Here is a 108,217-nt window from a genome sequence, read left to right as displayed (position 1 = left end):
CCTCTGAGGGGACTTTTTTCGCATGACTGTACGCCCCTATCTTCATTTATCAGCGGTAAGAGACTCAGGCAAGCAAATTTGGCACATATTCATGGAAATATAGCTCGAGATGATCTTGTCTAACGCTGGTTTTGGCAGCTCTTCTAACCTGAGACTAGAGGAAACGAAAGAACCGGATCGCATTTATCCTTGTTAAGCTTCTATCTCATGCATATATTCAACCGAAAAACCGAGCAATACTCATAAGTTCAACTTCCCGCTTGAAGGGCCTGCAGATTGCTGAGATCCCGAGTGTACTGATTTGCAGGTCAATCATTTGCCTGTACAAAGGCAGTACATGTCTCAGGATGCTAAAGCTTGAAATGGATTCAACATAGAAAAACATCTTCGGCAATATCACTTCTCAGCATGGAGACACTAGCATTCAGTACTACTTAATCCTCTAAACTCACCCGATTGCACGTGACCACAATCTTCGTTGTTCAGCAGGAAATTAATTCTTCCACTGACCTGCATGCAAGGATCCGGGGTAATGACTTCTGCACTCCCGTATGGCGGAGTCGTGGCTTCCCAATCATCTCAACTTGATCACTCAAGTACCGATTTCTTACATGATACTAATACAAACCAACAGCGTAGCATCCTAGCCTTCCAAATCTTTGACTTGAGCCTCTCGGCATCCCTTTTATATCCCGAATCATGAAAGCCAGCAAGAACAGCTCGTTGGCAAGACCAGAGAATCGTCAGGCCACCTTTTAACCTCAAAAGTAGTATCTTGGAGGCACGTCTATACCTCCTTGATGCCTAGCAAAGGTCGTGCACTACCGAAGCATAGGTGAAGTCATCTCTAGTCTCCATTGATTCGAACAATATCATAGCACGGTCAATATCTCCAGCCTTACATAACCACTGATAATGCAGCTTAGAGCAACTAGCGTCGATTTAAAACCCAAAGAATCCATATATATATTTGAAGTGCCGCAGAGCCCCCTCTGAATCGCCGGTCTTGCACAACCCGTCAACTATGGTACTGTGAGTAAATATATCACATCCTAGGCCACCTTTCTCCAATTCATCCAACAGCTGGTAGGCATACTCAAACTCACTCTCTTTGCACCGGAGGTCGATATTTCTATTGTAGGACACCGCATCAAGCTCAGTTACATCCCTTAACAACTGATCCACAAGCTCATTTGCCTCCTCTAACCGCAGAGAGGACGCCGTGCGGCGAGGTGGTGGATGAAAGGACCTTCGTTGGCGGGCTGGCCATTCTGTGGCTTCATGGGCAGGCCAGAGGAGGTGCTCAAGATTCCTTTCCATGGGGGCCCATATTACCGAGGCAGGCCCATTGTGGCCCATTATGCTTTGTTTAGTAAACAAGTCTCTTTATATATGCATCCTCGGCTTTGAGTTTCACCACTTTTGCTTGCAAGGGAAGCCTATGACCGACCTCATCAGGGAAGAATGGGAAAGATGAAATAAATGGATGCAGTAAATCTTATTGATAAAAATCGAACTCGTGATTAATTTATTGTTCTCAGAAAATGCCGTTTCTCTGAACTTAATTTATGTACTACACTTTGTTTGCTCTTAATTTTTTCGAACTTGCATAGAAAAATGGTTTTCATGGGCATCCCTTTAAAATATTTTGATACATATTATGATACTCTTTTGAGAAAGGGGTGTACTTTGTTATCAAAAGGTTTCAAGTTCGATTTTTGTTAGAAAGACTATTTATACCTCTTTATTTAACTTTTCATTTCTTTTAACTTGGTCAGTGAGTCTCTTTTATAATCGAAAAAAATTGATGCTCTTTGCGTTTCGGCCCCCTCAGCCACCCAAAAAAGAAAAAATAAATGATACTCCTATTGATAAAACCCTACGTTCCTTTCCAGAGTTTGGCAAACCGCTTATTCCCATATTACTTCACTTACACATGCACACTTGATGGACAGCTATACATCAAATTATGGCTCATTAATGAACTATTTTATTCGTTACTTACAACTTGGAATTTTTCCTATAGGTAATTACAACATGAAATAAAATATCAGTAAAATATCTCCCTTCCAGCCAACAATATGGATCCCTTAATAAATCATCAATGAAGAACAAAGAAGCTCTTTATATTGTCACAACTACCCTGTCCTATGGTAGAGGGGAGCACAAGTTAACGGTATATAAGTATTAATTAATTATATATGTAAGTATTAGTTAATAAAAATGAGAAAATATATATATATATATATATATATATATATATATATATATATATATGTTTGTCTTATATGAGAGGATGGAGTAGAATCCTAACTCCGAAACCAGATGAAACCTAAATTGTTATCTCGACCTTTTTCACTATGGTATCAGGAAACCTAATGGATTCCGACCAATTCAATCGACTCGGATCGGCCCACTAAGGAGTAAGGCTCTCTAAGCATGGATTTTCTCAATTCACAAGACTCAAACTCGAGACTTTACTTAAGAGAAATAAGCGGTGAACCGCTGGTACCAATCCACGTAGGTTGATTGTTATCTTGACCTTTTAGTTTGGGAGAAAGGTCTCATGCTCTTCATACAATTGAACCATATATTTAATTTAAGCAATATGCATGTGAAGATTTAATGCTATGGAAAGATAAAATGAAGGAACGCCGGCAAAGTAATGTTGTATCAATTCATTGATGTCGACACCTGTCACATGTCTACGCAAAATCGATTGTCAAGTAATGGGAATTACGCTTACTTAGTGCCAGAAGGTCACGAAGAAGGTTGTTGGCGACTTGATTGAAAGCCCTAGTGAATGGTGGCCGTAGCTATCGATAACGGGTCCAAGAATTTATAGACCACAAGAAAGATATCTGCGTGCTTGCAATTCTTAAATGGTTGATTACTTATCATCCAAGATTTCAAACGTGTGGAGTTTTGCTTCAATGCACCGCGGGAAATGTGGCCACTCCACGGTGCCCATTAAGTCAAAGCAATTTGTAATTAATTGAGTGAATTAATTTGGAAGAAATAATTAATGATGAGCATGAAAAGGTAGAGGAGAAGCTATTTATTTGTCTCTCTCATCACCAGCTTACTATCATATAGTAAAGGACAGCATTTAATTAGCTCGAGAAGATATTAAGTGGTTCCTCCTGTCTTGTTGGCCAATTTACTAAGAACATGTGGATACCCCAATCTCATGATGAATAATTTTCATCATGACGACCTGAGGGAGGTGCTGAGCTGAATTGGCAAATGCCCCGTCTTTCAAGATATCAGTTGGTGAATTTTGCTTGCCAAAACTTGTACGCACGCATTAAATTTCTCTGTGAATATATCTACATATATAGGGATGGATCGAGGAGAGGTGGGCTGAGGAGGGCAATGAACTCCTAAAATTCCGATATTCTAAGGAAATTTATATATCGTTCTTTAAATTTTCATGAAATTACTGTTATTCGCCCACCATAAGTTGAAAAGTTTATATTCTTATTGCCTCTTCGGGAAGCTGGCCCCCTCCCCCGAGCTAAATCATGCCCATCTATATATATATATATCGGTTCCGTCTTGATTATGAAATATGGATCTTAATTTAGATAATTTTATCGATCTTTCTTCCAGACTCTCCATCTGGCACCTTGATGTCCTAATAAATAAGTAACTATCTTGTAAAGCAATTAATTAATATGTCTCGACCATGAAAATTTGGCATGAGTTCCCGAAAGGAGGGAGCTACAAATAGCGACAAGCGGCCCAATCAGGATCATTTCTTTCCTTAATTAATTTGCAAAAAAAATAATCTTAATTAATTTTTTTGTTTCACTATTTAAACCCTAAGTTATGATACTTTATTTTATAAATCTTTTCGGCTCTTTTTTTAAAAATTGGACTCCAAAAATATTTAAATTAATTCTCAACTCGTAAATTTTTTGGATAGATTTTGTTCCTCTTCAAATGTTATGATGCAAAATTGTGGGCAATAAATTATATTGAACAAATTCTTTTTTACTTGACACTTACTCTAATAATGATGAAGAGAATGTAACAAGAAATTGTAAATTTACTAAACTAAAGAAAATGAAATAGCTCTTTAAATTGAAAATTATATGTTTTTAATAAATTAAATTCAAATAACTTAATAAATGTTAAAATTCAATATATCAGAAGACCTTATAATATTCTGTTAGAAAATCTGTAGCTTTCTCCGAGCATGATAAGCCCTAATTAATAAGTTTTCGTTAAGTTTGTAACTTTTTATTACTATTTTATTAATTAACTTCCGATTTCCACATATTTTTGGTAGGAAAAATATTTTATTATTTCTACGCGATTTTATTCTCAGTTAATTAATATGATCTAGTTCACATGTGTATTAAAAGATATTGAGAAAAATCAGTGACCATTATATCACAAGTAAAAAGATATAAAAACTTAATAAAGTTACGGTAATTTTAAATTTTGTATGCTCAGTCTGTAAATTTGAAATATAAATATTTTTAATTAAATTACTTTGTGACAACGCACTAGTTTTTCAGTCAAGTTTTATATAATGAGGTATTCATTTTTTTTTCCTTATTGGTTTTTGTTTGTGAAAAAATTAGTTTAGTGTCAACCCCAGTTTAAGATTTTGTTTTTTTTAATAAGGAGAGTATGCCAAGTTTAGTTTGACTGATTCTCATTGTTCACATAAACAATCATAGGACAATGCAGTAACTAACAAGTCAACCATTCACACAAGAAAATGCTCGACAGTGGCAAATCTTGAATGCATGTCATCAGTTTCTATTTGCAAAACGGCGACCAAAGCAGGACAAATAGTTAACTACGCGACTCTGATGAAAGACTGAAAAGTTCATTAATACAGGAAAATGAGAAAGATATGTCCCCTCTCCCTCATGGAATTTTTTTTTTTGAAATACGGGGCCATGACCCAAATACATTAAAAAAATTAATAATTATAATGCGAGGCATAGTAGTCTTTACAATATCTTCGAAGAGAACAAGATTGAGTCCAGAAGGGCAGCGCTAGGTCTGTGCACACCAATAAGGAGTGCTAGCGCATAATTGACTAATCAATCCGCACATGTATTACCTTTCCTATAAACGTGCTCAACCAAAACTGTCCAATTCCGATTAAAGTAAAGCTCGCGGATGTCTCTAGCTATTGGCATCATTAGCACCACCCTGCTCCCCGTTCAAAACGAAGAAAGGAAACGACAACCTCAGAGTCGACTTCGATTACTATCTTCCTGGCTCCCAAATCCCACACAATGGTATTTAAAGAGATTTAGAATGTTTGGGAGAAATCCAACCTACTGTTCATAGGTTGTGTACTGATATTTATACAGTAATTGTGTACAAGATTCTGAATACAAGTATGGAAAGTGTATCAAATTTATTATATACAATTAATGACTTGTTATCTACGACTATCCTTCATTATACTCCCCCGCAAGCGCAACGGGGACGGAGCAACGTTGAGCTTGGACCTAAGTGCCGAGAAGCAAGAACTAGTAAGTCCCTTGGTAAGACCGTCAGCAAGTTGATCATCTGTGCTGATGAAGCGGATGAGCAGCTGCCTGTGAGTTACACGCTCGCGTACAAAATGATAATCAATTTCAATATGTTTTGTCCGAGCATGAAATACAGGATTTGCTGTGAGGTAGATAGCCGAGATATTGTCACACCATAGAATTGGTGGACTAGATAAACGAACTCCCAATTCCAAAAGTAAGGATTGAATCCAGATAACTTCGGCAGTAGCATTAGCCAGACTCTTATACTCTGACTCGGTGCTGGAGCGGGCTACAGTTCGCTGCTTCTTGGAGCTCCAAGAAATCGGATTGGAACCAAGAAAAATAGCGAAACCACTGACAGAGCGACGATCATCGGGATTGCCAGTCCAATCTGCATCAGAGAAGCCATGCAGGGAAGATATGGGGCCCGGTTTAAAAAGAAGTCCATAAGTAATAGTACCCTTGAGATACCGAAGAATGCGCTTTACCGCCGCCCAGTGAACCGTAGTAGGTGTATGCATGAATTGACATACTTGGTTGACAGCAAATGCAATGTCTGGTCTCGTGAGAGTCGAATATTGAAGACTCCCAACAACACTCCGATATAGAGAAGGATCCTCAAAAGTGTCACCATCATGGAGAGAAAGACGAGCACCCGAGGCAACAGGCGAACTAATGGGCTTGCAATCCAGCATGGAACTCCGCAAAAGAATATCATGAATATATTTTGCCTGAGTGAGATGTGGCCCTGGCTTGTCAAACGTAGCCTCCATACCAAGAAAATAGTTGAGCGGTCCTAAGTCCTTCATCGCAAACTCCTGATGAAGAGCAGTCATTAGTGAATCAAAAGGAGCTCCCGGAGTTCCTGTGAGAATAATGTCGTCAACATACACAAGAATGAGAATAGTGTAAGTCCTGCTTCGTAAGATGAATAGGGACGAGTCTGCAATGGAGCCAATAAATCCCAAGCTTAGAAGAAAATTACTCAGACGTTGGAACCAAGCGCGGGGGGCTTGCTTGAGACCATAGAGAGAGCGTCTCAGGCGACAGACATGGTCCGAACGGAGAGGATCGAAAAATCCAGGAGGCTGACTCATATAAACCTCCTCACTAAGATGACCATGGAGAAAAGCATTCTTCACGTCCAGCTGTCTGATAGGCCACCGAAAAGAGACAGCTATAGAAAGAACAGCTCTAATGGTAACTGGCTTGATGACAGGGCTAAAGGTCTCTTCATAATCGATACCTTCCCGCTGATTAAAACCCTTAGCAATAAGACGAGCTTTATACCTATCAATGGTGCCATCAGCCTTCTGTTTGATCTTGGAAACCCATTTGCAGCCAATGATATTTTTCGAAGGAGAAGCAGGAACTAGGTCCCATGTATGATTATTAATAAGAGCTTGGAACTCCTCTTCCATAGCAGCTCTCCAATGTGGATCCTTTTGTGCTTTAGAGAAGGTACGGGGTTCCTGTAGATCAGCAGAAACAGAGAAGGCAGCTGGATGCCGAGATATGACAAAACGAGGAGCAAGAAGAGTCCCATCACGAGACCTAGTTACCATAGAATGAGTCCTCTGAGGAGCAGGATTATTAGCCTGAGCAACCCGTGCAGAGTTCGTAGAATCATCAGACTGATTGATGACTCGAGAAGCCGGAGATGTAACACCACCATTATGTCCAGGAGAATCTGCAAGTTCAGGAGAGCCAGTATTTCTAGGAGGATCACCTTTATTATTAGTGGACATTGGTACGGGAAACATTGGAAGAGGGATGTCAAATAAAGATGTGTCTGTAGAATAGGTATTATTAGGGGATAATAATGGCATACCTGGAGCATGTACGGGTGAAAAAGGAGTCTGTCTGCAACCCGCCGGGACAGATGACCCAGAACGATATGGGAAGGACTGCTCATCAAAAATCACTTGGGAGGATATAAACATACGACCAGATACTGGATCTAGACATTGATATCCCTGATAATGAGTGGGATAACCAAGGAAAACACAAGGGACAGACCGAGGCTCTAATTTATGACGAGTATAGGGACGTAGGTAGGGAAAGCAAATACACCCGAAAACCTTTAAGGTAGAGTAATTTGGAGGTCGTGCATAGACAAGCTCAAATGGAGACTTAAACTTAAGTGATTAAACAGGAAGACGATTAATGAGGTAAACTGCAGTTTCAAAGGCATAATTCCAGAATTTTGGAGGTAAAGAGGCATGGAAGAGCAAGGTAAGTCCCATTTCAACAATGTGTCGATGCTTACGTTCTGCAGAGCCATTTTGCTGAGGGACGTGGGGGCACGAGATACGATGGAATATGCCATTGTTCTGAAGTTCAGCTTGAAAGGCGTGAGAGAGAAATTCCTTAGCTCCATCAGACTGTAGGAATTTGATTTTGCGACCAAATAGATTTTCGACCTGTAAACGAAAAGCATGAAAGATAGACAGGGCTTCGGAGCGGGATTTCATCATATAGAGCCATGAGAATTTGTTGTAGTCATCAAGAAAGTGAATATAATATTGATATCCAGTATGAGAAGTAATAGGTGCAGGCCCCCCAGATATCAGTATGAATGAGTTCAAGAAAGACATTGCTTTTATTATGAGTAAGTGGAAAAGAGCGGTTCACAATTTTCCCTTGTTGACAAGCGAAACATATATGACCACTGTCATCATTATTCAATGAAACAGACGCAGGTAAAGCACGACGAACAATAGGAAAAGAAGGATGTCCAAGACGTTGATGCCACAATGTAGCAGACTTGGAGGTAGTAAGGAGAGCATGTGGAACACGGGTACATCTGTCTTCCGGTTGGAAACAGTACAGGCCATCTTTAACTGGTCCCCGCATTAGCTCCCGGTGCGTGTGAAGGTCCTTTACAACAAAGAAATCAGGATGAAGTTCAAAGAAGCAAGTATTGTCTCGAGTGAATTTAGAAATGGAAAGTAAAGTTTTAGAAATTTTAGGACAGTGAAGAATATTTTTCATGTGTAGAGGACGAATATAGGATGGAAAATAAGAAGAACCCGTGGTTACTACGGGTATAGATTTACCATCTCCTGAGAACAGCTGGCTCGATGTTGGATAATCATCCTGAACATGCAGATTTGCCAGGTCAGTGCTGATGTGATGAGTGGCTCCTGAGTCAACATACCAGTTGAGATCATGGATCCCTGCATAAGAGGCTTGGGCAAAATGAGCATGCCCATCATGAGTCTGACAAAAAAGAGCAGAATGTCCAACACGGTTACAAATCTGACAAATCAGATTATTAATAGGAGCAGCTGAAGGCCCGGTGCCATATGGAGGCCCATGAAGAGATGGGCCGGGTTGGATGTTCTGCTCAATAACCGGTGGGCCGGAGAGATACGAATACTGGGCCGGTTGCGAGCCGGGTTATGAAATTGACCCGATTGCCAGGTCTGACCCGATTGCCATCCGCGTCCTCCTCCTCCTCCATTTCCTGCAAAATTAGGGTTTCCGCCTCCCTTGTTCTTCCCTTTTCCTCCATTGTTCTTGTTCTTTCCACCCTTGAAATTACCACGTCCCTTTCCTCCATTTCCGTCGGAGTAATGCACTTCGACAGGCGGTGGTCCGAGAAGTCCTGAGATCGGTGCCATGACCGATTGTGTCACGGTGGAGGCAGAAAGGCGTCGAGACTCATTATGAAGGAGGAGATTGGTAAGTTCATCGGTTGTCATGGCAGTGAGAGACGGAGAGAGTGCGAGAACTAGCGGTTCCCAGTCTAACCCGAGACCTGTTACAATGGCTCGATTAATTTGCTCAGATGATTTTGGTTTTCCGATCTGAGCAAATCTTGTTGCTAATTGTCGCACTGAATTGATGTATTTCAGTACTGTCTTGCCTTCCTTTCGCAGATCGCGCCATTGCTGTTCAAGAAAATCAATTTGAGCTGCTGTCTGTGCAAGAAACATAGTCTCGAGTGCGGTCCATGCTTCACGGGAAGTCTTCAGACCGACGATATTGCAGCCAATCTCTTCTGTCACAGCAAGCATAATACAGGTAATAGCAAATTTGTCTCTCATTACCCATTGCCTGAAAGCTGGATTGGGAACAATGATACCATCCCTTGAAATTGTTTTCTCTGGAGTTGGAATATCCCCTTCGACATAGCCAAGTAGATCGTAAGTTTCCAGTAGTGCACTCATAATGCCCTGCCAGAAAAAATAATTATTGCCATTTAGTTTAACCGGTATGGTGGGGACTGTTGCAGGTAGAGGTAGGAGCTGATTGGGATTGATTATTTCGGTGGAAACTGTTGCAGGTAGAGAGTGAGGTTGACTGGAATTGATTGTTCCAGAGGTAGAATTGGTTAAGGCAGAGATTGAATCAGCCATTGAAAACGATGGACTGTGATTGAGAATTGAAAGAAAGAAGATTGAAGGATGAGAAAGAAGAAAATTGATAATGCCCGATCTAGGGCTCTGATACCATAAAGAGATTTAGAATGTTTGGGAGAAATCCAACCTACTGTTCATAGGTTGTGTACTGATATTTATACAGTAATTGTGTACAAGATTCTGAATACAAGTATGGAAAGTGTATCAAATTTATTATACACAATTAATGACTTGTTATCTACGACTATCCTTCCTTATAGTATTTAATCAACCTAAACTTCTATTATTCTTTCGCCCAACAAAAGAAAATTCCCTTCTTCGCCCTACTATTACAACTAATAATACTAATAATAATAATCACATGTAATCTACGAGCAATACGCCCGGTTGCATCTGAAATTTGCTTCTAATAATGAATCTGCGTTTAGTGATATAGCTTGCTTTTTTTTTTTTTAGATTCTTTAATGTAGGACTTTCGAATTCAGAGTTTCATCCTCTCATATCTGCACATACGTACACGTGTATGATATAAGGACATGATTATAACTTGTTGATTTTAGCTCTTGATTCCGTCTTGCCTTTACCACATATCAATATAATGACTATGTCGATATCGTGAAGATCATATCCGCATGGATATCGTGCACAAAAAATGGAAAGGCGAAAAGAGACGTTTGCATATGAAGGTGACAATTTAATGCATGATATTATATTATAATTAATACCACCAACACTTTTTGGTTATTTAGCCCTAAACTTTGGTGAAAGGGATCAATTCAATTTGTTGTCTATGGCATAAAAACAGAGGAATGATTACTGGGAGCAAGAAATGCACATGCTTGTGGATATACATTAATCGATACTTCCATTTCGGGCATTTAAATATTTCATAATCCTACTTTTTTTTTGGGGTGGATCAAGTTCCAATTTTATACTCTTGATAAAGAATCTCATTGTCCATTTTTTTTAAAATACAAAGAGATTCATGTACTAAATAAATAAATATGCAGAGAAAATAAAAGGGTATGCTATATCCAAGAATCAACCTCAAAATCTGTCTGTAACTGCGTTTTGCCTCTTTATCTTCTATTGCAATTTTTAGTTATAAATAATATTTGCAGGTAAAACAGTAAAAGAGTACAGATGTGTTAAATTTAAGAAAATACTTTAATTATTTTGTAATTCAAAGGGAAAAAAACAAAAAGAGAAATACTTAATTGCCTATTTCTTTTTTCTTAAAAAAAAAATTCTTTTGGAAAGAATGTCCTCATTCTTCGAAAACCATATATCTCCCCTCCTATAAATCGCCGTGGCCACAAAACGATCGACCTTGGCTTAATTCCATAAGCGCAGATACGGCCTTATCATAAAGAGATATGCCATGTCTAGCCTCATTCACTGCTCCAGCTAATTTGTCTCGATGAGGCCAAGGCTCGCGATGCTGACGTGGTCCGAACTATAAAGCAAAAGACTAAGAAGCCAGAGCCATCGATCCTCATCATTTAAATATCCGGATGGATGCTAGAAATCATGATGGTTGGTAGAGCCTGAAGATGTTTAGGATAAATGATATAGGAAGAGGCTTCCTTCGACTTACATTCAAGAAGATTTTCCCTCAAACAAGTCCTCGAATATTTCCCATGCCTTTTTCAAACTAATACTTTCATATTATGATATATTCATATCAAAAGTTGGGTCGGTGGATAAAGTTACTCATCAGATTGCATCAGATTGTAATAACCATGCTCATGGAGAGTATCAGCGCATGACGGACCCAGAATTTGGAATTAAGGGGGAACTCTTTGAGGAGAAAAATTGGGTGATAGTTTTCATGAGTTATGAGAGGTTAATATAAGAAATTTTATCAAAATTAAATAATAATATGTAATTTTTCTTTTACTGTCTATAATTTAGGAGGGTCGACTGCCCCCTTCGGTCCATCCCTATCAGCACCGACCGTTCTTTGACTAATCTATCGATGTAGGCAATCGAATATCTACATCGACTTACTTTAGAGGAATTAAATGTCCACGTGCCCTTGTGTTAAAAGTTATTAGATTGCACAATGATGCAAGGCTTTGAACATGCACATGAGGATATCTCTTTGCAGAGTTCTAGTAAAACTTGAAATGATGTCTCATTGACCCCTTCTAACTACTAAAGAAAAATGTTCCAGATACTCTTAACAGTCCAAAGGTAACTTATAACATAAATAAAACCGCGGGATAACATAAATAAAACCGCGGGACATTTTTAACTCATTAGGTGCCAAATTAATCTGGGGTCAGAAGACGGGTTCTTTAGTGACGTATGTTCAGTCGATTTCAAGCTCTTTATACTCTAAGTCGTATATACAGTCATATTCAACTTTTGGAAAGCTTATGAGCAACCTAATTTTAAGAAATTTTTATCTTATTTCAATTTTTTTTTGTATGTACTCTAGCATGCGAAGTTCAATGTATCTCCACCAATTCAATTCGAACCGGGTCTATCTATTAAAAGATAAAAGCGTTTTTCTCAGTACGAGTTTTCAATATTAAGAGTGTTCTAATTTAAATTATTATTTAAGAGATATAAATGTCAAACCATTTCGTGAACCAACTCATTTTTTTTTGTATGCTTTTTATTCTTTTTTGGTAATGAAATTATTGGATTTGATTCATTATCCATCTCTCTTACTTGCAGAGGGCTTCTTCTCTATAGTATTTGTCTCTCTCTTTCTATAAAAGAACATCCTAAACCTTCGCTTCACCTTTCAACCCCAAATAAACTCTTCTTCTCTATTTTTATCCTACCCAACCTTCGCCACCACAAACTCCCCTTCCCTCCCTCCCATATTATCCGTGCCTCCCCCGCCGGACCTTCCCCCATGAAAGATCACCGGCGACCGCCGCCACCACCCTCCGCCGCTGCCGCCGGTGAGCCTCCGCTCAATCCACTCGACCGCCAGCAGTGCCCCGGATCCTCGGTCTTCAAGGCGTCGGATGCACTCCCCCTCCCTCTCTACCTCACCAACGGGGTCTTCTTCGCCATCTTCTTCTCTGTGGCCTACTTCCTCCTCCACCGGTGGCGAGAGAAGATCCGCACTTCCACCCCTCTCCACGTCATCACCCTCTCCGAGATCGCTGCGCTTGTGTCCCTTGTCGCCTCCGTCGTCTACCTCCTCGGCTTTTTCGGGGTCGGCTTTGTCCTGTCCTTCGTCTCCCCTGGTCGACCCTCGCATGAGGACACCTGCTGGGACATGGACGAAGAAGACAAGCAGCCCTCTATCATGTGCCCTCAGGTTGTTAAAATTATATCTTAATTACCTGCCATACTCGTATTTTCAAAAATTTTATTTTCGCATCAACCGAACTCAGTACCAGTTTTTTCGAATTCTAAGCACTCGCATGATCGAGTTTTACTTTTGATGCCATCCATAGTTGGTGATCCAACTACGTGATTATCGTATTAATTTTTTGTTTTGTCTGTACTATTACGCGGATATGAAATGACCTAACATGCACAAGACATCATGTAAGAACATATACGATCCTAAGATGATAAATGCAACTGACTCACCTTACAGGTGGTAAATGCCGAGAAGGTGTTCGACGATCAACTGACGATAATAAGCCCGGATAAAGGAGAAGAGGCGAAGAAGATGCTTTCCCAGGAAGACGAGGAGATCGTGAGGTCAGTAGTGGAGGGTTCAACTCCATCATACAGCTTGGAGTCGAAGATCGGGGACTGCAGGAGGGCGGCTGGGATAAGGCGGGCAGCGGTGGAGAGGCTGACGGGGCAGTCACTGAAAGGCCTGCCCCTGGATGGGTTCGACTACGAGTCAGTGCTAGGGCAATGCTGCGAGATGCCAGTGGGGTACGTGGTGGTCCCGGTGGGGGTGGCGGGCCCGCTGTTGCTTGACGGGAGGGAGTACACTGTCCCGATGGCCACCACGGAGGGCTGCCTCGTGGCCAGCACCAACCGGGGCTGCAAGGCCATCTATGTATCGGGTGGGGCCACGAGCACGGTGCTGAGGGATGGCATGACGCGGGCTCCGGTGGTCCGGTTCGGGTCCGCCAGGAGGGCCGCTGAGCTGAAGCTCTTCCTAGAGGAGCCCGACAACTTCGACTCTCTCGCCGTTGTCTTCAACCGGTTCTCTCACTCCTCACTCTCTCCCCTCTCACTTTTTTTTTGGCTTATAAGACATTTTTATTTAAATGATTAAAACCATTTGATTAATTGAGGAATATTTCTTACCAAAAAACAAGAAATGCAGAAAATAACAAAATTAATAAAACTTGTTTAGTCCCATATATGAAGAGAATGGAATCTTTTGCGTGAATCACTAAAAATACCAATAACACTTGCATATAACATAGTACGTATTAGGTGTCAAATTTAGTAATATCCACCTCTACTTTTTTTTATGTATTTATTTGTGCATGCCTCTATTATGTTTCAATTATAGTTCTATCTGTATCTAATGATGGAGAGAAAATACCGAGATTTAATCAAAAATAAAAACAGAAAACCAACAAATACATCTCCGGATTAGTATTTTTGTGAAAATTAGTAAGTATTTCACATCTTTGGCAAGATTTCCTCAAAAATTAATTGGGAAAAAAATGATAGGCGGGCACGACATTGCCCTATACAACCCTTGTCTCCCATAATATTTCCAAAAAGGTATTTTAACATAACTTAATTATGCTTGCAACTTTTTATAATTACTTTTTGATGGATAAGAAATCTCTAGAAATAAATAAAATAAAAAAGGATATTATGATAAACATTTTACTATTTGCCCCAAAAAACAAAGATTTCATTATCAAACTTTACTTGACGACGTTATAAGTTTTGCTTGAATAACTACAAACATAAGATCATATAGAATTTGGTAGGCGAGAGCTGTCGTGAATTTTGTCACATATCCAAATCCTTGATGTTGACTTGGGTTTCTTCTTCATTTTCACCATTTTTCCCAAAACCAGTATTTATTTTATGATGTTGATATATCCTTATTTGACTCCAATCTCTTCGCCCGCTTGACTGGGGCCTTGTCTGATTTTTCCTTATACCTACCCGTTTTTTCATGAAATTGATTGCTAGCAAAAGCGATATATATATTAAAAGGGAATGGGCTAGTTAAGTAAAAGACACGACTTGTGCTCAAATTCTCAATTGTAACATGATCTTTTAGAAATAACACAAAAATGCACGACCTTTCATTTTAGTCTCAAATCTAGCACACCATTGAATATTTCGTCAATTCTAATGGTATTGGATGACTAGGCATTAACAGTGTCACGTGTCAACATATTATTTAATGAGTGGACCCCACATTTTTTATTTAATAAAAATAATTCTGAAATTTAAAAAAAGAAAAAAGAAAAAGGGGAAGAGTCGAGCTAAAGCTAAGGAGGAGAGGGCCGACGAGCCAGCAGTGGTGGCCTCGATCGGGTCTCCTTTGTCTTCGGCCGCTAATTCCCCTTCTTTTTTTATTTTCAAATTTATTTTTATTAAATAAAAAATGTGGAGTCCAATCATCGAATAATATGGAGACATGTGGCACAGTTAATACATAATCAACTAATACCGTTAAAATTGACGGAATATTTAACGGTGTGCTAAATTTGAGACTAAAATGAAAAGTAGTGCATTTATGTGCTATTTCTAAAAGGTTGTGCTATAATTGAAAATTTGAGCAAAGGTTATTCCTTTTTATGTAATTAGCCCAAAAAGAATTATGTGTTTAGAGTTTTTGTGAGAAATATAACAAAATAATATCTTCAATTAAGGCTCAAGAGAGAATTAGATTTTTTTTTTTGGTGTATATCCTATATTTAGGAGTCCAATAGACCCCAACTAATTTAGTTCGAGTTGGGTCGGATTAAGGAGATAAAATTATTTCAGCATAGATTTTTTTTATTCACAATACTCAAATATGAAATCTTATTTAAAGAGAACAAACACTTAACGTATTGAATCAATTCATGTTGGTGGAGAGAATTACATTTACTGCACCGAAAAACAGAGAATTAGATTTAGCCCATCAGCTGAGAACACATTCATCGCTAATATTGTCCTAAATCAAATATTTTTCTTCGTCACATGACAAGCTGTGATATTGTCTTAATAAAAAAAATAGATATCGATATAGATTGATTCAAGCGGTTCGGCGCTTATTCTTCTTAAACAAAGTCTCAATTCAGGTTTTGTGAATGGAGAAAATCCATACCGAGAGACTTTTACCCTTTTAATGGACCTACCGGCTCGAACTGGATTAGTCGGGGTCTGTTAGGCTTCCAAATACCTAAGTACACACCAAAAAAAATAAAAAAAATAAAAAACGAAAGATTAACTACTCCCGGTATAATCACACTTTTGCATGGTAATTAAAAGTGCAAATAGTTATGACATTTTAATCTAATTTGTGATATGAAATTAAATTATTTGCAGGTCCAGCAGGTTCGCAAGATTACAAGGGATAAAATGCGCAGTGGCGGGAAAGAATCTGTACATGAGGTTTACGTGCGGCACCGGAGATGCCATGGGCATGAACATGGTCTCAAAAGGCGTCCAAAACGTCCTCGACTTCCTCCGGTCCGACTTCCCTGACATGGACATCATCGGCATCTCGGGTAATTATAAATCAGTTTGATAAATTCATCCGGCGTGGTCATTTATTAAGAGGCTTGAAATGAAACTACTTGTTTTGGGTTCGATATAGGGAACTACTGCTCGGACAAGAAGCCGGCGGCGGTGAACTGGATAGAGGGGCGGGGGAAATCAGTGGTGTGCGAGGCAGTGATCGGGGAGGACGTGGTGAAGAAGGTGCTCAAGACCACCGTGCCCGCCCTCATCGAGCTCAACACGCTCAAGAACCTAACTGGGTCCGCCATTGCGGGGTCTCTGGGCGGGTTCAATGCCCATGCCAGCAACATCGTCTCGGCGATCTACATTGCCACCGGGCAGGACCCTGCCCAGAACGTGGAGAGCTCTCACTGCATCACCATGATGGAGGCCGTTAACAATGGTCGGGATCTCCATATCTCCGTCACCATGCCATCCATCGAGGTAATAATGCTTGCAATATTTAAAGTTTGGTATACACAATTTGAAGGTTATGATCAGGCCGGATAGTTATTGTATGTAACACGGCCTTTAGATAACGTGATCTTATATTATAGATCTATCCAATATAAGTCTATTAAATTAAATATCATAATTAATACTTAAAGATATAATATATATTTATAATTAGAATAAATGAATCTCGATTCAAATCATGATCAGTGAATTGAAATAATGATTTACGGTGATATGTGATACATGCAATGTATCGATCACGCGTAGATGACGGTTGAGATAAATATAATATCGCACACTCTCTTCATATTGTGTAACATAAAAACGACAAAACACAAACTGGCAGAAAGATTCTGCCTTTTTCATACTAGAAAAGGAAAAAAAATCAGATAATAAATTAATCATGAAATTAGTTGTAATTTCTAATTTTAGACTGTGTCATTAGTAGGGGGCTGTGGAATTTTTTTCTTATACTCCAGTAATTAGAATTCACTTAAAGTACTTTATAAGAAGAAAAATTCACTAATAAAAATTAGGTTCAGTTAATATACTGAGGTATCTTATATATGATTGGAAATTTAAAATAGATAATATCGCCTACTCTTCAAATTTTGTAACATAAAAACGAAAAACACAAACCTGCAGAAAGATTCTGCCTTTTCATACTAGAAAAGAAAAAAAAATCATACAATAAATTAATCATGAGATTAGGTGTAATTTTTAATTTTAGACTGTGTCATTAGTAGGCAGCTGTGGAATTTTTTTTCTTATACTGCAGCAATTAGAATTCACGAAAAGTACTTCATAGTAAAAAAAATTCACTAATAAAAGTTAGCTTCAACCAATATACTGAAATATTTACGTCTGATCGAAAATTTAAAATAGGTAATCAGGGCATGCTCTGTCCCCAACATGAAATGTTAAGTTTGCCCAATTTCTTTGTCGTGTACAGTACTTTCAGAGCAATTTATTGATTCTCTGCATGTTATGTTATATATCAAACAGGTGTGAAACTTTCAGAACATGTATCTATTCAATTCAATTATATAAAGTTCAGATTAATAAGTCAAAATAATAGAATCCCACCTGTCATGTTCTGCCTGTGACTTGAATCTTATTAAATAAAGAAAGAAAAAAAATGCAGGTACAAATGTAGAAAATTCTTCTTTTTTATTTTTGGGTGGAATAGAAAATTCAATTTACAACCTGAAGTTTGCTCCGTATGTCTCGAATCATGAACTTGAGCCTCAGTTGTCTCAGCCTGCACTTATGATCTAACAGTTATTCGATCTTACAATGTGTCCCAGATTGCTAACACCGCCAAGTTGTAAACCGAAATGGTTCGAAAGTGGAAAACATTATGAAACCCAAGTCGTTGAGCGTGGAATATTGAACTAAAGATCCTCTAATATCAGCTTGAGTAGCAAAAGAAATGCTGGAATTTTGAAAAAGTCTGATAACATTTTAGTGTTGATGTTCATACTAGGAGAGAGGGGTTTGATGTACCTCATCTATGGTCATCACGAGTACAGTCGGCCGCGTCGACTATAAGGACACTGACATTGGTCGGCCCTAGATAAATGAAATACCTCAAACTATAGGGAGCAAATCGTGAAGTCTTCGGACCCAAGGACTCCATGAAATTAGTGTTATCATCATAGAGGCAAGAAAAATGGAGCCCTCGTTTGCAATCTGTTGGTTAATTAATAGAGTGCGTTTCAGTTAGGCATTAATTTCTGTTTCTTTGCCATGGTTCAGGTGGGCACAGTCGGGGGCGGGACCCAGCTCGCGTCGCAATCAGCTTGCTTAAACCTGCTCGGAGTTAAGGGGGCGAGCAAGGACTCGCCGGGATCAAACTCGAGGCTACTGGCAACCATAGTGTCGGGGTCCGTCCTCGCGGGCGAGCTCTCCCTCATGTCTGCCCTTGCAGCCGGGCAGCTGGTCAAGAGCCACATGAAGTACAACAGATCTAGCAGAGACATCAGCAAGATCAATGGCTCCTAAATGGATTCGTAATAATCAGATTTAGACCCTTTAATTAATTAGTGATTACCGAACAATGTCTCTCGATCAATGATATAATCATCGGGAAATATCAAAGAAAGGGAAATATTTCAATGGGGAAAATAACAAATTCCAAAGAGTTCGAATGTCTAGATCTTCTTAAGGAGTTCAATTGTCTAGATCTTTCTCTTTTTTTCTTTTTTCTTCTTTTTTTTTCAAATTTCTTGTCTCTCGTTGTTTTTTTTTTACGTAAGACATGCGAGTGGGAGGAGGGTAGATCATCTAGTTGCCTTTTCAAAGAAGAAAAAAAGATGAATATGAAGAAAAAATCAAACAAGTGTAAGCTTGAATGGGAGAGTTGTTGCTTCCGTTTGTAATTTCACTATGAATCCCATCCGTCTTACTGTTGCAAGTGGCCCGATAAGAAGTTACCTCGGAAATTAGGAATCCCGGGTCTCCCGGTTCGTGTTAATACGCCGATCCTGATTCCATATCCATGTTACTCATATGTTGTCAAAAACGTGAGGGCGTATCACACGCAGCGGTCACGTATAACACACGACTACACCGATCGGTAGACGTTTTCATGAAAGTTTCTGGTCCGTCGAGTCCTACTTGAGAGAGGCCGCATGGAGAGGGCCCAGGCCCAAAACTTCAGGCTGGGCCCAGAACTTGGAAGCAATTAAGGGTCCAACAGAATAACTCGGCCCAGATGAGTAATCTATTGCCGACTTTATGATGACATAAGCTGCTAATCCGTGGATGTAGAGACGATTTATAGGCTCACAACCACAAATATGAATTATGCACTTAATACCATTCAATCGACGAGACAAGATGTGGAAGCAGGCAATCGAAATATGTATCGTTGGCAATGGCCAATTATACTAGCTTCTCTGAAAGATAATAATCGGAGCCGCACAGAGTGTTTGTTCAATAGCATTTACCAGACAAATACAGATGAAGCCGTTGGGAACCCAAGGAGATTCCCTAATCATTGTTGCAACTTTAAGTCCACACGAGGATAAATCAAAGTTTAGGGTTCGTCTTAGATAGTCAGTCGCTCTTGCCTTGCTGCGACCCGATCTCTTGCAAGTAATGCTCTGCATCTAAAGCAGCCATGCACCCTGCAACAAATAAAAATCACAAGAGACTGAATCAAAATGTGAAAATTAAGAAGCTGAATGCCAGGAACTCAATCAACCTTAACTCACTAGTTCAACAAGTTGGGGTAAATTTCAGTAGATGGAGAGACCTCAGCTCAGAAGCACGGAATGCACCAGATTCTTTAAGAAACTAGGATCAGTGAGAAAGTTACACTTCTAAGCCAATAGATGGGATCTAGCCATATTTAACCGATATACACTAAGCAAACCAGGGGCATCTAAAAAATATCAGTAAGGTCTTGGGTCACAGATAGATTAGGCATTCACCATAAAGACGCTAATCAGTCGAGAATCATATAGTAATCAACATAGTCAAGGAAGATGCAAATTCAATACACTTGAGACGGCTTCACTGTCTACCTATTGAGAGGATGAAAGAACTCAAGATCCTCCACGTGTTCTGGGGACAGACCTCAACCTAGAACTTTCCTAGTTTGACAAGTACAGATGCAGCAAAACAGCCTTTAATTTGCATAGTTCTACCAGGTACTTGTCAGGTTACATGTCATATTCAATTACATCTTTTACTTAATTTTGTCCCACAAAACAAAAGTAAATACATGAGAGTATGTTCGGGTTTCATCAGGATGAATCAGTTGATTGATTACCACCATGAAGCAACATGAGGAGCACATTGCCGTTCTTGCCAAAAAAAATGGGAGATCGATGTAGGTCTGAAGGCTTACAAACAAAGCTATGCGCTTCGACACATCCTTTTATCAGCCTCAGTTTTCCGGTTTCCCATAAAGAAGGGACATTTTTATTTAGAAAGAAATGCTTAGAATTCAGGTTTAAGCTAGCATCATCAATTCAAAATTCAAAGGTCGAGCATATCATTGTTTTGAACGAAATATCCACTGCTAATGAGAGGGACTAGAATCGCCTTGAAGCACTAACTCTTATGTCAACTTATTTATAGCAGATTGCGGAACAAAACAACCTGATAAAGGAATAGGCATGAAAAAATTACTAACCGGTGCCAGCAGCAGTAACAGCCTGCCTATACTTCTTGTCCTGAACATCACCGGCTGCAAAAACCCCACGAACACTTGTCTGAGTTGTCCCGGGCTTGGTCACGACATACCCATCAGAATCAAGCTCCAGCTGCCCATCCAAAAACTTGGTAGCAGGCTCATGCCCAATCGCAAAGAAAAGCCCTGAAACCTTCAAATCCGAAACCTCCCCGCTCACCACATTCTTTACCTTCAGTCCCCCTAGAACCCCTCTCTCCCCATCCCCATACGCCTCCATCACAACAGAGTTCCACACGACCTCGATCTTGGGGTTACTCAGTGCCCTGCTCTGCATAATCTTCGAAGCCCTGAACGAGTCCCGCCGGTGGATGATGTACACTCTCGACCCATACTTGGTCAGGAAGTTTGCCTCTTCCATGGCTGAATCTCCACCACCGATCACCACCAATGGCCTATTCCGAAAGATTGGGGCAGCCCCGTCACAGACCGCACACGCAGATATGCCTCGGTTCCAGAAGCCGTTTGGACCTTCACCTGAGCCCGGGAAGTTGAGCCTTTTTGCAACCGCTCCAGTCGACACAATCACCGCGTCAGCAAGAACGGTTTTCGCATCGGTAAAGACCTGTAAGCTCATGAATTAGCTACTTCTTTGGTTGATTCCGCTAACAATTGCAAGATATATCGAAAATGTAAAGAAATTCTGTATAAAGTGGAAAGGACGAAACCATTGATACACTCAAAGAATCATTTTCCTTCTCAATTCGGATTCTTTTCCTTCTATTCCATGATCAAGTATCAACCTTTTGCGTCCAAGTCGATAGCATACTATACCTGGAACGGGCTCGAGGAGAAGTCCACTTTGGTGACCGTCTCGGTAAAGATCTCGGTGCCGAAGCGGGCGGACTGGGCGCGGAAACGATCTGTCAGCTCCATCCCGAGTATACCCTCGGGGAAGCCAGGGAAATTCTCGACGTCGGAGGTGGTGGTGAGCTGGCCGCCGGGGGCGATGTCGTTGGCCATCCACCCCTCGAAAAGGATGGGCTTCAGCTCCGCCCTGGCGGCATAGATGGCGGCAGTGTGGGCAGCGGGGCCGCTCCCGATGATGCAGAGGCGGGTCTTGAGGGTCTTGAGGTCGTCCATGGCGGAGGCGGCGGACTTGGAGGGGGTGGAGGTGGATAGGGTGGCGGCGGCGGTGGCGGTGGCGGTAGCGGTGGTAGCGAGGCCGATGAAGTGGCGGGCTTTTCTGAGCAGAGAGGAAATGTTAGGGCACCGATTCATCGAAATGGGGATGGGATGGATGGCGGGCTGAGAAAGGAAACGCTGTCGCTCTACGCGCCAAAACGCATCCCGCTGAGAAATCAATTGCACCAAGGAGATGATCCGAAAAATAAAAAAAAGGATATAATCTGAAAAACAACTATAAATTATAAAAATTATAAATACTAATATCAATTTAGTGTCTATCATCACAATATTTGAAAGTTCAACGAGTTCTGACTAATTTAATTCAAGACGAATTATATTGATTCAATAAGAAATAAAACTCTTACAATTATGAATTTTTTCTATTTACAAGAATCGAATTCGAAGCATTACTTAATGTTATATCAAATAATATACATTATCAAGGAGGGCAGTGCTATCAGAAATGGAATGGCATATTTATGTCCGATCAATTAAGATGAGAGGATGCATCATATTCGATCATATGACAAAACAGAAGATATATATATCTCGGTAACGTACTTTCATGCTTGGGTAATGATACAACCACAAAGAATGTACCGAGTTGCACCGAACCTGACGGGTGACGCCCCCAACAACCACACTTGTTCATGTTAATTCATCAGAGTCGGATCGCAGAGCTTCATTCATCGTCGTCGCAGTCATTCGAGGGGGGGTTCCGGATATGTATGCACCAAGGAAGTTTCTATACAGGGAATCAACAATTGGTGTTTGGGAGGGCTGAGGATGAAAGATAAATAAAAGTACAAGAAAACGGCAATGTGCATGGTGGGAGGGATGCTCAAGCTTTGTTCGATTTGCTTTTATCACAATTTCTTACGAAGCTGGGATAAGAATATTTTCTTTTTTCCAATGTACGAAATGGGATGATACTATAGTATGGCCCAACAAGAGAAGCAAAGTGGGCCTCAGAATGTTCACTCATTTCCCGTTATATGACACACGTTCGGGTACCCCGACACGTTCGATCACGCGTAGAAACTTCGCCACAGTATTGGAATACCTTCGGTCCATCCACTTTTAGTGCCGGCATGAATCATTAATTTGGATATGCGAGACACGTTATATTTATCAAGCTTAGACCGTTGATATAACATGTTTTCGTGGAAGTACTCCCCTCTCGTAGGGGTTGAGGGATTGGAAATTCGAACCTCCGCCTAGCTACCAGTCTGTTCGAGAATGAATGGACTAAATATTGTATTGTATCATCCACCTAAATGCATACGCATAACCTTAATCCCGTAAGAAATTGAATCAAAATACCAAACAATGTCACATGACACACTGGCATCTTAAATATATATAATATATAATATATAATATATAATATATAATATTTGAGTATGTAATGACCATGATGAGTTAGCAGTTTTATAATTAGAAATCCAAATGGCGCCATCATAGTGGAAGAATCACAAGTGAACTTTGATAAAGTTTGAAACATATGATTGTGTCTTTTGTACTAAAATTTCAACTCAAGTTTGTCTTTTCGCATTCTCTTTTTTTTTCCCCCCTCCTTTTTCCTTATCCTTAATTAGTCAAGTAATGGGAAAAAAATAAAAGTAAAAGAAGTTAAATAATGCAACATTTTTTTCTGATAATTCAAACGCTAGAATGTTCATCCTCAAGATTTAGCAGGTTACCTTCCCAAGACTGCTACCCCCAACGAGCAGTCATCACGTCCAGAATATAAATAATTATACTAAATTTCAACATTTCAATAAGAACTGCAATTAGAAAATTAAATGCCATAGAAGAAATTTTTGTCCTTTGTTTCGTTTTTTGCAGTTACAATATTACAAGTAAAATTCATCAGTCGTCTTTGTAGAAAAATGCTTATACCACGTCTTGACTAAAATAAACAGAAGGTTACACTGCGACTAGTTTATGTAAAACATTTTCGTTTTAAATTTTCGTTCGTATTTTTGTACGTATAGGAGACAACTTATTCTTTTCTTTTTCTCATTTTATTATCGGATTTTCAGAAAATAGATTAGAAACCAGTTTTGGATGCTAGCTTTCAATATCGAGCAAACATATTCCTTAACTTCCTCGATCCTATAGGGGGAAAAAAAAAAAAGAAATCATTTCCCATATTTTCACAGCCAAAGAATGCAATTCATTAACTTAATGGGCTTGAGAAAATATCATCTTCGACAGGTTTTAAGTAGTTTACACAAAGAAACTAATGACAAAAATTCCTATATATACCTCGATCAGAAGCACCGAAAAAAGATTTGGAGGAAAAACAAAAAAGAAATTCTATATATCAGCCTTAGGTGATGAGCTACTCTGATCCGTAGAAACCGAAGACCGCCTGATAAAATCCAAGCAATCCGCGATCGCCTCTGCGTAGAATGAGTTGGACCGTTCGAATGATCCGTACCGACAACTGGGTCGGACCACGTATGGTTCCTCGACCCCGATCATCCTCCTCCTGCTGCTATTACTGCCCATGCTATTGCTTCTCTCTATACGGCTCCTCAGTCGTCTCTGCCTCCTCCTGCTGCACAGCAACCTCAGGGCCCGAGCGCAGGAGCTTCTGAACCGTCTTAGAACCTTGAACAGGCTCAAGACTCGGGAACGCAGCCTCTGCACCGAGAACTTCCTTGGCTTGATCTTGAAGCCTCGGCACGAGGAGGAGGACGACGACGATGCTGAGGATGATGATCTCTTGTAAGGGCCGGCCACTCTATTGTATCCCATATTGTTGGTGCTCAATGGGGCGGGGAGAGAGAGAGAACTCAAACAGATCGGAATGGTCTCATTTGGGGGCGTTATAAATAAGGTTGAACGAGGACTTTTTGGAAAGACTGAGGTAATCATTAAATTGGCGAGGTGTGGGGCGAAGAATGAACTTGGAAATTGGTAGCTTTTGATGGTCTTGGATTTCTTGGCATTACTATATATATACACTCACATATAGATATATTGAGAAAGAGTATTGTGTGTAAACGGAGTATATGAATCTATATGAATCGCAAAAATATAATTCAATGGCAATGTGAATTCTCATTAAACAAAATTTTCTTAATTATAATATAAGAATTTAAAAATTATTAAAAACAATCAAAGAGGGTGAAGTGCTCTATAGCGCATGCTCTCGTCCGATAATTAAGAGATTCCAAATTCGATACTTAGGTGGAACTACCCGTCTTATTAAGAAAATATAAGTTTATATAGTTACTAGATTAATTTTTAATATGATGTACAAACTGTTGAATAATATATCCCGACCATCGCATCTAGAAGAAAACTTCAATGAAACCTAGCTAGATGGTTCAAACAAATTACTGTAAGTTAATCAACCATCAAGGTTTCAATATACTTGGTAAAATAAAAAGCAACTACGTGTATAAATAATATTATCGTGTGAACTTATCCTAAAATACCAAAGAGGATAAGCTATAAAAATACACAAAAAGCCATGAGTAGGGCCTTGGGTTTTTTTTTTTTTTTAACTTTGGGATGTGAATCCGGTAATTGATGGGTTAATGAAAATAATTAAGGAGCATACGAACAAGGAGTGGAATAATTTGAACGGCCAGGGTGGGGCCACGAGGGGGACAAAACCAAGAGAAAATGTGGGAGTATGTCGTTAATGTCAAATTAAGTGACTAAAGAAAAGACACATTGGGCACCTCTCTTAATTAAGTAGGCCATTATTAAAATTATTTATAACCACTAGTTTCAAGCTTACAATTACATAATAAATAAATATGAAATGTCTTGCATTAAGGACACAAGAGCAATGTTCATAGTCAAGCTCCTTTTGACTAAATTAGATGATTTGTAGTTGTTAGGTCCAAAGTTTTCTATAGGGGAGCTAGTCGTAGGTTTTCTCTGTATGGCATTAATTACCCAATTCATTAACAATTTTTTTCGGAACCCTTAATAATTTAATTAGGAATTCCTGCTGCCCGTTTATTTTCAAGATTAAAATCATAAAAATTTTAATTTTAACTTTAACTCAATTCACTACACAACAAAAATACACATTTTCCAAGTCAAAATTTTAACTTTGACTTTAACTCAACACACTACACAACATTTTGTCTTTTTCCACAATAAAAATCAAAACTACTTTAATTCTGAAATCAAACGCACCGCAAGTGTTTTATAGTTGGATTACATAATGCCGCGACTTCTAATGAAAAATTAATGATGAGTTAACGCAAAACGAGGATTAGAAAATGCACAAGACCCTAAGTAATTTTCTTCCTTTTGGAAAAACCGCAAAAGGTTGACGTACTTTAGGTGCAAAGTTGGGAAAATTAGCTAATCCACAAAACGATCATTTGGATCGTCTCTCGATAATATAAGCTCGGGGTTCGGTTAATGACAACGAAGCCTCGCTAGGAATTAGCTCAAGTTTCCCTGGCTCAGCCAAAGCCTGACTCTGTCAGAGCTCGAGAATGTTATTGTGCTGTGATCACACAACCAGAGCTGAGGCGGGCGGGTCCGATTCATGGACGGGCGTGTAAGGACGATATCGCCTTATATACCCATGTAATAGTATTGAATGTCAACATATACTTTCTTTCTTTTTTTTAATTATAAAGGGAGCCCAAGACTTAGTACAAAATGTTAATATATACTTTGATTAGTATTTATTTCAAGAAGTTAGGTTTTCAATTTCCTAATTGGGCTTTGTCAGGTGGAAAATAGTTTTCCAACTTAGGTTGCCTTGGAGAAGTGGAACTAAGCTAGAGAAAAGTCGGCTTAGGGCGCGGGAATTTTCTGCCGTTTATTGTCCAAACGGTTTATAAAACCTTGATTATTATTAGATTAAATTGTATCCAATAGTCATCGGGATCTCAGGAAAGGTTTCAGTAATAAACAATAGAGTTTCATGTTTCTATGGACACAAACCGATGTCTTCCGAGTAATCATAAGTCATAACTTAACAGTCTGTTTGTCTCAAAAGCAACGAAATATTGTTATAACAGCTTTTTGGAAATTTGAGTTTGAAGCAATTAAGGTCAGCTGAAAACGTTGTCTTATGTGTTACAGCCTCGAATTAGTTAGTAGGAACAGAGAGTCAGAAGACGTTGGTGATCAGCTCATCACATCATCCTCCCCCCCCCCCCCCCCCCCCCCCCCCCCCCCCCCCCCCCCCCCCCCCCTCTCCCAAATCAAGAAACCCAATTTAATGACATGAAAAATCAAAATTTGGGTAAGTGGAAGTAGGTAGCCGAATATTAGCATATGTCTAGCCGCTGTCTATGGTAAAGATAGAATAAATTTTGCACTTTCTCAACCAACATATATATGTATATATACAAACATAACTCCGTTTTCAGTGATTAATTCAAATGTTTTTTTCTTTTTCGTGCGAATTTATATATACATATATATCAGCCATCGATATCTCTGAATTTGATGGTTTGTACTACTAGAGATAGGGTTGGTCATTGGAAAATCTTATGCTATTTTGATATCGAACGAAATAGTCAGTTTGGTTTAGTATAAAAGAAAACATGGTGTGATAGGTAGTCATCCCCAACTAACGACATGCTACATTGTGGCCTGTCGAGTCATTATATGATACCCAGTCAAATGTTACATTTAGGTCGACTAGGCTACCGGAGAACGAAATCCTATCATACTTATACAGAGAGAAATTTTATCATAAGAACATATATGTATATATATATATATATATATATATATCGATCGAGCATGTCTTGCGGCTGAATGCCAGAAGAGTATATTTATTTTTCTGAGACATGCAGCGACAAGGTAACTAAAAATAATAATACACCCTTATTGCCGCCAATAAACTCTTGATAAAATGTACGTACTTCTAACAAAAACGAAAAGGAAAAAAAAGAAGAAGAAGAAATCAACTTTTATTAAGAACCCTTAATAATAAGTTGACTTCCCTTAATTTATTTTAAAAATTGTCCGAGCTCCCCACAGTGCAAGACTCTAAGACTATTTTGGATGGGTTTGTCTGTCCATTGTCTATGAATTGAGCCCTACAATGCCACATAAACGTCACGTTACACAGAGATAAACTTAAAAAAAGAAAAAAGAAAAAAGAAACTTGATCCAATGCAAGTCTCTGATTCAGACTCACATTTTCTATTTTTTATTTTATTAAAAAAAGGACACCAATTAAGAATATAGAGGAATGGGACTTCATATTTTTTATTACTCAGTAATACAGAGGAACGGGACTTAATATCCCGTGTGATACAAATTCTCCATGCGTAAATAAGAGGTGGCGGGTTCAATTATTGACATTCGTATTCTTTTATTTAATTTTTCTTAATCTTCTATTAAACTAACGAGTCTCTTCTATAATTCTCTTCTATAATTCGGGAAAAAAAAGGTCAGTATATGCAGTATGGTCCAAGTTGACTGTTGAATATCTTCTGATAGACTTTCTATACCAATTTTCTCATTATATAATAATAATAATAATAATGTGGGCAAGGTTAAAAGAGAAAATAATATATAGACTTTTTTTTTCATAATTCTGTAATACAGTGACGTACGCCCTTGACTGGTAACTCAGAGATTCTAGATTTGATATTCATGTGGAATTACTCGTATCTATTTATTAAATTTTTATATTTTATATTTTATTGTATTAAATTCATGAGTGTTTATATAAGTGAAAAATAATATATAAAGGAAGGGGCACACTCATTCTCACTCAGGATTTTCGGGTCAAAGTGTTCCGACTTCCAGACTTTTTCCTTGTTTTTAGATAGTTAGGGCAGGACATACACACATATATACATGTATATACCTACACATATATGAGGAGTACATGTACATATGTGCATATATTATAAAAATAAACGGAAAAAAAAGTTGACCCACAAATGGGGGCTAGTCCTAATACAAGAATCGTGGAGAGCTTTCCATTGCTTGATGAAATTATCATATATATGCTTACCTTTAATATCAATCTAGCAAGTCCATCGAGAAGTAACCTCGTGCAACAATCTCTCAAACATTAGCTAGGCTCGAGTGCAGCTTATATGCTAACTCCTACAATCACACTTCGAGGTGTTTGTGTACTAAAAGCTAATGGTACGTGTAATCTTAAAGAGTTTTTGTCCGGTAATTAAGTAGAGAATTGTCCATATAAAAAAATTAAAAACTTACATCCTCTGCCTCAAATATAGGTGACATGTCTTTGACCTGTTTAGAAGGTGAATCAACCGATGATAATTGAATTTGAAATTTTTTTGATCTCCGAGCTACGCCCCTATCTTGGGTAAATACCAGTTTAGAAATCCGGAAATTTTGAAGATATATTATTTTTGGTGCACTCTCACAAATCTCGGGCTTTTTCATCGGGCGGGCCTTTGGAGAACCAAACATCGGGCCCAACCTCAGTGAAATCGGGCCAAACTCGGCCCGTTTCGGCCCGTCATGAGCTCGCTTAATTATCATTCGCTTCTGTGCCTCGTCTGCGTACGAGAGAGACACAGAGAGAGAGAGAGAGAGAGGTGGAAGAAGAAGCTGGCGGGACTTGCAGCATATCTTCCACCATTTCCATGACTGCTTCATCCCCTGACGTATACAGATCCATTCATTCATTTCCATATACGACCGTATACCACTTGTAGGCACGCTTACTATCTATATATGTGCGCGCGCGCGCGTGTGTATACATACATACATATATATATATATATTGCAGAATCCACCGCAAGATTTTCACTTTTGAATCAAGAAGGTGAAAGACCCATCTTCTTCCTTCAGCTCCAGCAGCTACTGCGACCGCCGCGTCAGGCCATGACCGCCTTCCTGGGCAGATTGAATTGAGTAATCAAGAAACATGTCGGCACCCCCGTCACCAAATCCCCCTCCTCCTCCTTCCCCTTCAACCAATGGGGAATCCCAATCCGAGCTCAAATCCCAGTCCCCGCATCCGCCCATCTCGTGGCCGGCGGGCGACCCGCTATCCCTCGAATGGGTGCAGGACTTGATGTCGAAGCTCGACTGGGCATCGAGGAACCTCGCCCCGTCCGAGCTCCCGACCGTGCTACCCGTCCAGGTCTTCGATCGGTTGGTCCTGGTGGGGTCCAAGATCTTGCACAAGGAGCCCAATTGCGTGAGGATCGACGGGGGAAGTAAGGTTGTGGTGGTGGGGGATGTTCATGGGCAGCTCCATGATGTCCTGTTCCTGTTGAAGGATGCCGGGTTCCCCGGTGATGAGAGGTTGTTTGTGTTCAATGGGGATTACGTTGACAGAGGAGCTTGGGGCTTGGAGACCTTCTTGCTCTTGTTGGCTTGGAAGGTAAACGTTCTTCCTTTGAACTGCTGATTTCATTCTAATGCTAGTCCATCATTATCTTCCGGTTATCATGAAGAATCAGTTCAGTGGAGTATGCGTTTTGATCTCGTCTTTCTTGGGTCAACGGAGTCTGGTCAAGTTTCGTGTAGATCAGTATCCTAATTCATGTACTCGTACGTGTAGATTCTGCGTAGAAAGGGGTTAAATTGGTACCCGTATTGAGTTTCCTTTGTCAGCTGGAGTTCATCTATGTATTTACTATCACGGGTTGCTCGCATTATCGGATTGAGTTTATCAGTGGTGGTTCGAAATGGTAAAAGCACGAATTTGCTGTTCTTGTTAATGCTTCTTTGTGATAACTTAACTTAGTACGACATCGAGAAATTTACTTATCACTTTAATCGTTCTAGTTGCATGTGGTTTGGATACTGTGCCCCGGTTCTTTTATTCCTAACAAATAGAAGCGTCGCTACGCTGCGGTGGTTACTAGCATGGGACAGAAAACAAGAAAGCTGGCCAGAAGTTTGTCTGAAATTGGCCACGTATAGTTTTCACAACAAAGTCCTAAGGATAAAGCATGAATATGTCCATAGATTTACCTGTCCTGTTTTGATATGACCATGGCAGAGGAAGTTAACGTGAGATAGCAAAAGATTTTCTTGTGAAGTTTATATGTTACCTTCTGAAGATTGCGATTGCTCTATCCAATCAGACATAGTATCCTGGGATTAACAGCAGTTGCAATGTCCTCAAAATCTTACTTTTACTCTAGTACCATGTTCTTCAATATCTTTTCCATTTTCATCAGCTTCTCTCATGAATATTGCTCTTTATCATAGCAATAGCATTTGCTGTTTCTGTCTGGACTCTTTTTTATAAGCATATGTTTTGAATTAGACCTACATCTTTCTAACAAGTTTTTGTTGTTTGCTAGGTTTTTATGCCAGAAAGAGTCTATCTTCTCCGGGGAAACCATGAATCAAAATACTGCACATCAGTTTATGGTTTCGAGAAAGAAGTTATGACAAAATATGGGGATAGCGGAAAGCACGTGTACCGAAAATGTCTTGGGTGCTTCGAGGGTCTTCCTTTAGCCTCCATAATTGGAGGGCGAGTTTTTACGGCACATGGAGGGCTCTTTCGCTGCATTCCAGTCACGCCTTCGAAGAGGTCAAAGGGGAAGAAGAACCGTCGGATAGTTCTAAATCCTGACTCGAGTTCTGCTCTATCTCTTGGCTCATTGGAAGAATTATCTAAAGCAAGGAGATCGGTTCTCGACCCCCCTTGGGAAGGCTTGAATCTGATTCCTGGGGATGTATTGTGGTCTGATCCTTCTATGAAACCCGGGCTTTCCCCTAATAAAGAGAGGGGCATTGGGCTGTTGTGGGGTCCTGACTGTACAGAGGAATTTTTGAAGCAATATCAATTAAAGGTGATTGTTTTTTTTAATTTTATCAATATATGTTAATTTCTCAATCTGCCGTTACTTGCTAGTTAATATTCAAATGGATTGATTGTACTGCACTGAATGGGACACTTGATTTACTGTAGGATTTTAAAGATTTATTACATTAGAAAAACTCATGGATTCTTTTCAAGGACACGATTATGCTGCTGTTTGCCATAGCATTATTTCTTTTGGAAGTTATCGTGTGTCTTTGAAAGTACGGAAGCCTTGGCACATAATGACAGTTTACTGAATATCAGGAATTACTGGAAGATTTGCACTGCAAAATGATTTGATTGTTGCTTATGTTACTCTCCCCGATGTGAATCTTTTTTCTTTTTTTTTTTGGATGTATGTGCATTATTTGGCCTCCGTCTGATATTGAGGCTATTCTTGGCCACATTTTTTTCTTGTTATTTTGGCCCTCCCAGTTAATTATTAGATCACATGAAGGGCCTGATGCAAGGGAAAAGAGACCTGGCCTTGCTGGGATGGACCATGGTTACACCATAGATCATGTTGTGGAGTCAGGAAAGCTCATTACTCTCTTCAGTGCTCCCGATTATCCTCAATTTCAGGTAATTCCCTCTCGATTTTACACCATCTCTTCTACAAATGCTATGTACTCTCTGGCATTCTTGCAACGAGGAATAATAGTGGGGCGGTTTCGTGGATTTTGTGCCACTATTGATCTATCATATGATTTATTATTGTTTCCCTTTAGGCTACAGAAGAAAGGTACAATAACAAAGGAGCATACATTGTCTTGGAACCTCCAGATTTTGATAACCCAGAGTTTCACAGTTTCAGTGCTGTCACTCCAAGACCAAAGGTATGTGGTCACTCACTGTCCTTCCCCTTAAAAGCGTTAACGATAGAAGGCAACAAATTTTCCTTTCATACGGCATGAGATCCAACTGTTGCTGAGTTATCTGGCATGCATAAGATATTCGTTTGTCGAATGCTTTGTATGATGTGATCTTTAGGTGGTGCTCGATTCTTAGATTCTCTAGTCTTATTCAACACAACGAATCGTTTCCTAATTTTTCTCACCAGTATAATGACATTCATCATACTTGATATGCAGGCTAATCCCTATTACGATTTCGAGGAGGTAATTGATTCCGACGAGGAACTTGATCTGGCAGCGATGTCCTCCGCCTCCTAGAGTCTCGGAAACCAACTACCAGGCCTCCATCCAGTGTTTTTTTTTTTTTAACTTTTCAAGCTTATATCTGTGCATTCATTCTATCCAGCCGATCGGACTGTAATTTCTTGCGCAAGCTATGCCCCGAGCATTGGGGTATCTGTAGAACAACGAGATCCTTCTGCTGTCCATACAGGGAATGTCACAGTGATTCTTTTTGAGATCAGTAAGAAAGTACGGTTCAGGCAGATTCCAAACCTGGACGCACTCTTTCTGGCAAAATTTCAAACTTCTTGACAGTTCAGTCTGTAGACGCTGTTCTCCCATTCTGGCATATCGAACGTGATGGTAGGATCGCCGATTTCCTCATTACCAGGAACACGCTGGGAATGCCAACACTCCATATAGCTCGTATAGCAGTATCCTGCGGCCGTTGCAAGAACCATAAGAGCTACTCAACAGTATTATATCGGGAATGACGTGATGAATATGCTTGGGCTTTTGCCATTCGAAATATGCGTACCCCGCTCAATCCAATTCTGGCGGCATTGACCTCTTCCCTACTGATGAATGTCGATCAACCGCACTCATGTGCCCTTGTGGACATGCGTTTGTTCGATGTCCCGACTTCGAGCTTCTTTGAACTTGATTGCATACGTAGCTATAAGCATCATCGGATAAGCCTAGAAATGCAACAGATCGGTCTTCTTAGATCCTTTGCTCGTAGACGAACCTTCTTAAACACCTGTACATTGTCACCTGTTACACATTGCCCATCTCCCATTTCCACGACTAATATTAGCATTTGGCACGTTTTTCATAGTTAAATTCCACTAATGCAAACCAACCGAAAAAACATTTGCATGCACGTACGTCAATAGGGTTTGGTCACGACTCAGACCGCACATATCAGACCAACCTGTCGCTTCTTCCTCCGAAATTCTGAAGTCATGCATTTCTTTAATGGAGAAAGTGACCGCTAAGAGAGTTTTTCTCTTTAGGTCGATCCGGCTCGAATTAAATTAGTCGATGATCATTGAGCTTCTAGATATCACGGTACGCACCGATAAAATTATCCATTACCTCAATTAATAATGCCTAAAAAGCTTTATTATGACTTCACGTAGTCGTAATATCAATTTAGACGTGTCTGATATCTTAAATTGACGAAAATGCATACTAGAATTGGTATACCATCATTTGTACCCATTTCCGGTCATTTCACGATTTGGAGCTCCAATTCATTAACACGGTTAACCTACTCCATCATGTATACACGTACCTCCCCGTTAAAAATTTCTCGCGGACTTCATCAATCGTGCAATTTTACACATCGAATGTTTCGAGATAAATCAAAAGAATCGGATTACCGCAGCCTTTTGGATGGGAAGGTCTCATGCACAGTTACTTTAAAAATGGTTGCACCATGCATCAAGTAAGTTGCTTAAAATTGTAGTAAAATGTACATGTTTTTTACGCAATATACACGTATTTGAAGGAGTTAATTGGGTAAACCACTTAGATTTTTAATAAATTACTTATTTTTTAAATGAATTATATAAAATTGGAAGAATTTTTTTTTTAAAAAAACTTTATTTGATTCACCCAAGAAAAATTCAAAAAAAAAACTTCCTTGAACTTTTTTTTCCCTAGGTGTGTAAGTATGACCCGATATGTGAAAGTCCAACCGGTCCGACTAACTAAACAATTATTTGAACCTTTACAAATATATTTGAATGTATCATGGCATTATTTTTGGCGATTTCACCCACATGGCATTATTTTTGGCGATTTCGCCTAGAATTTCCCCCTTCGGATCCATTTATTACTCGTGCTTTAATGGCAGCAGGCAGGCAGAGACACGGAGGGAGACAGAGACGACGAGGATGGAGCGGTTTTGTGGGGTCCAATGTCGCACACGGCGGAGACCATCGGATGCTTCCCACTGGATAATCAACAGTCATTCAAACTCCCGTGCCGACGTACAGATAATAGTGGGACTTTCCTTCCCCTTTCCCTCCATCCTCTCAAGAAGAAGGAAAGAATTGATTGTCCCCATCTGGAAGAAAAAGGATCCGACCTCATTACTTTTTCATCACCTGGCTCGGGTTCGAAACTAAAAAGCTTTTGAACAAATCGGGATGCCACTGTAATCGAAAAACACACGGCGTTGTATCGAACGGCTGCTCGCCCGAGCAGGTATATTGATGCTTTTCTTTCCTTTTCTGGGGTGGACGTGAACGGTGGATTTGATGATGTGGTTCAGCTTTTCGGGTTGGACGTGAAGGTTGGATATGGACAGGACAGGACAAGATACCGTTTTAAGTTTAATGATGTCTTAATCATTAAGGGCGGCTTTGCCCATAACAAATCGATACTAAGATCTGACGATATAATTTGATGTGTGGTCAGATGAAGACAGAGGCAGCGACAGTGTCCTAATCCAAATCCAATACGTCTCTTGGGCCTATCTCTCTATTCATTTCTTCGGTCGTAAGTCCCATTCAGTCCATCATCCTGTGCGCTTGTTCCAAGGTTCGTGAGAGCTGCATATATTGGCTAAGTTTGTTTCTTGTTTCATCGAGAGCAGATTGTTCGTGAAAGAGCAGGTGGAGGCGTGATTCCTCGGACTTCGGAGTCGTTTTATCGTGATATACCAAAGTATGTCTACACTACACCATTCTTTCATGTTCTGCATTCGGGTTGATGAAGATGAATATAGCTGTTCGACGGTTCTGGGTGACGAGTCTCATAGTCTTGTGTTTGTTGCTGTCCTGACATTTTGTGCGCTTGAAAATGTTGAGCTAATGCCTTAGCTTCTTGAACAAACATTCGGGGATGGGCGAGCTTCATTATGCTTTGCTCACTAAAATATTCGTTTTCCTCACTTTTCTTGAAAGTTCTTGCAAGTGGTGCAGCTCGTGTGGTTGCTTTTTGAATTCCTTTCGGCTTATATTACTTTCTAATCGTTAGTAAAGAAGTGCAGAGAACCTTTGCCTTTGGGAATAAGACCTTTCGGTTCGGTCTGCCTTTAACATTGTACAGTTCCATTGCTCACCAATAGTTCTGGATCATACCAATGACATATCGGCTCCTGCGTTTACCTCTCTTTATTCTGTGAAGGACCGGAGAATCTTGGAAGGCCCGAAACGTTGCAGGGATGGGCTTTTTGGATCTCTTCGTAGTGGCTTCTATGCCCGTCCTCAAAGTGCTCCTCATCACAGCACTTGGGTTATACCTCGCCCTCGATCATGTCGATGTCATGGGTGAGGCCACGAGAAAGCAAATGAATCGAGTAAGTCAGTCATTCGTTCTTGTCCCCTGAAACCAAGAGCGGACACAACATATGCTCACGAAATGCAATTTCTTTGGGATCCATTATCAGCTAGTATATCTCGTGTTCAATCCGGCACTGGTGGCCAGCAATCTCGCCAATACAATTACTTCGGAGAGCATCCTTCTCTTGTGAGTTTCGTTTTCATAGACGTGATGAATCTTAACCATTTATCTTTGTTCAATACAGAAATTCCCATTCCTCATTACAGTTCGGGAATGAGTTTTGTTTTAACTCGTGTAGGTGGTTTATGCCGATCAACATCCTTCTCACATTTGTTATCGGCTCCGCATTGGGATGGATACTCATAAAAGTGACACGAGCACCGCGGCATCTAAAAGGCCTCATTTTGGGCTGCTGTGCTGCAGGTGACTTTTTTTTCCCTGTAATTCGCATTTTTCAAGTCAAGAGTTCAAGCGAATAGGAAAACTTGCCCACTCAAGTTCCTCTTTTGTTTGATTTTTGAACAGGAAATTTGGGTAATCTGCCGTTAATTATCGTCCCGGCAGTGTGCAAAGAAAAGGGAAGTCCATTCGGAGACCCAGATGTTTGCCAGACATATGGACTGGCTTATGCTTCACTATCCATGGCGGTACAGTCTATGATTCCAGCATTTAAAAAGGATCCTCATCAAAATTTTCTCATGTTATGTGAGAAGTGATTCGTTCTTCCCGTTCTTCAGATTGGAGCCATATACTTGTGGTCATATGTTTACAACATCGTCCGGATCTCCTCGAACAAAGTCAGCAGTGAAGTGAAGACAGAAGAGTCAATTGAGGATGCGAAATCTGCCTTTGAGACACACAAGTCAGCTCAAGAGCACACGCAACCGCTTCTTTCTCTGGATAAAGATGCTTCGTATGACCTGATGCTTCCTTCAACCATTTCCAAGGCCAATGGACAGGTTTCTTCCACCTCCTCAAAGTAAACAAACCATATGTGAACTCTGTGATTTCTACTTCAGTTTCATTTCACTGAAACTCTATAATATAAAGCACAGGGAGCCCGGAATCATAAATCCGACAATTTGGGATTTACCAAGGTTTCCTGGTGGCAGGTTACATTGTGGCACAAGGTAAAGCAATGCATGGCAACGATTGCAGGAAAGATTAATCTGGGATCTATGTTGACGCCGTCGACTTCTGGAGCGGTAATTTCTTTCTTCCATCTTTACATGAGTAGTTCGAAAATCTTATAGTATGGATGGGCTACGTTTGTCATCTTTCGAAGTGGCCTAACTTTTTGGATAAGGCTATATATTTGATGTTATGCAGATGGTTGGATTTGCGATTGGCTTAGTGCCTTTCATACGGCATCTGATGATAGGTACTGGTGCTCCTCTGCGCGTCTTTGAAGACACCGCTTCTTTGCTCGGGTAATTACATCAGATCCCTGGCTTCCTATTCTCTGCAGGTTGCCTTCGTTTGCGGTCACCTTTCGACTGATCCATTGCGGGCTCATTGGATAATCTTGCCAGAAATATGATTGCTTTCTACATCATTTTAATCGACCTGTTTCTAATGTGCAACGTCGGCATCAGTCTCTAATTTCTCTCTTTTTGTATAATTGGTCAGTGGCGCAGCTATCCCTTGTGTTACACTAATAATGGGAGGCAACCTTCTTCGAGGTAACGAAGAATTAATCGTAATCCAACACAGGAAACTTAGATGGTCCGATACCCGGATGTCCTAAATCTTGTTCTACATGCATTCAGGAATGAGAGGGTCGGGTATGCAGCTGTCTCTGATCGTTGGAGTCCTAGCAGTCCGCTACATACTCCTGCCTCTTTTCGGGATAGCTATCGTGAAAGGCGCCCTTTATCTCGGCCTAATTCACTTCGATCCGCTCTATATGTTCATCTTGCTACTGCAATTCGCACTTCCTCCGGCGATGAACATCGGTATGGATTTTTCCATAATAAAGATCCAATTAACTTTTTGAACCTAGTTATGTATGTCAGCGTAAACATACATTCTTCATATAATACGCCTTCATGATGGCGGTTCATTTCCCTTGTTGAACATTGGCCTGCAGGCACCATAACGCAGCTGTTCGGAGCAGGGGAGAGCGAATGCTCGGTTGTTATGCTGTGGACTTATGCCTTGGCTTCAGTAGCACTCACCCTATGGTCGACCTTCTTCATGTGGCTTGTGTCTTGAACCGAGCACCCGATACCAGAATATCCGCATTCTTTTGAGGGATTTTGCCCACAGTACAATTTTGATTAGTTCTCCTGAGGATACTGACAGTAGATGCATTGATATTCAATCATTGATCAGCTGTGAAATATTCGGGAATATTTTTGTGTTCGAGGAACACGACATCGTCTAGCATATAATTGTCTGACTCCTCTTCCTTTCTAATTGTTGGCTTTATCGGTTCGACAGCTCAGGAGATACTTAATCCGAGAAAATATTGAAGGCATTTATTAACTCGCATCGAGGTATCTAAGTAAAACTAATAAGTTCGATTGTGTAAACAAATGGACCATTTTGGTCAACTTCCAACATTCTGATCACCCCCGATAGAAGTTCAATCCCGTGTTTCACACGATCAGAGTGGCTGATTACTGTCTTCAATCTGAAGCACGGTATCTGCAGACCAGAGTCTCTTAGAGATCTGGGTGTTTGGCATTCAAGCTCCAGTACTGAAGCTTTCACAAAATCCTCAGTTCGAGATCACTGTACCCAACTCGTGATTTGTGCCTCTCAAAGAGGTCACCCAGTGCCTGAACGAACTGACCATGCACTTCATTTACCTAAAGAAAAAAGACGAACAAATATGAATTGAGCATAGAACATATAATTGTAACTGGGTACAAAAACACAAATAAGCGTGCAACGTCATTGATACTGGGCTTCTAATTCATCCAGCTATACAATATACCCGTAATATATCAACTTAGCGTAGGATCGAAAAGTGCACTGTGTGATAAACATTGAAAGTTGTTCTTGGCGGCAAGTTCAGATCAGTGCCCAACTGGATTACTCCTGAGACCAAAAGAGGGGGGAAGAAATTTAATGGAAAGCCTGAATCTACCTCTTCCATGGTGGGTTTTTTGTTTCTCTTCACCTCTATTGGTCTCCCAACCACCACATGTATCGGATGTTGGCAGGGTAAAGGAGAACTGTAAATTACGGAAAGAAGAGACAAACACTAATATGATATTGTGTTTAGAGAAAGGAGAGGTTCATAAAAGCAAAATATGGGCAGTTCACCAAAAAAAAAATTGTGGAAGAAGAATCAGATATACCCGAAGATTCCCCAGAAGAAAATTGGGGTGAACCTAATAGCTCTAGAGAGCTGCAAATACAGCTTCCCGCGTGGCTTCCACCACTTATATGCATTCGACTGCAAGACGATGCCACAAAAAGAAGCAAAAGGGTAAAACAGATCACTTATCCCCCAATCAAAAAGAAATCACGTTAACTATTAAGACTTAGCAAAGGCAAAAAGGATAATGAGATATTGAAACAGTACTTGACCATAGCAGAAAACTGGAACCAGGGGTCGGCCCATCTCCATGGCAACACGAACAAATCCTCTTCTTGAATTAAGGAATGCAATCTACAGGAGGAAGCAGTTCCATTACACTTTGTCATTCATATTATTCAGTCACGGAGACATCTAACAGACAGCTATTTAGCAAATTTGAGAGCTAAGTCATAAGTAAGAAATAGAGATATAGGCATTCAATTGAGTATCCTTTTCTCTATTATATCATAAACAGGGGAAGGATTCGAGAGAATTACAAACCTCCCTGCCCCGCTCCATGTGGAAGGTCTCTTGCACGCCACCGGGCACAATTACGCAGCTATAGCCAGCGTTCAAGAGGGAAATGAAGTTTTTCTTAGTTGCAGGAGTCAGACCCAACCATGTCCATATGTGCCTCAGAAATGGCGTAAAGAACACCTAATCATCTTCCTGGAAGTCATTAAGAGGACATGATGGGTACATAGAAAGAGCTTAGCAATGATATTGTCTTACAGCACTACTAGCCAGAACTTTGATCTTCTGGAGGGGCATAAAGCCAGTGAGGTCAGCAAGTGCAACAACACCGATTGGTAAGACAGAGTGTGGTTCGTACCCAAAGACTGCAAAGACATGCACTACGATTTTAAAACTAGCAAAATAAATGAAGAGCCAAAATAAGATACACAAAGCATAGAGAAAGGAGAAACATGAGAACGCCACAAAGAAAAATCGGGCAATCGATCACTGTAATCCTCATGCAGAGAAATAATAGCACAACAACAATGCCATCAGTGTTCACTTCATTGTGTAGAATGCAGATGTTCATGAAGATGAATCACGCCGAGACTCTTATCAGTCAATTGCAAGACCCTAAAGGAATCTATTGAAACTCGAAAAGCTCTATGTATCCAAGTAATTCCGGCTACTGGTTTCATGATAGGACGGAGGCATCTAAAATTAATAGCCATATCACCAGAGCATTCCCGTAGTGTGCCTTAAAATCGGAATAACAAAAGCATAAGGCCCCTACCATAAGTCTACTGATTTTCAGGGGGAGCAAAATGCAAATCATGCTAGTGGCTTAGATATAGTTCTAAAGATGATCAGTCAAAATACATTCCAACTTTCCTAAAAATATCAACCCATGCTATTGATTATGACATTGAGAACTGAAACTGACCATAAGCAGTGTTAGGATCAAAGGCATCTATGTCCTCCACGTGCAGAGAAACTGGAAAATAACTGCAAGCATGTCGGCATATGTACCTGGAGGAAAAAAGAAACGCGCATATCAGCACCGATTCAAGCATTCTTTCAACAAAAAGTTATGAACTTACCCGGACAATTTTCGGCCTATTTTGCTTCTATCATCAATTGGGATGACCATGAAGACCACAAGCAATCCGAACACCCTGACCAAACAATTCCCACAAAAGAAGATAGACAAGAACACCCAAATGAGTTAGCTTGGTTGCTGATGTCAATGCAGGTTGAACCAACTCAGAGAGAGGAAGCAAAAACAACTAACGGAGAGGGAGAGAGGGTGAGGAAGGGGAACTAACAAGAGGGTCTTGGAGGGAGATAGGAAGACGAAAGCGAAAATGACAAGGGCCACGTTGAAATGAATGGCACCCAGCCAAATCCCCAGAGCAACCATCGTGTGGAATATGTTGGATGAAGGGAACTCTTCCTTCCCATTGAACACGCTCATCGTCGTCTTCCTCGAATCTTGCTGATCTTCCCGATGCCGGTTCTTGATTCCCTCCCCCAAATCCAATGCCATCAGACAATCAACTCAAAACCCAGGTGAACTTTCCCTCGTGGCACTGTCTGGTACTGGTCTACAACCAGAAAGGGAAGAGGTTGAGCTCGAAAGGTCTCCTATTTGATGTAAACACATGAAAAGGTCCCATTTTTATTCAATGTCTGTTGGCATTGCCACCTGTTGTGTTGTCAGGCTTTCTTCCTTTTTCCTTTCTTTTTCTCAAGCTCGTCACGATTATCTTAGCGACTCACATGCTCACGTTGCGGGACGCAGATGAGATCGCCCAATGTTCTATTGGTGATGATGATGAAATGAACAATAAAATAGAATATAGGGGAAGAATGAAGATGGAAGGCAAGAACAGCGGAGGGCTCTGACTCTGATAATGGCGGGTCTCTGCACTGCAATATACTCATGAGAATCCTCTGCTGATGGATTGTCTCACTCGCTCAACGGAGACTGACGCCATTTTCGGAGCTGCGTATGGCTTCCCCCACGTGTCTTGCGTCCCTGTCGGATAGTTGGTGCTGTCTTTAGAATATGCCAAGTTCGAATTCGGTTTTGTCGTTTAGGACCGGTTTATCCCAATTTCGACCGGACATCACCGGCCAAGGCGACTCGCCGGTTTATTATGACAATAGTTGTTATTAGTTGTGCTGAGGGCCATTTTAGCCGATCGCCTTCGGGACGTCAGGAAATGTTTGGTCCAAAAGAGTTAGGGTCGGGTTGCAAGTATATGTCCCGCATTGTTGTTTCGCAAGATCTCGTTTTCTAGTTTTAGGCACATTCGGTCATGACTAACAATCGTTTTCCTTATTCGCCAAATTTCATTACAGTAGTAGCTGTCGAAGCTATTCCATCTCTTTAAGGGATTAGGGGATTGTTTCTTCTTCTGTATGTTGTTGAGTCGACTTTCTATTACGTGAATCTCATCATAAAAAGTTAATCAACGACTTGTAGATATAAGAAACGATTCCTTAAAATGATAAGATAAAGTTAGTTCTCATTTGTGAAAATTAGTCTATCACTCTATCTTAAGCCACATGTAGATTTGCCTTTTGGTCTTTTTTTTTAAAAAAAAATTATTTACGAAGCTCTATTATAGCTTTGCTCGTCTTTTCATTCACATCCTTTAAATTTTCTTCCTTATAGGTCCTGTATACCAGGAATTAATGCTTGCTTGTGACTCGCCCGCATTGTCGGGATTGAATCCTGATCGCTAAGCAGATATATTACGTAACATCTGTGGGACGTAACAACCAAGACCATAAAGTGATGACTTGAGGCAATTGATTAAAAATCAAAATCAACTTATTTATCACAATGTTAGAAGATATGGCTGGTGACTGGTATGGACAGTGAATCTGAATCAGCATTCAACTCTGAAACATCCAAACCATTCTCTTCTCTTCAGCACTGATCTCTTGCCTTCTCCTCTCCCCTTTGGCTTTGGAGCACAACCCATCTTCTGCAACATTTACCACTTCATCATGTGAATGAACTGTCCACTTCTCTATATGGATGAAGATCTTAGACAATAGATACATAGATCGGTATGCAAACTCCAACTTACTTGAGTTTTGAGAGGACTCAGGTTATTATTTTCCCCAGGAATCATAGCGGCATCTTCACAATTTTTTTCTCTTACTGCTGTATCTGGATACCGCTCACTATTTCCAATTTTCTCAGTGAATGCACAGGAAGAGTTTGACTTCCATGTGTTGCCGGAATCAATCTCCAAGCTCAGCTGTACAGAGGTACAGATGATCTGATTGTCAAGTAAGTTCGTCTCTGTCTTGAAATGGTTACTAAAAACTAACGTTTAAGTAATCAATGAAACCTGTAATACTCGATCCTCGAGCATCGCGACCCGCTCCACTAGCGTGCCTTTTTGGTGGACTTCCTCCAAGACAGAGGATATACTCTTGCATTCATCTCGAGGGTCGACTTTCCTCGCAACGAGATCATTTGGGTGCCTTGCCGACAGGCCGTGCCTCTCCTCTAATATCTGCATCTGCAACAAAACAGGAAACAAGACCATCCATGTGTATCAACAGTTCAACGAGTATATGTATAACTGCTCTACACACCCATACAAAGACTAATTCCTCCATGGATGAACAATATTCATCGAGTATATGTATTAGCTGCATTTGCACTCCTATAAACTCATATTTCAGATGAATAATGGACTGTTGGAATATTTGTCTCACCTGGTGATCAAGGCGATCGAGCCTTTGGATCACAGACAGAGTCGGTGCAGGTTTCCGATCTTCTTGATCACCCATGCCTCCGAAGCAGTTCCCTGGCTCTTCCCAGATGTGCTGATTTAGTTTCATCTCTCTGTTCAATCCTCCCTCAACACGAGCTCATATATCAATACACCAACCACAAGTCCAAGCACTCACCGTCTGCAGCTAACACAGAGAGAGACAATGTGAACAGAAGATGCAGATGTTGAGTGATTTTCCATTTTTTTAAGGGAAGAGAAGTGATTGCGGAATGCAGAGAATTGAATGGGAACTACCATGCCCATAACCCCTTCCTTCTTTATAGATGATAACATATAATATGGATGTATGTTTTGCTGGCTTTCTCACCACACCAAGCTCTACTTCTGAGCTTCCACGTCTCCGTCATTTTCCTGATTAATTATTAAGATTCACATACCGACTCCCGGATGAGTCTTGATCGAGAAAATCTTCTGATGGCACAAACCAATTGACCATTGTATAATCCGAGTTACGTATCAATTGTGACAAGATGCTGCTGTTTTGATTTGTTCCATGTAAAAAATAAAAAATGTCTATGCACACTGTCTCTGGAACAAAGCCTTACCTGGTTGCAAAAGTCATGCAGCTAACCTCATTCTTAAGAGAAAAATGGAACCAGAACCTACAGATCTAGCGAAGGTTGTTCGGTTCTCCATTTGTTTCTCGTCTTGGGATATTACTGAAAACAAGGGAAGATAGAGGCCGCGGGTCAAGCAGCACCTGCTCTCAATCAGGTAAGATAAATATGGCATCTGTTTCTCGTCTTGGGATATTACTGAAAACAAGGGAAGATAGAGGCCGCGGGTCAAGCAGCACCTGCTCTCAATCAGGTAAGATAAATATGGCATCGCTCGTACTCGGAACACCAAAACTCGTATAGGTAACTGGCCAACCTGTTGCACCTCTACTTTCTAGCTAACTGAATCACAAGAGACCGCTTGGCAGACGGAACAACTACAAACTCAGTTTGAAAGCTCGCCCTCTTCCTCAAACCTGTCCACTGATGTTTGTCTGGTGACCTTATCTATGATTGTCAAAAGTATATGATTCCGTTTAGCAGACAATTACCGGAGCAAATGTGATTCGCATGCTCAGAAAGAAACTATACTTGGACATCACAGAATATATATATATACATAAAGAATGAACTTTACGAACAAACTCGCATTTACAATTACATGAAAACCGCAACATAAGTCAAAACCATATATGCAAAGCACTCGATTGTGAGCAAAACAAATGATTCTGGATATCGCTAGTCTTTCCATCTGAGGGGATCTTAGAATTGCATCTCACATATGGGAAGATTGTAAATTTCATCCAGTATCCAGAGTTGAAGACCTTATCATAATGTGCCTCAAGACGATAGTAAGCTGTGGATGCATGATCAGCTAAGAGACCTAGGCCGAGAAATTGTTCGAGGAGAAAACTACACAAACAATTTTCCAGCCTTGATCTCTTAGCTGACCATGCATCCACAGCTTACTACCGTCCTCGAGCCACATTAGGATAAGGTCTTCAACTCTGGATACCTGATGAAATTTACAATCTTCCCACATGTGAGAGGCAATTCCAAGATATCCTCCGATGAAAAGACAAGTGGTCTCCAGTGATACTTGCTTTTGCCCATCATGAATTGCTTGGTCAGTAAAGAATACAGTACATGACAACTACAGGTCACAAATTCCAACACTACAAATAGCCGTCTCTACGATCTTGGTCCTCTGCTTCCTTGTTTGCAACCTGAACGGATTTGAACCACAAGAACGCCTGTATGCGGAAGAAAGATTAGCAAAGATAATAACTTCCTGAGATGATATCAATAGTCAGTGTGGAATCAAGACTTACAGAGGTGGGTATGCCGGTAAATGCGAAGAACCCAAGCAGCGGTGCATAAAAGATGCTATCAGAATTCAAAACACCAAAAACTGGCCTTTGGTTCACATACTCAAATACTGAACCTATCTGCAAATTGCAACATATATAGAAAAAGAACAATCAGTTCCTCGTTTGGAAAATACCACGAGCAACAGCTCAAGCTATGGAAAGCTTGCTTTAACCAGACGAGGACTTACCGCTGCAATTGCTGTCACTGCAGATGCAAGTAAATAGACAAAAAAAGGGATTTCAAAGCTCTGCTGCTGCGAACCACTCCCCTGACCCTCATCCCGAGCCCAAGGAGGAGGCTCGTCTGCATCAGGCCGAGCCCACGATGGGAGGGTCTCTTCGGACTTGCTCGACTCCGCAGACCCCTTGGTGACAGCAGATACATAGAACCCACGGGATAACTCTCCACCCCGGCTATCACGAGACTTCACAGCTCGATGATCCCGGATCTGCAATCCAGCACCAAGAAACGGTCTTGGGCACGGCCAACTTTGTCTCGGGGGACCATAAGTAGTATACGTATTGCAGGGACAGACTAGTTCCATAACAATCCACCTGCTAGAACCACAAGTTCCAATCTTTGATTAGATTCTTCCCGACCCAATAAATAGAACAGAAAAATCAGCTCAAAATCATCTCCGTTACTCTCATCATCTGACCCCCAGATCGTCAGTTCACCATTGCTAATCTCAGATTTCCAAGCACATATCCATCCATAAGAAATACTATGATTTATACAAAGAATTCCTAAGATGATTACCAAGATGGGCCTTTGAAGATCCTTCAGATGAAAGCTCCTTCAGATGATGGGTCTGCTCACTTCAGGGATGGAACTGAGCTCAGCGGGGCGTAGAAATAAAGCTACAGAACAAAGAGAGACGATTCCGAAGAGATAAAGTGGAGGTGGAGGAGACGGCACTGCGGAGGTTAGAATTGGGTGTGAGTGGGCGCACTGCAACTTATCAATGCAGCCACTCATATCCTGCAATAAATTAGCCACTCGGTTGATTCGGCTGCTTTCGGGCTTGGGCTTAAACTCAGGTCCATTTGCTTTAGTCCAGCCCATTGATTCACAGCCCATTTATGCTCTCAAGTCACTCTTACTCTTGGTAGATCCTTGGTAGCTCTACTTTGACAATTTTCATGTTTCTTAAAAAAATTTGCAGTAGTATGATGTTGATGCGCGGCGACATTTCCCGCATGTCAAGGATCATCGAGACGATACTATAGACAAGTAGGAGCAACATCGAGCCAACTTTTTTCTTATTTTTCTGGGTTTATCTTTTTTCTTATTTTCTTTTTATCATTTGACAGTTCCTATTTGTTCGGATGGAAGCTAATCGAGTCTGGCAAGATTCTAGGTTCCGCGTATCGATTTGGACCTTGCCTAGGAAGGAAATCGAGCCCGATCTCGGCACTAGATCTTGGCTCCTCATGTAATCAATGTCTTTGCTTTGAGGGGGGTCAAATGAATCAATCAATGCCTGCCTCCTATCCACAAAGGAATCGGGTGTCTTGGAAGTCTTCATTGCGTGAGCAAATCAATAAAAGCGAAAGGGAAAACATATATCATCAAAAATAATTGCTTTGATGACAATACATCTCAACTAATTCCACGCCCCATATAATGAGTCCATGAGAGAATTGCTCCTCCTCATCAGATCTTGCAATGATAATTGTACTGCCCTCCTCTTTTACAATTTTCAAGGCCAGCAGCTTGAATTATTTAAACAAATAGAATTCGGTTCAATAGCACTTGCCCTCAATTCAAGACCAAACCAAGAGACTTTTAGGTTCAATTATCACTATAAAAAAATAATAAATAGTATTCTCAAGGGTAAGTATGTCCATATCCTTCTTTTTTTTACGCAGAAATTTTGAATATTAATTTTTTAACTATCAATTAATTTGAGTTATTTGCCTTTGCACAAAAGATGAATGTTTTAACAGGTGTTTGAAGCAGCTTCATTCATTTTAAAGCGTTGCAGTTAATTAATTATATGAGAACTAATGATGATTATTATTTGTCATCATGATCATTTTTACCTCGATAATATGGAGAAAAAAGAATATTGCAGATATATGTGTGTGTATATATATATATATATATATCCTTTTAATATTTTTGCACCGAAAAGAATGATGGAGTTTTTTGTTTTTATTTTATTTTGTCTTTCTTTATGCATTACTAAGTAGGACCATCTTGCTTTGAAAGAGTCACCCGAACGCTTGATTTAGCGACAAGAAAAAGCTAATTGGGAAATGTAACATAGAAAAACTGTCAATACTAAAGTCATTGCTTTTATCTTTTCCCATTTCTTGTCTATGTAATTTTAGAATATGTATGAGCAAATGTTAAAAAGTGATTGCATGTATATGTGGTGGTGTCACCTAAAAGCATAAATTACAGCCATGGGCAACACAATGCAGAGATGTCGTGAATTACCTAAACAACATTTCAACTCCAATATCAGATATCGATCATCCGATACGGTTAGATCATATATAGGCACTTCTGGGATATTGTTATTAGGCTTCTTAGTCATTTGAGTTTTTATACTCCTAATAAGACCAACCGTTCTAACCGTGAATGCGATCTTATGACAATGTGTGCTTTCTTATATCTTTGGACAATTTGAGAATTTACTCGACCTTTGTGCCGTGCCGACTCGCGGAATTACCCTAATACCTTGTGAATAGTAGTTAGTACACAAATGTTGGATAATATATACTGGGATTGACCAAACTTATAGTGACGTTTCTTCAAGGGCAGAAGAGGCCAAAAGAAATGGGACCTCCTCCTATGCATCTCCATTTATGTTGCAATAGAGACAATTTCTTGGTTGAAAATTAATGAATAGTGAGACGTCGGCATTATTGGATAAGATCATATCGATGAATCATAACCATGAACCGTTATGAGTCTCACGTAAATAATTGGATAATCAATAATATGAATCTAGTTACAATCCACAAGCAATATTAATGACAAAAGTACTAATGTTTCTGATATTCATTGTGTCATGAATCCTTATGTATATCTATAATCTTTGCTCCTAACAATTTCTTCATTTTTTGGATCCGGTTATTATTTTGTGCCAACTTTAAACATTTCGTCATTCCCATAATGATAATAGATTAAGGTCTGAAAATGGTACAAGAATTTCAACTAGTATTGATATAGTTATAAACAATAAATTACCACGATAATACACAGAACTCTTGCCATAGAAAGAAACATATATAATGGATGCCCATTTTCTCGGGTCTGGTCCCAACAGCAACCCCAAAATTTTGGGTTGTGTCTTGCGTTTAATTTGTTATTTCGATTACCTAACCATCTAGATGTTTGGTCTCTACCCCAAAATCGAAATCGAAACATGCCAAAAATTCCTCCCCTTTTAGGGAATTACGCATCACTTGTTTTTTAAAGTAATAAGCTCTGGCCTATATATATATATATATATATATATATATCATTTAGGAATGAGTGCTTAATCAATTACTATCTGGACATATGTCCACATGCACATGTGGGCTACTCCCTTGCTTGAAATTCTTCCAAATTAATAAGCTTGATAATGTTGGTAAAAGTTTTTTAAAAAAAATGATGCCATTTCATAATTTTTTAGAAACTTGAAGTATTTGATTATTGAAATTATTTTCTGAAATTCCAAGTGGGCCTTCCACTTCCAATTTAAAATTATACACATATGGCTCCATCATGTCCTTCTGAAGATTGGAGCGGAAGACATAAGGATTGCATCCTCATTGGCTCCCAATTGATTTTAGTGGGCTGTCTCTTATCTAATTATTATTGGTGATAATATATTTATAATAGGACAGCAGTCATCTCATGTTGATTAATTATGCTACCACTTGGGTCATAATGGGCTTATATACATATATATACACACATATATATTTTTTGGGCAGCTAGTCAGTGTAATGGCTTTATGTTAGTTACAATGATAAAAGTTTTATCATGTCAAATGATCATGTTTGGTTTGTTGAGCTCATGATGGATCAATGTAATCCCCTTTCATAAGTGAAGTTCACACTCAATCACGGAAAATCCACTTTTCAGCTAGCTTAGTGGGTAATTATAAGAGTAGCATGGACAAAAAAAAAAGGATAATTAATATATTATATTGTTATGAGATGAGAGATATAATAATATATTAATTATTAATTAAATAGCTGAGTCGATCAAGAGAAAGTTTTATATGTAATGGATATATCACGTAGCATATGCCACAAGCCAATAAAAATTTCCTAACTCAGCACAAGATTTTAAAAATATCACAACAAAATCTATTATTAATAAAAATAAAATTTTTCATGCGTCATGTGACACAATGCCATGTAATATAATTGTTATACACAATACTATCTTGCGGACCGGGCTTATGCACTAAATCATTTTATTGCATCTTAACATATTCATTTCAGTTTTGAGAATATATTATGGGTTACACGATGTCTCGCGTGGATAAGCAAGTGATGACTTGCATCAAACCATGCAAATTATAATATATATGTACATGTACTGCGGGTGTGAACGGTCACCGACAACCAGTGTTTAAATTTTTTCGCAAGGTGATTTCTTTTGTGGGGGATCCATTACAAGGCTCCAAACCAGGTCCAAGTAATATGTACTGATCCGGTCCTTTTATTCAATTAAAACCACATAATAATCTTTTCAAGACCCGATTCGTTTTGGCACGTCGAGCAAACCTAAAATCGATAGAAATATTTTATTCTGCGCTATTGATTGAAACTTACTATTAGCTATAAGTGCCAGACAGTCATGCTTTCAAGAAATTTGATTTTGCAAAGACATATGCATCAATGTTCTTCGAACAAACGTTTTATTTATTTATTTATTTTGAATTTGTAGTTTCCTTTTTTTCCCCAAATTCTTCGTCTCCTTTTTCCCATATTTGCACATATTAAATTCTTCTCCGCAGTGGGTATAACGTCGCCGCCTTTTTTAACCGTACAGCGTTATGTGCCGTTATGTCGCCAATTGGTACGTCCATTTTTCCTTCTTTTGGGATCTGCATTTGCTTTTGACGTTTCGGGCTCACTCCTTCGATTTTCCCTACAAACATAACTTCCTTTTTACGGAGAGCCTATTGATGGCCCTTTTCCAGTCCTACCCATTGAGACATTCGCGCACTCCATCCCTTGTTAGATTCGAAAACATGAAACAGCTCACTCCCAACGACTTGCTAATCAGATATCCGTGCATTCCATCGTCCCTTGTTAGATTCACGAATATATGAGACACATAGCCCACCACTGAGGTTTGAGAATCTGACCGACTTACGACGCAATCGTCAAAGGTTAGTATCCAGACAGTATTCATTGAAATACGCCAGACATGCATATGGTTTTGAAATGATGTGAGCAGGTAATAACTCATACACGCTTTATCTTATTTGCTACATCATTTATCCTCTACGTCGCATGTTCTCCCCCTTGATGGGCATATACAACAACAAGAAGTGCAAGGTACCTTCGCTATCAAAAGTAGCTACTGAGAAATCACGAGGCGATACGTTTTTTCCTATGATGGTAAATATCGAATTACTCAATATGCATGGGAGAATTACTCGTGGAGGTAGAAATGAGATACCTTAATCCTCCAAAGGTGGAACCTTTATCGAGCAACGGACGTATACGTAGTAGATTCTCCCTCAAAATTCATAAAGCTTATTGCTTTTCTAATTATTAATTATTAGAAAGTGAAATTTTTAAAAATTAATTAAGAATCTACCCAAAAAGAAAATTAAGAGAAAGTGGAAAAGAAGAATGACTGACTGCAACTGCATGCTGTCAGAGAACAGTATGATTCGATTCTAACGGTCTCGGGGAATTTCCAGGGTCGCGTTCGGGTGGGCGCCTCGTGGCTGCAGTAGGTTGGGCTACGGGTATGGGCTCTGGTTCTCCTGCTGTCATCATCACATCTTTTCTGGGGCCCACAAACCTCAAATCACTGTCCCACTCTCATCCAATTAGAATAATTTATTCATATTACCAACGTAAGGCTTTGCCTGGTTTCCCACCGAAAAATCAGTTCCATAATTAGTGCCTGATGGTTCGATAAACTCCTTTTTTTTCATAAGATTTTTTTTAACAAGATATACCTCCTTTTCTGAGGTAAAAGCTATGGATTACTTACTTGAATTAATTCAAATGATTCTGCTCTCATTTCTCTTAAATAAGATTTTAAATTTAAGTCTTTTGAATGAAAAATATCAATAATGTGAAAATTTTACCTCTTAGTGAGGTGGACTGATTCGAATTGAATTAATCGAAGTATGTTAGATTTCTGGATACTATGGTGCATATCAAAAAGTTTTAGATTTGATGAATGTGCATGGAGATCCTTCACAATAAGAAAATACTATCTCTTAATTAACCAATCCAATAGTTAGAACCCATTATTTTTCATCAAAAGAGAGTGCAGCGCAGTAGCGCATGCTCTCGCCTGTTGATCTAGAGATCACAAGTTCAATACATAATGGGACTACTCGTACCCTTTATCTGTTATTTAGGATTTCTCTTTTATTATTCTAAGTTTTGAGCTTTCTTTGTAACAAAAAAAAAGAACCCATTATTTTTCCCAATACGAGGTGGTATGCGTAAAGAAAAAGTAATTTTATTTTAAATATAGTTTCCTTTCGCAATTTTGATTATATTTAGTTAAGGAAAAGTAAAATATGCGTGTAACGAGACTTTGGATCTCGTTCTAAAACAAAAACACATATGCAGAGAAGGTAGTACGTGCATGGTGCAATAACACTCGTCCTCATCTAAAAATAAGAAATTTTAAATTTGATTCTTGTTAGTGAAATTATTTGTGTCCATCCATTTAGATTTCTATTTTCTTAAATTAAGCGCACTTGCCTTGTTTATAATGAAAAAAAAATGCATACAAGTGATCTTCATAGGTCGATGTAACCTCTAGCCCAAAAAATAATTAAAAAATATATAGATCAATGTAACCTTCATGCCATGCAGTGACACAATAAATGTCAAGAATTGACATTCTCATCCTCGTTTATGCCATGAAGGAGGTTAGCCTCATCTCCAAGTATCGATTTACATCGCCTAGTTTCAATCTTAGTCTATCCTCAAATATCCGAGTGCACGGTCGGATTCCTCCCCGCTATGAAGTTTGATGGCTGTATAAAAGATGTTCGATGCGGACAGTTTGAGGCCCGATTCCATAAAAGCGATGGGTTTCACGTTTTACCCATATAAGGACATTGATTAGAGTCCCAATCAGCCTTGGCAAATCAACTCCCGTACACTGCACCAAATTAAGACGAGAGAAACTACGAGGACCAGACAATTACCACAGTCGAGAAAAGCGACTGACGAGTTTGCCCAAATCCTTCTAATCTTCCCATCTCAAACCGACCCCCACAATCCCGAAGCTATTTCATAATCGGGTCTAAGTCATTGTCGCCATTAAACCGATATAGTACTCCGGCCGTAAACCGGATGTGATCGGGATTCACTGATGCCGCCCGCTTTGTCCAGCACTGTATTAACACTTGCAAGCTACTCAAAACCCACAGTAAACCTGTGAACACTCTCCCCTCTCTCTCTCTTCCCCCCAAACTTTCCATCCCCTTATTTTCTTAAAATTTCACTTGCACCCCCTTATTTTTCCATTGTTATTCATTCACACCCTTCTATGTCTCTCTCTTTGTGTGTGTGTACTGTGACTGGTTATAAAACCTGATCCCCTCTGATTCCGTGTCGCACCTCCTCCTTCTCCTTTTGTCACCACTTCGCACAGAAACTCGGAAGGAAAGCAGAGCAAAGGAAGCACAGCTCCAATGGGGTCCTGCAACAGTCAGAGAAGAAGACGAAGCAGACAAGCAACAACCACTCCGTTTGTTCTCTGCGTCCTGTTCGCTCAAGTCTGCACTTCCCTCTGCGCCAAGGTGAAAAACCACTCACCATTCGAGAAGAAGCAGAGCTTGACACCTTCCTCCTCCGTGTTGCCTTGTCCCATTTACCCTTCTGGGTTTTCATTTCTTTGGTCAGAAATTCGTTATTTTGATTGCAGGTGTATGTGGTCTACATGGGGAGCGGGAGTGGTGGAGCAGAGGCAGAGGATGCTCTGTTTCAAGACCATCAGATGCTTGCTTCTGTGCACAGCGGAAGGTCAATCTCAGCATTTTTCCCATTTCACGAAAGTCTCATCATAAATGTCGGGTTTTTATTTGTTCATGAAGAATGAGTAGAAATTCATTGCCTTCTTCAAGTGGGGGGGTTGAGCGCTGTGTGATGTTGTTCATGAAAAAAAGAATGGTGTTTTTGCAGCTTGGAGGAAGCGCAGGCATCGCATGTGTACAGCTACAGGCATGGCTTCAGAGGCTTTGCTGCCAAGTTAACGGAGGATCAAGCTTCCGAGATCGCAAGTAAGTCGTGATGAATTTCTGATTGGGTTTACTGGTCTTCCGATAACCGGACCAATTTCATCATTTTCACTGTCCACCCTGTGATCAATAGTGGAAAGTGCTTCTAGCTTTGTCTCTGCACTTTTGAAGAACATTTAAAATGAGGAAAAGGAAAGGGGTTTACTTGGCTTTATCGATATGTTTCGGGTAAACACGGAAATTGCATTCATTCTCGTTTTCTGCAAGAGAGAGGAACTTTATCGAATTCGTATGCCCTGATTATGTCCCGATAATAATGAATAATTACACTGTGAAAATTGACAGAGATGCCGGGAGTGGTGACCGTGTTCCCAAACACGAAGAGAAGGCTGCACACGACCCATTCATGGGACTTCATGGGCCTTGTTGGGGAAGAAACCATGGAGATTCCGGGATACTCAACAAAGAACCAAGTGAATGTTATTGTTGGTTTCATTGATACAGGTGAGTGAGGCTTCGTTTATCCTCTCTTTATTGTCTCCCTCATTACTCTTCTTTCCCGTTGTAAAGTTGGCATCTCTCAAGTTTCAACCAACATGCCCCAGCCCTCTATTTTGGGCAAGAGGGCTCATTAACTGCATCCCTGCCCTCTTTCATTTAATTCACTTTCTTCACTGGGTAGTTTGGTTTCGTTGTCGGAAGAGAACTCCACTTCATTTAACTCTTTTCAGCTGGACACCTGAAGGGGCTTTTGCTTTCAATTCTGCTGGCCTATTCCCCATTAACTCTCGTGCAAGTTTGCTGTCAGTGTGTGTTCTAGTTTAGTCTCTATGCTGGGGAGTGGAAGCAACTGTAAATGACGGTTTTACGAATCAATGTTCAGCCTACAGAATGGGAGTGTAGTTATTTCGTGCAAGTGACCATTCGAATTTTGTCATGAACTTCATGTTCGGTGTGCCCACACACCTTGTTAGCATTCATATGCACTTGTTCGACCATGTGCAGTACAAAAACAGTTCATTACGCTGATAATTCAATAGGAGCTGTCTCTTAGATTTGATGTTTGAATTTCCCTGGTAAGCAGGGGTATGGCCTGAATCTCCGAGTTTTAGTGATATCGGCATGCCTCCCGTGCCAGTGCATTGGAAGGGCAAATGCCAGTCAGGAGAAGCTTTCAATACATCATGCTGCAATAGGTGCTTCCATGGTTCTCTCCTATCTTACAAATTTGTTTGATGCAGCATTTGATATGTGACATCATAAGTATCTTCTAAAAGAAATACTTTTGACATAGGAAACTGATTGGAGCAAGATATTATATGAGCGGCTATCAAGCAGAAGAGGATTCCACCAACAAGGTCTCTTTCCTATCTCCTAGGGACAGCAATGGACATGGAAGTCACACTGCCTCTACGGCTGCAGGCCGCTATGTCCCGAACATGAACTATAAAGGGCTGGCTGCTGGAGGAGCCAGGGGAGGTGCACCGATGGCAAGGATTGCAGTTTACAAGACATGCTGGGATTCCGGTTGCTATGATGCCGACTTACTGGCGGCCTTTGATGATGCCATAAGAGATGGGGTCCAAATACTGTCCCTGTCTCTGGGTCCGGATGCCCCACAGGGTGAATATTTCAATGATGCCATCTCCATGGGGTCGTTCCATGCTGCCACTCATGGAATTCTGGTGGTCTCTTCTGCTGGAAATGAAGGAAATCCAGGTTCGGCGACGAATCTTGCTCCGTGGATGCTCACTGTTGCTGCTAGCTCCACTGATCGAGATTTCACTTCGGACATCCTGCTAGATAATGGTGCTAATTTCTCGGTAATACTTTCTGTATATCTCTATGGCATCCGTGACTCTAATATTGTCTAGAAAGAAGATGGATCTAGCTTGCAAGGGTCGAGCGGTTAAAGTAGCTGATAAAGACATGCTGATATGTCTCAAAGTTCGATATCTCCCCTATCTTTTAGTGCAGTCTAGGTCATTTGGGTTTTATGGAGCAGTGAGGGAACTATGAGCCGAAACTGGCTACAGCAACAGCTGGGCCCCTTATCAAGAGAGAAACAAGAACATTTTTTTACTCCTGAAATCGCAAAACTAGAAAAGTTTTTTCTTAATCAAGATGAGGCTGAAGAACCATTTTCTGATGCTGATTCATTAACCAGGGCTCGAGTCTCGTCGTCTTCGACATGAATGTCTCCATGAGCATCATCTCTGCCTCTGAGGCCAATGCTGGATACTTCACTCCATATCAATCCAGGTGAAGCACAAGGTACTTGGATATCATTACAATTTGCTCAGTCAATCAAAAGAAAAATGTGAAGTTATGCCCCCCCTTTCTACTGCTTGCTCCTGCAGCTACTGCCTAGAGAGCTCCTTGAACCGAACAAAGGCCCGTGGAAAGGTCCTGGTATGTCGACATTCTGGCAGTTCCACAGAGTCGAAGCTTGAAAAGAGCAAAGTGGTGAAAGAAGCAGGTGGTGTTGGAATGATTCTGATTGATGATGCAGATCAGGACGTTGCAATCCCTTTCGTGATTCCTTCTGCTATCGTGGGGCGGCGAACGGGAAGCAAAATACTTTCTTACATAAAGCATATGCGGTTCGTTTTCATATGCTACTACATATACTAAATGGAGAATTAATGGGGTCGAAGGGGACCAAATCTCTATTCATCTCATTGCCGCAAATTTCAATTCTCATGTGCAGCAAGCCAAAGTCTCGCATCTTACCTGCGAAAACCGTGATGGGGTCTCAACCTGCTCCGCGAATTGCGGCTTTCTCTTCAAAGGGTCCCAATGTCATCACACCAGAGATTCTGAAGGTATAGTTTTTTTCTGCCATGGTCATATAACAGTTTCCCAATTGATTTTACTTCATCGTGATCTCAATCCTTAACTTCTAATTTTGTGATATCTCCTTTCCAGCCTGATGTTGCGGCTCCAGGATTGAACATACTAGCTGCCTGGTCACCTGCAGCTTCAAAACTGCACTTTAACATTCTTTCCGGTACTTCAATGTCTTGCCCTCACGTCACGGGAATATCAACATTGGTCAAAGCTGTTTATCCTTCATGGTCTCCATCGGCAATTAAATCCGCGATCATGACAACCGGTAAATGCTCCCTTCTATCTATAGATCCATAGTCGGAGTAAACTGGACGACCTGATGCACACTTGGGCAATCAAATCTGCTCCCTTTTCATGCATCAATAATCGTTAAAGTTCTGCAGTTCTCATCCGCTCCGTGATTCCTTTGATTGAAGTACATGAGGCATTCTTATTTCCATTGTGGAATGTTGTACTGCTCTCTGATAAACGTGGCATTTTAGTAGTCCATCATTACAACTCCAAAATGAATTTGCAGCCTCTATACTGGACAAGAGGCGGGGGCCCATCACTGCAGATCCCAATGGAAGACGGGCAAGCCCATTTGATTATGGCTCAGGCTTCGTGAACCCGACCCGAGTCCTCAATCCTGGGCTCATCTATGACTTGCAGCCACAGGACTACCAATCTTTCCTCTGTTCCCTCGGTTATGATCAGAAATCTCTCCACCGTATCATGGGGGACAACACTACATGTAACAGTCAAAAGCTCACTACGCCGTCTGAATTGAACCTTCCTTCCATCACAGTCCCGAATCTCAGAGGTGCCTTCTCGGTGAACCGTACTGTCACAAACGTTGGGAGACCAAGGAGCATATATGAGTCTATGGTGTCTCAACCCCCTGGAGTCAATGTTACAGTGGAACCAAAGCGGTTGGTTTTTGAGAGATATGGGCAGAGTCTGAGCTTCAACGTGAGGTTTAACGTGGTTGCCCCTTCAAAGGGGTATGGGTTCGGGTTCTTGACGTGGAGGCACAAGAAGCTGAGGGTCACCAGCCCGCTCGTGGTTCGGGTGGTATCGGAGGCCAAGTTCGGGTTGATGAGTTAGGAACACGGTGTGACCATGATTGCATGTAGGAAGGCATAGAATAGGTGGATAGATAACCCAAAAGAGAGGGGAAAAAAAATGAGAGAGTGTGAAGATCAGAGTCGTCACCCAACTGAAGTTTGGTCTATGGTTAGGATATGGTGTAAATGCAATATATACATTATATCATATTATTTGATTTTACAAGATAAAGTTCAGTCCTTCAATTTTCCATTTCTCATTTTGTATTTAAACGAGAAGTCCCACCGAACCTTAATTCGGTGAGAGGTATTCATCTCGTTAGTCAGGTACATGAAAAAGCAGGTAAAAATTTAAGATTCAAGACGTTCAGGAAAAAAGATGGACAAAAACAACTCGTCTTCGGAATGGAGGATGGGAAAAGATACGCTATGACCGTGTCAGCTCTCTGCTTTGTCTATCGTTACTTCCTAACTATAACTTGAAAACGTGCTCGAGATCAGGATACTGGGCTTGAAAATAGAACCGGGTACGGTAGACCAATCCAAAAATCAACAAAATATTGGATTGACCTCAGCCCTCCCTATGCCCGCATAGGAAAATTCACTGGTTGTCGAAAATTTCTGGCTTAGTCTTTCGAGATAAATGAGGTCTACTGTTGCAGGCTGAAATAAGGTGCAAAGTGGAGGAGCCAAAGGTGGAATTCATATCAATAGTATAATCTTTTGATCCTATTCGTATCAGTTGGGCTAGTTTGTTTGATTAGCAATCCGTAAGGTAGTATTTTCTTCGTTCTCGAGTGTTCATGTGGTGTAACAAAGATTAGAAAATATCTCATGGCTCGATATGAGTATATTTTTGGTCAGAACTCAGATGTGAGGTTGGGAAATCTATTAGTATATTCCAGCGAGAAGTATGATGTATTGCTGGCAATTAAGTCCAAAGGACTTGACGCGATTCACTTAAGCTGTTATGAAAGTTACCTAAGAGTTTCTTCTTTGACAGGCATGAGGCAACTGGGGCAGTGTTATGAGGTTTTTCTTCAAGAAGACGATGGAAAGAGAGCAGCATTACAGGAGGAACATGTGAATCAAGTAGATTATTCTCTTTTCTATTACTAATTTCCTTTTTTCACCTTTTCTCATTAGTTCTTGTTTTTCGAATATCGATGTCAAACTATTTGGGATGATAAAAATCCAATAATTGTGGCAGGTTATTATTTTTTGGCTTCTGTAACACCCGATCCTCGTTTTACATCAATAGATTTGGTGGATACAACTGCTTGGTTGACGGGGTCTGGTCTTTGCAGCGGGAAGGGCAAATCCTGGAGGCAGTGGATGAGCGGCTGAGAGACAACTATGTCGAGGAGGAGGCCACACGACTGCTGCTTCTCGATCGGGGCTTACCTGCTCACACCCAAACGCCAACGAGAGACCTAAGAAGGCTACAGTTTTACTAATCATATCAGGGTTGATGGCAGCCCCCACCATCCCGCCCTTCAGGCCAGCCTTTGGGTGGCTTTTGGATGGTGGAATGACAGGAGATGAGGACACGACCAACACGACGACTGTGATGTTCTGATTCGATCTGGAACCAATGACACAAGATAGCTGCTCAGGATCCAGTGGCACCTCCCATATGTGCTAGAAGCCTCCAGCTTCTTAGATCTGCAATTGCCGAATTGTTGCCACTGGTCCGTCTCATCCTACAATTGTAGTGACTTCAGATGGCGATATCAAGGCTTGCCCAGACGGAAGCCTTCCCCTACTCTTCTTGAACAAACTATGGATTCTGCTAATTAATTACCTTTTGCCTTGGTTTTCTTCCCTTTCCTCTCTTGCTTATAATATTGCATCTCAGATATCTTAGCAGGTTATATTGAGAAACATGCTTAATTAGGAGGGCCGGCAGATACTGTTTATTCATTTGGAATGTTTCTTCTTATTTTATATGCAGTATTACTGCCAATGGCATCGGAGAGATCCTCTTTACCGTAAATGAAGCATATGTTTGTAAATTATCCTATATCATCCAATCCATTTCGATTTGCCCCGTCAAGTCTCTTTAATCTCTTTTCTGGATAATAAGTCTCTTTGACTTCTCTAAAATATGCTCTATATATTTTCGCTATCGACTTCCATTGATTTACTAAGGCAAGACTCCCAGGAAATTTAGTTACAGAGCACCAACACAGATAAGCATGGGTACACGACCTAGAGGGATATTTATTGTTTCGCAAGTCCGGCACATTGTACAAGTCATTTTTTATTGGATCGTAGATATTATCGAACTATCAGCATAACTTTTCTCTTTCCTGTAACCTGTAGGGATTATAATCCTCAGGATTGGGCAAGTAAGAAGGAAAGTGCTTCATCGTTTGGCATCTTGTTAGAACTCCGGATCTGCTTGTACTCATCATAAGTGAACGGGATGTAGAGACGCGGGGGGTGACAATCAACCAATTCTGCTGGGGCTTTAATAGCCAATTCCTTTGGTGGCACGACGAACCCTCCAATTGATATACGAACTGTGGGTTCCTTGCACTGCACCCGATGCTTCACGCTCCGCAGCCTCCCGTTGCTCCATGCCTGTCAAATGTTTACAGCTTCTGTGTTTCATGCATGCTATGCATACATATAGGAAAAGGCAAGTAAAGAGATGTGCGCGGTGTTATTTTGGAACCCATTATTGGTGCATCAAAATGTTTAACAGTGTAAATGTGAAGACGACAAGTTGTTCGTTATCTAATAACTCGGTCAGATGTTGCGAGTAACATGAAATGATCCTGAATCTTTCTTACCACGGCCGTGTCCCCAAGGTTGACTAAAAAGGTGCCAGGGCAAGAATCGACATGTATGAAGGAGTTGGAGCTGTCGGCAATTTCGAGTCCACCAACAACTTCATCATCCTGAAGTACAGTTAGGAGCCCGGGATCAGTGTGAGCCAATAGCCCGCCGGAGCCCACAGTCTCATGGGTGAAGCTGTACTTGTTCATCCTGAACTGGCAGGCCCATTCCTTGAAGAAATCCCTTCCCTCCAACCCCATGCTCCGGGCCACCCTATCTCCTATTTCCATAGCCAGTCCAGTAACTGCTTCGGTATATGCCCTCAATGTCTCTCTGGAATGACAGCAGACAATACCATTTGGCAATAAAAGATTGATAAGCAACTCTTTCTCGGTTTTCCAAGCTAGGGGCAGTTTTACTGGTTCGGTTACCGTTCCATATTCAGCCTGACAACTTGGCTCCAAGTTCTCGTAAAATTTGTGTTAAAATGGCCCATATGAGAAAGCGAAGAGAGTGGGTTACCTTTGGTGAGAAGAAACATCCAGCTGTGAGCAGAACAGTTTCAGGGACTCTGGGGAGCTCAAGTCGTATAGTCCCAGGGACTCATAGATAGCGTTCTCTTTTCCCACTATGTGTCCTATCCTCGGTCTCACGCATTCATACCGCTTCTTCACTTCAAGCGGAAGATCGAGGATGGACCTCGACACGCTCTTCATTTCAGACATCAACACCAGTGGTACTCCGTGATTCACAACCCTGAAACAGCCCCACTCTTCACAAGCTTCCCTAAGCTTCATGTGCTGGAATGGAATCTCTTTCATGTCTATGACAGGGATTGCTCCTCTCCTGCCCTCCTCCCCCATTCTACCCTGTATGAGAAATCTGTCTTTTGTCTTCCCCTTCTTCAGGTATGTGCCTATAGGAAAACTATATCAAACATAGCTGTAACATATAGATATATAGCCATGACAAACCTCGATGCTTGAACTTGTTTAATTGACCCGGCCATGTCATACGTGACGGAACAATTGTTGTCTTTAGCAAGCTGTCTGCTCTGGGCTGATCAGCGACCATTAAACCACCTCGGTCATGGTTTTGAGAAGATTTTACATTTTTAAATCAATTTTGCTATTCGTTTATCGTCAATCTCTTTCTGATGACATAATCTACTAGGGTATCCCCTCTTCAATGAACATAACGAGGGATACACGGACAAAAGAGTTGGCAGGACAATAAACATGTATCTTTCAAAGGGAGAACAAACAGAGAGTAGAAAACAGTGTAGAACAAATCTGATGCAGGCCTCAAACAACCTTACGGACCACCATAAAACAAAAACAGAGACAGGACTCTCAAGATTACTGAGAATATATCTGAATTTACGGATATGGACTTATGACAGTGCTTCGAGAGTTTCAGCCTTTCTCATCCCACGTCATTGATTACGCATGTAAAGGTGGCCCCATCTGAACCTTATATTTGACGAATAGCGCATTGTTTGACATTCTCTTTTGGGGTCATCGGTGGGTTCTAGAAATATAAGATAAATGATTTTGTTCATAATCAATGCAAAGTTCAGATCATTACAATAGTCTTGCCCCTTACCAATCTCAGCATCCTTTGTAGGACGGACTACTGATACAGTTCAGACAGAAATCCGGCAATCTGAGTTCCTTGACAATGAGAAGCATGAGACATTGACTAAATGTCCATAGCTAGTTCCTGGACCACTTGATCACGCATCACTATTCTTCTCTTGTAAGAAACAGAAAGAAGACTACATGGTTAGTTTGAGCAGGAACAAACGGAATGATTGTTAGGCAGCTTCTGCTTTCGCCGGAATCATTACTTTCTAGGGAAAGTACAAGTGATTCCGGGCAATGTCAATTTTGCTGTAATTGGTTCATACTGCTTATTCCAAGGAATCTATAGGAGATAACCATCATGGCTTCAGCCGAGCCCGATGCCCCTACACTTGTACACGTATAAAGTGGTATGCACTCACTTCCCGGGTCACATTGTCATGTGCTCTCGACTGACAGATCGAACAAGGAAATTGAAGATCATTCATGTGGTTTGTTCTTTCTCAGGTTTGTTTACAGAAATCAAAGTTGCCCAGATCCCAATTTCAGATCTAGATTGAGATCATTAAGTTCCACATGTGGCATCGAATCACAAATTTGGATAAGTATTTGACTTAGGATTTTGGATCATGTCTTCGGGATAGTTCTAATAAACTTGCCATTCTCACAGGGTTCCGATCTATAAAGACAGTTAAGACCCCCAATCCTGGATTGATCTCCATAATATCGACCATCCTTTCGAAGCCTCTTGCAGAGTCTGAGTTGTTTTTTTTTTTATTTAAATGTGCCTGATTCATCGAAGACCATGCAAGATGGAGCACGGTTTACCCCTAGACAAACACAGCAACTAATGATTTCATCTCAAATAAAAAGTCGACTCAAATATCATTCTTTTCATTTTGTTTTGTATGGAAAAGAAACCTATTCCATAAAAATCAACATCCAAAGGCAGTCTGAGTCCGTAAATTCATTGACCATTAATTTACAGGAAAAAAGAACTGTGAGCAATATATGTATACATAAGGGGCGCCTTCCTTTGCTATATTCCTACACTTCTCAAGGATGAGTGAGTAACAGCGAAAGAGCTTCATCGGTGTACATTTTCTTATCCTTTCGGAGCTTCATATAATCTTCGCAGGTGAACGGGACATAAAGTCAGGGATTCTCTGAGTCAATGAGCTCTTCAGGTGATTCAACGGCAACATCCCATGGCGTGAACATGAGCATCCCAATTGATACACGAACTCCGCCTTCTATGCATTGTACCCGATGCTTCACGCTGCTAAACCTCCCATTGCTCCATGCCTATAAACCAGGAAAAATGCGAAACAATGAGGGTTCAAATTACATCAGTTTTTATTATTTCCTAATGAATGAAAATACCTACCACAGTGAAGTCCCCAACGTTGACAAAAAAGGTACCCGGGCAAGGTTGGACAGCTACAAAGGATCCGGACTTCTCATCGACAACTTCAAGCCCTCCCACAACATCATTGTCCTGGAGTAACGACAAGAACGAGCTATATGTGTGCAACAGTATGCCACGGTTGCCCACAGTTTCAGGGTTAAAGCTATACTTGTTCATCCTCATACGGCAAGGTCACTCCGCAAAGAGATTGCTGCTGGTCAACAAGCCTAAGCTCTTGGCCACCTTGTCTGCTATGTTAATGGCCAGTGCCCAAACTGCTTGAACATACATCTCGATCAACTTCCTAAGGGAAAGCCAAAGGAAGAGTCAACTATGTGTTAGGGGTATATCCTCGTACATCTTCATGAACCAGTTTAGACATTTTGAACTGTCGGCATATATCTGCTTCAACTAGTGAAAATTGCAGAAATAATTGACCCGATGATCAATCTTTCAGACTTTTTGACTGGCGGTAAGCAAAAATTTTGGATTTTGATAACAGTTGACTGTTTCCCACAAGAACCGTCTACTACCGTTTCAGACATCTGTAGAAATTTAGGAAATGTGCCGGTGCGTGCTGGGAGTTATCTGATGCCAATGATGAGACATCCTGAGGCATGTGTATTATACAAGGTGTCCACTGCCAATTGCTGAGGAGTAGAATCCATGCAATAGTATACGAGGCCAAAATTACACCGTGAAAAAAAAAAAGTCAAAAGAAAAAAAGCACCTGTGCTCAGGGCTGGCATCCAACACTGAGCAGATGGCGCACACGGCTTCAGGGGAGGTCAGGTCAGAAATGCAGAGTGACTCGTAAATAGAGCCCAATTTACCTGGCGCTATGTATCCACTTCCTGAGCTCACCTCCTTGTTCCGGTGCTTGGTCTCGATAGGGAGGTCGAGCAGCGACCTCACCACTCTCTTCATCTCGGACATCAGGGTGACCGGGACACTGTGATTCACTACCCTAAAGCAGCCCCATTCTTGGCAGGCTTCTCTCAGTTTAGTATACTGAAATGGAAGCTCTTGCAAGTCAATTTTGGGGATTGCTCTTCCTTCTTCCCCCATTATCATCTATCTTCTTTTTGTTCACTGTAACGCCCCTGATTCCGGGCCCTGGAGAACCCAAAGTTGGCATATTAATAAAAGCAAAAGTCTCAAATGCGGCTTGAATCATAAATAATCCAATAATAATATGAAGTTTCAATATCTCAATATAACATATATGCGGTTTGGATCTCAGATCCTCCCTGGTCCTCTGCAGCTTCCAACCAGAGTAGCAGTTCCACCTTGGCAACCTCTCGCTCCAGGTAGCCCTCTCCTCCTGATCGGATCAATACTGCCTTAAGGTGCCACATGATTCACGCAATTTCCAAATAATTCAGTCCGAAATGTGTTGCATATCTAACTCATATGATCGGAATCAATTTACACCGTACTAAAATACTTTTCGGACTCAAAACACTAATATGGTCATAACCATGTCATTTAAACACCATATACATACGTTTTAAAAATACTACCTTAGGATATATTCCTCACCTTGGCAAGACTTCTATTCCTAAATCACCCCGGAACAATTGAATTCTATAGTCTCATGATTTGTCCGCTCCCCTCTTAATCTCACTCAATAATCTTCTCCCTCTCTCTCTATCTCTGTGCGCTCTCTGCCAAGAGAAAAATGTGCAGCAAACAGAAAATCAATTTCAATTATTTTGGGAGACTTGCAGGGAATCCATAACTGCTTATACCACTTAATTAAGCAATAATTCCTACAATTAAATAATAATAAGTGCCAGATAAAATATAATAATTATTTCAAATGTATTTATTGCCACTTGATGATTATATTTCCAGTATATTATTCCAATTGGATAATAATAAATTCTTTAAATTGATATATGTGCTGCCAAGAAGTAATCAAATATATTTATTGAGAAAGTCTTATATGTAAGTTCTGTAACACATGACGTGTGTCATAAACTAATAAAGGTCCACCAATTCTTTTTTATTTTTAGATGTGTCACAAAAAAATCTACTGTTGACAAAAATAGATTTTTGTGTGTGTTTGGTGACACAATTCCACGTGGTATACCCGTTACACACAAGACATCTCGACAGGGATTGTTCCTCCCCTGCCCTCCTTCCCATTCTTATCTTCTATAAGAAATCTGTCTCTGTTTTTCCCCGGCTTCCGGTTTATGCCTATAGGAGAACTACAACAAAGTTAATCTGCTTTGTATAGACATATAGCCATGACAAGGCTCGATGCTGAACTTGTTTAATTGATCCGGCCATGTCATACGTGAAAGAACATCGTTGTCTTTAGCAAGCTGTCCATTCTGGGCTGATCAGCGACCATTAAACCGCATCTGTCATGGTTTTGAGAAGATTCCACATTTTAAAACAATTTTGCTATTAACAGTCAATGTCATTCTGATGACAATGATCCACCTGGGTAACCCCTCCAAGAATGTACTAACAAGGGATTTGCGGAAAAAAAGAGTAGGCAGGACAAAAAACATGTCTCTTTCGGAGAGAGAACGAACAGATATTAGTGGAAACCAGTGTAGAAATAATCTGATGCAGGCCTCAAACAACCTTAGAGACCACCATAAAACAAAAACGTAGACAGGACTCCCGAGATTACAAGATAGGAAAATGTCCAAGTTTCAGGGGCTCGGACATATATGCCAGTGCTTCGAGAGTTTCAGCCCTTCTCATGCCCCGTCATTGATTGCACACATAGAGGACCAGAATGAAGAATATGTGGTTAATTTTGTACAGGAAAGAAACGGAATGATTGTTAGATAGATACCTGGTCTAGCCGGAATCTTTCTTTCTATGGAAAAGAACAAGTGATTCCAGAAAACATTAAAGTTTGCTTATTTGGAGGAATCTACAGTAGAAAGCAGAGCTGCACCGATGAGAAGCGTCCAGCAGGGACCACAAGGACCCCATGGCTTCAGCTAAGCCCGTGGCTCAGAGACTCGTACACAGGGATTTAGTCTCCCAAGTGGTATGTACCCACTTCCCGGGTCACATCATCATGTGCTCTCGACTGGCAGGTCAAGCTAGGAAACTGAAGCTCATTCATGTGATTTGTTTTCTCTCAGGTTTGTGTATATAAATCAAACTTGCGACTCTCACAATCTGGGTTCCAACTTATAAAGATAATTGAGATCCCAAATCCGGATGGATCTCCATACCTCCCATCATCCATTTGAAGCACTCTTGCAGAGTCCAATTAATTTTTATATTTAATTGGGCCTGACGGTCTGATCTCAAATACAAAATCAACTCAAATACCATGCTCTTCAGTCAATTTTATATGGAAAAGAAACCTACTCCAATATTCTAACATCCAATGGAAATCTGAGACCTAAAAACTGATTGACCATTAATCGAGAGGAAAAAAGAACTGTGAACAATAGATATTAGCAGTGACTTTCCTTCCCATGTTCTTACATTGCTCAAGATTAAGTAACACCAAAAGAGCTTCGTCCGTGTATGTTTTCTTCTCATGTCGGAGCTTCATGTAATCTTCGCCGGTGAATGGGACATAAAGTCTTGGGTTCTGTGAGTCGACGAGCTCTTCAGGGGATTCAACAACAACATCCTGTGGTGTGAACATGAACATCCCAATCGATACAAGGACTTCGCTTTCTGTGCTCTGTACCTGATGCTTCAAGCTGTGAAACCTCCCATTGCTCCATGCCTATAAACCAGGAAAAAGGCGAAACAATGAGGTTCAAATTTCATCAGTTTTTCATTATTTCCTAATGAATGAGAATCTCTACCACAGCCAAGTCTCCAAACATTGAGAAAGAAGGTATCAGGGCAGGGTTGGACAGCTACGAAGGAGCCAGACTTGTTATCGACAACTTCAAGCCCTCCCACAACATCATCGTCCTGGATTAATGACAAGAACGAGATATCTGTGTGCATCAGTATGCCGCAGTTGCCGACAGTTTCAGGGGGCAAAACTTTATTTGTTCATCCTCATGCGACAAGGCCATCCCGCAAGAAGATTGGCGCTGCCTGACAAGCCTAAGCTCTTAGCCATCTTATCCACAATGTTAATGGCCAGTGGCCCAACTGCTCGAATATGCGTCTCAATAACCTGCCTAACAAAAGGCCAGGGGAGTAGTCAACTATGTCTTAGGAAATATCCTTGTGCGCCTTCATATAACCAATTTCGACATTATGAATCGTCGACATATATCCTCTTCAAATAGTGAAAATTGTGGAAATACTTAAGCTGATAATCAATTTTTCTGACTTTTTGACTGAAGTCAGCAAAAAACTTTGGATTGTGATGATAGTTGACTCTCTCCCACAAGAACAGTACACTCTGAAACATCTGTAAAAAATTGAGGAAATATGCCGGCACATGTTGAGAGGTACATGATGCCGATGATCCACAGGCACGTGAATTGTACCAGGTACATTCCATTGATAACTGCAAAGAAGTAGAATCCATATGATAGTATACGAGGCCAGAACGAGAACAATTTAAAAAGGGCACCAGTGCCGAGGACAGATATCCAGCTTGGAACAGAAGATGTCCATTAGGTATGAGATGCAGAGCGACTCGTAAATAGAGTTCACCTCGCCAGGCGCTTTCTATCCACTTCCTGAGCTCACCTCTTCATCTGGTTCTTGGTCTTGATAGGAAGGTCGAGCAGCAACCTCACCACCCCCTTCATCTCGGACATCAACATGACTGGGACACCGGGGTTCATGACCCAAAGCAGCCCCATTCTAGGCAGGCCTCTCTCAGTTTAGTGTACTGAAATGGAAGCTCTAGCATGTCAAGTACTGGGACTACGCTTCCCTCCTCCCCCATTATTGTCTATTTCTCTTCTGTTCAATGTTATTGCAGAGACTTGAAAATCCTTTCATGCGCACTCGCATATTTATATACTTCTTTTGTCTGTAAAGGATGCTGTTCAGGGACGGATTCATCGATTATATCATTAGAGATATTGAATGTTCTCAGGTGACAAAGAGCTGAAACAAACCTTATCCTTGTCTACTAAGCCATAACTGCAATATAGAAATGGAAATACAACATCATGTCTGCATCATCAAGCAATTCTAGAAAATGCTTTCCAAATCAGAACCATACTGCTTTTGAGTATCAGAGACCTTACTTTTGTTTCCTTTTTCATTCTTTTGGCTACTTATTGTTGGTTTCTAAGTCATCTCTGGATTCCATCAGGCTCTGATCAGGATTCAGGAAGGTCGAGCAACACCGATTTGGGTCCTTAGCTATAGGCAGTATGGCCTTCAATGGCAGTCAAAGAAGCGGTGAACAGGGTTGGATGGGGTCGACGTTCCCTGAATTGCACGGGGAAGGTGAGGGGACATTGCTTGCACCGCATTCGTGGCGCCAGAAGAGATCATTCCAATGATTTCATGGATAATAGGACGTTGTTGTTATGGCCATCAAAACCTCTGCCTATATCACGGATAACTACTCATTGGTAGAGTTCTTATACGGGTGATTTTTACCCACATCAATCAGATTTGGCTATTGTAACATCTGTATTGTTTTAGATTTCAGATTTGAAGGCTAATGAAAATCGAGATTGAGTAGCTCGATTTGCTTTCAAGGATCAGGAGAAAGGCTCCGAGTCAATTGAAGGTCGAAAATATAATGTTGAGCCGACCCGTTCAAGATATACTATGAGGGCTTCGAACCTTTTTTGGAACTTCAGGTGGCAACAAACATATTTCCTTTTTAAGAGTTATTATGATATCTGTTAGATAAATTTTCCAATAAAATGGGCCTAATTTTGACTTGAGCTCATATGCAACCCAAAAGCTTAAATCAGTGGGTTACTGGGCCATTGTCTTTTATAAACTTTTCCCATATTGACATTTTGTCTTCTCACACTCCCCAATTTCTCTCCAACATCCCGCCCTCACGCGGTATCGTGTCTTCTTACACGAGCCATGTGACCTTAATCAATCGACGGGACCACACGACTTAATCTCACCCGCCCTCACTTCGATGTCCCAACATCGGACACAACGGGTGTCTTCTCAAAGCGCACGTTACGCTTATACTCGAGCCTATGGGTCACACCGACCTGCGCATATATGCGCGTTATGCGCACCTCACGGCACGAAGCCGCCCTACACACCCAGGATTATAACCATGAGCTCTGATACCAGTTAGATAAATTTTCCCATATTTTCCTTTCAACCAGTATGGGACATTTTGTCCTCTCACACTCTCAATTTTTCTCCAACAATATCACATATATAGTTACTTCTGAAAACAAAAATTGAAAAAGATATATTAGCATTAACTATCCGCTGATATTTTTACTAACTGCTGAAGATTGAGCAAGAAACTGAGAGAGGGCTTCGCCCGAGTACATTTTCTTTTCTCCTCGGAGCTTCCTGTAATGTCCACAGGTGAATGGGACATAAAGACGTGGATTCTGTGAATCGATGAGCTCTTCAGGGGCTTCAACCACGGCATCTCCTGGCGTGAACATGAATGTCCCAATCGACACACGGACTTTACCTTCTGTGCACTGTACCTGATGCTTCACGCTGCTAAACCTCCCATTGCTCCATACCTATGAAGTAGGAAAAACCCGAAAGATTGAGGGATTAATTCTATCAGTTTTTGCTTATTTTCTAATGAATAGCAATCCACCAAACAAGAGGGAACAGTTCCCTACCACAGCCAAGTCTCCAAGGTTGACAAAGAAGGTACTGGGGCATGGTTGGACGGCTAAAAAAGAACCAGACTTGTTGTCGAAAATTTCAAGCCCACCCACAGCATCATCATCCTGTAGCAATGTCAAGAATGAGCTATCTGAATGCACCGGTACACCACAGTTGCCCACAGTTTCTGGGGCAAAGCTGTACTTGTTCATCCTCATATGACAGGGCCAACGCTCAAAGAGGTTGCTCCCGCCTGATAAATCCAGGCTCTTTGCCACCTTGTCTGCTACATCCAAGGCCAGTACCCGAATAGCTCATTCGGGCTCCCGAATACATCCAAGGCGCTTGAACATACTTCTCTATCAGCTCCCTAAGGAGAGGCCAGAGAAAGAGTCAACATTTGTGTGTTTTCGGGAAATAAATAAGTTAACTGTTAGAGGCAATAGACAGAAAAATGACCCAGATTCAGTACATGATAAATAACAAAACACGCCTTCAGTAGACAAGTTTAGACTTTCTGACATTGGCCTATGTCCTCTTTCAGCATTTGAAATGCGGAAATATTGCCCATATAATACAGTTTTACAGACTGAGATATGCAATGCCGAAAACACGACATCCTGAGGCATGTGAATAAAGTACAGTCCACAGGGGAGCAGATCTAAATGGTATCATCCCACGAGGCCTAGGGGGAAAAGGGGGCACCTGTTCTCAGGATCAGCATCTAACTGGGAACAGAAGGCCGGCACAAACTCTGGGGAGGCCAGGTCAGAGAGGTAGAGCGACTCGTAAATAGCGTTCACCTTCCCAGGCGCTATGTATCCGCTTCCAGGCCTCACTTCCACGTTCTGTTTCTTGGTTTCAATTGGGAGGTCAAGCAGTGATCTCCCCACCCTCTTCATTTCAGACATCAACACGACAGGGACTCCGTGGTTCACAACCCTAAAACAGCCCCATTCCTGGCAGGCTTCTCTCAGTTTAGCATAGTGAAATGGAAGCTCTTGCATATCAATTACAGGGACCACTCTTCCCTCCTCACCCATCGTTTTCTCCCTTCTCTATGTTCGGTATAACTGGAATACACACACACATAGATTTATATCTTTTTTTTCTCTCTCTAAAATGTGCTGTCTAGAGAAAAAAAAAAATTGGACGGCATGTATATTTGATGTTTCTAAGATGACAAGGAGATGAAACAAAGCTTATCATTGTGTCCATTGTAATATAAAAAAATCAAAATACAACATCATATCTGCATTGTCAAGAAATTACACCTAATTGCTGCTGCGCCTAATATACGATAGTGGAAAACAATATGAACGAAAAGCAAAAAGGACATACGAAATTGATTACCCAGTTCGTCAGAAATTCTGACTACGTCTGGGGGCGCCGCCAAGCCAGGTATTCTACTATTTTGAGTTTACAAGAGATATAAACTGCTACTTATAAAAGGAACAAACCCTAATTACATCGCCGCTCTCGATCTGGAATCACAGTACTTCAGGCTCCATAACTCAACAATTGCCTCAGCAATCTCGGCCATGCTACTATGGATTTTTGCTTTTGGTTTTTTCTGCTTAATTGTATGTAAAGTTAATCACAGAGAGATGACAAATGGAATACAAATGTCATTTCTGCATTATCAAGTGACTGAAGAACAAACCTGCCGTAATTGTCCTAGAGCCCAGCCTGAAATCCAGAATCAGCGTGCAGGGGGTGCCAAGCGGGCTTAGCATTTCCAGGATGAAGCTGCATTTGTTCATCCAGGAATGGAAGGGCCATTCCACGGAGGGGTCCTCAAGCAACTGTCCAAGCTCTTGGGAAGCTTGTAGCCAACGCCATAGCTGTTTGCATATCGCTTGACCATACATTGCTATTGATTCTCCCAGAAGAAAAGAAAGTCATGGAAGCATGAATATTCAGTGCATTTGAGCGGGAAAGCAACAGAATCCCTATATTTGGTCCGTGCTGAGTATTCCAACGATTCTATGGACAAAGTTGACCCATGTTGATCAGAAGCATTCAGCAGGTTACAGGACTGCTCGGCTTTGTCCAAGCCCCGTGCCTGGAGACTATTGCATGAAAAGTCCTTCTCTCATGTGGCATGCACCTACATCCCGGATTCACATTCTTATTTGATCTCGACTGGGAAATCAAGCGGGGAAATCAAATTTTCACAGCCCTCTTCATTTTGGACATCAGCAGGACTCGGATTTAGTGATAAACCAGAAAACAGCCTGACAACCCCAAAAACAAACAGCCTTGCTCCTGACGGGCTTCTCTCAGGTCCAAGCTTGGATGTCGAAGTTCTTTCAAGTTTCATGTCCACATCTGGTTTCTACTGCTTCTTCTCTTCCCAATATCTTAAGTTTCTTAATAAGCCCCACTTTGGATCTTCATTGAGATCATTTCTACTCACGAATTGAAGATGGATAAGTATTTCGATTTGCTTTCTTGAGTCCCAGATTGCTGGACCGTACGTCCCCACTACTTCTTCCGGAATGAGAAGGAAAGGAAGGAACATTAGGCGAATTTGAGCGGTAAAGAAACAGAAATGACTATTTTCCGGTGGTTGGTCTGTACCGTGTATTCCTAGGAATCTACGGCAAAAAAATTCACCTGTGTTAACAAGAAAAAAAATATTAGTCGAGTATAACAACCAATCAGAATACTTATAAGTAAGAATGTATTGACACGTTGTGAGACCAATTTCTCACTTTCAAGCATTCTTATTGTACGTTACACATTCAAGTGGCTGATTAATACTTACCAAATATTTGTTGGGTGTCAATGAGAAGCATCGAGCAGGGAACACTGCTTGGCTTCAGCCAAGATCCAGTAGTTGGACTTCGGCGGGCGGCGACGACGACGCTGCTGCGACCCAGAATGTCGGTCTATTTGCTGTTTGGGCCTGGCCTGACAGTGGCTTGGCCACAAGCCATACCCAGCCCATCATACACTGCTTGAACCTCAGCGAAATTCTATTTGTCTGCTTAATTGATTGTTTGCTCAAATTCAACTACCATAACATAACATTGTGGCACTGGGCCCCCAAGCTCAACCTTGGCATTGCCAATCCCGACCGAGTCAAGCTTTTCTAGACCGGTTGAGTGTACCCGATTATTACTTGTCAATTTAAAGATCTCCCTCTTGCACGACTGATAAGGTATGCTCGGGATCGGGTGGCACATGTAATGAAGGAGAAAGAGAGAGTGGCAGTGGGTGGCCACCGACAAGTGAGACTAACGCTATACGGTGGAATGCACAACGTGGAGCCATGTCCCTCTGTCTCCTCTCTTGCTCAGTACGCGCCTCAAGTTGCATTTAGCATCTGCTCATGAAAAGAAGATGGATAAGTATTTCGCTTTGCTTTCTGTCCCGAAACTTAGTGAAAACATTTTTCACCTCCAAAGCCGAGTTCCAGTTTAGAAATTCAATTAATATCTCGAACACAAATTGATCTCCATACTGGTGGATTTCTCATGGTTGGTGCTGCTGCGCATGCAGCTATTTTTATGGTAAGAGATTATGATCCAACTACTCGATACAACGACCTATTAGATCTTGTCCTTAGCCATCGCGATGCAATCATATCACATCTCAATTGGGTATGTATATTTCTAGGCTTTTATATTCATAATGATACCATGGGAACTTTAGAGACGCCCTCAAGATATGTTTTCTGATACCGCTATACAATTACAACCTTATCCATCATCCCCTCAAACGACTCACGTGCAATCCAAGTCAAATCTTCTTTTATTTAAATGCTGCTGATTTTGCTCATTTGCATGCACAATTCAAGTTATGTATCCCATAACAATTATTTCAGTACTCACTCAAAATCCGAAACGTATAACTGATTGACGATTAACTGACTGAAGAAAAAACAGTGAATATCAGTAGTGTCTTTCCTTCCTATATGCTTACAATTTTCAAGATCGAGCAAGTAAGAATGAAAGAGCTTCATCAGTGTACATTTTCTTATCACGCCGGAGGTTCGCGTAATCATCACGGGTGAAGGGGACATAAAGACGTGGGTTCAGTGGGTCGACGAACTCTTCAGGGGCTTCAACTGCAACATATGTCGGCGTGGACATAAATGTCCCGATTGAGACACGGATTCTGCCTTCTATGCACTGTACTTGATGCTTCGCGCTGCTTAACCTCCCATTACTCCATGCCTATATACGATCCGGAAAAAGGAAAGGAAAAAAAGAACTAGTAAGAGTTCAGATTCTTTACTGTAGCTTTCTAATTAATTTATAACGATCGGTGATCAATCAAATAAGAGGGAATAGTTTTCCATACCACGGCCAAGTCGCCGACTAGGACAAAGAAAGTGTTGGGACAGGGTTCAACAGCTACAAAGGAATCAGGCTTGCTGTCGACAACTTCAAGCCCGCCCACTACATCATCATCCTGGAGCAATGTCAAGAACGTGCCATCCGTGTGCATCGGTATGCCGCATGAGCCTACAGTTTCAGGGTTAAAGCTGTATTTGTTCATCCTCATGTTACAAGGCCATCCCTTGAAGAGGTCGCTGCCGTCTGACAAGCCCAAGCTCTTGGCCAGCTTGTTCGCTATGTCCATGACCAGTACTAACGTTGCTCGAGAGTATGTCTCCATCACCTCCCTAAGAGAACGCCAGTGGAAGAATCAGCTAATGTGCGTTCCGTACATGATAAATAATGACACAAAACACAGGACCCCGTACTTGATAGATAACAAATCACGCTGTCACTTAATTAGTTTAGACATTTCAAACCGCTGGCATGTAGAAAGACACGGAATTCTTTTCTGACTTGATGACTGAAGTTATCAACAAAACCCACGAAATCATGGATGATACTAAAGCAACACTCACATGTGAGGTATGCGATGCCGATGTTGAGACATCCCCAGGATTGTTGATTGTACAAATAAGGGAGCAGAATCCATATGATACTATAGGAGCCTAAGGGAAAAGAAGGCGCACCTGTGCTTAGGACAGACATCCAACTGGGAAAAGAAAGTCTGCATGGCATCAGGGGAGTTCAGATCGGAGAGGCACAGCGACTCATAAATAGAGTTCACCTTCCCGAGTGCTATGTATGCAGTCCCTGGCGTCACCTCCACATTCTGGTTCTTGGTCTCGATTGGGAGGTCGAGCAGCGATCTCGCCACCCTCTTCATCTCGGACATCAGCAGGACCGGGACTCCATGGTTCATGACCCGAAAACAGCCCCATTCTTGGCATGCTTCTCTTAGCTTAGCGTACGGAAACGGAAGTTCCTGCATATCAATGACAGGTACTACTCTTCCCTCATCACGCATCATTGTTATGTGTGATCGCAGAGAAAATTATCCTTCCCACCCAGACAATCAAATTTATATACTTCTTAGTCCTTTGGTTATATCTCTAGCCTCAGAGACATTGAATCCAATATATGAAATATGGATGGCGATATTTGATGTTGCGACAAAGAAATGAAACAAAGCTTACTCTTGTCTACTCATTTATCATTGCTATATTAAAATGGGACCACAACATCATGCCTGACATCAATAGGCTGAATTAGGACCTAACAAATTTATGTCTCCGTTTTCTTTTTCTCTTTAAATTTTGTTGTTTACAGACCATACCTTAAAACTTGGACGACATGGATATTTGATGTTTCTCAGGTGACAAATAGATGGATCAAGCTTATTCTTGTGTCCTCAGTCATCACGCCAATAAAGGAATTCGAAATGCAACATCATGTCTGTGTCACCAAACCATTAAAGAAAAGCCATCGTAAACTCGTTGCTTTAGGGATCAATGCCGTGCTTCTTTGGATCTTTATTTTTTTTTATTTTATTTCGTAAAGTTAATTACAAAGAGATGAAAAATGGACACAGAACATTATGTCTGCATTATCAGGAGACCGAATGGAAAGCCTGGTGCTATTATCCTGGATCACAGCCTGAAATCCAGAATCAGTGTGTAGTACGTTCAGTTTCAAAATTATAGTGGTAAAAAAAGCAGCTCTTTCTATTCAATATCGGTGCCAGGAGAGCCTACCATTTTCCAGGGTGAAGCCATATCCATTCATCCGGGAACGACAGGGACATTCCATGAACAGGTCGTCAACTTCTCGTATAACGTTCCAGCTTCTGGAAAGCTTATCGCCAATGTCCATAGCTAGTTCCCAGATTACTTGACCGTACATTCCTACTACTTCTTCCGGAACGGGAAGACAATGAAGGAAAGAATATTAGGTGAATTTGAGCCGTAAAGAAACAGAATGACTATTTTCCTGTGGTTGGTCTGTACTGTATATTCCTAGGAATCTACCGCAAAAAAAGTCACCTGTGTTAACAAGAAAAAAAACATTAATTGAGTGTAACAACGAATCAAATTGCTTATAATTGGAAATATGTGAACCCGTTGCGGGGCAGTTACTCACTTTAAGGCATTCTTATTGTGTGTTACACAGTTAAGTAATTGATTAATACTTACCGAATATTTGCTCCATGTGTTCATGAGAAGCATCCAGCAGCAAACAGAAGGACACTGCTTGGCTTCGGCCAAGCCCCGGTAGTTGGACTTTCTGTGGGCAGCTACGACGACGACGACACTGCGACACAGAATATGTGGGTCTAGTTGCTGTTTTGGGCCAGGCCTGACAGTGTCCACAAGCCAGACCCAGCCCATCATACACAGCCTGAACCCGGCCCAATCAGCGGAATTCTTTTTGCCTGCTCGATTGATCGTTTGCTCACAAATTCAAATACCATACCATAACATCGTGGCACTGGCCCACCCAACCCCGACCTTAGCATTGCCAATCCCGACCGAGTCAAGCTTTTCTAGACCGGTCGAGCGCACCCGATTATTACTCCTCAGTTTAAAGATCTCCCTCTTTTTTCTTTTTTTTTCTTTTTTTATTTTTATTTTTGTAGATTAAAGATCTCCCTCTTGTACGACCGATAAGTATCCTCGGGATCGGGTGGCATATGTAATGGAGAAGAAAGAGAGTGGCAGTGGGTGGCCACCGACGAATGAGACAAACGCTATACGGCAGAGCGGCGCATCGTGGAGCCATGTCCCTCTGTCGCCTCTGTTGCTCAATACGAGCCACAAGACGTGGCACCCAATCATTGGTCAATCACTTTTCAATGAATATTAAAAACCAAATAAATATTGATGAGATATATAAATAATTTTTTTTGCTAAGATAAGAGTAAATATAATATAAACATCCCTTTCTCTTCGTTACTTTACGGTCCAAATATGCTTGTATAGTTGGTTTATATATTACTTTTTATATTTATTTGGGTTTTCCACTGACTAGTTCCGTGCCACGTCGACATCATTTGCCACGTGTCCTGTTTATTGCAGTTTTTACTTCATTCCGTCGACATGTTATTCTCATGTTTCTTTAATTGAGGAAAACCCTGAAAGTTGCTCTCAGAATATTTGTTAGGGAGGAGCAATCAAGTCAGCCAACCATATATGTATTTTGCTTAAGACTTTAGTTAACGGGCCCAGTTAGAGGCTAATCAGTTCTAGAACGTTGCAAAAGTGTCGGCAGGTAAGTTGATTAAAATTTCTTAATGCTCCTGGCCCGATTTTCCAATGATTTATCGGACTCGGTGCCGAAGGTGCTAAAGGGTCGTATTGACATTCTATTAGAATATTGCCACGTCACGATCATCTAATGCGAGCATATACGTAAACCACCAAAGGCAATCATCGATGGATCCATCTAAACAAGAGCTCGATATGTCGTTATCTCTTTTCCATAATATATATACATAATGATATTATTGATCAATTGTACCATAATTATCAATGCAATCAATTTTTGGTTAATCACATAATAATGCACGTAGTCAAGTTTGGTGAGGAAAAGAAGTATCCGGGATTTTGCCTTTTTTGTTTATCATGTCCAAACATGATTATTTCATGAAATCTAAGACCAATATTGCTTTCATTAGGTTTGATTTCTTCAAATTTGATTCTGCCTTTCTTATTATTTCATGTGAAAGTCTTAAAAGCTACCGTGAATTATGATTTTAAAATAGTTTGGTATAATAGTTTGGTGTGTTTAACAATTTATATGAATTTTGTTGAAAAAAAGAAGAAGGAAAAGACGAGGACGTTAACATTAAATTGAATGAGTGAATTATTGGATCGACCATCATTTTCTCGTATCAAAACGTACTGTTTTGGACCGATCTTATGGCATATGTTCGGTCGGGGAGAACTCTCGAGCAGTGGATATAAATAGTCGAAACAATTGTGCCCGTTTATTGAGGCAACTCAGTGGCAACCACACATTTAGACCTTATCACCACTATCAAATATCGTATATACGTATCCACTGTCCAAAAAAAAAAACAAATCAAAAATAACAATAAATCAAATTTATCTAATAAATACTAAATTATGAGCTCAACACGGTTTTTTTTCACAATTTCTTTTGTAGCTGTCCAGCTCAAAGTCAATAATCAAACGCCCCCTATTTCTTCCTTGAAGAAAGTTTTTATTTGAATTCAAGTCCTTATTATTCGAACGCAATGCTTCATCCCGTTTCCGTTCCAAGTTAGGCATCGATCAGTCAAATACTGGTAGACATGTATATTAACAAAAAGGGAATTCTATAATTTCAAGGAAATTGTAGGCTTTAGAATCGACAGTTTTGCAGTCGTATGATGCGGTGTATAATGCGGCGGGGTCGTTGTTGAGATCTCTTTTACTCGATTATGCGGCCTCTCCTTACGAGTTTGTTAGGCATGTTTGGTGAAAGAAACAACTGCATATTGTACGTAGAATTGGAGCCCATAGCTAGAAGAGAAATGAGACTTGGAAGGAAGTATTTGTTATGGAGAAGTGGAGTGGAAGAAGGGGAAGGCCGCAGCAGTATTGCCCCTCCCAAACTCTCAATTCACATCCTCTCTGGTTCTGATGTTGACCAACAAGTCCTAAAAGACTGGCAAATTCTTCAATTCCCTACATTCAGATCCATTTTGTACTGATCACATCCAACCACCACCATCGGCACGCCACCCGAATTCCATGCTAAGAAGTCGGGTCAATTTTACACCATCATCGAGCGACGTTTAGTTCGAGTATGTTAGATTATCGGAAATGTCAAAATTGTCATGAAAGTTTTAATCATAAATTAATTTTCTTTGGAATATATGAAAAAAAAATGTGTTTGATAAATGTAATCAATTACTGAAAATGTAAGTAATAAAATAAGATTTAATTCATTTATGGAAGTTAACCTGTGAGATCCATGATGATGTTATTAAAATACTATATATGTATCACGAAAGGAAAATCTTTCCTGCCTATGACCAGAAAATTTGAACAACGAATCACTTTTTTGAGTTAAGATTTTCCATCACAAGAAAAGGGCATACTCGGACTACACATGAACTTTTTTATTATATCCATAACCTAAATTTAGCTACAGTGATTTATAACATGACGATTAGTTATGATAACAAATTTAATAACATACTTGAAAGGTGCAGTAACTTTATTCAAATGCGTGTAATACTTCCACGTAGGGGGTCGGAACAACGTCATGTTACAAAATCCGTTTACCTGCATTATTAACCTTTGTCTATCAAAAATACATTACCAATTCACCCAAAAAAAAAAAAAACATTGCCAACCTTTTATAGGAATCATTTTTATTTGTAGTTATTCGGATTTCCGTCAGCAGAGAAAGGGAGTTTCTTCTGTTATCAACTGTCAACTTATCCATATTTATTTATTTTAGTTTCCTCTAGTTATCTAATTTGCATTTATACATTTCACTTGCAGTCCGTGAGGAGTTAGTTGGTAATTTTGGATAGATCTTCAAAGAGAATCTACTGCCAGTGCCAACCCACCCTATGAAAGCAACTGATACCTTACCCCCATAATAATAAAACTAATAATTGTTATTCTTTCGGCCAAAAAAAAAAAAGAAAAGGACAGGAAAAAGAAAAAGTTAATTATTTTTTTCCCTGCAAATCCTGATTAAAGCGTGTAATCCTAGTGAAAGCTACAGCTGCTGAACTGCTTTTGTAGTTCTTCTAATCAAGCCACGATGATCCAATTCACGGCATTAATTAATGCCAGCAAAGGAATCAATAATGAACGTGATGCACCATATAAACCAAATCCGAGTCGACCCACCAACCAATTCCGACTAGTCAGGTCCTTTGATTTTGACTTTATTTTTTTTCAATTTAACAACACAATTATTGTTTTATCTCATTTTCTTCAATTTTTTAATATTAAATTCTTTTAATTATTTATTATTATTATTTTTTAATTCATCAACACAATCATTACTTTTTTATTTTTTCTTTAATCTCATTAGTACAATCCTACTTAAATATATATATATATATATCAATACTTTTTCATCAACATACTTATTTATTTTTTACCTATTTTAATGGGAATGGAATTAAATTTTGAAATTTAAATCTATTACCAAACAGACCTTTAATAATCAAATTTTCTTTATTTTCCTTCTAGAGTGATAAAAATTTGACCTTTTCACTTATATCCAAATAAAATTTTACCTTTTCTAATTTTTTTGGCTGAACATGGGATGCAGTGAATATTTTGTTTATGAAGATTCAGACACCGAATCTACACAAGATTTATTAACGTTGGACGACGATGTCGTGAGGTGTGTTGTTAGACGTTGGCCGAGGTTAAAATGGGGGAGTGAACGGTGACGGGGGGGAAGTATATATGAGAAGACAATGGGGGTAAAGGGAAAGGGATCGGTGTAAAAATTAGAGCTTTCTGTGTCTCTGTGTGTGGCTTTGGATTCTTCTAGCTATTCGTGCATGCCAGCTTTGCTTGGCATGGATGAACAAGTATAAAATCCAGCATTAACAATAATAATAATAAATAAATCAGGGGAAAAAAAGAAGAAGAAGAAGAAGAAGAAGAAGAAGAAGGGGTCCGAAAGCTGGTGAATTTCTGCCCCTTTTTAGTTCTCTCTCTGGGTGTTGACAGATTTGGAGGAGAGAGAAAATCTAGAGAGAGAGAGAGAGAGATGGTGGAGAGTGGTCGGAGGAGGAGGACGAAGGAGGAGGAGGCGGTAATGGTGGTCTTGCTAGGGCTCTGCATTCTGAGCTGTCTGCTCACTCCCGTCAGGGGAGCCACAGATCAATCTGATGGTCAGCATTTGGCTCTGCTCACCCCCTTTGCTTTTCTTTCTGAGCTCTGTGTTCCTTTTATCCAAATCTGTGTTCTTGATTTTAATCCTTTTTGTTTGTGCTCCTCTTGATGGGCTTTTCTGGGTCACTTCTCGTTTTGATGGAGTGAGAACTGTGAACAGTTCTTGGGTGATGTCAATACCCAGTATGACATATCTGATGTTCTTGACAGTGATGAGAGATTGGGATTCCATGTGTGATGTGTGGTAGCTGTAGAAGCAGTAGTTGAGGTGTCTTGTGGAGTAATTTGGTATTTTGATTCTGACAAGTTCTACTTCTCTTCCTGATGGTAGTCTGTCTTGGAAAATTGGACGGAAAAAAAAAATCTCCATTTTGTTGCTTTTCAAATTATGTAATGAATGGGCAGCTGCCCAGTTCCTGAACACTTGTATTGGACTGGAAGCTTTTACTATCTTAATCATCTTTGCTGGAAATTAGAGGCTGTTTGATCGTGGTAATGGTGGATGGAACCTGCATGATGTTATTGATTATTGTCATGTGCGGTCATTGCCTTTGCTTTCTGGCTATAAAGGCTAAATTCTCTTCTTTTCCAGTAATCATCTTTACAGGCGCATTGCAATGTGAATTCGTCTAAACCAAAAATATGAACATCCAAATTTCTCTTCCCACCATAACAAACCTAGTCCATTGAAATGCTTGATATTGTTGAACACATCTTATGCCCTTCCAAATGTGTAAAAACAAACGTGAACATCCTTAACTTCTCAGCTGTGTTGTCCTTTAAGATATGAGCTAATTAGTCCTCTTCCTGCCATAAGAATGCTACTCCAGCGAAATGCTTGCTATTCATGAACACTCTTTGTTTCTATGTCCTTCCAAATGTACAAAAACATTGAAGAAAACAAAAAAAAAGAAGAGGAACATAGAACATTTACAGGTCCAAGCTTTCTCAGTTTTCATGTTTTCTGTTTTTGCGTTCTTCTAATTGAGGCACTTCTTTATTGATCAATGACATCATCATATACATTGCTGGAGTCATTATTGTTGTTGCATATGCAAGTTCGTCTCTGCAGTTACAACACGGTCTAGTAACGTCTTGTTTTTTAAGTGTCAAAGTAGAAAAGATTTGATGGACTTACTGCTTATCATTTCTTCTACTTTGATGGTTGCTATGAGCAGCTTCAGCGTTGTGGAACATGTATAGCAGTTTAAATAATGCTGCTCAGCTAACCAAATGGATCGCAAATGGTGGTGATCCGTGTGGCGAGTCTTGGAAAGGCATTACTTGCTCGAACTCCCGAGTAACACAAATGTAATCTCTGAACCCTGCCTATAGTATCGTTAAAATTTATAATATGACCAACACGATAGGTTGTTTTCGTTGAAGATATATATATGCAGCAAAGGGAGAAACCTGAACGGAACCTTCTTCAGGAGCCACGAGCATCGCACGCTTATCTCTAACTCTTATTTCTGTCTTGTTTTACCAGAAAATTGCCAGGCCTCGGACTGACTGGATCAATTGGTTTCCAGCTTGGAAGTTTGACATCACTAACTGAGTTGTAAGATATATGGACCCCTTTCCTACGTAATTCTTTTATACTGTTTAAGATGCGATATATATTGAAAAGGACATTCTTCTTTTTGGCTGCAGAGACGTCAGTAATAACAATCTTGCTGGGCAGATTCCTTACTCACTCCCTCCTAGTGTCCAAAGACTGTAAGCTACCCATGCTGCCCATTTTTTAATGTTTCTCTGTTTCAATACCTTCATGCGCTGCATTAATGCCATTTACTTTGCAGGAATCTTGCCAATAACAACTTCAATGGAGATATCCCGTATTCTATTTCTCAGATGACTTCTCTCAAGTACCTGTAAGTGGACTTATGGCAACACATTTTTGCACAATCTGTGGCAAATTGGAGAGTCAGATTGATAAGGAAAAGGGATTCTTACTGTACTGACAATATTTTCTTTTGTCCAAGCATAGAAACCTCGGACACAATCAGCTTCAGAACCAACTGAATGATATGTTTAGCCAGCTTACATCACTCTCCACATTGTGAGATCTCCTGCTTCATTTGTGACAGAACTATTAATTTTAATTTCATGTGACTATTCTATTTTGGTTTAATGGAACTGTTGATTGTCACATCAGTAAAATTTTCTGATGTACTACTAAAGCATAATATTCCTTGTTGTAGGGATCTCTCCTTTAACTCTCTGACGGGCAACCTCCCCCGTAGTTTCAGCTCTCTTTCGAGCATGACAACTATGTAAGTGCTGAACAAGTTTATTAATTAAATTTTGATGAGTATATAATTCTTGATATACAATGTTCTGATTGTTTATGTAGGTACTTGCAAAACAACCAATTTTCTGGAGATATCAATGTCCTTGCAAATCTTCCCCTTGATACTCTGTGAGTAACAGTAAACAAATTACAACTCCATAATGGGCTTATCTAGCTTCTTAAAGTTTGGTCTTTTACAGTTTCATGTTTCCCTATCAGGAACATTGCAAACAATCATTTCACAGGGTGGATTCCTGAACAGCTGAAGGGCATTCATTTGCAGTAAGAATCTGCTTTGTTAGTCTCTATTTGTTAAGTGTAACACATATGAAGCCAAGATCTGCAAGCTGAAACTGATAGATGAGTTCGCAGTGGCTCTAATATAGGTTTAGATTTTGAATCTTGAGGTTCTATCTTCCTTGTTCGACTCCCATGTTTCAGTTAACAAATTATCGAACCTTAATCGAACTTGCAGGCTACAGACAAGAGGATTACTGAATAAGCCAAATAATAATGCCGCATCTCCACCCTATGGTCTAGGCATTTAGAAGAATTGGCTGTGGGTTTAACATTTCTAACTGAAAATAATCTTCCTTAACCTTCTGGGTTTTGATGACAGGAGAGATGGCAACTCATTCAGCTCAGGCCCTGCACCCCCTCCGCCACCTGGCACTCCACCAATCACCAAGTCGAACCGAAATCATAGATCGGGGAGTAATAACAGCCCCTCTGATAGTGATAATGGTGGCGGCGGTAAAAAGTCAGGAATAGGTGGTGGTGGAATTGCTGGAATCATTATTTCCCTCTTGGTCGTTGGGGGGATTATTGCTTTCTTCCTTGTGAAGAGAAGATCCAAAAGGTCATCGCCTGATATAGAAAAGTTTGACAATCAGCCTCTTGCTCCACTTGCTTCTAATGACATGCACGGTAATCATAGAAATTTTATTACCAGGTAGCTTGTAGAATAATGATTTGTCCTTCTTGTGCTTCATTTTGCTGCTGCGATACTAATTTTAGTGCGTATCGGGTTTCATCTGGGAATTTGCATTATCGATGTCTGAATGAATTTTTAGATGGTTATTCTCCCTGCTTAAGTCTTATAGTAGTGCCTCGAATTTTTCACTTCTGGATTTCAGTGCGAACAAATTATATGCCATGATCACCTACATCAATTCATGTTCCTATCCCACTACTTGGAAGGTGGTAGGGTGTTTTTAATACTAGCAATTCCTGTTCTTAACATTTGCTCATGTTCCTTCATTCTAGAGAGCTCTTGATTTTTATCAGATTTCTCTTCATTTTCGTTTTCCTTTTCTTATAAAGCAAAGAAAACAACGGCAAGAACGTGCAAGGTTCACTTCAGAGAACATTTTCTACGGGAATCTTGTAATTGTTTCCTCGAAGCCAGATAACATGGGAATTATCATATGTATTCCTCTTTGGAAATAGAAAACTCTGAAATTCTTCATGCCAAAATTAACCCTACATTAGCTTCCTTAATAGTTTTTAATAGTTGATAAGCATTTCTCTAGAGCTGATCTTATTTACCTCTAAATTTTGCCCTGAATAAGCAGAGATGAAGTCTGTGCAAACAGCTCCTGCAATCAATACAAAGACATTTGATACATCAGCTTCGATAACTCTCAAGCCACCCCCGATCGATCGTCACAAGTCATTTGATGAAGAGGACTTTCCAAAGAAGCCTGTCGTAGTGAAGAAACCTGTAAAGATTCCTGTGAACGTGACATCATACTCTGTAGCAGATTTGCAAATGGCTACTGGAAGCTTCGGCATTGAGAACCTTCTTGGAGAGGGGACTTTTGGGCGAGTTTACCGAGCGCACTTTGATGATGGCAAGGTGCTTCCTTATTTACTTGCTATCTTTTCATCTCTTCTCCATCGTAATATTTGACCTTATTCATATAATTCCTCTCTCCGGGTTTTCCTTCAAATATGAATCAGGTGGTTGCTGTGAAGAAATTAGATTCATCTGCAATTCCAAGTGAATTTTCAGATGAATTTCCAGAAATGGTTTCAAACATATCTGAACTGCATCATACGAATGTGACGGAGTTGGTGGGTTACTGTGCGGAGCATGGGCAGCATATTCTAATATACGAGTTCCATAAGAATGGATCTCTGTACGACTTCTTCCACCTATCAGATGAGTATAGCAAGCCACTGACTTGGAATACCAGAGTCAAAATTGCTCTTGGAACAGCACGAGCTTTAGAGTAAGTTCCTGGATATAATAAGATGCCAAAAGCCATTACTTAATAGAAAATAGGAATGGAAAACATTTTGGCACTGCATGGTGGCTCAGCTTTCCTGTTAAAGTTAGTGGTTCAATCGTAAGCACATAATTTTTGACAAATCAGATATACACACCTAACAATTGTTTGTTCTTGCTGGAATTCTCATTCTCGCTGTGCATTTTAAGGTACCTGCATGAGGTTTGCTCCCCATCAATTGTCCACAAAAATATTAAGTCGGCGAACATTTTGTTGGATTCGGAGCTCAATCCTCACCTGTCAGACTCTGGATTGGCAAGTTTCCTTCCAAATGCGGAACAGGTGAACTTTTATATTTCCAGCGTGAAAATGTTTCTGCTTCTCGTATGTCTCCTTAATTCACAGAGTTAACGCTTCCAGTCGGAGAAGTCCTCTCAGGACTAGGTTACTAATTTTCCAGTTCTCATTATCATAAGTGGCAAATATTTCATGCCCTTTATTTAAATTTCCATTTTTCATAATGTAGGCATTAAGCCAAAATGCGGGGTTGGGATACAGCGCTCCTGAGGTTACAATGTCAGGGCAATATACACTAAAAAGTGATGTTTACAGTTTTGGAGTGGTAATGCTGGAGCTCCTCACTGGACGTAAACCATTTGACAGGTAAAATCCACATTGATAAAATCTCATTGTCTTGCTCTCTCTAGATTAAATGATTTGCTGGTTAGTTTAATTGTCCCAATTTTGTTTCTCAGCTCAAGGCCTAGATCCGAGCAATCTTTGGTCCGCTGGGCAACTCCACAGCTCCACGATATTGATGCTCTCTCTAAGATGGTTGATCCGGACCTCAAGGGGCTCTACCCCGTGAAGTCTCTCTCCCGATTTGCCGACGTCATTGCCCTTTGTGTCCAGGTAGTTTCTTAGTCTGGTTAGCTCTTTAGTTCTTGCCATCAGCTTTGATCGAGGATTTTTTGGACGAAAATTACGGATACCTTTCATGCAATAGGAACTGCCTATGCCTTAATTCTTTACACTTTCACATCGTGAAGGAGAATGGAGTTGAACTCTTTCAGAGAGAGCATCTCTAAGTAGCTCTTTCATTGTTTTGATGCCATTCTCAAAATGGTTTTTCCTTGTCTATCCCGATGCAGGCTGAACCGGAATTCCGACCACCGATGTCCGAAGTAGTTCAGGCACTGGTCCGTCTGGTCCAACGTTCTAACATGAGCAAGAGGACATTCGGAAATGACCAGAGGGCGGCCCAACAGTCTGATGATCTCGACATGTAGAAGATCACCGCTATCTGTGGCTATGGAATCCGACTGTCAGTCTTATCTCATGATGAAGATTCAAGGAGCCTTGGAGAAGTTCGTCATCAAAACATTAAGCACGGTCCCATTTATTTATTTTCGCTCTCTCCACCTTTACCTTCACTGTTGGCTGTACTATATGAGATGAAGATCAGCTTGGTACACTGCTTGTTAATATCTTATACATCGGTGAGCTAGTTCTTGTTTCTTTGCTTCCCTGTATTTTTCATTTGCTCCTTTTCTTTTATTTTTTTTCTAATTTTAATTTTGGTTGGTGAGATGATTTGATTAATACACAGCAAACCATAATCTGAAACACTTTTTACCAATTTATGGTTTGTTCAGTTGACCTTTTAAATTTGTTGCTGAATGAATGCCTTATGTCCCAAAACAAGACAGCAGAACACAAATGTAATAGTAACTTCGCTTTTCACCTATGAAAAGATCAATTAACAGTTATAGTACAATAACATACAAAACTTTGAGGAACAGGGATTTCCCAATCCAAAACATCGATGCTGCCTGATACAGCAGCTACGCAGGTATTGGAAAACATCGATGCTGCCAGGTACTGAAAGATTGTAGGTCCGGTCACACCAATCTGTCATTCAGAACCAATCCGTTTCTAAATCTTCAAGTTCCTCGAGCGGCAGCAAATTCCTAGTATGGTAAGAATTGAAATGAAGCGATTAGATGCAATGTTAGTAAAGCACAAATATGCATGCACAACCCCGATATAAATAATCCAACATCCGAGTAGTAGTTAAATAATATGACTACAGTAGAATATGCAAATTACATATTGGAGAAAAGATGCGCGGTAACGGACCTCTAGGTCAAGAAATAAAGGCACAAGGAAGTATGCAAATAATTTATCAAAAGCTTCAAAAGGAAACATCTGAAACACCTGGCAGTTTCGGTATGATACGATTGTGACCAGAGTCGCATGCCTTGTGGCCAGTTAAAAGTAATTAAGCAGCAGGACCCCATAATTCAAGTTTCTTTTGCACTTCGCTGAGGCAAGACTGAAGATCCCTGAATTCTTCAGTATCGGTGAAGTTCACAGCCTGAAGTAATGACAAAACGCATAAATAGCCAAGACAACAGATGATCTTTAATTCCCATCATCCATTATTTTATGCAAATATGTCTACGCATTATTTTCTAACAATGGATCTCATCCAGTAAGAATATGTTTATACTACTCTCATAAAATTTTCCCAACTTTGGACAATTTACAAAAATGTTTCTCAAACTCAAATATAAAAACTAATTTCCAATGAGAGAGTGGATTTTTACTTTCTGTTTTTATGTAGGTTTTGAAGAACCGCTTATTATTGTTCTCTCATTTTTCTACTTTTTTTTTTAATTTCAAAAATTATATCTGCAGAAATCATCTATAACGCGTTTCCTTTATTTTTCTTACAGAAATTAATATAAAGTAGAGATGAAAAGTCTCTCCAGAGTAAATGCGTTGTAAGGCTGTCTTTCTTCACTTGTTTACATGAAAGAGTATAGCGGCTTGCCTGCTTAACGGTATTCTTTAAGTGCATCTCCGCCGAAAAGAGTTCCTTGCGACTTCCTGTTGAGGATGATATTTCCATGTAAACCTTGCATAGCTCTAAAGAAACACGAGCGAACCTTTTAAATCGTTCTCCATCTCTCCACACATCAGAACCCTGAGAGAGAAATAGAAAGAGATCATTTCCTGAAATCAACTACAACAGTGGCAAGAAAGATACATGGATAAACAAAGACAGGACATCAATTAGAAAAGTAACTAGGGACTACACATCTTAAAGCACGGGGAAATTTGCATATTGTCGTTTGGAGACAACCATATAAAGCACATACCTGATATGATCTAACTTGCTTCAGAAGGGCTTCAGCACACATGGAAAGATCTCCTTTCATCTTGTGCCATCTTGCATACAAGCCCCATATATCCGCTTGGCTCCCACTTCGAATTATCTGACAAAAAATTGCAGGAACCTTATGAAGATACAGATCGCGTTAAGCAGCAAATTGTTGTTACAAGCTTGAACTGGCAGGAGTTTGGTGTCCATGGTTTCGAAACCTTTGATGTAACATATCTTCTTACGATAAAGAACAAGAATACAAAGAAATGGGAGGACGAATGAACCGTAAGTGCTAAAAAGTTCAGTATACCTGCTGCAAAATTTTTCCTAGAGTTTCCACCAACTGCTCAGTTTCTCGTGATTTTCCACCCAGGGGTTGAGCACATGATTCACCCATAGAATCTGAATGAAAATCAGCATCTTCCTTTTGGTCTCCTGAATCAGCAGCCCTCTTCTCCAGCTCTTCTGTGATTTTCTGTAGTAAGTCGATATCAACTTTTTTACAGCTTGTGATATCCAAAACCATCTTGACAGCTTCCATAGCCTAAAAGAACCCAACAAGATAATATAAATAAATTAATGTGAACAGAAAAGTTACATATTAGTACTTGCAACAGGTTTTTAGACACAACTGGACATCGAACAGGCTGAATCGACGTTCATTTATTGGGTGCTTTTCGGTTGGAAGGACTAGCTGGTTTAGGCTGGTCCATGACTTGACCATCAGTTCATTACACTTGTGCATTTGAGCCTGCATTTGCAAGAACTAGACCAGAAAACATGGCGGGTTTTCCAGTGGAATTGGCCAGTTGTTCTGTTCTCAGCATCTTGCAAAGCAATTGAAAGCTACATTTCAATCATCAGTACCTGACTGATATTGCCAACGTCGAAGGCAACTTGGCTGAAGTTTTCCCACAATTGCCAGCTGTTTCGTCTGTCACCAAAATCAAAGTTGGTCCAATATATCTTTAGACATCTGTTTTGACTTCATAAAAACAGATAACACAAGTTTGTTTAGGAGAAAGGAAAAGATGGAAAGAACTGAACTTAAACTTCAAGGCCTCCTTGAATGCAATAAATGACTCTTTGCTTTTCTTTTTGATCATGTGCCTGCAGAGTCATAAAAAAGTACACATTTATCAAATAGAGAAATTAGCTGCTCTGACAGAGTTCCCGAGATGATTACCGGCATAAAAAGCATAATACCAAATATCTCTAAGGCAAAAACTTCAGATTATATACTCTGATGGTCAAAGAAAAAAGTTACTGAAATAATAAAGAAAAGCTCGCAGGGTGGGAAACGCTAACAAGCAAGCAATATTGTTCCAAGCTTCCCCATTCTCAGGATCAAGTTGAACTGCTCGAGTAAATCCATCCACAGCCTTTTCAATATTCCTCGCCTACATCAAATTAATAGATAAACTCCTATGAACATCAAGCCAAGATAAAACAACAATTGCAAACTTCTACGCAACATAAAAATCTAGTTATTACCAAAACCAGAAAAAATAATCACCTTCAGAGCAGCGGCCCCAAGTGCGAACCACCCATCTGGGTACAAAGAATTCAAGGCCATGGCTGATTCCCTAAAACATTACAAGATAGAGCACTCATGACTAAATGAAACATGAGAGATAGGGCATCAAACACTCGTGAACTTGCAAAACATATCAATCATTAAGAATACCATAGGATCATAGATTCCTCATACTCCCCTCTGTTATATGCACTCCGGGCAAGAGACCTCTGCGGGGGGGAAAAATCAACAAAGGATTCAGTTATTATCCATGGTTATCTCATGGTAGATGTACACCGACGAGTTTGGTAATTCACTTCAGAAATATAATGCACATAATATCGCAACATATTATCAATGGATGGCTGAGTAGCTATTTACATTACATCAAGCTATGAGTAAAATCCAAGAAAAAAGTCAAATTTCACTTGAGCAAAATGTTAGTATTGAGAATTTACTGGACAACAGCTACAACAATCGCAAATTTTCTTTCCTTAGTTATTTGTATCCTTTGCGGGTTCAAAATTGTCCTGGTCAGAGGCACTTATGCTACTTGAATGCTAGCAATGTATGGTTTCTACAATTTATTCAACCAGAAACAATACTCAAGAGTAAGGGGTATATACATATGTATATTATATAATCATGACCACCTCTACTCCATTCAGTGCATCTCTGTATTATACGATATCAGTCAATAGTCATACATATTAACCTTTATCTTTTCAAAAGTAAAATCAAGATAATAGGTTGAAGATTAAATTGACAGAATAACCATAGTCTATTACCATAGCTCGAGCAGATTTGTTGTTAGAGACTTCCAAAGCCTTCTTGTAGCAAGCATCATCATTTGTAACATCCCCCAGTGAACACCTAAATCCCACAAATCAGCACCAAAGACTCAAACTGTGGGTATGCATAGAATTTGATAAACAAAAGGACAATGGCCTAAAATGGAAATGTCAAAGGTGTTAAGAGCAAATCAGAGAAATTAGCAGACATACCATAACCTGGGGTCATTGGGTGTGACAGAGAGTCGTGTTTTAATGAGATCAACAGCTGCTGCTTTCTTCTCCAATAACCTGCAAATTCAATCAGTCGACCATATAATAGATATATGTGACAATAGCCAACAAGTGATCCGTGCAAAACGGCAAAATGGCCAACAATCTCAAACATACCGATAGCAGAAAATGAGGCTGTCCCATAACTCTAGCTCCTCAAAAATTTTGACTGCCTCCCCTATCAAACCACAGCGTACTAGTAGTTCACCATATTCCCTGAATTCAAGTTACAGAAGGCATCTTATCAAGAAATAATGTTCACAAGAAAAGTTTCTATGATCAGGTTGAAAGGGTCGTATGAAATGTTATAGTCAATACCAAACGGTACTATCATGTAAAGCAAAAAAAGAAAAAAAAAAAAAGAGTAAAATAAAATAAAATCCAAAACAATCAAATAGTTATATTGCTATCTATAATTCAGAAATCTTGAAGTCTTACTTCCTTAGGGCAGGAACACTAGGGAGATATACCCCAAAGCTATAGAACATTCTTTGAGCCACATCTGGAGAAGGCTCGTAGATGGTCTTAACCTGAAATAGTAAGACACAGTTGCACTGAGGTCCAAATAAATATGCTAGACCTAAGAAGGAATTGTAACTAACAATAACAAATGACCTGAAGATTAGAAATGATTATGTGTATATATATATATATATATATATCAACTAAAATTAGCAGAACATTTTAAAGTATGCATGATGAGCAAAAGCAAGACATGGTTGACTTCAACGTGGAGACAATTCAACTGAAGAAGAAGAGCACAAATAGGATGATCAGAAAGTGCAAAAATCACACATATCATGAATATAATGTAATTGAGGAAAGTTTTTTAAAAAAAAAAGAGCAATGAAAGCTACAAGAGTACCATTTTACAGGCAAGGGGAAAAAGAAAATGAAAAATCAGCTTTGACAATTTTCAAAGGCCATCATTAGCTGAGAGGTCTACCCACTCTAGCAAATAAGCTTAAATCAAAAGAAATCTACAGTAAGGAATAGTCCCTCTAATCCTTTCTAGGTTTGAGCCATTCATGAGCCTGCAATCGAGTTTGAATTCCAACGAAGAAAAAAATTCTAATAACAGATGTTCATACCAGATTATCCATCATCAATAAAGCACGCTCCTTTGTGCGGTTACGAGTTGACTCCCACCGGATACGCAATATGTCACAGAAGGACTGGATCTGAAATAGTGGTAAATGGTTATGGTTTAAAGAACCACATGACTATACTCGTATCATTCTGGATAAATTAACACAAATCTGGTGGCACTCCCTTCAAATAAGATGAATTAAATTCCTAATGAGAGACATGCCAAAATAACATTATTTAAGTAGATTTGAAATGAATCACTTTTGTTTTAAAACCACTGGACCACAACCAGTACTAATCCCATCAAAGGCAGTCATACAAGTATTATAATGGAAAAAATATCATCACCTCCATCTTCACATGAAAGATCAATTTAAACTAATTACAGTGTGATGTGTGACAGAAAGTAGGATTCATGAAAAGATGCAAGCAGAACCACAAGAAAATATGCCATTGGGTAACTTTATACTTACAGCAAAGTACACAGATTGCTGAGAATCAATTGCCTCGATGTATGGAGCCATATCCCACCCTGCAAAAAGGCATAAGAGTGAATTTAGAAAGAGAATGACCCAGTAGATTCATATGTATGAAGTCTTCATGTTCCTGCTGCAGTATCCCAAAGAGAAGAATCACATAGACCCTTTGGAGGCAGAGAATCAAGCTTTCAAGAATTAATTTCTGCCAACTAGAGGCTTGTTAAGAAAGAGATGCATCATTTAGTAGCTACAAGGAGGTAGCATTATTCATCAAAGAGAAATTAAAACTGAATCTCATATAACAGACTTACTCTGCAGGTCATCTTGTCGAGAGCTCTTCTCAATTAGAAGGCATTTTGCCAGGACAACAGCCTGTTGAATTGATTCTAAAGACCTAGGCCTGGTCCGACCATCGTTAACGTCATGCGGTATGCTTTTAGCATTTTCATTCTTATCCAACAATTTTGGAGTCATCAATATGTCTGATGCCTCATGAAGCGGTTGAATATTGTTTTCAGCAATGCTTGAACCATTACTTGTGATCTTAGGGTTCATCGAGATCGATTCATCAATATTATCTGATAAGCTTCCATTTGTATTGAGTACCCTCTGTGCCTTGGCTTCCACCTAAAACAGGGCCCGTAATCTCATCATCAATGTAACTTTCATAAGAGACTTGATAACAACAGTCACAAAGAGCAAACTTAAAATTATTCACCTGATTTGCAGTTCGGAAGCCTAGAACCCCTGTAACAGAGAGCTGAAGTCCAGCAGCCATTTCAGCTGAATCGAACTTTTTCCTTTTATCAAAAAAGAGATCTCATTAAACAAATCAAATACAGAAGTCATCACAAGAATTAACTCTACAAATACTATAATGCTGAAATCACTGATAATCTCCACTAAAAGACCTTAAGAAAAATAGCTTTGCTGCTGTGGAATTTATACACGAATAATATTAGTTGCAACACGAGAAAGTACATAACAGAAACAGAACAAACATCCATACTACTTTGATCATAAAGAATGACAATATATAGCAGCACATAACTCACCTACAAGAGTCAGTTCTTCCATAAGTATATTCTCCTATACCTGCTTCTAGATGGACCATTGATACAATTGCTGAGATCTCTTCCTTAAACAGCTTGGAACCCCAATAACTCGATACTCTCTCTAGAGTGCCAAAATTATACAAGCTTTCACCCATAAATACTTGCAATAAATCAAATAAAAAAGAAGAGCGCTCATCCATTATCCTCTGCTGTAGGAGTATGACTCTAGCCAACCACCACGATATGCTTTGAAGTGAATCTGATGAAGAGATGTGTCCTTGAGATAACAAGTCTCTTATCTTCATAAGCAATATCTTAGCATAAACTATATACTGGCAAAAAGAAAGCAACTTTGAGTCAGCAGAATTGTTTAGAACTAGAAACTACTAGACTTTGTTGTATCAATTAGTGACGAACATTTAAGAATACCATTTGTATATTGACCTGAAACTGGTTTTTTGAATCCCAAGTACGAAGAAATACGAATAAAAAGCAAAAAACCAAAAGTAATTACACGTACAGTATGTGAAGTGTAACTGGAAGGCCCTTACCGTATGCAAAAGTAAATTGTCTAGGACAACATTTAATTTAATTAGGAAAAAACTATCTTACAAAATTAACCTAAAACAACTATGACATTATAATAGTTATCTGAAGAACTCAAAGACCAGTCACATAATGAATAAATAAGAACCAAAAAAAAAAAACAGAATAAGAGAGAGAAAATCATTATACAAACATGTTTCGCAAAACCATGATTCAAAATTGCAACGATTCCTATACAAAATATTGCTTAATTTGCCTCTGAATGAAGTCTTCAAAATAATTAAAAAATAATAAACTCACACTAGGGAAATGATCCACAAGTTGTAAAAAAATCAAATGCTTGTAAGGAATTGATATCTAGAAAATAACAGAATCCATCTGATATCATGACACATTTAGTGCGAAGTAATGGAAATTATTTGCAACAAAATACCATATAAACTGGGCATTTTGTAGGACATTCCATTTTATCCTATTCCTATCCAATCGTATGAAGCATGATCCAAGTAAAGTGCGACAGTTATCTAAGACCAGCTGAGGTACATGAACCTACCAAATCAACGCTACGAATAAAATCATCATCTCAATTCTAAAACTCTACTTAAGGCTTAGAAAGCTGTTCAGAAGAGGATTCTGATCCAGCTGCCGATATTCTACTAAAGTAGTTGAAAGCTTTCAGTTTTGAAATTCTGCAATTTCAGACTAGATTGTATAGTGAAGGTATTATTCTCAAATTTCTTTCAGGCCAAATCTTTCTTAATTGATCAGTGGTTTTTTCAACACAAGATACTTCTTTTACATCCTCACAGAAATTGGTCACAACTCCTTGGTGCCACCAAGATTAAAAACTTTTTCATTATTGATCAAAAAAGAAAATGGTGAGACTCATTATCAAGTCCTACACTAATTAATAAAAATATTAAACAATCATGAAAGCTACACAACTGTAATACCTACATGTCCAATGAGAAAATACTCTACCAATGAGGATAAAATTAAAAACTTTAATACCTGGAGATGACAGAACTTTCCAAGCAAATCAGATCCCGCAGACATGAGCTGATTGCATGCCCAGTTGTCCCATTCCCTGTATTCATTGTTCTTGTTTCCAGCTTCTGACGGCAGAGGACACCTAGGCAGCTCCTTCAAAGGTCTGAACGATAAAAATGCAGCCTCAGAAAAGTAAAATCATTTTCGTTGAACGATGCCGATGAATCCCTGCTGCTACAATTCAAAGAGCCAGGAAGTAAATACTAAAACTGACCCGGTCATGTTACACTGACTGAACTCAAAAAGTGCTGCTATTGCCACAGACATTACAAGAATTGCCCTGTGAACCCTGTCCACTTCATCTGCAGAATCATGCACCAAAAACCGCTCAACTCGTTCTTGCAACTCAGAGTAGACATTGTCCGCAGAATCTACGGAGTCGGCCCAGCCAGTGGCGGAGAGCCCAAAGGCTTGACGGACCCCATCAGAGGTAAGAGCCCCTTGGTAGTTCCCAGCCTCGATGGAATTCAGGAGTTGATCAATCAGGACATGGATATGCTGATTTTGACACGAAAGCGGGGAATCATCCTGAGCATCGGAAGGCTGCGGAGGAAACGTGCAACGAAGAAGACGAAGCTCGTATCCTCGGAGGAACTCTAGTTCATCTCGTAAAGATTCCGAAACCGACATAGGGATTAGTCTGCAGTTACTAAGGATCAACAGAATGCAGCAAATACAATTATAACAGGGGAAAAAAAAAATTGGAGCTTGAAACAGGACAGAAGCAGAAAGCCAAAACCCCTTAAGAACTCTTAAAACTCGATAAGAACACGAAGAACATTTAACCTCGGCAAGAACCAACAATGACCCAATTCCTTAAGCATTCCAAAAGACTCATTAATTCAAGAAAAATCCAAACTTTGATGGAAAAAGTTCAGCAAGAACCTGTCTGAAATTGGAGGACAGCTCGGGAAGTTGATTCCCCAAAAGACTTGACCTTGAGCTCCTCCCGGTAGCTGATACTGTTCAATGGAGTCGAAGAGGGATGGAAGAGGGAGAATAAACACGACTGTGAGGATGGCTATGGAGAGAGACCGTGGAGCAGAGAGAAAGCTTCTGGCGGTGGCGGGCGGTGAAGCAGGAGCGGCAGAGCTAGAGAGTACCCGGGAAAGAGGAAAGTCGATTCAATCTGCCCCTCAAAGTTTGATGCTTGTCCCTTTTCAGTCCCTATCGTCTACATTGTTTCCACGTTAAGACCATTTACTTTTGAAATTTCAATTTCTCCCCCACACTTTTTGAATCTGTCCCACCCATACCTCCACCTGAAAATTACTAGGGCGTGGGCGGTATCAATCTATCTATTATAATATATAAAAGCCGACAATCACTTATGAAAACTCATTTTTTGAAGACTCTCAGATTGCGGTTAATTGTCTTCTAAGTTGTTCGGAAAAATTAATTCTTCAAATGAGAATTGTGTATTTGGTTAAATGTATTTGATCATAATTTTTTTTAATTGGACTAAAATCAATGAATTAGATATTATTGGTCCAAGTCATTTGTACACAAATTAAAAAGTTTTATTGAAAAAAAATATTACTCAAGAACTTGAAAAGGCATCTCGAGGTATAAAATGTTCTTCGTACACTTTAATTGTCTTCATACTAGAATTCCTATAAATAAAACTATTTTTCACAAATTAAGCATATAAAGTTAATTTTGTCGACCACATGTGTTTCTTCTAAAATCTCTCCATTCTTTCCGGCCAATTCACCAGACCCTCTCTCTACATATGAATATATATTTTTGTGTGTGTATATATATATCATAATGTTTATGCATTTTTTTAATTATTGATATTATGATAACTTTGGAGAATATAAAGTCAAATCATATTTACGCCAAATTCCCGTATGCGTTAACATCTAGTTATGGGTTAGCGACAAAGACCTCCTCGTCACCTAATTGAGAGGCCATACTTAATAATTCATCATTATCATTAGAAGAGAGCGTAGCGCATTAGCGCATACCTTTATTCTTGGTTGGTCACCAAAAAGTTCCGAGTTTGTTACTCAGTTGGACTCCCTTGTAATAAAAAAAAATCTTTATTCTCTAATCAACAGTCAAAATGCAAAACTTACGCATTCTGTGAAGATTCGACTAGATGGACATGATTTGGATAAGCGATTGGCTACCACCATCATGTGTAAAGCCTCGTTCGCTTAGGACTTGTTTGGTTTCATAGTAAAATTTTAAAATCTTACTGTAACTTAATTTTACCCACAACAAAACAAAATAACCAAAGTCAAAGAGTGGACACTATTTATACCACTATTTTTTCACAACAAAACAAAATAACTCATACAAAGTCAAATGGTGAATCCCATTTATACCACTCTTTTTCAAAATCAAATTCTGATTTTAAAATTCTATTTTAAAACCAAACGCATCATTAAAGTTTGGCCTCTACGATTTATACCAAATTTGGTCTAAAGCATAAGGACCTTTATGAATGTTTGGAGCAGTTTTTGAGAACCAAGGTCAGTCTTACGATAAGATAAATAAAGACATGAAAATAGGGTCATCTGCCTTGGCGATCTAGCCCGGACAAAGTCCGGTCCAGCATCTAGAGGAATGTTAGTGGTGGCGGCAGCATCCAAAACACCTAATTTTGCGAACGAAGAAAATACTAGGACCAATCTGCCAGTTACTACGTCAGATTCAGAATGACTTCAGGTCCGCATTAAAAGTAAAGAAAAGAGGTGAACTAATTCAATCACATTTCTTTCTCTGAAAATGCCAACAAATTTCTACAGAGTTGTTGGAAAAGAAGAAGGATATCGTATCGGTAGCTACATCGAATTTCTGTACTTCAAGGCATCAATAGCATTCAAATTGAAAGTCTTGCAGATCGTTGATATTGTTGATTTACTAAGACCATCGTCTCCATCGTCATGCTGAATTAGTCCCTCGAGTTGCTCTGATGGCTGCAGTACCTATAACATAATTTATCGAAGTGAATTTTCAGATAAGGTAGATCTTCCGAAGACTATAGCTAATGTACCACGAAGAAAAGATGGATAGGTTGCAAAAGAATCAAAGCTTACCCATGTAGATGAAACAAAGCGATCGGGGATTGCATCCTTAAGCTTATCATGCTCGTGTTCCCCTTCATTTACATTCGCAGCAGAAGAATCTGACACAAGTTCAAGGAGCTTCTCGCTTCCCTGAACATCAATCACATCACAAGAATTGGAATGCATAGATGTTATACAGCTATATGATCAACAAAAGGAGTTTTTTTTCATTTTTATGATATGATATATGCTGGTAAAATCGATTACTGCATGACATGCGATGCCCGGCTCCTCCTAGGCAAGTGAAAAACATTGCAAAGCATAAGCACCTGTAGAGCACGCCAGTGAGAATAAGTACGGAATAGAATCCAAAAGAATGGGATGTTAGGCAGAGGTAAAACCTGAAAAACAAATAAAGCAAAATAAAAAAATGAGTGTTACGCTTTTCACTATCAGAATCAAGTCATGTGACACAAAATGAAGATATAAGATAGGAGTTGAATCGTAAATCAAATACATACGTACAGTAAATGCAGTTGTCAGCGGAAGCAAAGAAACCGAACCGTAGAAGTATTTCCTGTGGATAATAGTTCCCCTGACCAACAAAATCAGTATGAATGAATATAAGCATTTTCAAAAAGAAAAAATCAGTATAAATGAATACAAGGTCCAATAGTGATGATATGATCTCTTCATCGTGCCATGCTTTCATCATAATTTACGCATTTATCATCAAATTAGCTAATTCCAGTTTAATGTGAACGTTAAAGTCTGCAAATATGGCCACTCTCCCCATCTATCAAGACCTAAGAGTAAACATAAAAGTCCAACTTCAAGACCATACAGAGCTCAGTACAAACACAAAATCATTTCGGTTTGATAATTTTGAAGCTATACCAAATTCCAGAGGGTTAAAATGAAAGAAGAAAAAAGAGAGAAGAGATGCTACCTCTTGGCCACATGTCGCAACCTTCGGCGTACAAGCCTTGCATTTAAGCTGCAGAGACAGCAAAACGGTTAGAGTACCCGGAGAGAACAAGACATATCTAAATTAACTGACCAACATTCTTCCAAGACTGAACAAAATGAACAATTCCCCCGCTCGCCGAGTGAGCTGCGTTGAGGTCAGGCAATTGACTCCACTTCCTCAAACATATCAATGTAGAGAAGGACTCGACCTTGGTGGGTAGGTGATCTCAACACTTGAAACCTCCTTAGTTATGGATTTTAAGAACATTTCCGATGGTTTGACCCGCGCCAAAAGCCGCAACCCCAACCTAAAATTCAAGACCATTTACGCATACAACCCGTATCAAATAAAGAGCAAGCAGCAAAAGAATCTCTTAATATCGGATACCCGTGAATCTTGTTCTTGAAAGTCCCCTCAGGTGCCTTCTCCAAACCCATCCAAGCTCTATTCATCTACACGGACCAGAAAAGAAAATGCAAGAATGGCATGTTCCGAATCATGAGACTTTTCATTCAAGATAGTCTCATCTCCATCCATCAACACATAGATAAGGTTTATTCCGCGAGCGAAGGAATGGTAAATCAGTGGGAACCTTATTGGAGACGAAGTCGATGAGGAGCTCGGCATTGGATTGCTTGGGATCGGAGTTGTTGGAAATCTTAGTACAGAGCTCCCTCAGGCCAGACGGAGTGTGAGCAGAGGCGGAGTCGGCGGCAGCTGAGGAGGACGTGTCGACAGACCTGCTGAAGCACCAGTTCCTCCCTTTGACCGGGAACACCACCAATCTCGCTCTCATGATTCTTGATTCCCAGAAGAGAGGAGAGAGTGTGAGAGAAAGGACAAGTTGGAAGAATCGAATGTGAATCTCCTGCTGTGAGACGAGAGATTCCGAGCAGAATCCGTTGGGATCGAATCGATTCTCAGTGATCAAGGGAAGCTTCAGAGAGAGAGAGAGAGCTCCCGTGCTGTGGCAATGGAGGAAGCTGCAACGAAACACGAGAGAGAGGGAGAGAGCGCTCGGGGGAAGCGGCGCGAGTTTTAAAGCCCCGAATGCCTTCAGTTGCCCTATGAAAGGAGTTGTCAAATTATTTTCTGCACCCCAAACTTTCCGATGTGAACCAATTGCACCCTTTGCTTGAATCCCATGACAACCTCTGCTTCGCATATTGGCGTGATGATTTTAGTCAGGTTGAATCTCGAACACAACCTCGTTGGCCATTTATACGGTTCTCATGATAAATGGCTCGAAATCGCATGCTAATATGGAGATTATAGGATGGTTCATTGAGATTTTGGATTACATGTAGCATAGGTGCAATGTGTTACGAAGATCACTAGTAGTTCGTGAGTGTAAATAGGTGAAACTGGTAATAATAAGAAGGAATACTGTTTATTTTTTATATCTGTTTCTAGGTAAAACTTCATGAGAACCCGAAAGCCGCATCGAAGAGTTCGAGTAGAACCAGTCTCCCGGCTGGAAACAGGAAAAGAATGAAATGGATAAAAAAAATTATGCACAGAATATGAATGACACTATCATACACCAGAGTACCAAGTTTTTAGCTCATCTATCTGCAGGCAATGAGATTTTGGTCAGGAACAGCGGCGCGACTAACTGTGATAGCAGATCTTAAAATTCTGCTGAGCTGATTCCGAATTTTTCACTCGTTGTCTGCTATGAAGCTCGGTTCTTCTCCTTGGCAGAGGTATCCGTCGCAGACAGAGGCTGATCCCCAGTCTTTCCGTAGCCGAAGTATATCCTCAGTGAACGTCGAACCTGATGCTCCAATGAAGACGGTAGACATGGCACAGATCGTCTTGTCTAGCATAGCTTCCACCTTCAAACATTAAAGGCAACCAGCACACTTCATGAGATTGATTGTATGGAGGATTATTGACGTTCATACATAAAACACAAAACAAGGTTCAAAGAAAATGTGTAATAGAGAGCGGAGAAGAAAATTTCGGTAGATCGCAGAATCCCTCCAGTAAAGCACTACAAGGACCTGAGAGATGCTGATTTAAGAATCATTCCAAGGTTGCAATCCAAATCATACCCAGGATATCCCAGACCTCGAGCGCGAAATTTTAGAAGCATATCTAGTATCTACTCTTATCCTTTACGAAGATCATCAGCCCGTATTAACATGAACGAGGCAACAGATCCGTATTTCTCTGGGTTTCTTGGATTTAAAACTGATATATTACTATGCTTCACTCTTCCTCATGCATAAATAGCTGGACATATTGGCTCTTAGTATGAGATGCGTGGGTTAGAAACTAGTCCAACGCTCCACTACATACTATCCATAAAGAAGAAGGGAAAACTAAGAAAAGAAACCATTTGTTCTCACCTGGGAGTCTCCATCAAGGCCATGCCTATACAACAAAGCGTCCCATTTCTCAGCCGAATTACGAGCAGGTCGCTTCACCAGGGGCACAACCCTACCATTCGCCACAATCAGTGACTGAAGCAGACCAGTTTCACTTTCTGCTGCATCCGTGGAAAGGTATATGACCGGTGTATTAGCCTTCTCAACCAGCCGGCTAATGCAGTCAGCAGCTTGAGGAATTGGGTAGAAACAACTTGGGCTTTTAACATTGCTGCATGAATAAGCAAAAATCGTTATATAAGTCTAAGCAGAACAGATCACAAGTAGCTACCACATAATACAAAATAAAATAATAATTGAAGCAGAATGCATCTTTATATAGGACGTCCGGGCATCAATTTGAGACAAGTTCTACTTCTCTGCTTCTCAGTTCTAAAATCCAATGATCATTGTAGCACAGTCAACACGCTGATTATAAGCCCAATTATTGGATGAGTGCTCCAAGAAATTGAAGACAAGTCCTGTTTTGTGAACCAGTGATACGACCAAAATCTTCTGCACATGCCATGGAACTCTGAGAAATTATTCCCTGCTATAACTAAAAGAAAATGCAGGTATCGTCCTTTGCAGTTGATCTAGAACGCATTGAATAAATATAACAACGCACCAGAACTTCAAAAACCCATGTCTCCGAAAATGGAGAGCAGCATAATCCTTCCCCAAGAACGTCTGAATGAACCGCTGCGCAGTGAGCATTATAAGCCGACTGGGTTCGATTAAAGTCTTGCACTTGTGAGCAAGTGGGCCACCGGGCTGCATCACCAGCTCTTGCTCCACATCAGCAAAGAAAACATCTCCGATAGCGATAACATCATCATTAGACGAGAACTTCGCCTGAACATCCTGAATCGTCCTCTTATTGGGCTTCTTCACATCCTCAACCCAAGGAGACTCGAGCTTCCCCATCGAGATCCCCAACCCCTTCAACTTCTTAACATGGTCAACGTCCACATAACAATGCTGCGGCAACGAGAAATAACAGATGAACCGATCGATGTGTAAGTGGTTCTTCTTAATGTCTGAGAAATCCTCGAATGTCATAACAACCTTCCTTCCCAAGCATTGGTTTATATGATCAATGTCCAACACCCTGTTGTACTGGTAATCTACTTTTGAGCTAGGAATGACCAGAACCCTGTTAAGCAGGGCCGCGAAGAACATGTGCTTCTCAAGGCAGATCAGGTGGTTCGACATTTGACCTGACAGACAAATCGCGAACAAGAACTTATCCGATTTCGGCTTCCACTCAATGGTCTTTCTCTCCGAAAACCTCTGATCCACCTTCTTACATCTATCCAAACCTAACCCACTGAAGCTCGGGTCGCCCGAGTCACTGCCACCTATCTCCAGCGACGAATTCCCCGATTGATGCGGCAATAACAGAACATCCTGAATTTCCTTATTCAAAGAAATCTGCCTGAGCACAGCAGACCTGTAATCCTCCAAGAACCGATCATTCTGTTTGGCTTCACTCGAATTCGCACCACTCAAGCTAGAATTTTGACTAGCCGAGGGACCTAACGTCCGATTCCACATTGCCAGAAGACCCAGCTGCTGCTGCTTCAACAAATACAGAGCCCGGAGCTCGGACTCCCTCATGCGATTGTCGAGAGACCCGAGCTTTAACGTCGGGAACTTCGAAGCGAAGATGCTGCGGATGTCGGTGAAGAGGTAAAGGACCACGATCAGGAGCGGGAGCACAATCGCCATGAGGTACCGTCGCTTGAGGGAGATATTGAACCGGCGAATGGGGACCCGGGAGGGGAAGTCTTCGACGTCGAATGCGGAATGGGATCTGCGGGGAGGGGTGGAGCTGGGTTTGGTGTCATTCTGGTGAATAAGAGTTTGGCGGTCGTCCTCCTCGTCGGAGGACAAGGGGTCTCGGTCCATGTCCGTCCGACTCCGGCGGATTGCGGGGAAACCCTAGAGACCCCGCAATGCAGTCCAGGAGAAATTTTCCTCAGTGATGATATTGAATTGAAGGAAGTGGAGAATTGGGTCTGCAATGGAAATGGGAGGAATTACAGGGAGAGGGTGAAAGGTCGGATCTTTTTATGAGGGTGGCGGGATGATCTCACAGACAGACAGACAGCTCCTTCTTCCTCCGTGAGAAGTGAGGAGTGACGAGGAAGAAGAAGAATCTGAGATCTATTGGAGAGAGACAGAGAGAAGAAGAAGAAGACTACGAAAAAAAACTTTTTTTTTTTGGTTTAATATCAATCGTGAAAAATGTAGACTTTTTTCTTTTATATAAATTATGAAAAATGTGGAATTATCAGGCGGCAAAATGAAGATTATACTAAATTTTTAAAATTTTTATTAATACAAGAATGTCCATGAATAGAATAGAGAAGCACATGCTAGAAAATAAAAGAAATACAAAAGGTTGTATAATAATTCCATTAATGAAAATCAAATTTATTTCCTCTAATTTTAAGCAAAGAGTATGTAATACACATTATTTTTTCTATTCATCGACTTATTTAACCATCGTGAAGCTATTTATAAAAAAAAATTACTGCAAGACATAAATAATAGATTGAAAACCCAAGAGTTAAACATTTTCTTCCATAGTACACATTAGGACTAAAACTCATAGGGAAGAAAATAGATTTATGGCTGATCGATATAGTTCATTTTAATAAAAGAGGACCCAAATCAGCTTTAAAAATTGGTAAAAAGTAAAAATGATGAATTTCGACCATACTTTTAGCGTGCAAGAACAACAACTTCATATTTTTCTTTCTAATTTTCCCATGCTATTTGTTTATATACTATGATTTCTTTTTGTTATTTTCTCATTAGAGGTCGAACGAATTAAACACTACTAACAAAAAAACTAATAATATGAATTTTTTGAAAATATATATGTTTTTTTTTCTTTTTGTGAAATTGAAAGTCAAACATATAATATTGTGAGTATGTCCTATGTTCTATAGAGAGTGATATATAGTTATTTTGAAAATGGAGAAACCGGGATTATTGATTTCAGGGACACTTGTTATAATTGTAATGTTGTTAAACGATGTGATTTTCAAGTTTATTTTTCTTTGTTGTTCACCTAGCGAGTCAAGCAATGTATTCAATTATTTTTATTTGGACCGCTTTTGCAGTGGAGCGATATATCTAATTGAATATCAACGGGGATCACTCATTATCGTTTGAAAAAAAAAACAAAAGAAAAAAAAAGAGAAGAAAATGGAGGAAGCCTAGGAATGAAGGGAAGATTGATGATGAAGGTTGGAGAAGCTGTCGGTGGGAGAAACGGACGGCTGACCGGCCCAACTGTCACTCGTTCCACTGGCGAGTAGCACTTAATAATACTAATCATTTCTAAATGAAGAACTAGTCTTGATTACAATATGTGGTTGGGCTGCCTTTTTCGATTGGGCCCACTGGGAGGTTCCTTCGTGTCTTGAGAACAAAGTAACATACTGACATGTGGTCCTCCTTCGACGTCAGTCACTTTCAATGTCATATGTCTCTTTTCACTAGTCACCATTTACGTACCTAGGATGGAAATTGAATTGAAAACAAAATGATGACGAAAAGAATCCAATGGTAGAAATAGAAACCAGGGGCAAGTGCAGGATCCGCAATTAGGGAATAAGACGTGATCCTTTTTAAAACGTAAATTTTTCGAGTTAAAAAACCGAATAGCAGCTATTGTTGTTTCAAGGAGAATGGTCATCCCCTCATCTCATCATGGTATGTCCTTGATAGAGCAATGCTGGATCGGAAAAAGGAGAAATGTGAGCTGCAGGAATCGAACCTGCTTGGGCAGAGCCCACATGATTTCTAGTCATGCCCAATAACCGCTCCGTCCCGTCGGCTTGTTAGTTCATAATTTGGTTAAATTATACGCTTCGTTTGGTTTCGCAGTTAAAATCACAAAAATTTTAACTTTAACTTTAATTCAACACACTACACAACAAAAATACATATTTTTCAAGTAAAATTTTTTTACTTTAACTTTAACTCAACACACTATATAATTATTTATTATTTTTCACAATTAAAATTAAAATTATTTTAATTTTGAAATCAAACGCACCAATAAATATTCAAAAGGAAAGTAATGTTCTCCTTCCCTCGAGAATGGGCACGGAAGAGTTCAGAAGCTGATGTCACCGAAGGACAGGAAGGGAGGCATGCAAAGTTGGTACGTGGCTTCCTTCATGCCTAAGAATTTGATTCCTTTCAATTTGCCTCCCGCAATTTGCCTTTTCTATTCCGTTTCCTCGTATATTGTTTGAAAAGTCCATTTTTATATGCTTCATAATCCGTTAATCGATCTCAGCTTGACTTATTCCATGACTATTGTCGACACGAACAGATCGTCTGTACAAACGTCGTTAGCAAGCGAATGTATCCCGTCTAATTGTGTCTGTTTCTGTTCTGACTTAGAGATCAGCAAAGTGTGCCAAGTGCAACCGTAAGGAGCAGATTGATAAGGATGCAAAACTCTGGGGGTGGAAATTGAAGTAGGGCCTCAAAACTTTTGCATTTTAAGGCTCAATCGTTTCTTCCCAAAACTTTCCAGAGCAGCCTATGACTTTCTAGCTAAGAACACCCTTTCGAGAGAGAAAAATGCTGGGAAGACTCGCAGGAAGGCCACCGAATGCTGGTACACCCGCTGCCGTCGACCATGAGCTACGGCGGCTGATGGTTACAAAAGCGTCCAACCGCGCCGCTGTCCATGGCACCAAGCTCCCCACTGGGGATGCTGTTGATGTAAGTATTTGGCATAGGCAATATATTATGGTGTGACCTTTGATCGATCACATATGTACTGATAGGTCCCTATTACAATAGAACTGTATAAACGGGATAAACCGACTCCTTTGTTGTAACGAGTCACATTACACCCGCTTAATGCCTTCGACCTTGACACTATAATTAGCGGTCAATCCCATTGGTATCGTAGCTGAATCCATGTTCTACGTACGAGGATAATGTGGAGTATGATGTCGATTGATGTGTGAATTAGTGCTGTGGATTATGAAATATTTTCTTTTCACTAGATCTCCTAATCTTTTCATCGAACAACCAGACCACCTGGTTTGCACTAGACCACGTCCAGCCGAGCCACCTCAGACGGGGCCGTCCTCTTACTGCGGCTGTACCCTGTCAACCATCACCCGAACACAACCATCCTATTGTCAGTAGTGTGTCATGTCGTATCACCGAAAGGCGAAGATGGCATTCTTATTTACGTGCTAAATATAAAATCGAATTTGTTGACAAGATACGATAGATTGATATGTCTTTTGCCGAGACAGATTGATATGTCTTAACAGTGCTTTCTATGGTGTTTCTGTTGTATCTTTCTGCAGAAGGATGAAGTGGAGAAGGAGATGGAGAAGAAGAAAGAAGAGAAGGAGAAGAAGAGGGTAGAAATAGAGAAAGCTGTGGACTCCAAAATCAGCAGCTATGCTGCCCCTCCCGCTCCTGTTAAATGACCAAAAGCACCCTCAAAATCAAGAAAAATTCTCCGGTC

General features: G+C 40.2%; 16 protein-coding genes and 1 long non-coding RNA gene across 31 annotated transcripts; 5 read left to right on the top strand and 12 right to left on the bottom strand.

The window, feature by feature from the left end:
• The first annotated feature begins 12,581 nt into the window (after window positions 1-12,581).
• LOC116199997 (3-hydroxy-3-methylglutaryl-coenzyme A reductase 1-like) lies at window positions 12,582-19,361 on the top strand. 2 transcript variants are annotated; one of them, XM_031530633.1, is made up of 5 exons: window positions 12,582-13,157; window positions 13,443-14,008; window positions 16,316-16,497; window positions 16,587-16,933; window positions 18,432-18,630. In XM_031530633.1, exons 1-5 carry the CDS (start codon window positions 12,744-12,746, stop codon window positions 18,444-18,446), a joined length of 1,524 nt encoding a protein of 507 aa, XP_031386493.1. In that variant the 5' UTR covers window positions 12,582-12,743; the 3' UTR covers window positions 18,447-18,630. The 2 variants fall into 2 exon arrangements, with proteins under 2 accessions (XP_031386493.1, XP_031386492.1); XM_031530632.1 differs by lacking the exon at window positions 18,432-18,630 and adding an exon at window positions 18,704-19,361 and having other exon boundaries at window positions 12,588-13,157.
• Window positions 19,362-19,789: 428 nt separating this feature from the next.
• On the bottom strand, window positions 19,790-23,066 carry LOC116199998 (thioredoxin reductase 1, mitochondrial-like). Of its 2 annotated transcripts, none has more exons than XM_031530635.1 (4): window positions 22,890-23,066; window positions 21,921-22,439; window positions 21,090-21,711; window positions 19,790-20,076 (listed from the first exon to the last, which is right to left on the bottom strand). In XM_031530635.1, the coding sequence occupies exons 2-4, from the start codon at window positions 22,365-22,367 to the stop codon at window positions 20,006-20,008; spliced, it is 1,140 nt and encodes a 379-aa protein (XP_031386495.1). In that variant the 5' UTR covers window positions 22,368-22,439; window positions 22,890-23,066; the 3' UTR covers window positions 19,790-20,005. The 2 variants fall into 2 exon arrangements, with proteins under 2 accessions (XP_031386495.1, XP_031386494.1); XM_031530634.1 differs by lacking the exon at window positions 22,890-23,066 and adding an exon at window positions 22,836-22,856.
• A 6,704-nt stretch (window positions 23,067-29,770) lies between these two features.
• LOC116201536 (serine/threonine-protein phosphatase 7) lies at window positions 29,771-33,470 on the top strand. Its single transcript, XM_031532799.1, has 5 exons — window positions 29,771-30,597; window positions 31,529-32,026; window positions 32,473-32,619; window positions 32,766-32,873; window positions 33,129-33,470. Exons 1-5 carry the CDS (start codon window positions 30,136-30,138, stop codon window positions 33,207-33,209), a joined length of 1,296 nt encoding a protein of 431 aa, XP_031388659.1. The 5' UTR covers window positions 29,771-30,135; the 3' UTR covers window positions 33,210-33,470.
• A 1,718-nt stretch (window positions 33,471-35,188) lies between these two features.
• LOC116201625 (protein PIN-LIKES 3-like) lies at window positions 35,189-38,885 on the top strand. The gene is made up of 13 exons (XM_031532912.1): window positions 35,189-35,387; window positions 35,601-35,681; window positions 35,779-35,849; window positions 36,312-36,483; window positions 36,574-36,653; window positions 36,766-36,890; window positions 36,993-37,114; window positions 37,205-37,426; window positions 37,580-37,672; window positions 37,797-37,897; window positions 38,097-38,149; window positions 38,237-38,422; window positions 38,557-38,885. The coding sequence occupies exons 4-13, from the start codon at window positions 36,349-36,351 to the stop codon at window positions 38,679-38,681; spliced, it is 1,242 nt and encodes a 413-aa protein (XP_031388772.1). The 5' UTR covers window positions 35,189-35,387; window positions 35,601-35,681; window positions 35,779-35,849; window positions 36,312-36,348; the 3' UTR covers window positions 38,682-38,885.
• A 40-nt stretch (window positions 38,886-38,925) lies between these two features.
• On the bottom strand, window positions 38,926-42,272 carry LOC116201626 (diacylglycerol O-acyltransferase 2D). 4 transcript variants are annotated; one of them, XM_031532916.1, is made up of 10 exons: window positions 42,140-42,272; window positions 41,559-41,837; window positions 41,334-41,408; window positions 41,177-41,262; window positions 40,510-40,616; window positions 40,279-40,434; window positions 40,003-40,089; window positions 39,776-39,873; window positions 39,562-39,649; window positions 38,926-39,280 (listed from the first exon to the last, which is right to left on the bottom strand). In XM_031532916.1, the coding sequence occupies exons 2-10, from the start codon at window positions 41,777-41,779 to the stop codon at window positions 39,179-39,181; spliced, it is 1,020 nt and encodes a 339-aa protein (XP_031388776.1). In that variant the 5' UTR covers window positions 41,780-41,837; window positions 42,140-42,272; the 3' UTR covers window positions 38,926-39,178. The 4 variants fall into 4 exon arrangements, with proteins under 4 accessions (XP_031388776.1, XP_031388775.1, XP_031388774.1 ...); XM_031532915.1 differs by lacking the exon at window positions 42,140-42,272 and adding an exon at window positions 41,939-42,131; XM_031532914.1 differs by lacking the exon at window positions 42,140-42,272 and having other exon boundaries at window positions 41,559-42,131.
• Window positions 42,273-43,029: 757 nt separating this feature from the next.
• On the bottom strand, window positions 43,030-44,976 carry LOC116201775. Of its 2 annotated transcripts, XM_031533176.1 has the most exons (5): window positions 44,289-44,976; window positions 43,975-44,172; window positions 43,602-43,775; window positions 43,335-43,508; window positions 43,030-43,229 (listed from the first exon to the last, which is right to left on the bottom strand). In XM_031533176.1, the coding sequence occupies exons 2-5, from the start codon at window positions 44,098-44,100 to the stop codon at window positions 43,131-43,133; spliced, it is 573 nt and encodes a 190-aa protein (XP_031389036.1). In that variant the 5' UTR covers window positions 44,101-44,172; window positions 44,289-44,976; the 3' UTR covers window positions 43,030-43,130. The 2 variants fall into 2 exon arrangements, with proteins under 2 accessions (XP_031389036.1, XP_031389037.1); XM_031533177.1 differs by having other exon boundaries at window positions 43,602-43,769; window positions 43,975-44,976.
• A 173-nt stretch (window positions 44,977-45,149) lies between these two features.
• On the bottom strand, window positions 45,150-46,857 carry LOC116201776. 2 transcript variants are annotated; one of them, XM_031533180.1, is made up of 4 exons: window positions 46,682-46,857; window positions 46,110-46,479; window positions 45,883-45,999; window positions 45,150-45,804 (listed from the first exon to the last, which is right to left on the bottom strand). In XM_031533180.1, exons 2-4 carry the CDS (start codon window positions 46,464-46,466, stop codon window positions 45,727-45,729), a joined length of 552 nt encoding a protein of 183 aa, XP_031389040.1. In that variant the 5' UTR covers window positions 46,467-46,479; window positions 46,682-46,857; the 3' UTR covers window positions 45,150-45,726. The 2 variants fall into 2 exon arrangements, with proteins under 2 accessions (XP_031389040.1, XP_031389038.1); XM_031533178.1 differs by having other exon boundaries at window positions 46,110-46,476.
• A 6,819-nt stretch (window positions 46,858-53,676) lies between these two features.
• On the top strand, window positions 53,677-58,468 carry LOC116201132 (subtilisin-like protease SBT5.3). 2 transcript variants are annotated; one of them, XM_031532252.1, is made up of 11 exons: window positions 53,677-53,885; window positions 54,011-54,108; window positions 54,268-54,365; window positions 54,669-54,827; window positions 55,408-55,519; window positions 55,618-56,146; window positions 56,491-56,585; window positions 56,684-56,926; window positions 57,034-57,148; window positions 57,252-57,438; window positions 57,659-58,468. In XM_031532252.1, exons 1-11 carry the CDS (start codon window positions 53,778-53,780, stop codon window positions 57,778-57,780), a joined length of 1,866 nt encoding a protein of 621 aa, XP_031388112.1. In that variant the 5' UTR covers window positions 53,677-53,777; the 3' UTR covers window positions 57,781-58,468. The 2 variants fall into 2 exon arrangements, with proteins under 2 accessions (XP_031388112.1, XP_031388111.1); XM_031532251.1 differs by having other exon boundaries at window positions 53,680-53,885; window positions 57,691-58,468.
• A 2,088-nt stretch (window positions 58,469-60,556) lies between these two features.
• On the bottom strand, window positions 60,557-61,912 carry LOC116200306 (2-oxoglutarate-dependent dioxygenase DAO-like). The gene is made up of 3 exons (XM_031531166.1): window positions 61,526-61,912; window positions 61,018-61,336; window positions 60,557-60,805 (listed from the first exon to the last, which is right to left on the bottom strand). The coding sequence occupies exons 1-3, from the start codon at window positions 61,864-61,866 to the stop codon at window positions 60,557-60,559; spliced, it is 909 nt and encodes a 302-aa protein (XP_031387026.1). The 5' UTR covers window positions 61,867-61,912.
• A 1,552-nt stretch (window positions 61,913-63,464) lies between these two features.
• Window positions 63,465-65,686, bottom strand: LOC116201324. 2 transcript variants are annotated; one of them, XR_004155862.1, is made up of 4 exons: window positions 65,537-65,686; window positions 64,725-65,337; window positions 63,974-64,298; window positions 63,465-63,891 (listed from the first exon to the last, which is right to left on the bottom strand). It is a non-coding gene; the product is annotated as an uncharacterized LOC116201324 (long non-coding RNA). The 2 variants fall into 2 exon arrangements; XR_004155861.1 differs by having other exon boundaries at window positions 64,828-65,337.
• Window positions 65,687-67,394: 1,708 nt separating this feature from the next.
• Window positions 67,395-68,757, bottom strand: LOC116200305 (2-oxoglutarate-dependent dioxygenase DAO-like). The gene is made up of 5 exons (XM_031531165.1): window positions 68,642-68,757; window positions 68,437-68,545; window positions 68,036-68,117; window positions 67,814-67,932; window positions 67,395-67,712 (listed from the first exon to the last, which is right to left on the bottom strand). Exons 1-5 carry the CDS (start codon window positions 68,755-68,757, stop codon window positions 67,395-67,397), a joined length of 744 nt encoding a protein of 247 aa, XP_031387025.1.
• Window positions 68,758-70,231: 1,474 nt separating this feature from the next.
• Window positions 70,232-71,726, bottom strand: LOC116201642 (2-oxoglutarate-dependent dioxygenase DAO-like). Its single transcript, XM_031532932.1, has 4 exons — window positions 71,387-71,726; window positions 71,029-71,051; window positions 70,696-70,997; window positions 70,232-70,590 (listed from the first exon to the last, which is right to left on the bottom strand). Exons 1-4 carry the CDS (start codon window positions 71,722-71,724, stop codon window positions 70,315-70,317), a joined length of 939 nt encoding a protein of 312 aa, XP_031388792.1. The 5' UTR covers window positions 71,725-71,726; the 3' UTR covers window positions 70,232-70,314.
• A 2,800-nt stretch (window positions 71,727-74,526) lies between these two features.
• On the bottom strand, window positions 74,527-76,149 carry LOC116198754 (2-oxoglutarate-dependent dioxygenase DAO-like). The gene is made up of 3 exons (XM_031528983.1): window positions 75,660-76,149; window positions 74,993-75,317; window positions 74,527-74,865 (listed from the first exon to the last, which is right to left on the bottom strand). The coding sequence occupies exons 1-3, from the start codon at window positions 75,998-76,000 to the stop codon at window positions 74,617-74,619; spliced, it is 915 nt and encodes a 304-aa protein (XP_031384843.1). The 5' UTR covers window positions 76,001-76,149; the 3' UTR covers window positions 74,527-74,616.
• Window positions 76,150-81,437: 5,288 nt separating this feature from the next.
• LOC116198753 (protein STRUBBELIG-RECEPTOR FAMILY 6) lies at window positions 81,438-87,893 on the top strand. Its single transcript, XM_031528982.1, has 16 exons — window positions 81,438-81,844; window positions 83,024-83,156; window positions 83,335-83,406; window positions 83,499-83,564; window positions 83,648-83,719; window positions 83,836-83,907; window positions 84,050-84,121; window positions 84,202-84,267; window positions 84,358-84,420; window positions 84,758-85,065; window positions 85,713-85,996; window positions 86,101-86,372; window positions 86,579-86,711; window positions 86,896-87,032; window positions 87,125-87,281; window positions 87,521-87,893. Exons 1-16 carry the CDS (start codon window positions 81,721-81,723, stop codon window positions 87,656-87,658), a joined length of 2,169 nt encoding a protein of 722 aa, XP_031384842.1. The 5' UTR covers window positions 81,438-81,720; the 3' UTR covers window positions 87,659-87,893.
• A 188-nt stretch (window positions 87,894-88,081) lies between these two features.
• Window positions 88,082-97,460, bottom strand: LOC116198752 (tetratricopeptide repeat protein 27-like). 2 transcript variants are annotated; one of them, XM_031528981.1, is made up of 22 exons: window positions 97,223-97,460; window positions 96,552-96,986; window positions 96,299-96,440; window positions 94,742-95,073; window positions 94,405-94,486; window positions 93,998-94,313; window positions 93,681-93,739; window positions 93,210-93,299; window positions 92,557-92,648; window positions 92,236-92,334; window positions 92,059-92,136; window positions 91,843-91,927; window positions 91,226-91,284; window positions 91,055-91,124; window positions 90,847-90,938; window positions 90,586-90,648; window positions 90,406-90,472; window positions 89,849-90,082; window positions 89,534-89,650; window positions 89,206-89,358; window positions 88,587-88,746; window positions 88,082-88,339 (listed from the first exon to the last, which is right to left on the bottom strand). In XM_031528981.1, the coding sequence occupies exons 2-21, from the start codon at window positions 96,965-96,967 to the stop codon at window positions 88,651-88,653; spliced, it is 2,742 nt and encodes a 913-aa protein (XP_031384841.1). In that variant the 5' UTR covers window positions 96,968-96,986; window positions 97,223-97,460; the 3' UTR covers window positions 88,082-88,339; window positions 88,587-88,650. The 2 variants fall into 2 exon arrangements, with proteins under 2 accessions (XP_031384841.1, XP_031384840.1); XM_031528980.1 differs by having other exon boundaries at window positions 96,552-96,977; window positions 97,223-97,430.
• Window positions 97,461-98,992: 1,532 nt separating this feature from the next.
• On the bottom strand, window positions 98,993-101,366 carry LOC116199971 (uncharacterized protein C23H3.12c). Of its 5 annotated transcripts, none has more exons than XR_004155637.1 (8): window positions 100,917-101,366; window positions 100,712-100,776; window positions 100,533-100,631; window positions 100,304-100,351; window positions 99,880-99,949; window positions 99,622-99,755; window positions 99,385-99,504; window positions 98,993-99,264 (listed from the first exon to the last, which is right to left on the bottom strand). XR_004155637.1 is itself a non-coding variant. In XM_031530589.1 (8 exons), the coding sequence occupies exons 1-8, from the start codon at window positions 101,118-101,120 to the stop codon at window positions 99,130-99,132; spliced, it is 813 nt and encodes a 270-aa protein (XP_031386449.1). In that variant the 5' UTR covers window positions 101,121-101,365; the 3' UTR covers window positions 98,998-99,129. The 5 variants fall into 5 exon arrangements, 3 of the variants coding, with proteins under 3 accessions (XP_031386449.1, XP_031386448.1, XP_031386450.1); XM_031530589.1 differs by having other exon boundaries at window positions 98,998-99,264; window positions 99,684-99,755; window positions 100,917-101,365; XM_031530588.1 differs by having other exon boundaries at window positions 98,998-99,273; window positions 99,684-99,755; window positions 100,917-101,361.
• A 329-nt stretch (window positions 101,367-101,695) lies between these two features.
• LOC116199970 (O-fucosyltransferase 36-like) lies at window positions 101,696-104,888 on the bottom strand. The gene is made up of 3 exons (XM_031530587.1): window positions 103,325-104,888; window positions 102,679-102,928; window positions 101,696-102,162 (listed from the first exon to the last, which is right to left on the bottom strand). The coding sequence occupies exons 1-3, from the start codon at window positions 104,605-104,607 to the stop codon at window positions 101,986-101,988; spliced, it is 1,710 nt and encodes a 569-aa protein (XP_031386447.1). The 5' UTR covers window positions 104,608-104,888; the 3' UTR covers window positions 101,696-101,985.
• Window positions 104,889-108,217: the final 3,329 nt, after the last annotated feature.

This window comes from Punica granatum, chromosome 3, assembly GCF_007655135.1.
Source record: "Punica granatum isolate Tunisia-2019 chromosome 3, ASM765513v2, whole genome shotgun sequence".
NCBI lineage: Eukaryota > Viridiplantae > Streptophyta > Magnoliopsida > Myrtales > Lythraceae > Punica > Punica granatum.
The sequence above is the reverse complement of the archived record's forward strand: the minus strand, read 5'-3'. Positions and strand labels throughout refer to the sequence as shown.

Coding starts and splice junctions, on each gene's coding strand:
- LOC116198754 (XM_031528983.1), bottom strand. CDS start 76,000: ATGATGCGTGATGAGGGAAGAGTAGTACCTGTCATTGATATGCAGGAA. Junction 75,318..75,659: donor GATGTCTGTCCTAAGCACAG/GTGCGCCTTCTT, acceptor GCGTTCTCTTAG/GGAGGTGATGGAGACATACT. Junction 74,866..74,992: donor TAGTCGGCGACTTGGCCGTG/GTATGGAAAACT, acceptor GATCGTATATAG/GCATGGAGTAATGGGAGGTT.
- LOC116200306 (XM_031531166.1), bottom strand. CDS start 61,866: ATGGGGGAGGAGGGCAGGAGAGGAGCAATCCCTGTCATAGACATGAAA. Junction 61,337..61,525: donor GATGTTTCTTCTCACCAAAG/GTAACCCACTCT, acceptor CTGTCATTCCAG/AGAGACATTGAGGGCATATA. Junction 60,806..61,017: donor ACCTTGGGGACACGGCCGTG/GTAAGAAAGATT, acceptor AACATTTGACAG/GCATGGAGCAACGGGAGGCT.
- LOC116201536 (XM_031532799.1), top strand. CDS start 30,136: ATGTCGGCACCCCCGTCACCAAATCCCCCTCCTCCTCCTTCCCCTTCA. Junction 30,598..31,528: donor TGCTCTTGTTGGCTTGGAAG/GTAAACGTTCTT, acceptor GTTGTTTGCTAG/GTTTTTATGCCAGAAAGAGT. Junction 32,620..32,765: donor CCGATTATCCTCAATTTCAG/GTAATTCCCTCT, acceptor GTTTCCCTTTAG/GCTACAGAAGAAAGGTACAA.
- LOC116199971 (XM_031530588.1), bottom strand. CDS start 101,120: ATGAGAGCGAGATTGGTGGTGTTCCCGGTCAAAGGGAGGAACTGGTGC. Junction 100,777..100,916: donor TCGACTTCGTCTCCAATAAG/GTTCCCACTGAT, acceptor TGGTCCGTGTAG/ATGAATAGAGCTTGGATGGG. Junction 99,274..99,384: donor GCTTTGTTTCATCTACATGG/GTAAGCTTTGAT, acceptor ATTATGTTATAG/GTACTGCAGCCATCAGAGCA.
- LOC116199998 (XM_031530634.1), bottom strand. Junction 21,712..21,920: donor TCTCCTCGAGCCCGTTCCAG/GTATAGTATGCT, acceptor ATGAGCTTACAG/GTCTTTACCGATGCGAAAAC. Junction 20,077..21,089: donor TGTTACTGCTGCTGGCACCG/GTTAGTAATTTT, acceptor TATTTGTTGCAG/GGTGCATGGCTGCTTTAGAT.
- LOC116201776 (XM_031533180.1), bottom strand. CDS start 46,466: ATGGAACTAGTCTGTCCCTGCAATACGTATACTACTTATGGTCCCCCG. Junction 46,000..46,109: donor CAGTGACAGCAATTGCAGCG/GTAAGTCCTCGT, acceptor TGCAATTTGCAG/ATAGGTTCAGTATTTGAGTA. Junction 45,805..45,882: donor TTACCGGCATACCCACCTCT/GTAAGTCTTGAT, acceptor TTCCGCATACAG/GCGTTCTTGTGGTTCAAATC.
- LOC116199970 (XM_031530587.1), bottom strand. CDS start 104,607: ATGGACCGAGACCCCTTGTCCTCCGACGAGGAGGACGACCGCCAAACT. Junction 102,929..103,324: donor CATGGGTTTTTGAAGTTCTG/GTGCGTTGTTAT, acceptor TTATTCATGCAG/CAATGTTAAAAGCCCAAGTT. Junction 102,163..102,678: donor GCCTTGATGGAGACTCCCAG/GTGAGAACAAAT, acceptor TAATGTTTGAAG/GTGGAAGCTATGCTAGACAA.
- LOC116200305 (XM_031531165.1), bottom strand. CDS start 68,757: ATGGGGCTGCTTTGGGTCATGAACCCCGGTGTCCCAGTCATGTTGATG. Junction 68,546..68,641: donor ACCAAGAACCAGATGAAGAG/GTGAGCTCAGGA, acceptor TTCTGTTCCAAG/CTGGATATCTGTCCTCGGCA. Junction 67,933..68,035: donor TAAGAGCTTAGGCTTGTCAG/GCAGCGCCAATC, acceptor TGATGCACACAG/ATATCTCGTTCTTGTCATTA.
- LOC116198753 (XM_031528982.1), top strand. CDS start 81,721: ATGGTGGAGAGTGGTCGGAGGAGGAGGACGAAGGAGGAGGAGGCGGTA. Junction 81,845..83,023: donor AGCCACAGATCAATCTGATG/GTCAGCATTTGG, acceptor TGCTATGAGCAG/CTTCAGCGTTGTGGAACATG. Junction 83,720..83,835: donor ATGACTTCTCTCAAGTACCT/GTAAGTGGACTT, acceptor GTCCAAGCATAG/AAACCTCGGACACAATCAGC.
- LOC116198752 (XM_031528981.1), bottom strand. CDS start 96,967: ATGTCGGTTTCGGAATCTTTACGAGATGAACTAGAGTTCCTCCGAGGA. Junction 93,740..93,997: donor TCGACAAGATGACCTGCAGA/GTAAGTCTGTTA, acceptor GCCTTTTTGCAG/GGTGGGATATGGCTCCATAC. Junction 93,300..93,680: donor AGCAATCTGTGTACTTTGCT/GTAAGTATAAAG, acceptor CCACTATTTCAG/ATCCAGTCCTTCTGTGACAT.
- LOC116201642 (XM_031532932.1), bottom strand. CDS start 71,724: ATGGGTGAGGAGGGAAGAGTGGTCCCTGTAATTGATATGCAAGAGCTT. Junction 71,052..71,386: donor GATGCTGATCCTGAGAACAG/GTGCCCCCTTTT, acceptor GCCTCTCCTTAG/GGAGCTGATAGAGAAGTATG. Junction 70,591..70,695: donor ACCTTGGAGACTTGGCTGTG/GTAGGGAACTGT, acceptor CCTACTTCATAG/GTATGGAGCAATGGGAGGTT.
- LOC116201625 (XM_031532912.1), top strand. CDS start 36,349: ATGGGCTTTTTGGATCTCTTCGTAGTGGCTTCTATGCCCGTCCTCAAA. Junction 36,891..36,992: donor TTTGGGCTGCTGTGCTGCAG/GTGACTTTTTTT, acceptor ATTTTTGAACAG/GAAATTTGGGTAATCTGCCG. Junction 38,150..38,236: donor GGGAGGCAACCTTCTTCGAG/GTAACGAAGAAT, acceptor ACATGCATTCAG/GAATGAGAGGGTCGGGTATG.
- LOC116201132 (XM_031532251.1), top strand. CDS start 53,778: ATGGGGTCCTGCAACAGTCAGAGAAGAAGACGAAGCAGACAAGCAACA. Junction 56,927..57,033: donor TCTTACATAAAGCATATGCG/GTTCGTTTTCAT, acceptor TCTCATGTGCAG/CAAGCCAAAGTCTCGCATCT. Junction 57,439..57,690: donor ATCCGCGATCATGACAACCG/GTAAATGCTCCC, acceptor ATGAATTTGCAG/CCTCTATACTGGACAAGAGG.
- LOC116199997 (XM_031530632.1), top strand. CDS start 12,744: ATGAAAGATCACCGGCGACCGCCGCCACCACCCTCCGCCGCTGCCGCC. Junction 14,009..16,315: donor CTCGCCGTTGTCTTCAACCG/GTTCTCTCACTC, acceptor AATTATTTGCAG/GTCCAGCAGGTTCGCAAGAT. Junction 16,934..18,703: donor TCACCATGCCATCCATCGAG/GTAATAATGCTT, acceptor GCCATGGTTCAG/GTGGGCACAGTCGGGGGCGG.
- LOC116201626 (XM_031532916.1), bottom strand. CDS start 41,779: ATGGCATTGGATTTGGGGGAGGGAATCAAGAACCGGCATCGGGAAGAT. Junction 40,617..41,176: donor TGATCCTAACACTGCTTATG/GTCAGTTTCAGT, acceptor ATGTCTTTGCAG/TCTTTGGGTACGAACCACAC. Junction 39,281..39,561: donor AAAAACCCACCATGGAAGAG/GTAGATTCAGGC, acceptor TTTTTTCTTTAG/GTAAATGAAGTGCATGGTCA.
- LOC116201775 (XM_031533176.1), bottom strand. CDS start 44,100: ATGAAACTAAATCAGCACATCTGGGAAGAGCCAGGGAACTGCTTCGGA. Junction 43,776..43,974: donor TCGATCGCCTTGATCACCAG/GTGAGACAAATA, acceptor GTTTTGTTGCAG/ATGCAGATATTAGAGGAGAG. Junction 43,509..43,601: donor TCGAGGATCGAGTATTACAG/GTTTCATTGATT, acceptor ACCTCTGTACAG/CTGAGCTTGGAGATTGATTC.